Source organism: Eubalaena glacialis, chromosome 7 (genome assembly GCF_028564815.1).
Source record: "Eubalaena glacialis isolate mEubGla1 chromosome 7, mEubGla1.1.hap2.+ XY, whole genome shotgun sequence".
Lineage (NCBI taxonomy): Eukaryota > Metazoa > Chordata > Mammalia > Artiodactyla > Balaenidae > Eubalaena > Eubalaena glacialis.
Genome location: NC_083722.1, coordinates 69,398,879 through 69,500,904, shown reverse-complemented (window position 1 = coordinate 69,500,904; position 102,026 = coordinate 69,398,879). Strand labels below are relative to the sequence as shown.

Sequence of the window (102,026 nt, the reverse complement as noted above, 5' to 3'; positions counted from 1 at the left end):
CGGGACCAAAAGAGATCCAGAGTGTCTCCACCAGAATGAGAGGATCATAGAATGTCAGCGCCAGAGAGAACCAAGAGCTCATCTAATCAGTTTCCTTGTTTCACAGATGAGGAAACAGAGGCCCAGAGAGGGGAAGGTACTTGCCTAAGGTCACACAGCAGGCCGGTTCCAGGGCAGGAACAGATCCCCCACACCCATGACTCCCACACTGGCCCTGCTCTTTTCATTCTCATCTGATGTGGGCCTGGTTCCTCTGCTCCAACTATATCTTATAATTTACTTGGTTCTACTAACCATAAAATTACCATGTACTTCATCAGAAAATGTGTGGTAGATTTAGAAGCCCTAGGGAAACATACGTACACACGCATACATATGTGCACACACTCTCAGACACCGAGGTAACCCCTGTCAGCATTGGGAAGCCTGTTCTCCCTGGAAACGGGTAAAAAGCCCAGCCCAGAGCTCTGGTGCCCCGCCAGTGGGCAGCTTCACACGTCCTCCTCCCTCTAATGATAAGCGTGGACCACAGCATCCAGCCCTCACCATCGAGCTCAGCATGGGAATGGGTGGCCACCAGATGCAGTGTCGGGGGAGAAGATCCAGAGACCCCTCCCTCAGCAGCATTAAAACTACAGTGCTTGACTGAGATCTTGTCCATGAGCCATTAGGAAAGTGGGGAGCGCTTTCATGCATTTCTTTGAGACCCGGCAGCTGTGCACCCTGCCCTGGGCAGGGACATAGTCAGCACTGACTTCTCCAGTGAGCTGTTCTGACCCAAGGAGGAAGGCTGAGGCCATGACAGACGGTGAGAGCAGGGAGAATAGCACCAGCACTAACAGTGATCCAGCTGACACTGCTTATTACATGCCAAGAGGCTTACATGGTTATTGCACTTAATTCCCAGAACGAAATGAGGACAAAGGTGGTGGAGCTGCGAGTGAGAAGGGAGCTGCCGAGTGACATCTGGGGGGCTGGGATGGCCAGGAGGACCAAGAGTGGCTCCCGGGTTCCTCTGATGAAATGTTCTAAGCAAGTTCTGGGTCGTCGCCTGAACTCACCCCCAAAACCCTTCAGCCATCACCTGGGAGCCTCCCTGTTTGGGAAAAGCAAGTGTGTGTATGTGTCCTTCTGGCCACGGCTAAACAACCAGGGTGGAGAGAGAGCACGGGAAGGAAGCTGGTCCTGGCCCCCAAACCATGCTCTCCCTCCTTCCCGTACCTGGGGAGCTCTTCCTGACCTGGCTGGTGCCGGGACAGCCCCAACCAGGCATTGGAGGAGAATGAGGCAGCTCTTGGAAAAGAGGGAAGGAAAGGTTCCCTTATGCAGGTATTTCTCTGGGGAGCAGTGCTGGGGTGGGCACAGATGGGCCTCAGACAGTCAGACATCAGAGGCGGCGCTGCCCTCACTGCCTTGCCAGGGAGTGACCCACTTACTTGGGTAAGTGTCAGTTTGCTGTAATTATTCATGTGACTCCCCCTTCTTCCTGTTCCTCTAGGCCCAGCACCATGGGGGCTACTGCATTTCTCCACGACCAACCTTCTGGGCAGCAGCAGGGGGGCCTGGCAGGTGGACCCTCAGCCAGAGAGATGCAGAGGAGGGCTGCGTGGGGCCAGGACCCACAGGCAGACTCATCAGAAGGAGGACGGACACTGACTATCCCCGGGTGATGGGCAGCACACCCAATCTCTCACCTACAAGCCTCCTTGAGCTCTCACAGCAGCCCTGAGTCATTAGTGGTTTTATCTTTCTCATAATGCCAAGGAAACTGACTTAGGGACAAACTTTTCTAAGACAAAATGGAAAGGCCAGGCAAGACACTGAGGTGACCAGTTTCTTAAAGACCTCTGCACTGTCCAGGGCACTAGAGAAACCCATTCAGAACTCACCTTTCAGAGTCCCTAGGGACCCTGGGAAATGGACACTCAGGAGAATGTCCATCCAGAGGCTTGTGGGGCTGGGTCCCAGGATGCAGAGCTGTTTCTTTGGCAGCATCCAAATGATTTCCTAACAATCAAAGACAGGCAACAAGAGTCAAGGAATGAAGAGTAAAGGAATGAGATTGGGGATTCCTTGGGGGAACCGGACTACTCTTTTGACATCTTTGTATCCCCATCCAAACCCTTCAAAATCTAACAGTATACATCAATATATATTTAATACATAGTAATGTTAATACTAATTGAGCCATATCTCACTTAAGGATCATAATTGCCTCATGAAATAGGTATGGTCATTATTGTCTTCATTTTTAAAATGATTAAAGCTCAGAGAGACTGAGGACTGGGTCCAAGGTCACCCCGCTACTATTGGGTAGCATGGATGTGAGACCACTGCAGCTGCCATTGTTTGCCATGTTTCTGGCCCAGAGAGAGCAGCAGAGTCCTTGCAATGAGGATGGCACAGGGCTGGAAGCAGACTGCACTCACAGACCCAGCGGTACCCTCTCTGGTTCAAATTTATCTATTTCTGGTCATTTTAAATTCAATTTAAATTCTATTATTTCATTCTGGGAATGGAATACATAGGAAATGTTGTGTCACCCTTCAAAGTTGATGACAGAACCATTGTATCAGTTAGAAATGCCCCACAATCACTTGAAACAGAGACTCACTAAAGATTGGCTTAAAGAATCTGCATCTCTTTTTCTCTAACGTAATGTGATGTGCAGAAGTAGGTGGTTCAGAGCTAGTGCAGCAGAGCCATGATCCCCTCAGGTCTCACACTCTTTCTATCTTTCTCCTCTGCCATCCTGAGGATGTGGCTTCTATTCTTTAGTTTGCCTCGTGGTCACAATATGCCTATTGAAGCCCCACCATCACATCTGTATTCCAGGCAGGTAGGAGGAGGAGGTGGTAAAGGATAAAAAGGCATATATCAACTGATTTAGCCCCCTCTTTTAAGGAGCTTATCTAGAAGCCTCATTCAGCAATGTCCCTATAACTCATTGGTCAGAACTTAGAGCAAGTCTACGCCTAGGTTCAAGGTAGAATTAAAACTGTATTTTTTAAGGTAGGCACTTTGACACCTCTAATAAAATCAGATTTCTTTTACTAACGAAAGAGGAGAGTGGATATTGGGTAAGCCCCTCACCACCTCTGCCACAACTTTACTTTGCCTTGGCTACTTCAGTCCCAGTAGTTAAGGATAGCCCTGGGGCACACTTTCACAGAGACTAAGCTGTAAGTGGCTTGACCATCAGAAACCTGAGGTGAGCCTGGCCCTGCTCTTAAATTCTTTCCGGCAGCAGCCTCAATAGCACAGCCAGTCTCTGGGCTGGCCTCAGGTAGGAAAGCACCTATATTGGGGGAGAATAAATACCTTTGGCTTGACCATGTCCCATAGCTGCTGTGAGCCTCAGAGGAGCTAATGCATGTAATAGCACCTCATAAACTATGATGTCCATGGCCTCACCACTAAGAACCAGCAGTACTGGCATACCTGGGAGCTTGCTAGAAATGAAAATTCTCAGTCCCCCTGCAGCCCTACTGAATCTGTATTTTAACCAGGCTGCAGGTGATTCAGGTGCATTAAGGTTTCAGAAGCACTTCCCTCTAGAGCCGTGGGACTGAATCACAAGGGAGGCCAGGTGACAGGAGACAGGTGTGCTCACCTAAGACCCTTCCTCCAGCCTGATGAAGTATCTCGGGAAAGTCACTCTCCCTCTCTGGCCTCGGTCTTCCCAACCGTTTAGAGGAAGGGTTTGCACCAGACCCTTGCTCCACAAAGTATGGTCTTGATCAACAGCATCAGCATCACCCTGGAAGAAATGCAGAAGCTCAGCAGTCTCCCCAAACCCAGAGTGACTGAAAAGAGTCTGCATTTTGGCAACCTCCCCAGGTGATGCATCTGTACGCTAAAGTTTGAGAAACCCTGCACTTGATGCTCTGTGTGCTCTGAAATGAGAAATCAAAGTCATTTAGGCAACTGGTCCCAGGTTCCCAGTCTGTGATGTGGATGATGGGAGACCACTGATTCCTGGAGTTTCTTGGGTTGGGCTGAGTGGAGATAAACTCCCTTTGAAAGCTCAGTGACTGGCAGAGCACAGGGTGGTGAGCCACGCGGCTGGTACTGTGGGTGCCTGGGCTAGGTCTGGAGCCGGGATCAGACTTGGGGCTTCCTCATCAGGCACTTCTCCTCTGGAGCTGGATGGGTACCTGGAGCCAGAAGCGCAGCAGCAGGCAGCGCTCCGGTGATGGCTCTGGACCACACCTCCCTCCTGCCCTTCTCCCTCTCCAGGGCAGAGGTGGGCACACCTGAGATGCACAGCTGAACAGCGAGTGCACCACGGAGTCAATGCTGCCGGCTTTCAGCAGGAGAAGGCGGCGGAGCCTACCTCAACAGTCTTCTTGCCCCTGAGCACTTTGCTATTTAAAAGAATCCTTTAAGACTGTTTGATGTTTTGGACTAAATAAAGCTGTGCTCCCACTCCGACTGAGCTTATAATGGAGTCTAATTTTATAAAGAAGCCAATTAATGGCTTTGTATATATAAAAGAAAGTATCCCTGCTTCTTTTCTTGACCAAAAGGCCCCAGAAGTTAGTCCTGTAAAAATGTCAAATCTTGCTTTAAAGAATGGCAGGACTTCTCCGAGGAGAATAACAGGAAATGACTCACAGAGGGCGCCCCGAGGCTGCTCAGCTGTACAGAGGTGGGGGGGGGGGCCCACCCCCGCGCAGTAATATGAGTCTGCCGGCTGACTGCGGGGAGGAAAGTGCCCCGCCCATGGAGGGGGCGCTGTCTTCACTCGGCTGGAGCTCTCTGGGGGGCCCAAGGATGCTGGCATGCTGGCTTGCAGAGACAGACATCGCGGTGAGGCTGAGTCCAACGCTGTCAGGATTTAGCGCCTTGAAGAAAATTCACCTAGAAATAATGCTAAATTAACCACACAAAATTGCCAGTCCAGGGACTCTTACCTGTACTGGACTCTCTGGCTCTCATCTTGATCCCATTTGATGAGCCGGTGGAGACCGGGAAGATATCTTCCTGGTTTCTTGTGGACTAACTCAGACCTGAATTTTCTATTCTGCCACTGAGCTCCCTATCTGTCTGCCTTTCACTTCCTTTCTCTCCCTTCCCGCCCGCTACCCTCCTCCGCTCCCCTGGCCCTATTCCTTCCTCAATCCATAGGCTTGCCCTGTCCAAGGCCCTCACTAAGGACAGCAGCTCTGCCCCAGAAGCCCCGATCTGATGAATGGGTCAGAAGGTATTCATATGGAGCACATCAGTACAGCCACAGCAGCCAAGTCCTGGAACAAATAAAAGTCCCATGTTATTTTTTTGTTCTTGGGGAGAAAACCCATCAGATATTGAATATTTTCCATGCCAGTTGTGGAGTAGCTGCTGCCTTGAGCCCTTGTACTAGTCAGAAAGCAGAATCCACCTCAGGTGGTTCAGGAAACACGAATGAAAGACTATTTACAGACGTGTGGATGCAGTTGCTTTAGTTACCCATTGCTGTGTCACAAATTACCCCAACATTTTGCAACTTAATATACATTTGTGATTTCACATAGTTTCTCGAGGATGAGAATCTGGGAGCGCCTTAGCTGGGTGCTTCTGACTCTCATGAGGTTGTCACCAAGCTGTTCATAGGGACCACAGTCACCTCAAGACTTGGCTGGGGCTGCAGGGTCCACTTCAGAGCCCATTCAGGGGATTTTTGGCATTTCCACTCCTGACCATTCCCCTACAGGCCTCCAATCTTGATGTGTCCTCCTGTTCTTGCTCTTCTCACCCAGAGATGAGGGGCTGCAAGGGTGAGCAAGTTGAGCACACCCTCTCACCTTCCTTTTTGTTAGTGTCAAAGTGAGGCCCAGAGAGGGCATGGGCGTTGCTCAAGGTCACACAGCAAGTTGGTGGCAAAGCAGAGCTCAGGCCCCCGCTGCCCTGTGAGGAAGGGCAGGGAAGTTTTCTCAGCATCTCATCAAGGGAGCAGGAAAGCAGCTACAGGCCCCAGTGGCTCTGAGAAAAGAGCCACTGAGCTGTGGGGCTCAGCAGAGTGTTCTTAAGTGTAATTGACTTTAGGCATTAAACTTTTACCAGAATGAGTTCACAAGGTCTGTAGGGAGAAGGAAAGTGCCTGGCATTTCCTGCCTCTTGGGGCAGCGTCTGGGGTGCAGAAAAGCCCATCTTCCAGGCTGCAGGATGGAGCCCTCCCCGGGGAGGCAGAAGAAGGGTGAGGCCCTGGGAGAGACTGAAGGTCAGGATACTGAGTGTTCAGTGGCCACCTGGTTCTCACTAATTCTGGGGGGTGGGGAACGGGGGCTAAGACCACCCACTCAAAGGCGTGACGGCCCTCGAGCAGTCACGCCTATGCAATGAGTGACTACTGCAGGGGTGGGGAGAAGGGACAGAGGACTCAGTCCCTGCTCATAGGGAGCACCCCCCAACCCCTGGCCATGTCCACTCATCTTTTTGTCCTTAAACCTGCCCTACTATCAATCATGGACCTGGTATAAATCACAACCAATCTCTGGGCATCAGTTTTCTTATCTGTATAATGAGGAGCTATACAAGATGATGTCTTGAAATGTTTTGAGCTTTGTCTTTCCCTAATGAAGGAGTTATCCCAATTCTTATCCCAAGGTTTCTTTCCAAATATTGAGGTAGCCACTCTACACATCCAGGTAACCAAAGGTATCACCTTTGTTTGATGTGTCTCCCCAGCAGCCTCTCCCTTCAGATTTAGTGCTAAAATAAGAGCTCCAGAGGCATACTGAGACTTCCATTTAGATTCAAAAAACTCAAGGGCTTTTTTTTTAAACAGGCTTATTGAAGTATAATTGACATACCACAAACTGCAAATATTTGAAGAGTACAATTTGATAAATTTTGGCATATATATATATATATATATATATATATATATATATTTGGCCGTACCACATGGCATGCAGGATCTTACTTCCCCAACCAGGGATCGAACCCGTGCCCCCTGCATTGGAAGCGTGGAGCCTTAACCACTGGACCACCAGGGAAGTCCCTAGACATATATTATTCACTTGTAAAACTTAATGGTTTTACAAGTGAAAACCACCACGATCAAGATATTAAACAAATCCACCATCCCCCAAAGTTTCTTCATGCCCCTTTATCTTCCCTTTTTACCAACCCTTCCCCTATCCCCAGGTTACCATTGATTTACTTTCTGTCACTATAGTTTAGTTTACATTTTCTTCTTTCAAAAGGAAAAGGCAACCTACAGAATGGAAGAAAATATTTGCAAAGCATGTATCAGATAAGGTGATAATATCCAAAATATGTAAAGAATTCATACAACTTAATAGCAAAAACACAAACAACCCAATTAAAAAATGGACAAAGGACCTGAGTAGACAGTTTTCCAAAGAAGACATATGTATGACCAACAGGTACCTGAAAAGGTACTCAACATCACTAATCATCAGGGGAATGCAAATCAAAACCAAAATGAGATATCATCTCACACCTATTTGAATGACTATTGTAAAAAAGACAAGACATAACAAGTGTTGCTGAGGGTATGGAGCAAAGAGAACCCTTGTACACTGTTGGTGGGAAGGTAAAATGGTACAGCTAATATGGAAAACTATATGGAGGTTCCTCAAAAAATTCAAAACAGACAACCAGGTGATCCAGCAAACCCTCTACTGAATATATATCCAAAGGAAATGAAATCACAATCTCGAGATGTCTTCACTCCAGTGTTCACTGCAGCATTATTCACAATTGCCAAAGCAAGGAAACAACCTAAATGTCCATAAATGGATGAATAAAGAAAATGTCCTGTATATATGTACAATGGAATATCATTTAGCCATGAAAAAGAAGGAAATCCTGCCATTTGCAATAACATGAATGAACTTGGAGGACATTATGCTAAGTGAAATAAGCCAGACACAGAAAGATAAATGCTGCATGATCTCACTTATATGTGGAATCTAAAAAAGTCAAACTCATAGAACCAGAGAGTATAACAGTGGTTACCAGGAGCTGGGGGTAGGCGGTGGGGAGGGAAAATTAGGGAAATGTTTGTCAAGGGGTACAACCTTTCAGTTATAAGATGAATAAGTTCTGTGGAGTCTAACACACACTAGAGTGACTGTAGTTAATGATATTGTATTGCATACTAGAAATTTGCTAAGAGAGTAGATCTTAAGTTTTCTCAGTACACCAAAAGGAAAAAAAGGGTAACTATGTGAGGTGATCGATGTGAGAATTAACTTGACCGTGGGAAACATTTCACAGTGTATATGTATTTCAAACCATCATGCTGTACACCTTAAATATATACAATTTTCATTTGTCAATTACACCTCAATAAAGCTGGGAAAAAAAAAAAAACGAGTATAAGCCATCATTGTGTTTTGGGTCCAAAAGTGATATTAAAATATAGAAAGAGCTTAGAGTATGAGATGGAGGTAAGGGGACTTGAAGCTGTAATGGCACAGAGGATACAATGCTTTTAGTTAGACTGTATGCTCGTTCAGGGTGGCTTGGGTTGGGGGACTGATGCAGATTAAGGAAAACTAAATCAGCACCCTCACCGTCACCTCTTGATACCACCACTGTCTGACTAGCACACTTGAAGTCTACGTTAATAGAGATATATTGTCCAAAGGGAGGGGATAGTCCCTCTCTTGCCCCCTGGGTGCCAGGTGATAGAGGAGATAGATTAACCAGAGTTTGCCTAGAGAAGGAGGGAGAAAATGATAAAAGGATTGAAACTACATCAAAGTATTAGAGAACAGAGTACATAGACAGAATTGAGGCTGTTAAATTTAGAGAGGAAGCATAGCACCTCCCACGTAGAGGATGTTTCCACAATGTAAGAACTTTGAAGACATGCACTGTCTCCAGAGGAGAAGAAATGGATGGTAAAAGATCCGTGGACATAACCAGAAAAACTCTGTACCCTCCCTTCAACTTCAATCACACCATTTCTGTGTGGTACAGTGGTGATATAGCTTAAGCACTGGAGCCAGACTGCTTGGGTTTGAATCCTGTCAGGGCCACTTATTGGTTACGTAGCCTTGAACAAGCTTCTTATTTACTCTACATGCCTCAGTTTTCTCATCAGAATAATGAAGATTAAAAATAGTTTATCCCTACTAGAGCTGTTGTGAAGATTAAACAAGGTAATACTAGAAAGTGGCTACTAAGTCCAGAATAAGTGCTCAATAAATGTTTTTTTATTGCACTTGTCTTCTCACCGCCTCTTTGATGACTCCTGGGCAGTGAGGGACAGGATTGCCCACTGAATGACCCTGGAGGTTCCATCTGGGTTGTCAGGCAGCAACCATCTGGGACCAGTGGCTCCCTCTCCTTGAGCAGGAGGAGCTGTACAGGATTGCAGCCTCTCTAAGGGCACTGGGCACTAGTAGCTGACATTCCAAGAGAGCTCTCCTGAACAGCTGGCTCCTGAGTCTGGATTATTTATAAGGCAAGCTCTCATGCTTGCTCCATGACAGGGTAGGGATCCCTTCCTGGAACACCACCACGCTGTGCCCTGGCTTCTTGAATGCTTCTTGGTGGAAGGGATGAAAAGGTGGGATCACGTATCTCATCTTGTTGGCTATGACTTTCTTGTGAAGCCTGCTCTGTGCCCACGATGTGTGTCGTGGTGTTACCTTCACCTGCCTCCCCACACCCTTCTCTGAACCGTCTCACTCCTCACCTTTATTCTCTGAGAGCATGGCCCCCAGGGCGAGTCCTCTGGTATGCTCACCCCTCCACGATTTAGTCTGCTCCCGGGGTTTCAAATGTCACCCTTGTGCTGAGGACTCTTGTCCAGGCCATGTTCTCAAGTTCCAGGCCTGGCTGAACATTGTCACTTGGACCTGGCATCTTAAACCTTCAAAATGTTCAAAACTGAACTGATTTTTAGATTTTCTTCTTCCTTCATGAAAACAAACAAAAATAAATGAAAAAAACCTTATCCCTCCTAGGCTCATTAATTTGGTAACTTGTGCTGCCATTTATCTTGTCACCCTGGCCCAAAATCTTAAGGTTCCTCCCTAGACACCTCCCCCATGGACAGGCATTAGGCACAGGCATCCGAGTCACACCGCATTGCCCCCTGCCTTCGTCCTCACTCGGTGCCTCTACCACACCAGGATCGGCATTCTGATCTCTTTCTCCTCCATTCAACCTGAATACTCTGTCCAGTTAATTTCCTCCCCTGCTCAAACACCGTCAATGCCTCCTTATTACCTAAATATGTTAGAATCCTTCGCTCTGGCATCCGAGGCTCTCCACAGAACTGTCCATTTCTAGATTCAGTTGCTGCTGCTCTACTGTCTACACTCTGAGCCCAGTCAATTGAGGAGCTCGTGCTTCCTTCCACTTTTTACACTCCTTACACTCCACGGTGCTGCCTATACTGTCTCCTCCCCTTCAAACACCCTCCCGAACCACCTCCACCCGTCACAATCCCACACATTACCCAGCTCATCTCAGATGCCCCCCTCTCTCTTGTGAAGCCTTCCTGTGAGCCTGTCTCCACTCACACTTTGAGAGCAGAGCTGTGTCCTGGTTCGTGCACTTGTTATTTTGCATTGTATTATCATCACACAAACACCTGTCTAATTCTCCTCCCAATTAGCATATATACTCTTGAGGTCAAGAGCCATTGGTTAGAAGCAGTTTGCACAAGGTGGTATTGCATTGGCCCTCCGGAACTTGTCTATTGACTGAAATGAGCAGGGGTTGATTTGCCTGGAGAAAAGAAGGCTCAGAAGACAGGGGACTGGCTTCATGTGCCTGTAGGGCTGTCTACCGTGGACATTCAGCACGGCCCCAGGAGGACAGAGCTCAGACCAACATCTCTGCCTCTTGGGGGTATCCTGGCTCCTTGCACAGTGAGAGCTATCTCTGGGGAGTGTGAGCTCTCTAGCACCCATCCAAGGTAATTCAACACTTCCTTGCTTTGGCTCTCTTCTCCCCCTTTAGCCCTCTGGCTCTTTTGAGCTCTAGGCTCATACAGAGAGATGCTGTGCAGCTTTCAGAAAAGAACATGTTGGGCATTTGCTGCCATCTAGTGAAGGAAGCATGGCTCAGCCTCTTGCAGAAGCCAGAGGGAGGGATCCTGTGCTCTCCCCAGGAGCTGGCTCCAGGAATCCAGCACTGGTGAAAGGATTCACCATGTGGGGGTGGACAGGTGTGTGTGAGAAGGGCAGAAGCTATTGCACAGATTATATTCAAGCCCGTAAACTGTAATCTGGAATAGACAAGACCATGTCCTTCCAGATTCTCCCTTACCTCCAGCCAGGGGATATCCCTAGTGGAATCAGGGCCAGCCATCTTTTCCAGAAAACTTGGTAGGGATCCGTAAAACACCCAGAGTTCATAATCAGAGGCATCTTTTAGGGAAGACACAGGTAATCCCCAGGGCCTCAAGCAGTACTGGCCATGGCTTTAGAACTGGTGATTTCCACAAGGCTCCTGCAGCCCTATATGGGAGCCCTGTGGCCCTGTCTCAGAAGTGCCCTTGTTCTGGCCACTCCCCTGTCTCAGCATGGCACAGAGGCTCAGGCTCCACCTGCTGAGTGACAGCACACTCACCGGGCTATTGTGAGGTACGGATGAGATTATGCGTGGCAAACACTTAGCCAGTGCCTGACACACAGCAAATGCTAAGTAAAAATTAGATATTGATAATAATTAGATAACGATATTACTACTTTTTGCCAATGCTCCAGAGCACAAGGCTGCCTACAAAACTCAGGCCCTGGACACGAATACATTGAGTCATGGTTAGATCTTGTGCACATTGTAAATAAGCACCCCCTCTGTGCACCACAGCATCTGGCATTGGCCTTACCTCCACTGGACAGTGAGGGGCAGAGCAGAGGCTCAGGCCTCAGACTCCAGGCTGCTGACAGACACATCAGCTCCTCCAGTCTGTCTGAGATACAGGATTCCAGTACTATTTCTGCAGGGTTCTCCTCCAAGCCTAGATTATCACAGTGTAGTTCTTTGCCCCCAGTCCAGCTAACGTCTTGTTTGGCCTCTGGGCATCTCCAGTTTTTAGGAAGGTCCTGGGCTACTCCTGGGGCCAGGCCCTTCTGATCGACCTGGTTGTTCTCTGGGCTGTGTTTGATGCAGACATTCAGCCAGAACTAAATGTAGGGCTCATCAAATGCCTGAGGTCACCGGCTAACCAGTATGTCTTATGGCTCCCCCGCCCTGGGGTCCAGGTGTTGTTAAGGGGTTGCTCTCTCCATCCAAGTTGCGCATTGCAGATATTTTAACCAGAGGCAAGTGAGACTGTCTTACTGGTTCCAGCCAGTGGTGTGCTGAGCCAGCTCCAGGCAGCTCACGAGAACTGATTTTGGACGTCTCTTCCCAACTCTACGTTCAGAAACATGTTGGTAGCTTGAAATCAATCATGATGGGAGTATTCACCACAGAAATCAGTAAATGCTACAAATCATGGCTTTTTTTTCCTGAAGAGCAATTGTTATACACTTATCAGCATACCACTGGCTCCGGCTTTTAATTCCAAGCAAAGTACCACATTTAAACCACTACTCACACAACCACCAAACAAGAGGATTTTTAGTGTACTGTCTGAATGAAATGCAAACTGAAAGTCTCATTTATTTATTTTTTCCCCGAAAATATATAACAGAGATTGCAGCTGGTGAAAGATACGGTGGTAACTGACAAGTCATGATCATGCTTTTAGGTTTGAAATAAACCCCAAAAGTTTAATGCTGGTTAAAAACAAATCTGCAATAAGTGTTTATTGGCAGGTTTTGAATTTTCACTTAGCATGCAGAAGAGTTATGTATGATAAGCCATATATTTTATTGGGGAAAACATCAAACAAAGGTATTGGATACTGTACTTAAGAACATTTGGAAAAACACAATTTAAAATTTTAATGTTTTCTGTTTCTTATTCTTTTCTTTTGATATAATTTGAACTGTGCTTCAATCCTCACATTAGTGTCCCCTACAGCAGCGGTCCCCAACCTTTCTGGCACCAGGGACCAATTTTGCGGAAGACAGTTTTTCCACAGACTGGCTTGCAGAGGGGTGGTTCGGGCGGAACGCGAGTGACGTGGAGCGGCAGATGAAATCTTGCTGGCTCGCCCTCCGCTCACCTCCTGCTATGCGGCCCAGTTTCTGACAGGCCACGGACGGGTAGCGCGGTCCACAGCCCAGGGGTTGGGGACCCCTGCTCTACAGCCCATTCTAGTGTCTTTTTCTTTGTTAAAACAGTACCGGTGGTTATAGTTGGGCAGCCTTATCTTATATCTCTATAAGAACCATTTGAAGTGAACTCAGAAACACCATTTCTTTTAGCCAGAAAAAGAAAAATGGAATGGCTAGTTCAGTGAGTCCACTGCTTGTTCGCACACTGAGCTGTGGACCCCTTGGAGCTCAGAGGCTGGAGGCAAGGCTCTGAGGCTGTGAGGTAGGGGTGGAGGTGAGGGGCTCAGTCATAGTGGACCTTGCCCTCGGCCACCCCAGAGCTGGACAAGTCTCCATTGCAGAGTGTCTGGAGGGGTGAATGAGGCCTGTCTTCCAAGGTACACTTGGTCTTCATCATGTACTTTCTAAAGGCCTTTTGAATAACAGCAGCACATCTTTCCTCTTCCTTCCTCTTGGTGGTGGTGACTATGGGTTCATATAACTTCTTGAAAGGGTTGGCTTCCATGAACTTCTCTTCCATCACTGCTTTCATGCTATCCAGGCCACTGGACTCACCAAGTACCCTAGCGGTGAAAGCGAACAGAATATCCAGGCAATGAAGGCGATCTCCGCTCACCATGGGCAAGTCCATGACTAAAAATTGGTATTTATTTGGCTTTGCCACACGCAGAGGCTCAGGCAGGGCATCGGCAAAGTCAGAAAGAGCAGAATATCTGATAAACTGTGTTGCTTCTGGGTCAAACTTTTCCCAGACTTCATAGAATATTTCAAAGTCGTCTTCACTCAAAGGGTCCTCACTTTCTTCAGTGGCTATATTGAAGTTTTCTAAAATCACAGCAATATACATGTTGACCACGATGAGAAAGGAGATGATGATATAACTGACGAAGTAGGTTATGGCTATGGCAGAGAGGTGACAGTTCTCTAACTTGGGGTTACATGAGTCTTTTGATTGCAACATGGGGCTGAGGAGGGCATCCCAGCCTGCTGACGTGGTTATCTGGAACAGGCAGAGCATGCTGCCTTTGAAAGTTTTGAAGTTGAATATGTCATCAATTCCAGACTCTTCCTTCACTTTGCAAAAACAGTTCATACCAAAAATGGCATAAATAAACATAACCAGAAAGAGTAGAAGACCAATATTGAATAGAGAGGGAAGAGACATCATCAGCGCGAAAAGGAGAGTTCTGATTCCTCGTGCTGCCCGAACAAGTCTCAGGATTCGGCCAATCCGAGCCAGGCGGACAATTCTGAAGAGTGTTGGAGGGAAAGGAATGTGTGCCTGGGTTTTCAAGGCAGAAACCATTGTACCTTAAGAGAAGGAGAAGGGTCAATCAATTTCCAGCAGGCAGAGTGACATAGCCTCTCTCTCCTGCCTTGAATCTGAGTGGGACCACCTTTTTATCATTACTTCTTAATTTATGTACAAAATTAAGATTTTTTTACCTATATCAGGGAAAATATATATCTGTGCCTTAAGCTGGAGAATAATTTCCAAGGTTCGTACAGTTTTAGATGGGACTTTAGATGGGATAGGACATCTAAAATACTGAAGACCCCCAAGGAAAAGAAATAAAATGCTGTTTATGACAGGTTATTTTGTTAGTTATCGTATGAACTTGAAGTACATTATCTATGTTGGGCATTTAAAGTTATTCATGGGGTAACAAATATAAGTTTTCCATATTTATTGTATATATAGAATGGAAAACAAACTACGGATGGAGTTATTTAGATTAGCATGCAAGGAGAAATTTCTGCTACTGAAGGTCAGCTTGAGCCTAAGCTATCAGTGGAAGTTGTACGACCCCAGCCCCCAAAACTTCTTAAACAAACAGGTTCTTATTATAGAGGAATTTGAACACAGCCTGCTACAGGCGAGGACAGGGCTAGAGAAAGAGGGTGGTGTTGGGATGTTCATTTTTGGGCTAAAGCTGCCATGGATCTTTCATCTTTGTCAGTATGCTCATTCCAAGTTCTTCTGGAAGATCTAATTCAAAAAGCTGAAGGGACTAAATTGGAGACAGTTTCTCTGATGTTGTAGATACACCAGAAATGGCATCTCAAGCAAAGGTTTCTGCAGACTGCTAAATATTTGGCCTAAAGTGTCGCCCTGTTTTCTCATTGCCTGCTCTGTAATCAAGTGATACAAGAATTTAAAACAACTCACATTTTGGCCCAAATATTATAGAATGGCTGGAACATGCTTGCCTTGTATAGACATGGCCTTGTTCTTGCTCTGGGGATCCTCTAAGGTCATTAGGGGTGATGGGTGGCCAACACTACCTGCCATCACCTAATGACTAAAGAGAACTAGTTGGTGATATACTTCACTGACTGCCTAATTGTATCAAGGAAGTTTAATTCATATGCTAATTAGGCAGGCAACTCTGGTGAGATGTGGAACTGACTACAAACCAATTCAGCAGCAACTGGAGGAGGTCCCTCCTTTAAGGCCCACCTCGTCTGTGAATATTTCTTTGAGTAATCAAGCCCACAGTAATCTGTCTTTTCTCTGAGCTCAGTTCTTTTGTGTACCATGTGATTTGGGGTTCAATCAATTACTCTTTTTCTGATCCCTTAAGGTGGTAGGTCTTAATACCTCAATTGGATTGTAAACCCCATAGAGAGAATCACTTTGACTCACACTCATTTTGTATTTCTCTAAAAGCTCAGGAGAGAGCGTGAGAAAATGTAGAGGCTAAGGATTGGATGGCAGATCAACTGGCAAAAGCACAGAAAATGCTGCCCACATTGGTGAGTAGGACTTGGCTCAATGTGTGGATCTTCTCATCCATTGGAACAAGTTGCTATACACTGCTATGCAGTGTAGCTGCAATCGCTTAGCAGTTGTTCATAGGACAGAAGTCAGAGATATTTCCATGAACTCTACAGTGCCTGGCACTGCCTGGAAGAAGGTCAGTAAAGAGTGAAGTGAATGAGCTGCTCTCTGCATATTGGAGGAAGAGTGCTCACAGGGCTGCCCCAGACTCATCCTATCATCATTTTCTAACTTTACTGCTGCTGTCGATTTCACCAGGAAATGACTAATAATGCTTGGAATTGACTAATAATGATTAACAGTCTATGTAACCGTAACCATGTGGAAAGATCTATTACTAAACCTTATCTACATGAACTTTATGGCTTAGAAACCAGAACAGACTATGAACTGTACCATTCATTTTCTTGGTCTCTGAAACATCTGCATTGCTGCTGTGGTGATAGGAACCAAAATATTTTGATCCAGCATATCTGTTTAATGCATCCTTTCTGAGATAGCACAAAAACTTCCACTTGTGAAATCAGTTTTCATTGTCTTCATTGCTCTTTGAACTATGAGAAGAGCCCCTGGGCAGTTTTACACAATCATAAAAAGTCAAATTATCAGTTTAGTTAAAAGCAGACTTCAAAAACCCAGAGTAAAATCTTATAGCTTAGTCATGAAGAATTTAATTTCAAAGTTGATGTATGTGTGTGTGTGTGTGTGTGTGTGTGTGTGTGTGTGTATGTTTTATAAAAAGGTATATGGCAATAACCCTCTTTTTTCCCTATTCTTCTTCCATAAATCTTATAGTTAATTTCTGCCTGCGGTTAAGAAAAATATGCTGATTACAGAGTGAGGCTGGTTGGTGAATGGGATCCGAGCAGTTGAGACAAGTGTAGTTCCCACTGTGGTTTAAGTTAACATGAGATACAGAATAAAGATAAAGCGTTACTTATCCTTATGACACACTCTTGCAAGCCCCATCTAGGCTGGGCCATGGAGGCCCTGTATAAGGAGGAGGTAAGGGAAGGCCTGGCAATGTCACGGGGGCACAGTAATTGTGATCTGACATCAACATGGATTTTGAACTAGGGAAAAACATGGAAACTAAATGCCAAATCCTTAAAACAAGAAATGCTCTTTAGTTGCACAAGAAAGGTAGAACTTTGACTCAACTCCCTGGATAAAGCAGGTAGCCCCACAAAAACTTTTAAGTCATCTTAATTTTGTCTATCTCCGTTGAATAAATTATCCACATAATTATTTAACTCTATTTCAATTGTGTAGATAGTCAAGGGAATGGAAATTACTCTGTATCTCCTAGCAACTCCCCAAAGAGAATGGCATTAGTTCATCTGTCTATTTTTTCAGAAATCACATTAAGCTTAATTTTCTGCTTTGTGGATACTCTGGACATAATTCCAAATTCTTCCAAACTTATAAGATTATAAGTTTACTTCTGGCTCTTAGATTAAAGTCCCTCTGGCGGCCAATTTTACTTACTAACAATAGAAATGACCAGGATCACACAATCAAATAAATTCCAGCCACTGATGAAGTAGTATTGCCTCAAAGCAAAGATTTTGATGAGACACTCAATTGTAAAGACGACCACAAAGGCCAGGTTGAGACGCTCAAGGAAGAGTTCCATGGCTTTGGACTGGCCATATGATTCAGCCATCATGCTAACCATGTTGAGGAAAATGAGGATGATGATGATGATGTCAAAGACCTGGTGTGTAACTAGGTCAAAAACAAGACCCTGGCATTTGTTCTGAGGAAAAAAAAAAAAAAAAAAGGAATCATAGATCATTTTGAGTTGTAGGAATGAAATCATATACATTAAAAGGCACATACAGCAGCATTTGTCCTCTCTTACAATTAAAGCAGTTTCTTGGAAAATGCACAGACCTTTTTTAAAGGGCAAGAAATTCTTCTATAGATATTTTTTCATTTAATTTCATTAAATTTAATTAGATAACTGATTTTAAGTTGTAGGCTTATAGCTTTAATTCCATTTTGAAACCAAATAAGTAAATTAATTAAATTTTTAGTAACAACATAACTTTGATGTGGTGGATGATTTGTTTTTGCTGAAATAAAATAGCTCATGTTGGATTTAATCATTTAAAAAATGAAGTTCGGTCTCTATATTTCACCTGCTTCTGTATTTTGACTTCAATAATACTAATGCAGAGAATACTTGCTCACATAATTATGTTGGACAAAAGAGAGTTAACATCTCCAAGGCTCCATTTGTCAGTTCAGAATAATCAGACCTTATACTTAACCAAAACTCTGTATTCAAGCAATTCTTGAATGCCAATTTTCTAATTCTTGTTCACTTAAAGATAAGGCTAGATAAATGGGATTCTGATCCAATGATTACTAAAAATGGAAACAGAAAAACTGATTATTTCACATTATTACTGATGGTGAACTTGCATATTGGTTTGTGCATGGATGGCCTGCTCCAAAGTAAGAATGTGCTGATTGCTCTGGTACAGGTTCGAACTCAAGTTTGCACGTCTAATCTACCATGTGCAGTGAAATGACTCAATTATTCCACTATTTTCTTTAATTTAACATCTATAATGCACCACTTTGTTCTTTACTTAAGTGGAAACTGTTCTTAAACACAAACTCAGACACTGATATTGTATGGCATACTTGGCTATACACTGGTTGTTTTACATTATATGTATATATTAGATTATTTCATATTACATATCATCTAATCAAAGTATACATATAGTATTCTATTTGGAAACCTCATAGACCCCCTAAGAATTCATCTTTATAACCCCAGGCATCTGTTAAGGTAATCCAGGCAAGAGATGATGTTGGTCTGTGGTGGTAACAGTGGAGAAAGACATGAGCATTTAGGTTTAAGAACTAATATGGAAGTAGAAGTAGCAGGAGTCAGAGAATGTTTGAATGGAGTAGGTTATGGGAAAGTTAAGGCTGAGGCTATAATTTCTGCTTGGTGGAGCATTCAATCAACCAGAGAACAGCAGATGAGGAGTTCTGGGGGGAGACGATGAATGTGTCCTGAGCACATGGAGTTTGAGGTGCCAGTGGGGCATCCAAGGGACATGGGCAGGTAGAGGTATGGGTCTGGAGCTCAGGCAGAGAGCTGGAATGCAGATGTGGAGTACAACAGCACCAGTACTGATACGAACTAAAACCAAGAGAATGAATGATATCACTCAGGGAGAGCAAGGGCAATGAGAAGAAAGAGGGTCGGGACAGCAGTGGTAGGATACTACCCGTAAGTTGGTGTCTTTCAAACTTTGCTCCACGAGCCTTAAAGCTTTTATCAAGGAGTCTGGAGAAGAAACTTGAAAGTCAAGTGCATTTCCTATGTGAGAACGCATCCGGGAAGTCAGAAAGGACCTGGAGAAAAGATACTTTTAAGGGTGCTCTCCAGGGAAGCAGAACGAGGGCTGAGAATAAATGTAAGGAATGGTAAGCATTGGCCTTACAGTTCAACTCTAATATTTAGAAAATGGAGATTAAAAGTATAAGCTACCAAACGTGTTAGATATTCAAAACACATTCTATGTCATTTTAAGATGTACAGGGACTCCTATACCTCAGGATAATTTTTAACCCCAGTAATGAAGCTACCTCGTGGGGGTGCCTCAGGTAGAATCAGAAACGATTCCAGATTTCTTGCTCTTACTGCTAGAAAGAATATCCATCACTTCTCAGGTTAAAACAGCTGTATTTTCCCCTCTATGCAATTGCTATTCCTTTGCTCCAAAGGCCAAAAGATAATATGTAGACTTTAGAGATTAAAAAACAAATCTGTGGGGCTTCCCTGGTGGCGCAGTGGTTGAGAATCCACCTGCCAATGCAGGAGACACGGGTTCGAGCCCTGGTCCGGGAAGATCCCACATGCCGCGGAACAACTAAGCCCGTGTGCCACAACTACTGAGCCTGCGCTCTAGAGCCCGCGAGCCACAACTACTGAAGCCCGCGTGCCACAACTACTGCAGCCTGCGCGCCTAGAGCCCGTGCTCCACAACAAGAGAAGCCACCGCAATGAGAAGCCTGCACACTACAACGAAGAGTAGCCCCTGCTCGTCGCAACCAGAGAAAAGCCCGCGTGCAGCAACGAGGACCCGAAAGCAGCCAAAAATAAATAAATAAATAAATAAATAAATAAATAAATAAAATTAAAAAAAAAAATCTGTGGGGAGGTAAAGTTGTGAGTTAAGGGCTAACAGCTGATTTGAAGTCTTAGCTCAAACTCAGGGACACCAGGGGATATGCTTTTGGGTTCATCTCATGCAAAACTGCTCTCTGGAATACAGAGGTTAAGATAAATGTTCGGCATTAACTGGTGAGTTGTACTTGGTTGTCGGAATCACTCACTGTGAAATCTTGATTGGTGAGCCATGCAGGAAGGGCTTTGGGATAGCACCTACTCCCCGATGAGCCATGCAACAAACAAGTTATAAAAGATAGTTAAGGAATGGAGGTGGCAGCTTCCCTTTGTTAAAGCAGTCCGTGCCCACTTCAAGCTCATCTCTTGCATCCTAGCATGTCCAGTGCAGTGGAGAGGCTTAGAAGCTGCATCCATGCCACTGCAACTTCTGTTCGGCTGTGTGCTGCACTGCTGGCTTCATATCCTTCATGAAATAAACTGGTAAATATGTGTCTCATGAGTCTTTTAGTTAATTCCAAATCTGGGACCAACTGGTACTGAGTCAGTTGTTGCATAGCGTGCACATGTAAATAACAACTGTCTGTCTTTTTTGTTGGCTCAAGTTCAAATAAGAACTTCAAAGTGAAATTAGTACTAGAAAGTGAGTTTGGTACTTAAAAGCTAGATCTGACTTAGGTAAAATGAAGTTCCACATACTGTCATCAGATGATAATTTCCCAAATATATTGATAATTTTATCATTAACCCTTTTGTAAAAATTCTTCATTGTATAAATTCTAAATACTTGGCCCTGACATTTGTAGACATTTTTAGTGCAACACAAATGTTTAATCCTAGTGGGATGGATTTTGTATGTGCCCGAAAACATGTTCCTTTATTCAACAAATAATTACTGAGAACACACTTTACTCTGTTCTGATTGCTGGGAATAGCAGGAAATTAAACATACCTTTGATAATTTGTGGTCTCATGTTTGAATGAAAATCTCCAAATCCTCTACATGTATCAGATATCAAGCCCCTCTTCCATACTGCTTTCCCAGACTTTTCGGCCCCACTGATCCTCCCTGTCTTGAAAGCCTTCAAACTCACTTGTCAGAGCTACCAACTGTGCCTGTTGTATTACTTTAAAAGCTAATGCTCTCAAATTCCAGCTCCTCAATTAGACTGTAAGCACAGAGCAGTCCTGTTAGCATCTCGTAAGGCAGGATTCAGCAAAATACGGCCCACAGGCCAAATATGGCCCATCACTTGTTTTAGTGTAGCCTGTGAGCTCAGAATAGGTTTTACTCAGGATGACTTTGGGGATAAAAACGCAAAAGAATAAAATTTTGACACACGAAAATTATATGAAATTCAAATGTTGGTGTTTATAAATCAAGTTAGACTGGAACACAGCCAAGCACATTTGTTCTATATTGCCGATGGCTGCTTTTGTGCTACAACATCAAAGCTGAGTAGTACCAGCAGAGACCACATGGCCTGCAAAGCTTAAAATATTTACTGTCTGACCTTTTACAGAAAAAGCGTGCAAGCTCCTGATATAGAAAGTTTATCATAAATACTTGTGAAGTGGAAGTGAGTATGCATGACCTCAACTTCACACCAGAAAAAGTTGGTAAAAGATATTATAAATACATTTTCAATTGGCCAAGAGTAAATTAAAACTAACTGCTAAATTCACATCATTGCAATGAGTATATACTAAGCAGCTATTGTGTGCTCACTAAAAGGTAAATTAAAGTTGTTGCCCAAGCCCTTACTATTGAATTTGAATGTCTAATCTTCCAAAGGACTTGAGCCATACATCAGTGTACCTGGGTTCATACTGACTTCTTAGGTAAAGTCTATAAACGTAAAAATTAAAGGAGAATGGCACTGCAGATATCTGAGTTCCTCATAACCACTTAATGCATCTATGTGTTTAGAATCAATCAAGTGCTCTCACCAGAGGCCTTGGGATGGGCCTTTGAGGTTTTTTGGATCCTAATTTTTTCATTGCATTATAGTATTTCTTCTGTTCTTCTGTCAGAAAGATGTCTTGGCCACCTAAGTATATGGAGAAGATGAGAGCTGATTATCATTAATGGATTTTTGGAAACAAGTTCTGAATTTTCAGAAATAGTTTTAAAGTTATATTACATTTCTATCAACAATTCCTAAAATTCCAATGGGAAGCAGAAAGAGACTCTGCGGGAGGGCTGAAAGGAAATAGGGTTTAAATTAAGGAAGAAGGGAAAAATGTTACTTTTATCAGTTACATTTCTCTTTTTATAATATAAACAAAGATTACAAATTCTTTGCAAACATCCACAGAATCTTTACAAAAACTGAATATATTTCAAGTTGTGTAAATCAAACCACAATGAAACAAAAATAGAAATTAGTAACAAAAATTTAAACAAAAAATCCTACAAAGTGACAATTAAAATTCTCCTAAATATGTGAATGCATATATCACTACTAATAAAATTTCAAAAAAATCTGTCCAGAGCCATTCTCAGAAAAAAAAAAAAAAACTAGAGAGCTTTAAATGTTTTTACTACTGAGGAAGAAAGAATAGAAAAATGAAGTAGGATTTTCATTTCTGGAAATTGGAGTTTGGGGAGTGGTAAAACATCTAGAAATGTGGGATAAAATGGAACAGAATTCCTTTAAAAGACATAGCTGACATAAAAAGAAACAAAATTCAGTTATCTGTAGTGAGGTGGATGGACCTAGAGTCTGTCATACAGAGTGAAGTAAGTCAGAAAGAGAAAAACAAATATTGTATGCTAACACATACATATATGGAATCTAAAAAAAAAAAAAAAAACCGGTTCTGAAGAACCGAGGGGCAGGACAGGAATAAAGACACAGACAAAGAGAATGGACTTGAGGACACGGGGAGGGGGAAGGGTAAGCTGGGACGAAGTGAGAGAGTGGCATTGACAAATATACACTACCAAATGTAAAATAGATAGCTAGTGGGAAGCAGCCGCATAGCACTGGGAGATCAGCTCGGCACTTTGTGACCACCTAGAGGGGTGGGATAGGGAGGGTGCGAGGGAGACGCAAGAGGGAGGGGATATGGGTATAGATGTATATGTACAGCTGATTCACTTTGTTATACAGCAGAAACTAACACAAAATGTAAAGCAATTATACTCCAATAAAGATGTTAAAAAAAAAAAGACATAGCTGAACTTGCACAAAAGTAAGGAACATCTCTATCATCTGAAAATCAAGAGAGATCAAAAAGAAAGAGTAGTAAATTAGTCCTGAAGCCATGGCTGGCCTAACGGCATTTGCTAATCTCTGTAAAAACAAGAATCTTGGGATTTAATAACTACAAGGGGGTCATGGGGAGAAGGCAGTGGGGTTAAGCCAAGGACCCTGTGTGAATCTGGAACTCTCCAAGTGCTGCCATTAAAGGGTGAAGAAGAAAACCAAACCTGTCTGTTGGCAATGGAAGACAACCAGAACACTGTCTCAGTCTGTACTATGGGTAAAAACCCAGTCTTCCCTGATAATTTGTGAATCCAAGCCTGCCTTGATGAGGGTGTGGGGTTTGAATTTACACCACCAGTATGGACCAAAAATATACAGCCCTAGGACAGTCTTTTCAACAAATGGTGCTAGGAAAACTGGATATCAACATGCAAAAGAATGAAGCTGAATCAGTGCCTAACATCATATAAAAAAATTAACTCAAAATGGATCAAAGACATAAATGTAAGATCTAGAACAATAAAACTCTCAGAAGAAAACATAGAACAAAAGCTTCACAACACTGGATTTGGCAGTGATCTCTTGGATATGACACAAAAGGCAAAAGGAAAAATAGACAAATTGGACTTAATAACTAAAAAATTTTGTGCATCCAAGACACTATCAATGAAGTAAAAAGGCAACCCACACAATGGGGAAAATATTTGCAAATCATTTATCTGATAAGAAATTAATATCCAGAATATATAGAGGACACCGAAAATGTAACAACAGAAGGACAAACAACCTGATTCAAAAACAAGTAAAGGGCTTGAACAGACATTTCTTTAAAGAAGATATATGAATGGCCAATAAGCACATGAAAAAAATGTTCAGTGTCACTAATTATTAGGGAAACACAAATCAAAACCAAAATGAGATACCACCTCACATCCATTAGAATGGCTACTATCGAAAAAACAGAAACAAGTACTGGTGAGGATGTAGAGAAATTAGAGCCTTTGTATACTGTACATATTACCATATGATCCAGCAATTCCACTTCTAGGTATAGACCTAAAAGAATCAAAAGCAGGGTCTCAAAGAGATATTTGCACACCTATGTTCATAAGAGCTTTATTCACAATAGCTAAAATGTGGAAGCAACCCAATTGTCCATCAACAGATGGATGAAAGAGCAAAACATGGTATATACATAGCCTTAAATAGGAAGGAAATTCTGCAATATGCTACAACATGCATGAACCTTAAGGACATTATGCTTAATGAAGTAAGCCAGTCACAAAAAGACAAACACTATACGATTCCACTTACATGAGATAGAGAATAGTCAAAATCACGGAGACAGAAAGTAGAATGGTAGCCACCAGGGGCTGGGGGCGAGCATGGGGAGTTATTGTTTAATGCATGTAGAGTTTCAGTTTTACAAGATGAAGAGTTACAGAGATGGATGGTGATGATGATTGCACAACATTATGAATGTAATTAATACCACTGAATGTACACTAAAAATGGATAAGATGATAAATTTTATGTTATGAGTGTTTTGCACAGTAAAAAAAAAAAAAAATTGAAAAAAAGAAACAGCCCTAGAAGTTAACCAGGTTTTTTCAGGATGACTGGCAGACACAAGTGTCTTCAATAATCTTATGCATCATGATAATATTAATACTATTATTATGAGACTGTCCTATGTGTGTGTTGTGAAATAAATAAAATGAGTAGTTATGGAAATTTTTAAGGTATCATATTTTGTACCCATGAGAACCAGTTTTCTCAGTGTGGAAAAGAGGAGATATAGATGTACTGGTTAAGTGAAAACCTTGTAGTCCTGAATTTGAATGATGAGTATTCATACTTCCACATATATATTTCCTTGTAGTCCTAAATTTGAAGTAGCTCTGTCCACTGAAAAAGTCTCAAAATAATCACAATAAGCATTCCAGACTGTCTTGGAACACCACCTCCCAGCACTCCTTAGAGAAATGGCTGATTCCAGATCTGGGCCAGGAAGGGTACAAACAAGGCCTAGAACATATTGTCATTCCAGAGAGCAAGGAACTCATCCAATGGGAGGACCTTATTTGAATCTTAATTTGAAAAGAAACAAACTTTAATATCAATCAGTCAATCAATGAAAGAATGGATACATATTTTAAGAAAATAAAAGACTGGAGGAAATTTGAACACTGACTGGGTTTTTGACGAGTTTAAAGAACTCATATTAAACTTTTTAGATTTGATAATGGAATTGTAGTTATGTTTAAAAAGAGATATGTTCTGAAATATCGGTGAATGAAATAATATGATATCTGTGATTTGCCCCATAAAAAATCCGGTGGAAGGATTGGGTAAGGGCATAGATGGCATAAGGATGTTCTTACATCAATAAATGTTGTGCCGGGTGATGGATATTTTAGGTTCACTCTACTATACTCTTGTGCATGTTTGAAATTTTCTGTAATAAAAAGTAAAACAAAACAACAAAAATGCTTTGGACTGATCAAAACAGTGATTTCAAATGTAAGCTTAAATCTAAAATCACAAGGCCTGACATTCAAATTGTAGGTATTGATTGCAATCAAGCTGCATATTACAGAGGTGACACCACATAGTACACTCCTGAATAACAGCAGCCATATAGTTGCCTGGGACTGTGAATGATTCTCCCAGCAGACACTAAGAAAGCTCAACAGTATCAGGATACATTTTGGATGAATTAAAAAAGTTCAACAGAAAAATAAAAGAGAGCCACAAAACAATTAGGAAAACCAAAGGTGAATATTTAGTTACCTCATTTTAGGATTGAGAAATGCCTTCAGTATATAAATGCAAGAAAAGAAGCCAAAAAGGACAAGATTGAGAGTTTGACTTCATAAATATGCTAAATGTCTACAAGTTAAAACTGTCATTACAAAAATGTAAGAAGCAAGTCACAAATTGGAGTTACTATATAAAAACATAAGAAAAAGATGATAATGTCAATTTTAAGAAGAGACAAAGACAGTAAACAGATAACTCAAGGAAGAAATACTTACGGCCATCAACCTGTGAAAAAGTGTATAACTTCATAAATGGTCAAATGAATGAATGTAAAACTATGAGATAACACTTTTACCCATCGCGCTGGAAAAGATAATTAAAAATTACAAAAGTCAGAATGATTAGAACAGAGTAAACAGGCATCTTCATATCTTGCAAAAGGATGGGACCCAGCACAGCATTTCTGAAAGGTAATTTGACAATATATCTTTAATGCCTTAAATTCTAGGAACTTATCCTGAGGAAATAATCAGAGATACAAAGAGAGAATTTTAAGAATGTTCATGATTATTTTAGAGGAGCAAGAAATTTGGAAATGACCCCTAAATGTCCTTAAAAGGGGGAGTGGGGGGAATGATTAGAACAAATTATGATCTATCCATAATATGGGATGAAATTCAGCCCTGAAAATTCTTATAACAAAGATGATCTCATGACATGAACTCATAACTAATGGAGAGGATAGTTAAAAATATTATGCAATCTCAACGGTGTAAAAGAAATACTTATTTAGTTAAAAAGTAACAGGAAAAGATGGTACCAAAATGATGAGGCTTAATCTAAAATGGTTATTATTTGGCGGTCATCTTATGGGTGATTTAAATATTCTTTTTCTCTTCCTTTTTTTCCACATTTACTACAATGCTCCTATAGATTGTAGAATCAGAAAAATAAATATCTGTTGTTATAATGCATGGGGAAAAAAACTCCCTAAAAAAGTCTGCCTCTTCCCCAACCATCTTCTTTCCAAGCAAGTTCAGTAAATCTGCTGAGATTTGGGTGTTGAGAGGCAAGACACAAGTTTACTGAAAAAGGAGCGTTTACAGATTTTCCTGTACTTACAATGGTGTTACATCCTGATAAACCCATTGTAAGCTGAAAATATTGTAAGTTGAAATGCATTTAATACACTTAACCTACTGAACATCATAGCTTAGCCTTGCCTACCTTAAACATGTTCAGAACACTTACTTTAGCTTATAATTGGGCAAAATCATGTAACACAAACCTTATTTTATAATAAAGTGTTGAATACCTCATGTAATTTATTGAATACTGTACTGAAAGTGAAAAACAGAATGGTTGTATGGGTACAGAATGTTGTAAGTATATATTGATTGTTTACCCTCAATGAGTGCGTGGCTGACTGGGAGCTGTGGCTGCTGCTACCCAGTGTCACAAGAGAGTATTGTACTGCATATCTCTAGCCCAGGAAAAGATCACAATTCAAAATCTGAAGTAAAGTTTCTACTCAGTGCGTATCACTTTTGCATCATCATAAAGCTAAAGACGTGTAAATTGAACCATCCTAAGTCGGGAATCGTTTGTACTCTTTTTATCCTGGATAACAAGGTACGCTTGAAAGGTTACTAAAATATGACATAAATACTAATCCTGGTAATTATTTTTCTATTAGAGTTCAACAATGTCCTTTGTTTAAGAGGGTAGAGTGGAGAATAAAAACAATGATTTAATAAAAGCCAGCTTTTTGAGTTTTCAGCCATATCCTCAAGACTCTTCTCCAGGAGGCTCCCTCTTTGTTCTCATGAAGATGATAAAGGCTACTTTGCACAACAATTTAGAACAGATTTATGCTCCATTCAAGCTCTTTGGAGAAGAGAGGTAAAAATACCAAATCAGGACAACCCCCATACTTATCTTTTTCTGCTGTTGGTTGAAGTTGTCAATAATAACACCAATAAAGAGATTCAGAGTGAAGAATGAGCCAAAGATGATAAAAACTATGAAGTAAACATACATTAATGAGTTCTCCTCAAACCTTGGCTGTTGTCCTTCCTGTTAGGGATTTTTTAAATGAGAGAAGAAAACAATTACTGGAGAAAAACACGAGCCATCTTAACTGCCTGGTAGCAGCAGCATTAACCACTCAGCCTCCTCCAGTCAGCCGTGGCCCTGCAGGGAGCCCCTCTCTCCTCTTTCAGCTTCCCCCAGCGCAGCTTGAGTGGTACCATACAGTGGGGAGGGGGTGTGGTGGAGGATTAGGCTTTTTATTCTAAGCAATGGAGAATCATTGAAGGGTTGTGAGGGAGGAAAGTGGCATGATCATACGTGCCCTTTGAAAAGGTCTCTAGGATGTCCATATGGACACATAATTGGAGGGAGCCAGATTGGAGATATCCACCAGAGAAGGGACATGTTCACTTCAGGAGACTGACTACCAACCCTTGTTGAAAGGCTATATCCTTCAAACAGAGCTCACTACTGTATTTAGTCTGTGCTTGCATCCTGTCACTCTTGAATTCCTAGTGCCTGGCATAGCTTGTGACATGTAGGTTCTCCACACACATTGAATGAGTGGATGAATGATCAAGCTCTAGAATGGACAAGAATGGACTATAATCAAGCTCCCCTAGCTTAAGGCATGACCAAAAGCGTCCAAGATCTTCACATGGTCATTGGTTTTATTCATTTTGGGGATAGGTGGCAGGAGCATCTCTGTTTTCTTTCCCCTGATCACATTCAAAGATAGAGATGAATGTTGATAGCTCTGTTATGTGTTGAATGTACTCATGACACTTGCTTTTCAAAACCCACCATACAGACTAGTGTATTAGAGGTAAATATTTGAAACAATTATTTTTCTCTTTTGCCTTGAAGAGTACCTGACCTTAGTGCCAGTTGGCTGGAAGCATCTACTTGTTTGAATTAAGGATAGGCATTAGTCTAGAAACAATGTAATGGAAAGAAGAATTAATATTCAGTATCTGACATCGAAAACAAGATTATGCAGCAGGCTAATCATCTTGCAAAGGGAGGTTCAGACAGAAAGAGGAACAGAGAAAGGATCACCTCACTTGTACCCAGGGAATTGTCAGAAAGAGAAACAGAGAAAGAGAGAACATCAGAGCTGTGAGATGTGTGCCCTGATTTTCCCTTCTTTGGGTTTGGAGAGGGGGCTTGGGGCCCAGTAAATCGAGGGGAACATGGAGAGCAAAGAATGTGTGTTCTGGTTCAACTTTGGTATTTTTCAAAGAGAAAACTACAGCTGGGAAGGCCTGGGATACGTTGGGCAGGCAGGATGACTTAGGAGACTGGAGTAGCATAATTGGGCAGACAGCAGTCTCTTGAACCTTCTTTAGTTCTCGTGGCTTGGACGTGGGGTTGACAGCCATATGCCTGCCATTGTGGGCTTCATAGTAAGGGATGGGAGTAGACAGCTGAGCCAGGAGACCATATGAAGGACATGGCAGAGAGTCAGTGTTTGAGGCTAGGAGGAGTTGAAGGAGGAGAAAGGCCCATGGTTTCACCAGTTGCAGCTTCAATATTTGAGAACAGTAGGATGCTCTGTGACTACACAGACAAAGGCCATTATACTAGCACACACCAGTTAGGATAACCCAGGACCACATCAGGACAGGCACACCTCCACACACCTCCACCCACCCATCATTCACTCAAGGAACATATATAAGAAACATACTTCTTCTGTCATACATAAGATCTCCTCCTTATCCCCTAGCTCCACCTCAAGGCAGATGGATGTCTAAGGTAAACTGAGGTGAAGTTCATATATTCATACAGACAAAAAAATAAGCACATTAATATTTTTAAATATTTCCTTTGTTATAAACTGCCTCTACTACTACTATAACACTATTCATATCACCTCTACTGCTACTACCAGCTGTACTGAACATCTACTATGTGCCAGGCATCAACTCTGTATACTCTCAAACAATAACACATATGTGTGTGATGGTAGGAAAAAATAAACAATGCTGATTCCATTCTTGATTCAACCATCTGCTCTCGCTATGACTTTGGGCAACACTCTTCCTTTCTATTCCTCAATTTTCCCAACTGGGAAATAGAAATGGACTAGATTGCTGAGTACTCTTCTAACCTTGGGAATCCATGATCACTTTTTATTTAACTATAATTTGACAGTTGGCAATTACTAGAAATCCCCTTATTCTCTGGGGAACCTGGAGCCATTGGAGGGTCTCTTGCTCAGACCTAGTCCAATCTTAAGGTTCTCTCTCCCACAGTCAAGAGAAGGTACCCTTTGAAATTTGGCTTCTGCCTTTCCACTCACTTGAAGAAGAGGTGAGAGAGGAAAATCAAGGCATCCTGTGATTCTGTTGCTTCTGGCTCCACCTCCTACATGAGTGGTCAGTATGGAGAAAGAGGACTTGACTTTGTAGCATGCTAGGATGTAATACTCATAGGAGGATGAATAAGAATCCTTTTAATCCCTGTTTCATAGTGTTTGGCCTAATGAAAACAAGGCAAAGAATCCTGGCCACTGGAATTATGATGCAGGAAGTTCTGGGCTGTCCATGTAGTCATGATATTCCTGATTTGATCCTAGCACTCTAGAACATGGTAGAACACAAGCTCACCCCTCTGGAATCAACAGCTGCATACATAATATCCATCCAGCCCTTAAATGTTGCCTGCAATGAAAGCAGAGAAACATGAATGTAATTATAGACTTGCCATCAACAGACAAGTGCCATACAAAAGCCAGCAAGTCCAGTGGGCACATGTACATAAGACGATGTCCCACCCTTCCAGGACAGAATGTCCACATAAAAGAACAGCAGAAGGAAATTCAAGGATACATGTCTTGGATGTTTTTTTCTTCATTTTCACAAGACAAAAAGTTTAAAAACAAGAGAAAATTTCTGCTTAAAAATTGCTAAAGAAGCTATGAACCAATTGCTGCAAAGAGCCTGATTAAGGCTCTTTCCTGATTCCACATCTGTTTGCACTATCTGTCCAAAACCTTGCAACCACGATTCAACCTGGGACTGACTTCCCACAGGGAACTGTTACTAATGGAGTGGCTTAGCATCTGAGGCTCTACGTCTCTCTGGCTGGAGCTCAGGAGAGCAAGGCACCATTTAGGACAGACTGAGAGGTCCAGACCCTTATGGGACATCGCCTGGAGGTTGAGGCTCAGTAGAAAATAAGGTTGGAGATGCTCGGTGGGGAACAATTCCAGAGGGCATTAGCTCCCATGTGAGAAATTGGGATTTGATTCTCTTATCTCAATATAGTCACTGTATTTTTATTAGCTGAGAAATGGTTTATGATTATTTTAAGGTTTCTTTCCCCAGAGTGAAAAATAAACCCACAGTGCTTACCACTTGCAGCAGCGCGAGGTAAGCCATTCCCACATTGTCAAAGTTGACTTTCAGGGTGAACCAGGAGAAATTTCCACTTTCACATTGACTCCGGTTTGCAACAATGTTGTAATTTATAACTGAGTTTCCATCTGTTACATTAACACATCTTCCAAATTTTCCAGAAAACAAACTTACTCCCAGGATACAAAATATGAGCCAGAAAATGAGGCAGACAAGCAAAACATTCAGAATGGCAGGTATGGCACCTATGAGAGCATTAACTACCACCTTAAGGAAGCAAAACAGAAGAAAAATATAATAGACGTGTGAGACTCAACAAGCTCTTCATCTTCCCAGGATGGGTCTAATGTGTGGGGCTGGATTTCTTGGAGCTCCGTCTTTACATTCCAGCCCCGAACCCCCACCCCACGGCAAGCCCTGCTCTCAACTCCATACATAATGGGTCCTTTCTGTTGCCACAGGATCACTTGAGAAGTGTCCTCTGATGATGGTGTTACAGACTTATGGGACACCTACCCTAGGATTGAAGAGAAGCCAGAGCCCATCTCGGCTGTCACAGAAGCACTTTTAGGTGAAGACTATATCTTAGACTTTTCTCCATCTCTGAAATTCTAAGCAGTGGGCTGGATGGGAAGGAGTCCAGGAAAAGCTTGGCAATTTAAGGGAAGCCCAGCCCAAAAAGAGCAGTTGGCTTCTCTGCCTTTCCCTGCTAGCTGACTTTCCTCCCATCCATCTGAAGAACATACCTTCATTCCTTCAAACTGGGACAGCGCTCGCAGAGGCCTCAGCGCTCGCAGAATCCGGAAGGACTTCAAGACCTTTAAGTCGATGAGACTGGTCACAGAGACCTGGTGGGAAAAGAAGCCACAGGTAGTGCACCTGACTTGGTTCCCAGAGAACCCAGTGGGGATTAAGAGCTGTCTTTCTGAAAGGCAAACTCATTGTGCCCACAGTGGATTATCCAGACACAGAAACCAGCCAGACCCTGCTGGAAGGGGAGGGCAGGTGAGAGGCTATTTTCCTCCTTGCCTGGCAAAGCTACAGCCCATATGGGTGAGAACAATGCATTTACACGATTTGTTTGATGAAAGACAAAGAAAAGCTGAGACATTGTTGTGAATTAAAGGAAACCAAAGAGACATGACAATGATAAGTCATGTGAGATCCTGAGTTTGATCCTGGATTGCAGTGGGGGGAAAGGTGATGGTGTGTGGGTAGGGTGAATTAGCCATAAAGAACCTTGTGACAATTGAGAAAATTTGAAAATGGATGTGGGTTTTAGTATTGGATCATGTTAAATTCGTAACCTTGATAACTGTATTGTGACTGTGTGAGATAATATCCTTGTTCTTAGGAAATACACACTGAAATGTTGAGGGCTAATGGAGTGTGATGCCTGCAACTTAATCTCAAGCAGTTTAGGGGGAAAAAAATAGAAAAAATGATAAGGCAGATGGGCTGCAATGTTAATAATTGGTGAATCTGGGGGAAGAGTATAAGGGATTCTTTACACTACTTCTTGCAATTTTTCCATATGTTTGAAATGATATCAAAATCAAGTTATGAAGAAATAATTCTTTGTTTGTTAATATTTCCCTTCATTCAAATAGCTCCCTTTTGGAGAATTAAATTCAATTTTCTCTCCTAACATACTTCTTCCCAATGGGACAGGACTGAGGATTGGAAAACTCCGTAAATACACTAACTTAAAACTCAACAAACATGCTGAGCTTAAGTTGAAGGCCACTATTTGCAGATCTTCAGCCATTCTTATTGATTATGCAGACCCTTCAGAGGCTCAGCTTAGAAGGGGAGTGGCTCAGCATGACAGGAAGTGAATTATCCTGTCAATCTCATTATAAAAGTAAAATATTTGCAAATTGAGAGAAATTGAGTGAATATGACAGAATAACCAGATTTTAAAATTTGTAATCAACTTTAAAAAATCACCATCAATTCAAAATGTGTTTATTTATAATGGTTTTTTCAAGTAGGTTTTTTTGTTCTTTTGTTTGTGACAGCATTGCCTGTTGGGAGACCTATTTAATCAGCTCTTCCACAAATACACCTACTTTGTTTCTAGCCAGAGGGAAAAGGATGGCAAAGCTTAGCAGTTCTGGCTTTACTAAATGACTGTTACCATGGGTGGGGAAGATGTTCCTAGAGGGGCATTGTACACCCTTTCGCCTGGAACCTCACCCCCAGTCTCTGTTCCACCAATTGGGAGACATTGATGAGACACACAAACATAAAAACATCCACATTCTTTCCCACTCTATGGCATTCTTCCAGGGGGGAAGTCTTCACTAGTTTTATTTTATTTCTACCTAATTTGCATTTATCACTCCGCACTATGTTTTTGAGATTCCTATCATGTTGATATATATTCTCATGGTTTGCTCCTTTTAACTGTTATGAAATATTACAGCATATAAATATTCATATTTTATTAACTCATTCCCTCTTGGTGAATATCTAAATTATTTCCATTTCTTTGCTACTATGAACAATAGCAAACTGGACAGACATGTGCATTTTTCCTGGGTACATACACAAGAGTTTTCCTTAAATGTATAACTAGAAGTGGTATTTCTGGGTTTGTAAATTGGGCTCATTTGTAATTTTACTTAATAGTGCAAAACTTTCCACAAACTGACTGTACGATAGTTAGCAGTGACTAGAAATTCCATTTTCCTAAATCTTTCTCATATTAGATATTATCCAACTTAAAAACTTTTGTCTATCTGATGAGTAAAAAGAAGTGTCTCATTTTAATATGCACTTCTGTGCTAACTGGTGATATGACTAGTGTGTATTTCTTTATACATTTATTAGCAACTTGAGCTCCTTCTGTGAATTGCCTATTTTCATACTTCTCCCATTCTTACACTGGGTTGTCTTTTTCTTGTTGATCTGTAGGGAGTATTTACATACTGTAGACAATAACTATCTGTTATGTATATGGCAAATACTGTCTCCAGGGTCTAGCCTGTCTTTAACTATAATTACGGTATTGTTGAACAAAAAAAAAAAGAAAGTTTTATGTTTTGAAATAGTTAAACTTATGTCTATATGTATGTATGTATGTATTTGTGGTTGTGTTTGCATTTTCCTACTCCAAAATTATAAAGATCATTTTATATAATCTTGAGTAACAAACAACATAAAAGGATTATTCACATACACTCTCTCTCATTTAATCCTCACGACAATGCCCTGAATTAGGCAGTGTTGTACATCACTACCATGTTACAGATAAGGAAGCCTGAAGCTCAGAGGATCAGCAACTTGTTTCAGGTGGAATTGGGTCTGTATGATGCTAAGGCTGATAATAGTAATAGTGGACCATACTTATTGAGTGCTTTCTCTGGGATTTACAGAGATATATATTTACAGGATTATTTCTTTTCTTGTTCTACTCATTTTTGTTCCATTCATTTCATTGTCAACTTTATGTTTGTCTCATTAAATAAGTTTGTGAGCCTCCCCTCTTTTTCTGTTCTTTGTAACAATTTGAACAAGGTTGGGGTTAACTGCTCGCCTTAGTCAATTCAGGCTGCTATAATAGAATACCATACAATAGCCTGGATGTATAAACAACAGAAATTTCTCACAGTCTGGAGGCTGGGAAGTACAAGATTAAGATGCTGGCAGTCAGTGTCTGGTTGAGGGCCTATTTCCTGGTTCATAGACAGCCATCTTCTCCCTGTCTTCACATGGCAGAAGGAGTGAGAAAACCCTGTGGGGTCTCTTTTATAAGATCACTAATCCCATTCATGAGGGTTCAGGAATAAATGTCCTTATGTCCTAGTCACCTCCCAAACACCAAAACACTGGAGATCAGGTTTCAACATACAAATTTGGGGCAGGGGTGGGACACAAACATTCAGTCTATAGCCACTGCTCCTTGGAAGTTTGCTAAACTTGTTTTCAAAACCACCTGGGCCTAATATCCTTTTTGAAAGTGTGGTATTCAACTACTGTTTTGATATTTTAAATGGCTATTGTTAGATTTATGTTTTCAATTTTGTATCTGGTCAAATTTGGGCAATTTAGCATCTACACTCTCATTTTTATCCATATGAAAATTTATGTCAAAACTTCAAGCACTTTGCTTGAGGTTACACAGAAAGAGAGTAAACAAAGAAGATTTAGAATCAGTCTCCTAAGTTTAGGCCAGTAAACCACAGGTCCTAGATCAGAAATACCAATAATCTGTCCATTGTCTTATGCATTTTTCACTATAATCTAATAAGATAATGGGTGTACAGTGATTAGCACTCTGGAAACTGATAGGGAGCCACATGATGATCATGGGGTTGCTTGTGTTGGAGCTCCAATGGCACTGATGCTTTTCTGAAATTCCTGAACCACACGGCTTATTTGTGCCCACCAACAACATTATGGCTCTCCGGTGTGGTGTGCTGACCACACGGCTTATGCTATGTATTTGTCGTACCTACTTCCTTAAATAGCAGGGACAAAGTCTAACTAATTAGGTCATGGTACCAAGGATATAGATAGATGTTAAAATCTAGGGCTTTGGAGTGAGGCTTACTAGGTTTGAGTCTCACCTCCATCACTTCTAGCTGGGCAACCTTGAACATGTTTCTTAGCCTCTCTATGACTTAGTTTACTCCTTTGTATCTGGGAAAAATAACAATAACTACCACACGGAAAGGCTGCGATAACTAAAAGATAGAATGCATATGAGGTATATGGCAAAGTACTGCTTTCTCTGGTACAGAGAAAGCAGTCGAAAAATGTGATCTACTATTACTACTACTGGCCTTAGCATCATACAGACCAAGGTGTGAATTCCAATTTCACCTGAAACAAATTGCTAACCCTCTGAGCTTCAGGTTTCCTTGTCTGTAATATGGTAGGTGATATATAGGTCTGCTTAACTTGGAACACTGTTGTTCAGATTAAATGAAAAAATGTATGTGAATAATCCTCTGTGTTGCTTGACAATCAAGACGGAGACCAGTCTAATCTGCTCGCTGCTGACCTGCTTTGAGAAGTCTTGAAAAGAAATGAAAAGTTGGAAGGAGAAGTAAAAGTAGAGAATATGCAAAGTTATTCTAGATTTACGTCAGACATAAGCAGTGCTTATGGAGAGAAGTGAATGAGTACTATCATGGAAAGGGTTGAGGTGGTGAGCGTAAGAGATGCAGCATATGAGGAATGGGAATGAGGAAAGGCTGGACTGCTGATGGATGAATGTGAAGAAAAATATTTTGGAGAGGCACTCAGATAAGGCACACAGGAAAAGCAGCTCCCATGTGATCCCCTCCTCCACTCCTACCCACCCCGCCTCAACCCCCACCTGCATGAGACACAGAGATGGTAAACTTACAATCACAATGATGAAATCGAGCCAGCACCAGGCACTGGTGAAATACTTCCTAAATCCAAAGGCCACCCATTTCAGACCCATCTCCAAGATAAAAATGTATGTGAAAATACTGTCAGTACAATTAAGTATTGCTTGGATTTTGGGTTGTGTACCAAGGTAAATATCTTCAAATACCTGAAATGATAAAGCACATCCATAGGCCAAGTTGAACTCTCTGCTGACTGTACTTTTTATTTTTCTTCCTTATTTGAATAAACTAGTACCTCTCTTGGTGACAAGGTTTTGCTCAAAAGGTATTAAGGCTGAACTTTTCCAATAGAAACAATTCCTTGAGTAAGTAAAACCAGAAGAAGGAAAATCCTATTTCTAGATTTCTGTTGCCACTATAGTTCCCCAGGCTCTCATCACTGGCTCCTGGAATATTTACCAAAACAATCTTCACCACACTATTTCCTGGTCTTCCTAATCCTTTCAACTCTTGCCAACAATATCTTGCCAACTTTTCCAGAAACTCCCAGTGGCATACACCATCTCTCTCATCCCCCTAGTTACCTGGGTGGCTCTATTCAGTGGCTCTTTGTTGCTTATAACATCAAGTCCAAACACCTTAGCCCACACTCTGGATCCTGCCAACCCTGAGGCTCGTCATCTTCCACCACAAACAGCATTATCCGTTTACCCCAGTGTTCCCTACATATGTGATCATTTTGTATGTGAACCATGATTTGCAAAAGTTTGGGAAGCACTGGGCTAGAGCTCCCAATGTAAATTACTTTGAATATTAAACTTCATTAAGTGTGATTTATGAAAATTAGATATCCAAGCTCTTGGAGAGACCTTTTTCCATGACACATCCAAACATTTCCTTCACCTGAAGTATGTGTGCGTGTGACTCTTCAGGGTCTATATTGCTAGGGTATAAGCTGTCCTTTTGGTCTTTACAGTGTTACTGAGGATGAAAGAAAAGAGAGAAGAGGCACTAAACCTGCCAACTCATTTGGCAGGCAATGCCAAATGAAGGCAAGAAAGAAATCAGCCCTGCTGTCAGGGACTAAGGTAATCTCACAGTCCCACAACCCTAGGGAAAAAGAATAAAGAATAAAACAGTCTCATTTCCAACCCCCAAGTGGGCTTTTGACTGAAGAAGGCCCTTCATCTCCTCCTCTGCCCCACTGGCTCCTGGTCAGCCTTTAAGATCTCAGCTTAGCTTATATCTTCTATAGGAAACTGTCCTTCTTCCACAGGAATAGGTTAGGTGCCATCCTACATGGCTCTATGTCACCCACTGCTTCTCTGAGTGTATCACTATGGCCCTGGTCTATAATTGCCTGGACTCTATCTGTCTTCCCTACTAGCCTCCAAGCTCCTGAAGGTCAGGGATTGTCTGTTTGCCTCTTGAGGAGAGACAAATCTGAATGGTGTTGGAAGCTCATTTCCTCTCTCATTCTAGAAACTTAGCAACAAGCTGGCTCAGCAGGTCTGAGTTTGCCCAATGGAAGAGCAGGCTGATATCAGCAACTGAGCTTTGGAAGCTCCCATAATATAACTAGGCCATTTCCTAATCCAGGAAGCTCCCACTATTAAGTAGTTGCCCAAATCAGAGCTTCTCAAACTCTAATGAGCCCCAAATCACCTAGGTTCTGATTCAGCAGGTCTGGGGTGGGCCCAAGACTCTGCATTTTTAATAAGCTGCCAGGTGATATGAGGCTGCTGGTTCATATACTACATACGGTGGTGAGGGACTAGATGTTTCTTGTCTCCATTTCTCTATAAATATGTGTAGTGAAACAGGGCCTGGGTCCCTCTCCTGGAACCCTCTGCATTGTGTGCTCAGTATCACTCTGCCTAGCCTATGCTTGCCTCATCTGAAGGCAGATGAGAACTAGGAGGATTGTGTGCCCTCTGCTACTTTTCTAATTATAAGTTTTCTCACACGGTGCATGGGGTATGTGTCTGTGACCTTGTGACAACACCACTGCTTTGCTACTGACTAACACAGGGCATGGCAGACAACAATGACCATTTGTGGAATAAATGCAAGAACCCTACCTTTTGGAAGTGTAGACAGCTGGTGAGATGTAATCACCAGAAGATTACAGGGAACCCTACAGGGTGAGCGATAAAAATTAATCAAGGGAGTTCTCTGGGATGGTCTTAGGGAAATTTTCTTTTCTGTTTCAGGGATAATTTATATTACAGTAAGCAGGTAAATGGGGATGTCTGTTGATCACAGGCTCTGGTGTGCCCCCATGTGTGCTCTTCTCCTTTCACCTAGAGATTACACAGGTGTAAAGCACTAACCAGGAAGGCAGGGGTGTAGGAACAAGACATGTCCTTGTCCCTCCTAGCAACTTGTGAAATGTTCTGTGACTCTAAATCCATAAGGGATAGCTCAGTACTCCATTCACTTGACATGACAAATAATAAGAGAATTTAGTCTTATATTATGGCCATTTTAAGAGGAGACACAGAACATATTGGGAGGGAGAGAGAGAAACATGTAGGTGATAAGAGAGAACATACTGTTGCCCAAGGTGGGTATATACGTGCAGAGGAGGAAAGATGGACTACAAGGTGAGAAGAGAGAGCAGAAAGGAGTTTATGACTATATGGCTAGGGAGGCTGATGGATTCAGTTATTTCCAAACCTCACTGGAAATCACACCATACCTCAATTTAGAAGGATCTGTCATACACATAAAGTGGTATCTCTTTGTCTCTCCTCTCAAGGGATCATGAGTGGTGAAAAATACCAAGGCAACTTATATCCTAATATGGTCCCTGTTGACTTCTCCTCCTAATGTTTTACCTTTTAGAAAGCAGCACTATGGTCTTCAGGAAAAAAGAGAATAGGAGCATTGCCGTCTAGAGGAGGAAACGTGTAGGATACAGTGAAAATGTCTAGAAATCCTCCAGGAATGATGGACAGACTTGGAGTCAAGGGCAAGACTCCAATAGCCACTTTAAAGTGCCTATTTGGGGACTTCCCTGACGGTCCAGTGGTTAAGACTACACACTTCCATTGCAGGGGGCATGGGTTCAACCCCCGGTAGGGGAACTAAGTTCCTGCATGCTGTGTGGTGCAGCCAATATATAAAGAAAGAAAGAAAGAAAGAAAGAAAGAAAGAAAAGAAAAAGTGCCAATTTGGGTCATCCTTCCCACAGGTAAAGCATCTTTGGCTTGGGGATTTCCCGGTTGTAGCATTCCTCCAGAACTTGTTGTGCAAAACCCTGTCCCCTAAGGGGATACAACAGCAGAGATCCCACTTCTTCTTGGTCTCCCCACATTCACAACCCCGTGAGGGCCCAAGTCAGAATGAAGCCACCCAGCTGCCTTGATCCCCAATGTCCCCACAAGACCATGATAATTTACCAGTGCCCCACTGCTCAGCAGAATCACAAAGATAATAAAGCTCTCAAACCAGCTGTGTTTCACTATTTGGTAGCAGGTTTTCCGCAGGTTCCACCAAATGATCCAGGGGGACTTTCTCTTGTCCACAGTACAGCATGGAGAGCAGCAATCCAGGCCTGGAAGGAATTAGCATCACTATCATTAGTGTCTATAATACATGTGCATTAATAGCCCAACTCTTCACCCCTCCTTGTACACACCATGTGACTCTGCAAGTCCTCCAACTAAAGAGGTGGAGTCTTGTTCCAACCCCTTGAATCTGGGCTCAGCCATGTGACAACATTTGGCCAACAGAGCAGAACAGGAGTCATAATGTGCCAGTTCTGACTCAGTGAGAAATTCAACAAACATATAGAACTATAGGAAATATAAAAAAGAACCAATCAGAACTGAAGAATACAATAACTAAAATGAAAAATGCACTGGAGGGAATTAACAGATTAGAGGGTGCAGAAGGATGAAATCAGTGATCCGGAAGACAGGGTAGTGGAAATCACCCAATCAGAACAGCAAAAAGAAGAATTTTTTTAAATGTGAAGAGTTTAAGGGATCCCTGAGACAACATCAAGCATACTAACATTAGCATTATAGGGGCCTCAGAAGGAGAAAAGGGACAAAAGACTTATTTGATGAAATAATAGCTGAAAACTTCCCTAACCTGGGGAAGGAAACAGACATCCAAGTTTGGAGATTGGGAGCACAGAGATTCCCAAACAAGATGAACCCAAAGAGATCCATGCCAAGATACATTATAATTAAAATGTCAAAAATTAAAGATAAAGAGAGACTCCTGGGGCTTCCCTGGTGGCGCAGTGGTTGAGAATCTGCCTGCCAATGCAGGGGACACGGGTTGCAGCCCTGGTCTGGGAGGATCCCACATGCCGCGGAGCAACTGGGCCCGTGAGCCACAATTACTGAGCCTGCGCGTCTGGAGCCTGTGCTCCGCAACAAGAGAGGCCGCAATGATGAAAGGCCCGCGCACCGCGATGAAGAGTGGCCCCCACTTGCCGCAACTAGAGAAAGCCCTCGCACAGAAACGAAGACCCGACACAGCCATAAATAAATAAATAAATAAATAAATAAATAAAAATTGTATAACTTAAAAAAAAAAAACAGATTTATTTAAAAAAAAAAAAAAAAAAGAGAGAGACTCTTAAAAGCAGCAAGAGAAAAAGAACTAGCTTTATACAAGAGAACCTCCATAAGACTATCAGATGATTTTTCAGCAGAAACTTTACAGAGCAAAGGGACTGGCACAATATATTCAAATTTTTGACATTTTAATTATAATGTGTCTTGGTGTGGATTGTATTATTATTGTATTATTCAATTCTTTCCTACATTTTCTAAGTCTTCGTTGAAGTTCTTACTGGGATGAAGTTCATTTTCCTCCCTAGTTTGGTCAGAATTCTTATGATCATCTCTTTGAATTCTTTATCAGGTAAATTACTTACCTCTGTTTCTTTAGGGTTTTTCCTGGGGCTTTATTTTGTTCTTTCATTTGGAATACATTCCTCTATCTCCTCATTATGACTTTCAGTTTTTGTTTCTATGAACTAGGTGAAACAGCTACCTATCTTGGTCTCGAAGGAGTGGACTCGTGTGTGAGTATCCCCTGTGTAGATGGCTTGCACCTGGCAGCTTTAGCAGGGCAACTGGGGCTGGAGCTTGCCAGGGGCAATCTCTGGGGAGCACTCCTCCTAAGGCCACCCAGGCGGGGCAGCTGGGGGGCAGCTGGGGTTAGAGCGGGCTTGGGCTGGAGTCAGTCCCTGGGGAGTGCTGAGGCCAAGGCTGCCTTGGTGGGGTAGCTAGAGCTAGAGTGAGTGAGGGCTAGGGGGAGTTCTAGGGGTGACTCAAACAAAGGTGCTCTCTGGTGCCTCTGACCCCACAGAGGGCTCCAGTACTTCCCTGCTCATTTGGCAGAAGCTCTAGGGTTAGTACATGGATTTCCTTCCAGTATAGTCTAGATGCCCTTTAAACTGCTGTTTTCTTGCTGCGTCCCAAGGTGGGTGAGTCTGTGCTCTGGCCCCGCAGCAATATTCCTTCCTACTGTAGGTCACTAAGTTGGGGGTGGGATTCCCATGGATACCATGTATCCGTCTTTCCTACCTGTTTCTATGTGGTCTTTCTATGTGCAGTAGCTGTTCAATCAACCCTCAGGTCTTTTTCAGGAGGAACTGCTCTATAAGTAGGTGTAAAGTTGGTGTGTCCACGGAAGGAGGTGAGCTCAGGGTCTTCCTATGCCACCATCTTGGACCCCTGCTCCCAGAGAAAAATCTTGAGAGATGAGTTGAGGGCCTGGCAAGGGCTCTAGTCAACCCCAGACTTATGGTCAAGTTCTCTTGGTCTATGACCTCTAGTACATCCTGACAATTGATGTACTGGGAACTCTACCAAGTGGCAAAAATACTGGCCCAGTGGGCTTTCTGGGAAAGTTTTCTAGATTTTCTACCCTGGTAGTTGGGCTGTACAAGTTGACCCCACCTAAATCAAGAATTTCCTGAAATGGTCCCAAGAATCCAGGGAAGACTCTTCACTTTTGTCTCTAGTAGAAGTAGAAAGAAGGCATCTATCAAAACCATAGATCTTCAAAGAATAACAGAATCCCATCGAAATATTCCATGAACTGAATGTAGGAATACTGCCACTTACCTTTGGGCAAACATCTCTCTGGTTCCTTTTTGGGAACCATTTCAAGTACCCGCCTAAAGGGATCCTGTGGACCAGTGGTGCTACATTCTGAGAGCACACTCGTAGCATCAGACTTCTGTACATCAGAACAAAGGAAAGGGGGAATCACTTTCCAACACCCTCTGTCACCATGGTTAATACCTAATACCTTATTTTATGACTTTTTATGCATGAAACTAGCTAGGCAAAGGTATGAGGGGTGTCTAGAAAGTATACGTCTTGTTGTGTTCTTTCCTAAATGTTCTGACCAGCCCTGACTTCAGGAAAGAATTCTCTAACCGCTCTCCGTTGGCTGATGAAAGATAAGGCACATGAAGACACAGTACCTCAACCTTTTCCTCCCTCCAAATCTTACCTCTGATCTGCTGACTAACCCCAAATATGGAAGACAGGTGATGAGAAGGATGCTACTTTACTGAGACTGAAATTGTCAGCTACCTCAACTCCCAGAATAATAGGCCTAGAACAGTGGTTCTCGTCGATTTTACCCTCCAGGAGACATTTCGGCAATGTCATTGATTTTACCCTTTAGGAGACATTTTGGCAATGTCTAAAGACATTTTTTATTTTTACAATGGGGGGATGCTATGGGCATCTAGTGGGTAGAGGCCAGAGTACTGCTGAACACCCTACAATACACAGAATAATCCACATAACACAGAATTATTCTGTCCCAAATGTCATAGTGGAGAGGTTAAGAAACCCTGGCCTAGACATTTGCTTAAGATCTAATTCTGGCAGTTTGCTTTGTATTAATCTTGATATTTTTCCACAGTGGCTATCTTGGAGAAGGTGTATGGATGAGCCATGTTTCTTCTGGGAACACCCTGGGAAAATTACCTTTCGGGGATTCTGTATCGACAGATAAGGATCATCTTCAGAGAATATGTCCATTTCCACACTCTGAGCTCCTGGACTGGTGGGCTCCTTGGTCTTCTGATGGAGTTCACTGGCCTGACACTGAGAAACCCCAAGTAGAATTAATATTCCTCCTGGACATCTCACTTGAGATGAAACAAGTTTGAATTCTATTTGGTTTTCTGTTTGTCATGAAAATTATTACATTATTAATCTTTTCTGCTTTACTTTTGAAAACTGATCCTGGAAAAACTCAACATAAAATAATTCTGGAACACTACTATAGGAAACAGATAACAAAACTTACTCATAAGTAATATAATCAAAACAATATGGTTTGGATACAAAATTCACCAAATAATTAAGATGTGAAACTTACTGTAGCCTTTCAATTCAATGGCAAAATAATAAATTGTTTAATAAATGGTACTGGCATAATTAGTTATCCCTGAAAAAATATTACAATGTCAGAATATAGTAAAAATTAAAATCCATAATCATTTGATGTTCTGATGTAAAAATAGATGAATAAATATATTAGAAGAATAACTTGGAAAATAATTTTTTACTCTGTTGGGTACAGAGGGTTGGCTTAGCAAAACAGGTAACTGAAAGGCATAAAGAAAATATGAAAATATATCACAACATAAAAATAAAAAATAAATTTTGTCCTATGACCTGCAGCTAAATCCAAGAAGGATATGCAAAGTCACACCTTAAGTGAAGGTTTCATCCTAAAATCTATGTGAGGGTTCCTGTGAATCTGACACTGTAAGGTCATGATTTAAGAACACTTCTCCCCTTTGAACATATACACACAATAAACAGGTACACATTATCTATGGACCAGACACAGAACAAAAATATAAAGTAATAACAATTTAAAGCATGTAGCAGGTAATGGTGAATAAAAGTGCCCCGTGTGAGGAAGGAATCCACAGTTATGTCCAAAGCTTGAAACTGTGGGCTGGGTTGAAGTTCTTGCACTTAAGAGAGAAAGTCAAAAGAAGCTGTGGTTCTGTGACCACCTAGAGGAGTGGGATAGGGAGGGTGGGAGAGAGGGAGACGCAAGAGGGAAGAGATATGGGGATATATGTATATGTAGAGCTAATTCACTTTGTTATAAAGCAGAAACTAACACACCACTGTAAAGTAATTATACTCCAATAAAGATGTTAAAAATAAATAAATAAATAAATAAATAAAAGAAGCTGTGGCCAATGTTTGGGATTACAATTATACAAAGCTGCATACCTAGAGAGGAAGGAGGAAGCACAGCCTCAGAAACAAGACCTGGGCAAAGGGAGCCACTGGTTCAGTGACTGGACCTGCAAAATGCCTAGTATCACTATTAGACAAGAATCCCAAGTTGGCAATACAAGACTTAGTTCTGAAATGGATCCCCTAGGAGGGTCGATTAAAGATACCACAGAACTTAGACTGCAAAGAGAGGGACAGATCCTCCCACAAAGATGAGCTTTCAAATTCACACTCCAAAATGTATGAGGAGACAAACATAAAACCAGTAGCCCTCAAAAATTAGCTACAGGGAGGTGAATTTACTTGAGAAAAAAAATGAAATTAGTATAGTAATCTGAAAGCATCATTAAAATTAACAAGTTTAGAATTTAATTAAAAAAAGATATACAGAATTTCGCTTCCTGGATGGTAAAGTAAGAAGCTCTGCAGACATGCTCCACAGGAAAATTAACATAAGTGGTGGAAAATATTCATAAAAAATCATTTAAGTTTCTGGAAATTGTCCTAAGGGCATACAGCAAATGAAGAAATATTTACTAAAAAAATCTACACATTTCAGTAATAACAGCAGGAGTCTATGTAACTTGAGCCATGACCTGCTCTCTTCCTTCCCACCCCCAGCTCAGTTTGACAGAAGCTCCACTCTAGGCAGATGTGACCAAGAAGATGGGGCTCTCTTTACCCTCAGCTCCCAATCAAGAGATATGTATCTCACAAGAAGGTGCAGGTCACCAACTTTTCTCATCTCCTCCAACTCTGAGTTGAAGAGGCTAAATTTCTGGTGAATGTGGCCAAGACGTTGGATTTCCTTTTTCAATTCAGTTTCTACTCATAGGACAGAGACTCTATTCCAGGTTCAAAAGCTTGAGAATACTGAGGCCCTGATCATCCTTACTCCAGCTAGTTTGCAGGGCAGAGGTTCCATGCAGGAAGAGGGAGGCTGAGAGATGAGAGACTACTGCCTCTCCGAGTACTAGGGGTAGCAGCTATGGCTAAGTGATCCTTCCCAGGGTGGTAGGCAATTCATAAGAAACAAAATCTCTTTTTGTGCTATTCACTTCACCTTCCACACTCCCTTTCTCACCTTTCAGCCAATTCAAACTCTATACTTCTTCTTTTAGGGCTCAACCAAAGGCACTTGATTCCCCTGTTGCCACAGCCCACTCTGATCGCGCTCCCCTCTGAACTCCTCTGACACCTCCCACCTGTGCCACATGTGCAGGACCATGATTAGAACCAGCCCCGGATGTGCAGCCGCCACATTTTATACCCTTATCATCTCTGCATAGTGCTCAGAACAGGGCAGGCAACCAGTGCCCCATGGCAACTCTAGCTTTGTACAACCTCTAAGTTTATGTGTGAACCTTAATACCTGTTTTCCAGCCTCAGGTTGCGTGACAGGCTGTGCCTTATCTTCACCAGGGGATTCAGCATCATCTTCTTCCTCTGCTAGTGGGGCCAACCAAGTCCGATCATGCCCGACACTCAAGGTCTTTGGTGCGGTAGTCAGTACACCAAACTCCTCCCAGGTCTCTGGGCACTTTCTCATCTCTGTGACCAGGGGAATGACACCTTTGCTCTCTGCCTTAGGGCCTTCTGTCACCTCTTTTTGCTTTGGTAAATGTTGTCTCCTGCACCACTTGGTACAAAAATGCTCAAGAGTATATATCACAAAACAAAAAGCCCGGCAGAACCGGTCCAGGGCTAACTGGACTTTGGTTTTCCTGACTTCTCCTTCCAAGTGTCCATCTCTCTCCTCATTGCTGAAGGAATTGAGCAGCAAGGCAATAAAGAGGTTGAGTACCTGGGAAGGGGCAATGGGAGGGGGGACATAAGGAGAATGAAAAATTTAGCAAAGGAAAGAATACAGTAGGTTTCCACAACAACTTTTCCCCAAGACCCAAAACAAAATCAAATGAGAGTTCTATGTCCTTCTGCCTCCCAAGAAAGTTCATCTATAAAATAAATAAAAGGAGAGAAGATTGAGGAAGTAATAGGGACATCAAGATAAGACCAAAGAAAAACTGAAGTTAAAGGGTGCAGACAGCCATATCCAGTCTGTCTGTGTGTAAGCAGCACGTATTGTAGACCCTGGCCAGTGTAAGGCTGAATGGTGAAACCATGTGGCAAAATCAAAAGTGGATATTCCTTGGGGATCAGCCAGAATCATGAGGTTGGACTTTTTCTGGAATTACCCACAGGGATATGGGTCTGATGTCTAAGACTGCTGTGCTATGAGGTCCTCTCCTGTCTGCACAATTTGAGAGATGGTATACTTGTGCAGGCTTTTTTTAATCTCTTTTGTTGTGGCTCTCGCCAGCTCAAACATATACAGCTCTCTGGGAGAAGTGTCTTGTGGGTGTTAATGGGTCTAGTCACTCTTCCTCAGCTTCACCAGGAGAATTCCCAAGTCTGGATCTTTGCTCAAGCTCTCCTCTATTTGCTAAGTCCTCTTTGCCTCTTAAGTGCCCTTCTCAAGTACTGTGTCTCCCACAAAGCCTTTCTTAGTGCTCCCTTCCCACTCCCTTGGGTGATACCCTGCCCTTCTGATCTTTCGTATGTCTTACTGTCTATCAACATCACTTATTAGGTATTTAGGATAGTTAATTTTATTTCTATGTGGATTGTTAATTATATTTGCATGATAGCCCCAACTCAATTCTGAAGATCTTATGCTCAGGTATCGCTGTCTGTCTCCTGTCTCTTCATACCCTCACTGGTGTACACCTAATTAGCCTCTCCATAAACAGCCATGTTTCCAGCTGCAAGTAACAGACTCAGGGCAGCTTACACAATAAGAAAATGTCACATGACAAGATATTTGAAACGTTTTAAACAGGGGACCAATTATGACCCGACAATAGGTTTGTTCTACCTTCCCTCTATCTTCCTCAGTGCTTACTTTGTCTTAGTTTAGTTCTTCTCATGGTTGCATAATGTTTGCAGTTCTACCAAGAGTCACGGTCATAAAAGGTCCAGAGGAAGTAAAAAGACCACTTTTTTTCCTCATCCCTCCTTCCTCCCCTCCTCCTTCTCCTCTCCCCTCCTCCTTCTCTCCCCCTTCCTCCTCCTCCTCCTCTTCCTTCTCCTCCTTCTTCTTCTTTTAAACAACAAGAAACCTTCCTCAGTGGACATCTCTTTACATCTATTGAACAAATTAAGTCAAAAACCCCTACCTCGGCCAATCAATGGCGATTTGAATAACCACCTGGAGTAGGATAGACATTGGGACATCTTTATGAGCACTACGTGACAAGGTTTTCTTTCATGCTTACCGTACTGTCTTCAAACAAAATTCAAATGCAGATTTTAAAATATTATATAACATTACATTTATAATACTATACTTAGAGTAACAATTTTCACTAGTGAAGTGTTACAAAAGAAGCCAATGCATTTGTTTAGTCCATGTATTTAATACAATGACAACAACAACAAAACTAAGACACTCACCACGAGTTTTCCTATCACCATGATCAACAGAAACACAGTAATGCACAGTGCTTGGTTAGCTTCTTGCATACATTCCCACATGTTTTCGATCCATTCCCCACAGAGGATGCGGAATACCACCAGAAAGGAGTGGTAGAAATCCCCCATGTGCCAGCGTCGTAAACATGAGACTGCAGGATCATGGGACTTTGAATTACTCTTTATGCAATTGAATTTAGAGCCAAAAAGCTGCATGCCAACTACTGAGAAAATAAAGACCACAATGGCCAAGACCACAGTCAGGTTTCCAAGGGCTCCAACGGAATGGCCAATTATCTTAAGCAGTGTGTTTAAAGTTGGCCAGGATTTGGCTAACTTGAAGACCCTCAGCTGTAAAAACAGACAATAAACAAAAATGGAAGAAAAGCCAGTTAAGAACAAATTCCATCTGCTCAGCTATAATTTAAATGACATGTTCCCAAACCACAGCATTTATAACTTTCAAAAATCTTTTCAAAGCCAGATCCATCCTAAACATGGTCACCAACTCCATGTCCCAATCTAATATTCACCTGTATCTACATTTTGTTTTAAAAATGGAATATTTTGGTCTAATATTTTAAATGATAAAGACTTTGGGATCATGATGGTGGAATTGAGCATACATGTTTATTAAATATAATGAATGTATTGGAACCCTATATAATATACCAAGGGTCAAAAACTCTGGCCCCAGGGCCCATCCATCCCATTGCCTGCTTTTATATGGCCTGAGAGGTAAGAATGTTTTTTACATCTTTAAATGGTTGGAAATAATTTTTTAAAATATTTCGTTACACATGAAAATTGCATGAAGTTCAAATTTCCATGTCCATAAATACAGTTTTATTGGAACACAGCCACGCACACGCGTTCTCTACTGTCTACAGCTACTTTTGTGCTACGATAGCAAAAGCTGAGTGGTTTCGACAGAGACCATATGGCCTGTAAGGCTGAAAATATTTACCATCTGGCCTTTTACAGATAAAGTTTGCTAACTCCTGTATTATATATTTGAGGTCACAAGTTTGAATCTAAACTTCATAACGATGACAAGAGTAACATGATGTTTTGTACCTAGGAGAGAAAAGGCAATCAGCCAGTCAAGACACACCACTCTCTTTTTCCACGAGAAATTTTCTCCATGGAAACTTACAGACCTTATAGGAGACAATAACCTTAGAAAAAACACAGCAACTAGTTTCATAGATTATTTCTTATATTAACTTTCAATGTAAACCAGTGGTTTCACTCCAAAGTACAATCCTGTTAAGTATCAACTATTTGGGGGGTGGGGAGATACTGCAGGTCAGTAAGACTTATATCACAAGAGAAGGACCACCACTGTCTACTTAGAGGGGAGCTGAGGGCATCTCAGGGAGAAACTGTGGTTCTGTTCTTATCCACAGGCAATGCCACAGAGCTCCTTGCCTCATAGCATGGCTGTAATAAGCCTAAACAATAGTAAAGCAAATGTAATTTTGCTCACCCAAGCACCAATAAAACTTTAGGGAGCAGCCTAACAACGTCTGACTTTAAGCAGTGTGATTTTCTAACATATGCCAAGTATAAAATGTATGCTTAAGTAACTGAATCAAATGTCTTATTCTACAGGCTTAGAAATCCTATCCATGCCAAAAAAAAAAGTAAATCTCTGAAAGGGGACAAGAGGTCACCTTTTGTGGTTTCCCTATTTCCCTCCCACATGTGATTTCTCTGTGATTTCTGTCCATACCTCTTGTGGGGTCTGTCACACTCCACTTTGCCTCATGGTCATTTCTGGGCCTGTCTTGTATCTTCCCTAGACTGCAAACTCCTTGAAGGCAGTGCTTTCCTCACCTTTGAGCCTTCCCTCATGTACATATCAGGTGCTCGGCAAAGGTTGCCAGGATGCCTCCAATGGTTCGTGGATGGAGGGCAAAGACTACAGAAAAGGAATGTGGTACTGGCAGCAATGAGGAGGGACCCTGTGAGATAACACCTGCAGGCAGCACCCGACCCCCGTCCTGGGCTCTGTAGTCTACACCCCCTTGGTGAGCCCAGCTGTGAAGATGCCTGGCTCAGAGCTCTGTGGGGGAAGAGATCATTGGAGGGGTTGTACACGAAGCAAGGAGCAGAGTCCTGATACCAGAAGACACAATTTTGCATCTGGTTGCCTGAAGGATCATCTTGTGGAGAGAGAGGGAGGAAAGTAGGGGTTCACCTGAGAGAAGACCCCTTGGGACTCACAAAGGTATTAAAGACCTGGGTGGGAGGGGGAGTGCAGTTTTGGTTCTCAGGTTAAGGTAAGATGGTAAAGTTTAATCCAAACTAGCTACTGAACTCACTCAAGACTCTTCAATCCTGTCAGATAAGTTATTCAGTATGGGACTTCCCTGGTGGAGCAGTGGATAAGACTCCACGCTCCCAATGCAGGGGGCCCAGGTTCAATCCCTGGTCAAGGAACTAGATCCCACATACATGCCGCAACTAAGAGTTCACATGCCACAACTAAGGAGCCCGCCTGCTGCAACTAAGGAGCCTGCCTGCCACAACTAAGACCTGGTGCAACCAAATAAATAAATAGCGAGCTGGTTAAATTGGATTATCATCCTGACAGCCTCTTAAAAAAAAAAAGAAGGAAAGAAAGTGCCTTACCACTCTTAAGGAACGAAGTGACATACAACTTTGTTTTCCTGGACACATACTATTTATTATCACCTCTGCAAAGCTCAGAAGAGCAACAATGCTGTCAAAAATGTTCCAGCCTCGACGAAAGTAGTGGTAGGGATCCAGCGCAATGATTTTTAGGCACATTTCAGCCATGAAAATGCCAGTGAAAACCTACAGCGAGACAAAGAAAAATGAGAAAAGGAAGCTACCTCTTCTTGGAGATACACTTTTAAGAATGGTCCAAGGGAATTACAGAGGTTACAAAGAAATAAAATGTATTGTCATGCTTGATACAATATGCCCTGCAATCCACAAAAAAGAAACGTTTACCACTGTAGTATGAACCTCACTCTACCTTTGCCCCTCTCTCTGCCCTCTTCCACGGCCTCCACTCCAGTGTCACCAAGCTAAGAGACATCAGGATGGAGAATAAATATTATTTTCCATTCTGTTAAAAATTAAAGCAAAGTTGGCTTCTTGGTAGATGGCAGAGTAACAGGAAGTGTCAAGCAATTCCTCCTTTGAATTCTCTTTAAGATACTAATAACTCCGAAGTGGGGGGAGTACACAACAGCTCTGAAAACTAAAGATAAATATCGTTCATAAACCAGAATGCAGGAGGAGTTCACCTAACCATTCAATCTCAACACCTTGATCAGAAAAAGAAAATAAAATTAAATTAAAAGGGCCCAGAGCAGAGAACTGAAAAACACTGCCAGGCACAGAAAAATGTCTTTGAGCAACCTGATGTAGAGGATAAACCCTAGATTGGTTATGGTTGAAAGGAAGATTAGCGAGTCAGAATATAATCCTAAAGACTCACTAGAATGCAGGGCGCATCATTCCAGAACAAAATATCAAAGAATTAAAAGGAGGGGCAAGAGCTTAAAAAGCACTAAACTATGTCTTTTCCAAGGGAAAAATAATTCTCTGTCTTTAACAATTAGATAAATACAGGCTTAAGAAATTTGCAAAATGTAGCATAGTAGCCAAATTCAAAACTAAATCTATCTTCTATTCTTTGCAGAAGATAAAGCAAAGCATTCCTTCATAGCCAATAGCACTTTCTCTATCACACACATATACACATTAAATAGAAATGAGAAAAACAATAGTATGAAAATAATACAGTAATATGAAAAGGGTTAAAGTCTTTTAAAATGTCCACTTTAGCAGGGGTCCCCAACCTCCGGGCCGCAGACCAGTACCGGTCTGTGGCCTGTTAGGAACCAGGCAGGAGGGGAGCGGCAGGCGAGCCAGCGAAGCTTCATCTGCCGCTCCCCATCGCTCGCACTACCACCTCAACCATCTCCCCCCTCCACAGTCCGTAGAAAAACTGTCTTCCACGAAACCGGTCCCTGGTGCCAAAAAGGTTGGGGACCGTTGTGTTATAAGACTCTCCTCTTTAGTTCTGGAAACAACAAAAACAACCCCTAAATGATCAAATTTCCTTATTAAAAAGTAACAGGTGATCTATTTTTAAAAATAAGTCATTGACTTACTATTTGTAAAATACATCCCTAAAATAAAATGACACGAGTTAAAATAAAAGGATAGGCATAAATAAACACAGAATAGGCAAATAAAAAGAAATCAAGGGTGGCAAAGAAAAATCAAAGCTTATACCTATCTTTTCCCTTTAAACATTGCTGCCTATCCCTGCCCAGTGCCATAACCAGCGCCTAAAAGCAGGCAGTGTTGCGCGTTCCAGTTAATTGTGCTGATCTCCATCCCCTTTTGACCCACTCTTCCTCCTCCTGTCTCCTTCAGGTTTTAGGTGTCTGAATCCAACAGCATCCCTAGATGCTTTGAGACCATTGGTTTTTCAATCCAATTCAATTGCTATTTATGACTTCTTGGGAGCTCAATGTACTCCCTTGATTCAAGCAATTCTGAAGCCTAGAGAGTCCATTTCTAAGTCTAGTCCACAGAACTCCACAGGCCGGCTTAATCCTGGTCCACCCATCAGACGGGAGAGGTCTGAATGTGTTCTTTCAAGCTCAGGGCTCCAAGGTCTCCCTGCACCACCATCATGGGGTCACAAGAGATGAGGTGGCTGCCCCTTTTTTTGCATGTCTAGGGAATGGGGCACATGGAATAGATGCACAGGCTACATAACCAGCTCTGCATGTTTCCCTTCAATTTTCAGGACCCAGGGTCCAGCTGCTGCCTGTGTTCTCAGACACCAGCAATGTCCCTCTGCTCCTTCTGCCTCTGGGAGAGAGTGAAGAAGAATGTCACTTAATTTGCCAGCTTCCAACTGTAAAATGCAACTTCACCTCAGCACCCTGGATGCCTGGTCAGTGGCAAATGTGAGAGGTGGGCTTTGGCTATTTCCCACAGTTGGACCAGCAGATGAAGTGATGGACAGACCACCTTTGCAGTTGGGAAGCCCTGTCCAGGGGGATGACTCTGGGTTCTTTGAGTATTCTCTGGAATTTATCCAATAACTCCATCTACCAGGAGATGCTGAAAGATGGGTCCTGCTAACTCTGTGAAGGTAGGGACTGTGGCCCTGAGGGCACAGCATTCTGCCTCCAAGTGAAACTAAACCATCAGGCCATTCTGGGACACCTCAACAGGAGAGAGCTAAACACCCTGGCCTGGAGCCCAGAAGATGCCAGCCTGTTAGAAGGTATTGTGTGTGTTAGCTTTATTGTGCAACATGGAATCTAATCTGACCTATGCACACCCACAGGGCACTTCTTCCCAAAGGCAGTATGGGAAAAGGAACTTAAATGCAGACTGTCTGTAAGGAGATCCACCCTGCTCTTATACTGCAGTTCCCTGCTCTTCCTGCACATGGGATGTGGAACCAAGGGTGACAGGCACCTGTCTACAGTTCTACATCATCCTAAACCTGATGCATGGAAGCAGCTCTGTGGACCAACTCCTGATTCAATACGTACTGTGGGTTCTTGTCAAAGTAAAAAAAAAAGGAAAATTTAAAAATACCTACGTACATACATACCGCCTGGAAATACTCTGCAATGCTAAAAATGATCATCTTTGCTAGTAAGACCATAGGAAATGAGTTTCTTCTTTGTATTTCCCTTCTTTGTATTTTTACTTATTTTTAAAATTAAAAAAACATGCATTGCTTTTTAAATTAGAAAAATAACATAAAACTGTAAGAAGAAAAGGCTAGACATTCTGGTAAGATTTTTAGCTAATTAACTCATTAGCAAATTAGGGTAGAACATTCACTAGGTACTTACTTATTATTTCTGATATTTGGGAAACTAATTTTCCCTTGGGCCTTCTGCAGGAGCTATGAATTAAAGTGAACAGTTCTTGAAAAATCTGCTCCCCTATCTTAATGTTCCCAATTTAACTGAGAATAGCTTCATCCAATAACAAACACACTGAAGCAGGCTCAAGTCTGGAACCCCACGCCCACCCCACCCCACGAGCCTCTCACACCTACTCCTGGGAAAGAACCTCCTACAGCTTCCAGGCTCTGACTCACCTTTCCAGGGAAAATAACACTTAGTAACGGCAGTCACACTGTTTTGTGACAAATGATGTCGTCAATATCACTGGGGACCATGGTACTCATTACCATGGGTCTCTGGATATGGTTAATGTTTTCTTGATTATCCAAAATAGTTGACCTTTTAAGATGTCTACTTGCTTCTGTCTTACCACTGAATGACTCTTTAGTCATCCATTAGATGACTAAAGAAACACCTCAACGTACTAGAGGGCGAACAGGGGCCCATGGAAAAATTACTGAAATGAGTAAAAATAAAATCCTAACGGTCATCTTTTCCCTCTTACTCCACCTAAGAGGACCAAAGACCTATGTTAGGTTAGGCCACTCACAAATGTTTAGACTTTGAAAGAGTTATAATTCAAAGTTTGAAATATGTTTTATATTTTAAAAAGCCTAGAGTTACCAAATTCCCTGTGTACAACATATTCTCAAAACTCTGGTCCATTTTGTAATGCTCCATGGCCAAGAAGAGAGTGTTGATTATGATGCAGATGGTGATGGCCAGCTCAGTAAAGGGGTCAGTCATCATGGTTCTCAGGGCCTTCTTAATGCACAGCCACCGGGGGCTACAGTCCCACACGAGGTATTTGGATGCCAGGTTTTCCCCACATGGGAGGCAAGGTTCCTGTGATTTTTCTTGTTCTGGAGAAGGAGAATTGAAAGAGCACTTGAGGAGTTAGGTCTGAGCCAGTCTGGCTGTTCTTTGCCTGTGTGCATTCTTTCCTCCCTCTTCCCTAGCATCTCCTGTGCTACAACATGATCAGTCAAGAAGGGTACTGACGCATAGCTAGGAAGGTTTCCCACACTCAACTTCCATGTGATATAGTCAAGTACTTCAAGTCTTTATGCTTACATTGAGCATCTGGGAGCAGGGCTGCACTGTGAGAGATACAGATGGGGAAGTCAACACTGACTGGCTATGAACCCATGAGAGAGACAGACACAAGCCCAAGTTATGTTCGCTCAAGGAAGACCATGGTGACGGCTGTACCAGAGCACAGGAAGCTACCAGGGCTCAGGGGAAGGGGAAATATTCAGGCAGGGGCATCTATAAGCACTGAAACAAAAGGCATGCTATCATTTGGTTGAATTCAGGCCAGAAAGCAGCTGCACCCTGATTTCCACACAATTTCAAGGCCTCATGAGATGATGCAATAGGCTAAGAACCCATTTAATCCCATTCTTGCTGGGACTTGAGTCCTGCCCTTGAACACGAACCCCTCAGTTTGGTCCCTGTTGCCTCCTGTTAATCAGGTCCATCAGATGGTTCCAGCCTGCATACGCAAGTCTTCTTCTATTATTCATGCCAGATTCCTATTCTAACTTCAATGACAACTGTAACCTCCTGGAAACTTCTATGTCTTCTCTTCTTTGGCTGGCTATCATTGTCACTGAAACTTCCTGTGACTGCCTGGCCTGAACGAGAAGTCCTGTTGATGCACTTGGTCCCACCACTACCCAAGTGGCAGCTCAGGGTGGGCCCACAAGGAAGGCCTGTTTCTTCCAAGCCATTTTGCTCACATGCTCCAAAGAAGCATGGGGAGTCACTCTGCAGGAAGTACAGTGGGTTGCAGAGGGCTTCTGGGGGGCTAGAGAGAGGGAGAAGGGAAGGACATCCTTGAAGTTAGGCTCCCCCTTGGTCTTGGAACAGAACTTACCGTGCATGGTGATGGTAAGGATGCTCACAGCGCTCAGTGCTCTCTGCCTTTGGAAGGGGTCTCCGTGCTCATCACAGTGGTCCACTGACAGATTCTGGGACAGTCGTTTGGTTTGTTCAAGTAGGTGTGGCTGTAAGAGAAGGCATGGTGGACCATCTAAGGGAAGGGGCGACCTCTCCTCAAAACCTGACAAACTTTGTTTCAATGCTACAGGCAGCAAAGATGCTCAACTCACTTCAACTTCATGGCATGCCAAAGGTGCAGTTTTAATTCACATTTAATAGATAAGAGAAATATGGTTTGAACATTCATATTTCTTACGTATGCCCATTTCTAGAGTCTAGAGTCGTACCTACAGAAACATTTCTTTCTCCGTGTTTTATTCATTGTCAACAAAGAGCAAAAAATATTTTACAAAAACTAATGCACAATGGTTCAGGGTATGAAAGCAGTAAAAAGTGCGATTTAGAAACAATGTTTGCGAGGGGCAGAAGTGGTGTATAAATTTAGAAAGGTGGATTGAGGCCACATAGTGAAGTGCCTTGAGTGGCTGCCTAAATAGATTTTGAAATAGTCAGTAACTAAAAAGAACAGTCAAAATAAATATCACAAAATCCATATACTAAACTTCAAGCACTCAGGCTATGTCTAAGAGCTTACTGATTCTCACCTTATCTACAACTCTAAAGTTTCTAGAGATTAAAGGACATAAACCTTCAGCTATCCAGAAAACTCAGGTATCCGTAATTACTTATTCCCCCAAAGTTCTGACCAACCATGGCCCCAGAGGGAACTATCCTTTTCTGAAAAGCTATTCTAAAGGGAGCCTGTAGTCTTTCTATAGCTATTTCCTATTCTAGTTAAAGGGAAAAGACACTTTATGTTAAGTGTCTGGGTCTTTGTCTATTGCTTTGTGAAATGAGGAAAAACTTGCAAAATATTAAAAAATATATGCAGTCTCTTGAATATGCTGTGATCTGACAGCAAAGAAGCCTCTAAATCATGAGATCTTGCCCTGTCACTCCATCAGAGAACTGCTCAGAGCAGTGGGTGAGGTCCGTGCATCTACTTCTACAAAGGCCCTTGAACTCCCTTTCCCCACCCCAGGCTCAGGCACACACACCCACCTCCTGCCTGCTTCATCCTCCCCCTACCTCAGTAAAGAGGCTCTAGCTATTATTCCCTGGCCTGTATCACCAACATCTTCCTCTCTTCTGACTTCTCTTCTCCAGAATTAAAACATGTTCAAACATCCCCCACCTTAAATGATAAGAATAAGCTTTCTTTTTCTACAGTACATCCTCTCATAGCTTCTTTTCTGCATATCCTACTGCCTACTCAGTAGCCTGACTGGAATGCCCCATAGGCACCTCAAAATTGGCACATGCAAAACTTGCTATCTTCCTCGCCCCCAGAACATGCTCTTTGCCCATCTCAGTAGATTACCCACCAACAAGTCTGCTACCCAAGCCATAAACCCCACCCTCTACATCTAGTCAATTGCCAAATCTTTTCCTCTGCAGATCACTGTAACCTGTTCATCTCTCTTCATCCTCACTGCCCTAACCATAGTTTAAGCCATTGTCACCTCTTACTTGGATCACTGCAACAACTTCTTAATTGGCTGCCTCCAGTCTCGCACTCCTCCAGTCCCCTCTCTTCAATGCATCCAGGATTTCCACAATGTAAATCTAGTCATATCACTCTTCTGCTTAAAACCTTTCCATACTGCTTACCACTTGCTCTCAGTGTAAAGAACGAACTCCTTAGCTTGGCTTCAAGGCCCTTTTATGATGGTCCATATCTTACCACTAGAGCCTCTTGCCACCCCCCCCCAACCTCATCTCACACACACATACGCGCGCACCCACACACACTTGCACATTTTCTACTGGGTCATATTCTGCTCTCCTTTGCTTCCAGGCCTATGAGTGTGCTGTCCTCTCTATGTGTAGTGCTTCATTCTTCCTTTTACCCGGTTAATTCATCCTTTCAGCTTACACACTGCTTCCTCTGGGAACTTTTCTGATCCACTGCTCTTTTCCCAGCCCCCACCAAGTCTGGGGTTGGTTGTCTGAAGCAGACGCTATTGTTGGCCCCATCCATACGTCCTCAGGCTTCCTTTGGCAACCCAAACACTTTTGCCCTAACACATAGCAAGTCAGAAATACAGAAAAATTATTGTTTCCTGACCCCAGAAGTCTTGAACCAATGATGGACCAAAGCTGGTGTATAAATACTCTAGTGCCCTCACTCCAGGAAGATTAAACTGGCTTAATAATGCACATTAATTGGCCACCTTCTCTTCCATGTGTCACTTCTCCCCTCCCCTCTTAGTGCTTCCTAAGATCACTTCCCAAACAATCTACTTGCACTCTTAACGTCTCAGGGTTGGCCTTGCAGGGAACAAACATTGCCCCTAAGACGATGCTCCTGCTCTGCTCTCCCTCAGTGATCATCATGTCGGTCATCACACTGAACAGTAACTGCCTCCTTGTCAGTGTGCCTTCATCATTACTTGCCTGTGTTATATATCCCATGTATCCCCAGTGCCTACCCCAGTGCCAAATAAACACTGTCAACATTTTAAATAGACATCAGTAAATAAATGGATAATTGAATAGACACATGGATGCAGGGAAGTATGTGCAAATGGATGAATGGATAAATGATTGAGTGAATGAATGAGTCCTTTCAATTAGATTGACAACTTGACCTGTCCCCCTGAACAGTGCTAAAGTATCATCAATCCCTTGGCCAAAACTTGCCTTTTTTGAAGAATCTTCATCAGAATCTAATCCTGGAACCTGGTCTTTCCCAGACTTTCTCAAAAAGAAGGACTTTCTTTTCTTATTACCAAATAGCTTTCTCTTCTTCAGGGAAAAAGATGATGCTTCAAGGGAATTAAGTGAGCTTCTGTCAATACCCATGGCAACCAGAGCCTTAGAAAGTGAAAAAAAGCAATTAATGAACAGATCACACTCCCCACAGAACACTGTAAATGACTTCGACCTCAGTAAGCATTCTCTCCTTTCTTCTGGTAGCACTGAACCATTTTGATTGCTCATTGCCCAACTGTAATATGCTAGCTTTGTCATTGTTTATGTGGGATGCTAGCTTTGTCATTGTTTATGTGGGGAACATGTCCTGTTTGTCCACGAGACTGCAGCCCTCGAAGGCAGGGTTGACTCTTAGACATCTCTGTGTAACTAACCCTTAGCACAGTGCCCTGTATGTGCTAAGCATTCAGTAAATGTTTGCGCTTAACGTTGCAGATATCAAGCACTTAAGATGGGCTTCCTCCTGATAAATCTCTGTGGAGGATGAGAAAAAGCATAAAACATGGCCCTGCTCTGAAATCTTAGAATCGAATCTTAGAATCTTAGAGCTGAAAAAATGTAAAGATGCCAGGGAAACAATAAGAATGGTCTGTAAATATAACAAGAATTATAAGAAAGGATCATGACTGTCATCTCTGCAGCCACCATGATTGATTTCCCAGACTCTCGCAAGCAAAGTCCCTGGACACGAACATCTCCAGCTTCCCACAGGAAAGCCTGGAGCAGAGCCTTAATTTACATATACACACATTTTATCCTCTAGACAGCAATTTGGGATCTATCTTTGAAGGTTCAGGTTTCAGAAGGTCAAAGATCATCAAAACCAAGGGTTCCCTTCCTCAAGAGCCCTGCGCCTGGACATCTTAGTGGGAGACTGTAGCAGAGCCAGCTGCAAGGGGCTTAAAAATTCTCAGAAAAGCACCAGTTGGGAAAGCACTGAGACTAGGCCTTATACAGAAACCTTGAGTGTCAGACCCCACAGCCTCTGGGGTCCTCCCAAGCAGACCCCACTGTCTGACACCATGTGCCCCTACCTCCTTCTCCTCCTTTAACAGCTGCTGGGCTTCCTGGAACATCTTCTCCTTGGCTTCTGTCTCAGCAGCTACATTCTTGTTCTGTTCCTCATAAGCCATGGTGACAACAGCCAGGGTTAAGTTAATCAAGTAGAAAGAGCCCAGGAAGATGACCACCACAAAGAAGAAGACTGAGTAGAGCCCTGAGGTGCGCAAAGTCTGCAAGGGACACAGCACATGCTGGCGACTGAATCCTTCCTCCGCAGAGGGGTGACTTGACCTCGAGTGGAGATTACACAGTAGCAATTGGTCTTTCCCCAGCTCTGGTTGGCTCAGCTACCTGCAGCATCATCTACTGCCTCCCCCATCACCTAGAGCTCCTGATGCCCTATCTCTCAGCAAGGAAATGCCATCTGTACATTCACACAGAAGTCATAGTGACTTTACTGTGATTTCTCAAGGGTATTTGCATTTTTTAAATTAAAAAGGCAAGAGAGAGAGCAATGCTGCATGAAAGCTGAAGCACTAGTGGTGGAACTTCAGTCAGTGGGGAATCTGGAGAGGGGTGATATTTCTAGGAAGAGGAGTTTTTTGTACTCTTCTTCCAAATATCACATTTATAGTCTCTTTTTTTTTGATGTTTCTAGTGGAATTTCTAAAACACAATTTAACAGTACAACTGTTTAGGATAAGAAATAGATGACAAAGGTGAAGGATAGATGGTAGGTTATAAATAAATGATGAAGAGATAGATAAGTGATGGAAAGGGAGAGAGGAGGCAGGGAGGCAGAGGGGCAGGGAAGAGAGGGGGAGAGAGAGAGAGAGAGAGAGAGGGAAATAGAGAGAGAGAATGAATAAATAGATAACCTGTTGATAAAGCTTCTCCCAGGAATCTTGGGTCATAAGCCGGAACACGGCAAGAAAAGACCAGCCAAAGTTGTCAAAATTCGTGTAATTATAGTCAGGATTTTTATTGGTATGTTTGCATTCAAATTGTTCAGAACAAGCCCTAGATATTGGAAACAAAGGAACAGAGAAAGAATTACATACCCTGCAGCCCACCTCCCCTCGACACCCTGCCCAGGGCACTGATTCTTCCAAGAACCGTGGGCTCACACTCAAAAGTCCTAGGTGAAGAGAATATTTATAGAGTTGACCATCCTTCATCTTCCAAGCCTCCCAGTCTATATCTAAACATGGGCACTCATAGACTCTCTTCAAATGGATTGATTAGGAAGTTCATATCGGCAGTTTTTCATTGAAAAATTAAGTGCAGTGACATAGTGAACACTTTAGAGCAAAAAAAGGACATACAATGAATATGATGTCTCCCTCTCTCCCCACTCAGTCCCACTTCCTAGAGGCGCTGTTAAAGTTACTTTAGTAAATTTTCAGAAGTCCTCTATGAATATAAAAGCACATATGTATCAATATACATTTTCTATAATATATGAATGGGAGCATTCTTTGAACACTCTCTTGCACTTTGCTTTTTTCATGGAATGGTATTGATTGGAGGTCTTTTCCACCAGCATACAAGGAAATATCTCATTTCTTTTCATGTCCTACAGTTCTGGGATTTATATAAGTGCTAAATATTTAGCTAATGCTAAATATTTAGATATCAATTGTTATCAGTCCTCTATTCTTACAAACATCTGGGTTTTACTTTAAAAACAGTAGATATCTTGCATATAGGTCTTTGTCCACATCACCAAAAACACATCATTGAGTGCATCTATCGAATATACTATGAGTATGTACTTTCTTAATTTGTAATAAATATAGTATTTTTATCAAAGTAACACATGCATGTGGTTTAAAAAAAGTCACATGGCACCAAAAGGCTTGTAATGAAAACCATTCCATCATTCTTCATCTGTCATTTATACACCCCCAATTCAACAACTTTTAGCTCTTTTAGGTCCATATCTCTAAATATAGTGCTTTTACTGGGAGGAGATCAAGGTGGCGGAGTAGGAGGATGCTGCGCTCACCTCCCCCAATGACTACATCAAAAATACATCTACATGGGACTTCCCTGGTGGCGCAGTGGTTAAGAATCCGCCTGCCAATGCAGGGGACACGGGTTCGAACCCTGGTCCAGGAAGATCACACATGCCGTGGAGCAACTAAGCCCATGTGCCACAACTACTGAGTCTGCACTCTAGAGCCTGTGAGCCACCACTACTGAGCCTGAGTGCCACAACTACTGAAGCCCGCACGCCTAGAGCCCATGCTCCACAACAAGAGAAGCCACCGAAATGAGAAGCCCATGCACCACAACAAAGAGTAGCTCCCGCTCGCCACAACTAGAGAAAGCCTGCGCACAGCAACGAAGACCCAATGCAGCCAGAAATAAATAAATAAATAAATAAATTTATATTAAAAAAAATACATCTACATGTGGAGCAATTCTCCGTGAAAACAAACTGGACACTGGCAGTAAACTGGACACAAGACTGTAAAGAAAGATCCACACAGAGTCAGGCAGGAAGGGAGGAGAAGCAATCAGGTTGGGACTCCCTAGTCAGGGGCACAGAAGAGAGGGATATCATGGGCTCGGAGATCCTCCCTGGGGAGTGAGGGGTTCGAATCACATATTGGGCACCCCAGCCCTGGGGTCCAACACCAGGAAGACAAGTTCCCTTAGCTGGTTTGAAAACCAGTGGGACTTACAGGAGGGCTGTAACAAACTGAGACTCTGCTCATGAAGAACATATGCCCACGCTTGCTTAATCTCAGGAATAAGGTGGATGCCCGCTCTCACCACTTCTATTTAACATAACATTGGAAGTCCTAGCCACAGCAATCAGCCAAGAAAAAAAAACCAAAAGGCATCCAAATTGGAAGGGAAGAAGTAAAACTATCACTATTTGCAAATGACATGATACTATAGATAGAAAACTAAAGTCTCCATCAAAAAAACTATTTGAGCTAATAAATGCATTCAGTAAAATTTCAGGATACAAGATTAATATTCAGAAATCTGTTGCTTTTTATATACTAATAATAAACTATCAGAAAGAGAAAGCAAGAAAACAATCCCATTTAAAATAACATTAAAAAGAATAAGATACCTAGGAATAAACTTAACCAAGGAGGTAAAAGACCTATACTCTGAAAACTATAAAACACTGATGAAGGAAACTGAAAATGATATAAAGAAATGGAAAGATATACCGTGTTCATGGATTGGAAGAATTAATGTTGTTAAAATGTCCATCCTACCGCAAAGCAATCTGCAGATTTAATGCAATCCCTATCAAAATAACCATGACATTTTTCATAGAACTAGAACAAATAATCCTAAAATTTATATGGAACCACAAAAGACCCTGAAGAGCAAAAGCAATCTTGAGAAAAAAGAACAAAGCTGGGAATATCATGTTCCCTGACTTCAGACTACACTACAAAGCTACAGTAACCAAAACAGCATGGTATTGGCACAAAAATAGACACAGATCAATGGAATAGAATACAGAGACCAGAAATAAACTTGCGTACTTATGGTCAATTAATCTACAATAAAGGAGGCAAGAATATACAATGGGAAAAGAACAGTCTCTTCAATAAATGTGGTGGGAAAACTGGACAGCTACATGGAAAAGAATGAAATTAAAACATTTCCTCAAACCATATACAAAAATAAACTCAAAACAGATTAAAGACCTAAATGTAAGACTGGAAACCATAAAACTCCTAGAAGAAAACATAGGCAGAACACTCTTTGACATAAATCATAGCGATATTTTTTTGATCTTTCTTCTAAGGCACAGGAAGCAAAAGCAAAAATAAACAAATGGACTTAATTAATCTTAAAAAGTTTTGCACAGCAAAGGAAATCACTGACAAAATGAAAAGACAACCTACTAGATGAGTGAAAATATTTGCAAATGATATGACCGATAAGGGGTTAATATCCAAAATATATAAACTGCTCACACAACTCTATCAAAAAAACAAACAACCTGATTAAAAAATGGCAGAAGACCTGAATAGACATTTTTCAAAGAAGACATACAGATGGCTAACAGGCACATGGAAAGATGCAGAACATTGCTAACTGTTAGAGAAATGCAAATCAAAACCACAATGAGATACTACCTCAAACCTGTCAGAATGGCTACGATCAAAAAGTCTACAAATATCAAACGTTGGCAGGAATGTGGAGAAAAAGGAAGACTTGTACACTGTTGGTGGGAATGTAAATTAGTGCAGCCACTGTGGGAAACAATATGGGGTTCCTCAAAAAATTAAAAATAGAATTACCATATGATCCAGCAATTCCACTGCTGGGTATATAGCTGAAGAAAATGAAAACACTAATTCAAAAAGATACATGCACCCTAATGTTCATAGGAGCATTATTTACAATAGCCAAGATATGGATGCAACCTAAGTGTCCACCAACAGATGAATGGATAAAAAAGATGTGGTATAAAAAAGAATGAAATAATGTCATTTGCAGCAACATGGATGGACCTAGAGATTATCATACTAAGTGAAATAAGTCAGACAGAGAAAGACAAATATCGTATGACATCATTTATGTGGAATCTAAAAAAATGATACAAATGAACTTATTTACAAAACAGAAACAGACTCACAGACTTAGAAAACAAACTTATGGCTACCAAAAGGGAAAAGGTGGGGGGGAGGGATAAGTTAGGAGGTTGGGATTAACATATACACACTACCGTACATAAAATAGATATTCAACAAGGACCTACTGTAGAGCACAGGGAACTATACTCAATACTCTTTAATAACCTATATGGGAAAAGAATCTGAAAAAGATTAGATGTATGAATATGTATAACTAAATCATTTTGCTTTACACCTGAAACTAACACAACATTGTGAATCAACTATACTCCTATATAAAAAATTAAAAAGATGTGGTGTATATGCATACAATGGAATATTACTCAGCCATAAAAAAGAATGAAATTTTGCCATTTGCAACAATGTGGATGGACCTGGAGGGTGTTACACTTAGCGAAATAAGTCAAACAGAGAAAGGCGTATACTGAATGTTATCACTTATGCATGGAATCTAAAAAATGAAACGAATGAATATAACCAAACAGAAACAGAATTAAATATATAGAGAATAAACTAGTGGTTTCCAGTAGGGAAGGGGGGATGGGAAAAATAGAGGTAGGGGATTAAGAGATACAAACTACTATGTATAAAATAAATAGGCTACAAGGATATATTACACAGCACAGGAATATAGCCAATATTTTACAGTAACTTTAAATAGAGTACAATTTATGAAAATATTGAATCACCATATTGTACACCTGAAACTAATATATTAAAATTCAACTATACTATAATTTTTTTAAATGCTTACACTGATATTTGATTTACCAGTTTTAGTCTTTGTTGACTAGCTTTCTGCTGTGGTAGATAAGGCTTTTCCAACATCCCACCCCACTTCACCACTACTTATATCACTCTTCGTGGAAAATATCATGGCCTGTGTCATTGGGTCTCCTGGGTCAGATACATTTTTTCTTGGCTCTTTTGTGTTGCTCTTTCTAAGTTTTACTCCCTCATTTTTCTGGACCAAACCTCAAGTAGCTTTTTAGGAAGACTGGGTGATCTTTGCACATATGGATATATCTTTACTCTGCCTTCACAGTGGAGTTACAGTTTGACCAGAAATAGAATTTGGGGTTGAAAATAGTTTTTCTTCAGAAACATAAAATCACTGCTCAGCTATTATCCCTATGTTGTTGTTGAGGATTCTGATACTGTTCCTTTGTGGGTAACCTTTTTCTCTTTGGTTTTCAGATCTTTTTCCCCAAAGGTTCTGAAATGCCATGATAATGCATCTGACATGGTCCTTTTTCATTCATTGTGTTGGCTACTTTATGGGCCACTGAGGGATTTGCATCTTTAATCCCAGGGAAATTCTCTGTATTATCTTTGCTAATTTCCTCCCTTTTGCTTTTTCTGTGCTCTATTTCTGGAATTCCTACTTAGTCAAAAGCTGAAACTTCTGGATTGATATTTATTCTCATATTTTCTGTCTCTTTTGTTGCTTTATCTTTTAATTCTATATTGATTTTTTCTATTCTCCCCTTTGCACTTCTCACCACTATCCTACATGTGCATTTGCACACACATATACATGCCAACACCCCTCTTCAATCCACAAGTCTTGTTCTTTCTGTCTCCTAAATGTCTTTGGGATTCATCCATCCATTTCTCTTCATCTCCACTGAACAGCTTCGTGACTCTCATCTGTATTAACACAGCCTCCTAAGTGGCTGCCTCATCTACTCTATCCACCCATTCTCCATGTAGCAGACATAAGTGAGTTTTAAAAGTATCTAATCTGATCAGGTCTTGTTTCCTTTGTGATTGAGGTCAAAATCCTCAGCAGTGATGGGCTACCAGGTCCTGCATGGTTGGCTCCTGTCTCCTGCCCCTCTGCCTAACAAGCTGCTGGGCTTCTTACTATCCCCGCATGTCCTCATGTCCTGAGGCTTTCATCCTTGCTATTTGTACCGTCAGGAATCGTTTGCTCTATCTCCTCATCCACCAGAACTTCCCACTCATGCTTCAGATCCATGTTGTAGTCACCACTCAGTCAGTTCTCAGAAGAGGCAGTGAGTAAAGGCTGAAAAGCAGGCCTGGGCCCTGAACAGAGGCCTGTCTGGCAAGGTGGCCTCAGATCTGCCATCTCCTTGGAAACTACCACGTTATGATCAGTGTCGAAGGTCATGTACTAGGAGTTCGCTTACTGTAAAACTCCTGAGCTTTGAGACTATACCTAGACTGAGAGAGTTGTGACTGGCACACAGTTGGAAACCAAGGCTTCTGCATCTGTATGTTTAGATGGCCCACCCCACCTTGGATTTTGCTTATAGTAACCATACCTGCCCTGCATGGATGATGGATCAAAGAAGCACTGTTGTGACAGCTGTTGGGCTCCTCATTGAATGAAAACACTGTGGGTGCAGTATGTCCTGCCGAGGATCATTCTAGAGAGCTCAATAAACCTTGTGTTAAAACCTAATAAGTCTGTGAGTTTGACCTAATCAGAACCTGTGACCACCACGAGAAGACTTCCTTAATTTTACAGGCAGGGTTACATCTCTGTTATCTCTCTCAGTATCTACAGGTCTCTCTTATAACATTCATCACACTTTCAAGAATTTACTGTACATCTCTCTTGCCTGAAAGATGTCAATTTCAAGAGGGCAGCACTCCTTTGTTTGTACTTGGATTCCTAGGGCCTAACACAGAGCTTGGCACACTGTTGGCCCTTGATACCTATTTGTTATTGAGAGATGAATGTAGTCTATTTCATCAAAGTGCCTAGCATATTATCTTAATTTGAAATACACTCAATAAACCTTCACTGAATGAATCTCTCACCACAGAGAGTACTAATATCCTGGAAGAAGGAACAGTATCCCCAAAGGGTCAGAGGGCTACTAGCTGTTGAAGTGAATGTGTATGAACACACATACAACAGTGTGTGCAACTAGAGGCAGTGGGGGTCACAGATCAACAAACAGAAGACGTGTGCTGAGATGTCTTCCATCAGGGCCATGTCATTGAACAGGAAATAGGTCTAGATGGGGCTTTCAGTCACAACATCCTTTCTTACCTTTGATAGTCTTGAATATCCGCTCCACAATGTCAAAATATCCCTATGTTTTCAGTAGGTTTCTCATCAGATACAAATTCAATATAATTTGGGAGACAGAACTGCTCTAAACACTTGGAAATAATTTTTAATTTAGTAATGCACATCTAAACTTGCTTAGAGGGACTTCCCTGGTGGCGCAGTGGATAAGACTCTGCGCTCCCAGTGCAGGGGTCTCGGGTTCATTCTCTGGTCGGGGAACCAGATCCCACATGCATGACGCAACTAAGATTTCGCATGCCACAACTAAGGAGCCCATGTGCTGCAACTAACGAGCTGGAGAGCCGCAACTAAGGATCCCGCCTGCTGCAACTAAGACCCAGCACAACCAAATAAATAAATAAATAAATATTTTTAAAAACCAAAATAAAATAAAATAAACTTGCTTAGACACATGAAATAGTAGTGTTTGAGAACTACCACCACTGCTTCTACAAGTCATTAGATAAAGACTGTCTGCCACATCACTTCAAAAAGATAGAATGAAGAGTATAAACATCTTACCCGCTCTCCATCCATGTGCCACATATTCTGAATTCAGTGGAATCTTTCTTTTCAAAGCAATAGTCTGAGAAGGAAATAATTATAAATTCAGGTTTGAAAAAACAACATTGAAAGGAAAAAGAATAGCAAATATGCCAGATTATGCTTGAAACAGATGGTTCAGAATCCTCCAAAATGATCAAAGTGATCAAAGTGATCTCGATGAAATGATCCAGAGAGGAACTAGAGCCTAAGCCCTCAGGAAGATGCAAGAGAAAAAGAGGGAAAAGGAGAAGGAAGGAGAAATAAGAGGAGGAAGCAGTAACACCACCACCACTTTGCCTCTCAGTACATAGAACTGAACCAGAGACCACCCCTAGGAGAAGCTGGACACAGGGTCAGCCCATGAGAAGCTCATAAACCAAGACAGTCATGGAGAAAGTGTGGCCACATAAAATTCAGGACACATGAAATTGATATAGGGTTGACCTCAGAGTGGAGAGGGTGTAACATAAAAGGAGCAATATTATTGAAGAAAATACTTGGGTGGGGGGAGGCATTGTGGGAAGTTGCTGGTCTCCTTTGGCCAAAGCCAGGCACTCTGAAGACTTCTGCAAAACGTGACAAGGAAGTGGGCAGAGATGGAAGATGACACCACTCCTATAGATGTGGCTTCAGGATTTTCCTTCTTCATGGAAACCCAAAGAATGAGGCAATTCTCTAAGAAATGCATCTGCCCACTTGAGAACCCTAGAGGGACAAGTCATCCCTTGATCCTAAGACACTCTGTAATGCAGATCAGTAGACAGTATGAGTGGGGATAAATAAAAGTTAACCATGCACAAACCAAGGAGTGAAAGGTGGGGTGTTTACCTTTATAGTCAGAGTCACAGTCTTTCCTCACACATTTCTGGTTCAGATTTCCCATGAAGAGTTGCTGACCTACCAGGGCGAAGATGCTGAGGCAAAAGAGAGTCAGGATCATCACATCGACAAGCCTCTTCACAGAGCGCAGCAAGGCCCCAACAATGACCTTCAGACCTGAGGAAGAGGACAGATGTGGGGAGAAGCCCCCCACTCACACACACACACCAGACACAGGCAAGGAACAGAGAGGGAGCAACAAGGCCTCGAAAGTTGTCTGATTGCAGGCTGGTATCAGAAACTGGCCTGACCTAGGATTCTGAGGCCATAACTCTGTGCCTTAGAAGCTATGGGTCATCAGAGTGGTCCACTGGTCTAGGACTCGGCCTCTTTATCCTGCTCTACAGATGCCACAGGGTTGCTCTGAAGGGCAAGTGAGAAGACTTTGAGCAGAAACATGCCACAGAGACACAAGACATAACTTGATGACAGTTGTGCAGGCACCTCCACGGCTGGGGGTCACAGGCAGCATTAAGGCCAAAGTGAGGCCTCCTGAGAGAAGGAGCAGAGCTGTATTTAACATTTGGTAGCTACTACTTACTATAAGGTACACGAGGTGCTATGAGATATAGCTAAATTGGGGGGTCAGGGAGCTGGAAGAAGGAGCTTTGTCTGGACCCAAATAATAAGGATGTCTTAGGAAAAGAAACTCAGATTACTACTTATAATAAGGGTTTTTAAAAATTCATTCAAGAAATATATTTACCAAGCACCTACTATGTCCATGGTACACTGTCAGGCTGCCAAAGTTACAAAATAAAAAGGACATAGTCTTGTAGTCTGTCGGCAAATGTTTAAAATCAGCTCTTTGCGGGGAGGGGAGGAGACAGAGAAAGTCTTCATTTGCAGCATTTACAGATGTCCTTGTTTGCTGAATTCTGGAGTGTAGATCCCTCTTCTCCCTCCATACACCCCTCTCCCACAGCTGCTTTCAAGCTACCAACATGACGTTCCTGGATGCAGAGTTGGAAAAAGATGTGCACAGTCTGCTGGGGAGTCGGAACAAGTCAGTCCCAGCACAACACTGAGTCACAGGCTCTGCTCTCAACACAGCTGGAGAGATAAACCAGCAGATGGCATCTGTAATGTGTGGGATGACACTAAGTGACAAAGTTTCAGTTGATCAGCATAAACCATGAATGGTAGACTTGAGAACACAAAGCAGCATCTGACGGGAGGCCAAGCCCACAGCAGATGACCTTCCACCAAGGGTGATGCCACATGAGGAGGAGACTTCAGGCCAAGCTGGGACATCCGCTGGATTCACCGGTGCACTCATGTTCATGCCAAGATCACGCTTCCCCTGCATGGTCGGGGCCACCAAACACGAAAATACTCTAACCTCATCTATGCCTGATTTTTCATCTGTAACAAGAGGCTCGAGTCTTCTCCAAAGCAAGATGATTTGGATGAAAGACAGCTGTGATTCCTGAATTATTTTTACATAGTCCCATAAAAGATTGTATCTCATACTCTTCCTTCCAAAAAGCATCCAGGGATCTCATGCGTTTCATGAGTCAAAATGGAGAGTATGTTCACCTGCTTAGAGACGAGGAAGGGAACATGAAAGCTGCTAAGTGTCTCCCTGAATGTATATTTTACCCACGCGAAATACGAGGGACTCAGCTCAGGCAGAAAGCCCCCAAATCCACCTGGGCAACGAAGGTCCACCTTGCAAAAGAGGAAGAGAAAGAGTGACATGTTCTACATAAAGTGTCCTCTGACTGCCAGTTGCTTTATCACTATGCAGTTGTTCTTCTGGAGTTTCCAAAAATAACCCACTGCCTCTGTATGAAAAAGATCCAACTTGCCTGGAGTTTTGATAGAAGAGACTAGAAGAAGGGAAGAAGAAGGGGGGAAGGAAGGAGTCCAGAGGGAGAATATTTTTTAATAAAGTTTTTTTTGTAAAGGAAAGAGAGGAAAGGGGAAGGAGAAGAGAAGACTGTGCCATAATAACCTCATTTTTGATAAACTGGAATTCATATTTACAACCCTGTCCTTGGCTTCATCCTGATCCACAGAGCTCCTTCCTTGACTGGCTTCCAAGAGACCACTTTTGCTCTCTTTCCTCCTTTACTGGTGGCTCTTGCTCATCTCCTATGCTGGTTTCTCCTCTCTCCCCTCCCCTTTAAGGTCTCAGTGCCTGGGACTCAGTCCTTTGTCCTCTTCTACTTTCCATCTATGCTCATTTTCTTGGTAATCTCATCAGATTCCATGGCTCTAAATAACATCTATAGGCTCATAATCTCCAAAATGATATCTGCAGCCCTGGAACTCCAGCCTCATATATCTAATTGCCTACTTGGTACTTTGATTTGGATGTCTCACAGCCATCTCAAACAGAACACATGCAAAGCTGATTCCTAATCTGACCCCCAAGGCCTGCTTCTCTCACAGCCTTCCTTTTCTCATTCAGTGATGATTCCATCTTTCCAGTCACTCAGACAAAAAACCTTGACTCATCCTTTACTCTTCTTTTGCTCATATCATGTATACAATCAACCTGTCAGGAAGTCCTCTTGTTTCCACCTTCAAATTTATACAGAATCTGACCACCATTCACCAACTCCTCTTCCACCGCCTGATCTGAGAGCACCACCACCTCTTGCTTGGATTATGGCAGTGGCCCCCTGTGTCAGTTTGGGCCCTCTGAGAAGCAGACACTTTGAGACCGGATTGCAAGAGATTTCTTGGGGAAATGCTTGTGAGGAGTAATCTGGAGGGAGGGAGTGGAGGGACAGAGAGAGGCTCAGACTGTGGCACAGGGCTGACACCTGGGAAAGGAGAGCAGGAAGGAAGCAGGATAGACAGGAAGTGCCTCAGACTGCAGTGCTGCTGTGAGACAGTCTCACCCTGGTTGCTGAGGAGCCCCTGAGCCAAAGTCCCCCATAGAGGAGTCCCAAACCCTTCAGGGGTGGGCCTGCACTAGCGGCCCCCACATGCAGGGAAAGCGTGATCTTGGCATGAACATGAATGCAGTGGTGAATCCAGAGAGGGGGCAGCTGGGACCATTAGTCAACTGCACTCCCTGCAGCAGGAGATCTGAGCAGCACATTTCCATGGTGACCAACATGCCTCCTATCTGGTCTTCCTGCTTCTACCTTTGCTCCCGCACATTCTGTTCCTCACACAACAGCCAGAGTAATCCTTTTAAAGCCTGGGTCAGGTCATGACTCCTCTGCTCAAAGCCCCTGCATGGCTCCCATTTCTCTCAGAGCAAAGCCCAAGTCTTCCCGGTACTTAGGTGCCTACCCTTCACCTCTGTGGTCCCTCCTCCACCACCTGGCCCCTCATTCTGTCTGCTCCAGCCCCACCCACATCTTTTATAGTCTTCGGTCTGTGGACTGGCTGCTTCCTATGCTCAGAATACTCTTTCCCATATATCTGCTTGTGAAACTCCCTCACCACCTTCAAATCTGCTCACATCTCACCTTCTCAATGACACCTATCCTGACCACCCCACTAAAAATTGCAACCTGCTTCCCTGAACCCCCGTGACTTCCAAGAGCCACCACATCGCCTACTTTTCCATTTTATTTTTCCATGGCATATGTCACTTTCCAGCACACTATATAGTTTACTTATTTATTATAGTTATTGCTTAAGTCTGTCTCCCAACCCCCCACCTAGAATGTAAACTCCATGAGGGCAGGGACCTTTGTCTGTTTGCTCATTGATACATCCCAAGCAGCTAGCACAGTGGATATTAGGTGCTCAATACATATTTGTTGAATGATCAAATAAATGAATAAAGCAGAGTTTGTTAGTTTGTGGTTTACATGACATATTGAGAAATTTTAACTATTCTCTTCTGCTAAGAGCCAGTGTTGAAAGTTAGAGTGACTTACCTGAAATTACTGAAATTGCTTTCAAAGCTCTGAACACTCGGAAGGTACGCAGGGATGACAGACTGATGCTGCTGCCCTTGATATATGGTGAATATGATACAAACCTACAAGACAAAGCACAAGGAAAGTCCAGGCTTGTTCAGGCATGCGTCTGCCCTGCACATCTCCACAAAGGTCACAAGTAAGCACAGACTGAGGTGTGTGTCCACCAGAATGAAATCTGCAACCTCCCCTTCCAATCCCACCTTCATGTCAGGACCTGGCAATACCACTGTCTATTGCTATGGACCCTGTGGACCACAGATTGCACAGGAGGCTGCTCTCAGCTAATCTTTACACTTGGACATAGATGAGGATTCCTTGAAATAGTCACTGCAGTTGTGGCTACATCCATGGATAACAGAAATCAACTTAAACATTTATTGACTTGCTACCAAGTTCCAGGCCCCAGTACACTTCCCTAAGGTCTCACCATGTGGCCAAGCCCAGAAGGAACCTAGGCGGTCTGGTTCCAGAGCCCACATACTACACCATCTCTCAATAACCAGGAGCACCTGACCATTTACCTTCAAATGTAAAACTCTGAAATTAATAGTAACTACCTCAAAGGGCTTTCGTGAATATTAAATAGAAAAATATATACAAAGTGCTTAAGACAATGGCTGGCACAAATTAAATAAGGTTGGGTTTATTATTATTGTGCTGGCAATAGGCCATTGCTCCTCTTGCTTTTTATTTTGCTGACTCATGAATTTGGAATCTCATCATTCGATGCCAAATTGATGTCCTCTCCTTTAGGAAGAACTTCAACTCTCACCTCATGCCATATACAATAACTAACTCAAACTTAATGGACCACAAACTTAATTAAACATAAAAGCCAAAACAATAACACTTCTAGGAGAAAACATGAGAGAAACTCTTTGTGACCTTTCAGTAGACAAAGATGTTCTAGACCCCTTTATTCCTCCTCCATGCTCTAACAGCTGGAATCATGCACAGCTCCTATGCTAGCACTCACTGTAGCAGGTTATAATGGTCATTAAATGCCTCACTTCCCCTCTGACCTGCGAGCTCCAACAGGGTGAGAACCATGCATGATATATATTTTTTCATTATCACAAGCCCTATATCTGGCACAGAGCCTGGCCCCATAACAGGTCAGTGTTTGGTGAATAAATGGCTGAAAAAGTAAGACCATGAGTGTTGGCCTAGAAATGGATTTGTGGGGAATTCCCTGGAGGTCCAATGGTTAGCACTTGGTGCTTTCATGGCCATGAGCCTGGGTTCAATCCCTGGTTGGGGAACTAAGATCCCACAAGCCTCGAGGTGCGGTCAGAAATGGATTTTTGTGTGTGAAGGCCTCTGGTCAGTTGGCTACATGGTGCAGTTCAGTGTCAACCAACACTGCACTCAGAGTTCTAGGCTTTACTTGGCTGCACTCAGCCAGTCATGTGGATCTACACAGGGCCCTGCTGGAAGCCAAGGGGCTTCTTTCCCACCCCTAGTCTCTTTGGTAAAAATCTTAACATTCTTACGCTGTTGCAATGACAATGGAGTCCAGCCAGTTCCACGGATCTCGAAGGAAAGAAAACTCATCCAGAATAAAACCTCTTGCCAATATTTTAACTAATGCTTCAAATATATAAATCCCAGTGAAGACATACCTACAAAGCAAATCATTCAGAACAAGAAGAAATATGATAAGCTATGTGAAAAACAGAGAGTCCATCTGTCTGATCTGACCTTCATGAGGTCTGATTCCATTTTAATGTGACATTTAACATTCTTGTCTCAGCAAATCAAAGTTCAGAAAGGTAAGGTCCTCAAGCAAGTTCTGGTATTTGGGATTTGTGAGAAAGAGGCCCATGGATAAAGTTGTAAAGCTGCTTTTAAACACCTAGCTTCACAGCCATATTCTTGAGAGAAGCTTCAGCCAACATGGACAGTCTTTTCAACAAATGGTGTTGGGAAAGCACAATATCCACATGCAAAAGAATGAAGCTGGACCCTTACCTTATACCATGTACAAAAATTAATTCAAAATGGATTAGAGCTAAATGTAAGACCTGAAACTAGGGACTTCCCTGGTGGTGCAGTGGTTAAGAATCAGCCTGCCAATGCAGGAGACACCAGTTCGAGCCCTGGTCCAGGAAGATCCCACGTGCCACAGAGCAACTAAGCCCATGCGCCACAACCAATGAACCTGCACTCTAGAGCCAGCGAGCCACAACTACTGACCCCACATGCCACAACTACTGAAGCCCACGTGCCTAGAGCCCCTGCTCAACAACAAGAGAAGCCACTGCAATGAGAGGCCGTGCATCGCAACGAAGAGTAACCCCCGTTTGCTGCAACTAGAGAAAGCCCGCGCGCAGCAACGAAGACCCAACGCTGCCATTAATTAATTAATTAATTAATTAATTAAAATGTTGTGAATATTAAAAAAAGACCTGAAACTATAAGACTCCTAGAAGAAAATATCTGCAAATCATATATCTGATGAGGTTAATATTTGGAATATATGAAGAACTCCTACAAACTCAACAATAAAAAATTAAATAATCCACTTAAAAATGGCCAAATGACTTGAATAGACATTTTTCCAAAGATTACATACAAATTGCCAACAAGCATATGAAAAGACATATGAAAAGATGTTCAATATCACTAATCATCAGAGAAATGCAAATCAAAACCACAATGAGCTATCACCTCGTACTCATTAGGCTGGCTACATTTTAAGAAAAGCAGAAAATAACAAGTGTTGGTGAGGATGTGGCAAGATTAAAACCCTTGTGCACTAGTGGTGGGATTGTAAAATGGTGCAACCACCATGGAAAAAAATATGGAGATTCTTCAAAAGATTAAAAATAGAATTACCATATGATCCAGCAATCCCACTTCTGGGTACATATACAAAAGAACTGAAAGCAGAGTCTTGAAGAGATATTTGCACAGCCATGTTCATAGCAGCACTATTCACAATAGCCAAGATGTAGAAGCAACCCAAATGTCCATTGACAGATGAATAGATTAATAAAATGTGGTATATACATGCAACGGAATATTATTGAGCCTAGGAAAGGAAAGAAATCCTGTCACATGTGACAACATGGATGAACCTTGAGGTCATATACTAAGGGAAATAAACTAGTTTAAAAAGACAAATATGGTATGATTCCACTTACAGGAAGCACCTAGAGTAATCAAATACACAGAGACATAAAGTATAATGGTGGTTTCCAGGGGACTGGAGGGGAGGGCAGAATGGGGAGTTATTGTTTAATGAGCACAGAGTTTCAGTTTTGCAAGATTAAAAGAGTTGTGGAGATGGAGAGTGGTAATGGTTGCACATCTGTGCGAATGTACTTAATACCACTGATCTGTACACCTAAAAGTGATTAAGATGGCAAATGTGATGTAATGTGTATTTTATCACAATTTTTTAAAAAACTATTTCCATTTTATTCCTTTAGTCCTTCATCATGTTCTGTCTTCTAATTTATTTCCCTTCTTCCCCTTCCTCCTCCTCCAAAAGACAATACTCTAGCTCTCTTGTTATAATCCCAATAAAAATATGCTTGGTTGGCGCGCGCGCACACACGCACGCACGCACACACACACACGCTGGTCCCACATCTGGGACAGAAACAATCATTTCGAACAATCTGCTGGTTCAGAGTAAAAGAAGTGGACCTTTTCTGGTAGAATGTCCAACCATTGTTAGCCCTCAAAGCTAAAGAACTAAGGTCTTGGGAACTCGAAGAATCCCAAAGCAGCTAAGTCCAAGAGCAGAAACGGTCATGAGGCTGCCTTGGGCAAGAGCTACTTCTGCTTCAGCTTTTTTCTAAACTGCTCACCTTCTAGGTGACAAATAAACACAGAAGATTAATTAATGTCTGCCCTGAAATGCCATCTTTTAAACTCAGGTATAATTTATAAAATTATAGGTATTTTGAAAAAAGGCTGTAATTACAGATGTGTGGGATTCTGCAAGTCTTCATCTAGATCTCAAGCAAATGAGACAGCCACCTCTGACTGTTATTTCTGCCTAGCCATTTAGCCTTCCACCTCCCACCCTGCCATTCTCTCTTTTCCAGCAGAAGCCTGCCAGTGGTGGGACATGTGGACCAAAATGACATCTGCTGTGGAGTACAGCCATGCCCACCAGCTGGAAGCAGGGCTTGAGATCTCCATGATAGGGAGACCTCAACCCACCACGCAAATCAGGCCCTCTGGGGTGTGTCACTATCAGTTCAACCATAGTTAGGGTGTCCAGTCAGGGCCATGGTTGTCTAGCTAGTAAGTCCATTTCTAAGACTCTATTCTAAGAAAATAATGATTTTTTAAAGTAGCTTTATACCAAAAGATGCTTGTTGCAATGCTATTTATAGTAGTAAAATAGTTAATAGTAGTTAAGTAAATTATGGTATAGTCACCTGATGAAATATTGTATAGGCATCAAAATGGGCTCCTATTAAGCCTACATAAGGACAAAGAAGACCACTTAAAACTAGACATAAAATTTGTATGTGTGCTGTTTATTACAAATGTAAGTTTAAAAGACCTTTAAAGACAATTGTAAGTGTACATATGCAAAAATGAAACTGACTCTGCCAGCATTTGTGCTGGGGATCTGGGATTATGGGTGATTTTTTCTTCTCTCCATAGCTAAAATCTGAGGTAATCATAATTCTTTTAGGTTTATTTGCTTAAAAAAACAGGACAAATGCGTGCAGGACAAACACTTACTCAGCACTCTCAGTATCTATGTTAATGCTGTCCTTCCCACGAGTCATGGCCATGAACACGCAGTTGATGATGACGGTGCAGATGATGAACATGCTGAACAACGTGACCAGGGCCGTTAAGGCAGCTACACTGCAGGATGGCATGTGTCATTAGTTATTGTAGTTGAGGCTGCAGGGGTCCCTGCAGGGCCCCTTTTCTGCAGGAGCATCTGTCCTCTAACTGTGAGCGTTGGCTGAGAACAACCCACAGCTGTCCCCTCCCTTGAAGAACTGTCCTCAGCCTGAATGGCAGCCTCCTCACCCTGGAGGGCTACACTCCCTTTCCACATGTCTGACCTACAGAATTACAAAAACCCGGCCTCTGGCTTTCAGGCGGGGCAGCTCCGCGATAGATTCATGCTCTGGAGATCCCCGTGGCTCCGGCTGATGCCTGATGTGGGCTCAGCTGAGACCCTGTCCTTGCTTGGCTCCTCCTTTTGCTCCATGCTGTTTCCCTTTTTCCTTTTCCAGAGAGCACTCCCCCACTAAAGCACTTAAATAAGAATCCCATCTCAGGCTCTGCTTCTAGGGAACCCAACTTAATAGATATTCCTTCCCGTTTTCCTGAGTACTTCCGTCTACCAACCCACGTCTTTTTCACACACCCCCTTCCCTCCATCTAAAACTGCCTGGTGTCTCCTCACCCCCTGAAAATCTGGACTTTTAACACTAGAAAGTGTTTCTAAAAAAGCTTTAAACACTGTAGTTCTAGCACAACTCACTTATCAGCTAAACACAGTGTACAGGTTGCCAGTTTACCCTTTATTTGGGTCTCAACTTAGATGTTCCTTTCTTCAGGAGACCATTCTTGATGCCGCCAAAGCACAACAGAGCCTCTCCACACTCCCATTTCCAGACTGCCCATCTCACTAAGAAATTTCCTGCCTTTTGACCTGTCTCCTGTGAGGCCACAGGATCCCAGACAGGTGCCAGTCCCAGCACAGCCCTGCCATACAGCAGGGCCACTCACCCAGTATTTGTTAAAAGAATGAGCTATTTCCACTCGACAAACACGTGATCCCCTAGGGCTTGTGCACACTTCACATGATCTGGACTTGGTAAAAGAAGCAACAAAAGGATATGAATGGACTGAAATTCTAATGGCTAAACTTCTGATTGAATTGAAAGGCCCAAAAATGAACAAGGCACGTTTGGCACTGAAGCGGTAGATTGTTCTCTTTTTGTTCAACACCATAAATGTCTGCAAAAAAAACAAACACAACAGGAATTACAGGCAGTGACCAAACAATATTTATCATGAGTTCATTCAGAGAAAATTCGGTGGAACCACAGGTTGAGGCATGGCTTGTCTTATTATGGTGACTGTAGCTTCTGATTGGAGACCTGTCTTCTGAAGCCAGAGGTACTTTCTGACCAGCCTACACTGTCACTCTGGAAGCCAAGAGATCTCCCTATGTGGCTTGGGTCTCACTCAGAGTCCCAAGACTCTGATCTATTGAAAGTCAGCCCTCACTCCCAAAATAACTGTTGAGCTGTGGACTGTTCACCCAGTGAAATACTCTGGAAGCCCCAGAAATGAAGTGCATGGGCCCTGCAAATAAAGAAAAAAGGGGTGAAGAGTAATAACTGGGTCAAACAAAACCCTCTGTATTGTACTCCATGGTATATATTTATGGAGACAAGAACTAGAAGAGAACTTGAAGAGACAGAAATAGAATTGAACATTCACACTCGGCAGATTATTTTAAATTATTTTGATTACTAATGAAAACTTTGTTGGCACAACATTGTAAATCCACTATACTTCAATAAAAGATAAAATTAAATTAAAAAAAAACTTTGTAATGAATCTTAGAATAGTCAGGTACCTAGAGAGTTTATATTGTTATGCCTGAGCTGTCCTACATGAAATAGTCTGCCACTCACTTCTAACCTTGAGGATTTTCAATAAAAAATCATCACGGTTCCCAGACTTGCTCTCCCATTCCCCCCCACTCCCTGGACATAGGCAAATCTGCCTGAGGTTCTTGACTGGCAGGGGAGGCCCTACAGAAGGCAATGGAAATGTGTGTGGGTGTTTTTGGTTATCTGTCACAATCACTGGAGGCTCTACTGGCCTGTAGTGGGTACGTCCTGGGATGCCAAATCCAGGACAGACACACCAAATGATGCACTGTTCAGTTGGGCCTCACTGAAAAACACCAAACCTGCACCCGTTTCCTCCTTGCATGTCTTCCTGGGCTCTGGGCCTGAAGCTGCACCTGGACAACAACCAATGACTCACAGGCTTCTAACATCAACCCTCAGACCTCCCCCTTTCCATTTAACTGTCATCTGGCTGTCCCTTTATGTGTCCTGAAGGCTCTTATAAAAGCCTTCATAGAACTAGGGTCATTCCTGTCTCCTGTGTCATTGCTCCTTTCAGATTTGCAGAAAAGTACTACTTGACATGTAATCCAGCATATTCTCAAACAGGAAAGACAGGTCTTGTCACCCAGGCCCAGAAACAGTGGGGTAGCTGCCGCCTTGGTTGAGATACCAGAACTTCAGCCACTGCCAAACATCAACTTCCTTCACTGAGTTGCTGGAACTTACTTGTCTGCTGGCCATCTGGCTGCAGGGAAAATGTGGACTAGGATATTTTCTGTTTCCTCCATAACAAAACGAAATGGGCCACAGGGTTCTTTAAAAGCTATGAGCCCAGGGGTCTAAGACTCACTTTGGGGATTCTGTGCCCTTTCTTTGGACAGAAAGACGATTTTAGGGCAGAGAGCAAACCTCTTCCTAAGGTGGGTCACCCAGATTAATAGGTGGCATGATATGGCTCTACTTCTATGCCCTCTGATTTTTTTTTTTGAATTTTATTTAATTTATTATTTTATATAGCAGGTTCTTATTAGTTATCCATTTTATGCCCTTTGATTTTGATATTTTATTAATGCCTCCTCTGACTGCTTTAAATATTTCAACTAATGGTGTATTTAACTACACTCGCCAGGGTTTTAATGATTTAAACCTGTCTGCTTGCTGACACATCTCCACCCTTTTCCCTGTAGCTCTTCAAAAATGGAAGCTTTGAAAGAGAGGAAGTGACCTGCAACTACAGAAAGAGCCCTTGGGTTTGAGGCCCAGCTCCACCACTAACTGGCTGTTTGACCTGGTGTAAGCCACTTCCCCATCAAGGTTTTGTCTCCGTATCTGTACGGTGAAGTGCTAATGACACCACACATAGCTCACATGACTGCTGAGAGCACTAATGTGTTAGGTCATGGGTGTGCAGAGCTCTGAACAAGTATCATGTCTCTTGATTTAAAGGGAGGACCCAGGCTGAGAAGAGATGGTCCTAGAACATCCACCCCAGCTGGATCAGAGCCTGTCCTCCCAGGACTGTCCGCAAAACACCAAGCTGCTGCCTACCTCCTGGATCTCCTACCCAGCCTAGAGGCAGAAGGAGGCCTTCAGGAGTTATCTCACCTCCAACTACTCTGCCTCCAAGAAGCCCCTGGAATTCTGGGGCATTAGGAGAAGGAGAAATATTGGAGTGTTTTTGCTCCTTCATCTCTTTTCCCCTTTTTTGTCCTTCCCACTCATACCCAGCTTTCTTCCATCACACAGTCCCCATTCGGCCTGGTAACCCCAAGTCTGTCCAATTCAAGGACATAAAAACCAGGCAATCTTTCTTTGGAGAGGTCAGTTTCTCATGGGTGCCAGAAAAGGATGCTCTCAGCATCCCATATTTTCCAGGACTTTCCCCAAACTCCCCAGCCTCCTTCCTCCCTGTCTTCAGTCTGGCAAAGTGGGTTTTCCATTCTCTGCTGGATCACACAGTGAGATGATGATGACCAGGTCTTCTGAGTCTTTCCTGAAAGGGGATGGTCTATAGAGGACTTTCCTCACTGCCCCAGGCTTTCAAACAGCCATCGGAAGAGCCTGAGCTCACGTTTCCTCATCCAGAAACCCCTTTGAGGAACTTTTACTAGAATTTCCCTACATCTAGGTAGATAAAACAGCAAGCCTATCACATATTGGCATGGAGTTTACATGTAATCTGCATGTGCCTACTTGATTACAATATTCTTAAACTTCATTTATTGAGCTCCTCTTATGTGCCAAGTGTTTGACCTTCATAAATCTCATTTAATAGCCTAAAAAGCCTATTGCCTAAGAGTTTTTCAAGGTAAACTCTAGTTGCTGAAACGGACATTCATGGACAGTGATATTAATTCTTCATATCAGTATAATGCCTTACAGTTTATAATGTTTTACAGTTTATAAAGGCTCCATAGCATGCCTATGTTGTAATGTAGGGAGGGCAGGCATTATTCCCATTTTACTGATTAGAAAAGTGAGAATTAGTGAAGTGATTTACCCAACTTACCAAAGTTATAAATCCAATTACTTGAAATGGCCTACACCCAACTTTCTGACTGCTAGTCCAGTCCTCTTTCCTGACACCATTTTATGTTTTCTCTGCTCTCTTTTTACCCTTCTGCTGCTCCTCGTCCTCATTCATCTTCTTTTCCAAGACATGCATTATTACAGAAAGAAAATTAGTAATGAAAGCCATTCTCAGGACTGTGAAAGCAATGACAGAGGGTGACAGCAAAGGAGAAGTGGGGTCTGGCCTCTTTATACCCCAAGATCAATATTTGGAGATCCATGCAATGCCAATTACACCTGGTGGTTAGAACATGGTTAGAACACCCCAGCCTCCCCACAGAGGGTACCTTATGATTTCTGTAGAATGGGTCCAAGTCTTCCAGGGGTTTCCCTATCAGCTCATGGGGAATGTCACCATAGAGCATGGGCAACTTTCTGGACACCTTTAGGTCAAGCTGAGGTCGAGGCTGGGGTTCTGCTGCTGTCTGGTCTTTGGACTTTTTTTTCTCCTTTTGGATGGCGATCCGCTTCTTGATTGCAGCCAAAGAGTCAGGAGTGAAGGGGCGGAAATTCCTTGCATCTGGGAAGATCACCGGGTAGCACCTGTCATCCATCTTCACCCTCGGGGCAGAGACAAGCAGCAGATCCTCAGAGAGCTCTGGGAGGTAGAAAATTACACTGTCTGCCCTGAGATTCCACTCTCCAAGGACCATATCATGGGGTCTACAAGAGTTGAGACTGAGGTGGGGGGGTTTGGGAACTCATTAGCTGTGAAGAAGGTCAGAAGAGGTGACCACCATTGTGGATATAAAAAGAATTTTGGGCATAGGCGAGACCAAAGCAGGTCATCATTCCTGGAGGACCTGGAAATAGGTGGGAAGCTGAGTTCAAGATCAATGAGCAGAAGAAGCTCAGTCTCTAAAAATGAGACCCAAGCATCAAGGAAGACAGTAAGACTGAACCAGCTGAACTACTGAAATGGGACCTGCAGATGGTAGACAAGTGGCCACAGTGTGAGCAGGAGAGGAAGGAATAGGGAATCAAGTGGGCCATAGTTGGGGGTTGTAAAATCAAAACTATGAGTGCATGAGTCTTTCTTCACCTTTGGTTGGCAAAGTTCTTGAAATGTGGTGGGATGGAAACAAAAGAGCCATAAACACAGGCATGAACATTTACACTAACATCTATGATCCTTTGCCAGCTCCCTAACTTCTGAGACCCAGACCTGGCAGAAGTGAGACCCCAGGAAAGCAAAAAGGATTTGCCAAAGCTAATAGGTCACTCTATCATGGGATAATAGCTCTCCCAGCCCCTATCCCTGACAGCCCTTTCTACAAGGACTTTCTCTACAGCCTCAGGCTTAAAACTAGACTCTGAGAAAAAGCACTAGTGGTTAAGTTGAATGCATTTATTTCCCATGCCAGGCATCTTCTTCCTTTCTAATTTACTGAATGCCAATCTAGGATTGACTCCCACACCACTCCAAGGAATTACAATGGGGAACTCAACATAGGACTGGTTTATTCATTCAACAACCATGTGCTCAGAGCCTGTTCCGGGCACAGTGCTAGGCACTAATGGTGAAAAAACCTCAGTCTCTCCTCCAGGCCCTACAGTTACACTGCCTGTTGTAGTGGAGAAGACAGACAAAAGACATGAAATTACAGTAGAGTAAGACAAATGCTACTATAGGAAAGAAATAGAGGGTGCTATGTCTGTTCATAGGATAAGCATCTAAGCAGTTTTGCAGAATCAGGGATGGCTTACCGAAGCTTTAATGTCTCAGCTGAGACCTGAAGGAGATGTAAGTCTCAGAGAAGAAAAAAAGGGACATTAGAGTGTTGCAGGGGGAGGAAAGAGCATGTACGAGGACACTTGGTTGAAAAAGAACATGGTGTCCATCAACAGGTTTTGTTTGCCCAGAATGGAGATTGTGTGGAGTGGAATGGTCAGTCAGCACTGGAGAGCATGTGGGGGCCTGTAATCCTTAGTAAAGATCATGGACTTCACCCTGAGGGTAGCGGAGTGTTACTAAAGGGTGGGTTATTACTATTATTATTATTTCAGAGGAGTAACACTATCATTTTTTTAATATCCCTCTTACTGGTGAGAATGGATAGGCTTGGGATAGGGGAATGAAGGAGTTGGGAAGGCCAGAATAGGAGAAATGAGCTTGGAAACTGTTGCAACAGGTCATAACCACTGAGGATGACCTAATGGAGTGGATGGATTTGAGAGTCATTTAAAAAATAGCCTTGACAAGTGATTCATGGGAAGAGAGGGATTTAAGGGCAAGGAAGGAGTCAAGGCTCCTGGCTTCGGCAAGTGAGTCAACAGTGCCACTCGCTCAGATAGAGATCACTAGGGAAGGAGAAAGCTTTGGGGGAATAGATTCAGATTAAAACACATGGAGTTGAAGCCACTGATGGGACCTGCAAGTGGAGAGAACCGGGAAGCACTTGAATACAGAGAAATCACAGCTTACACGTGTTAGCCTCTGAAAAAAAGCACATAAGAAAAAAACAAAAACAAAAAACATAGTCAAAACTTCCTTTGCAAATTCCTTAGGGAGGTACCATATTGAAGAGGCATCCCAACTCACTGGTCAACAAATTCAATAGAACCTCTTTCTTCAGTGAAGAAAGTAGTTGGATTCTGTTTAAAGGCCATGATAAGGGCAACATATGTGTCTTTAAACACACTAAGGGTAATGCAGTACTCACAAAGTGTGAGCCATATGTCAACAGAAACCAAATATGGGACCGTAGATTCAGTGCATTCTGTCCTGCATTCATTCAGGGTCAAGCTCTTTATGGACGCTCCTGGATAATGGAATTGGCCGTACTATTTAAATTACTCTCTCTCCTCTCCTCTCCCCTCCGTTCCTCTTCCCTTCTATTTCTTCCCTCACCTCTCTCTCGTAAACATATGTAACTGAATTTGTATAAATGAAGTGAGCATATAATGAGATTCTACTGAATTTGGCTCTAGAGCTCATAAAAGACATTTAAGACAAGCATGAAGTCTTTTGCAGTAAATAGCATATGAATGCTAGTTGATCCTACAAAATGGATGAGCCAGGAAAGACCCTGGATGGCAAAAACTGGACCTTATGCTAAGTTGCAGCAAGAAATCCAGCAGAGGGCTGCTGCCGTAATAATGAGACTATTAAAGAAGAAACTGGACATTCTGGCCCTGCTGTTCTGACCCTGGGTTATTTTGACTGGGTCCTTGAGGAAAAGAGACTTAATAAAAATAAATAACACAAAATAAAACTGACAACCCCTGAAACTGCACATGTCAAAATTTGTTATAGATGGGGACTTCCCTGGTGGTCCAGTGGTTAAGCATCTGCCTTCCAATGCAGGGGACACGGGTTTGATCCCTGGTCGGGGAACTAAGCCGCGGGGCACCTAAGCCTGCGCACTGCAACTACTGAGCCCGTGAGCTCTGGAGCCCGAGTGCCACAACTAGAGAGAAGCCCATGTGGCCGCAACGAAGAGCCCGCATGCTGCAAAGAAAGATCCCGCATGCTACAACTAAGACCCAACACAGCCAAAAAAATTAAAATTAAAAAAAAAACTGGTTTATTAATAGGTAAAAAAGAAAGGTAATTAGAAATTCCATGGAAACAAAATGTTCTTCAGAAAGTCACATTTTACATATGAAGCCAACTAAATGATCTGAGCAGCCGACAGAATATAAGAACAGGAAAAAAAGAGACTCCACTTGACCTTGACACTTAGAACGTTCTCCTTCATGCAGCAGAAGGTCAGTGACATCAGAGTCCATCCCCTTCTTTATGGGTCCAAATATAGTACTTGGTTTTAGAGACTAGTAGCTACAAAATCTTTATATCATAAAGGTTATATATTAGTTTTTGATTTTTAACAATCTGATACATAAAGCAAAATTAATTATAATTACAGAAAAGACTTCAAATGTTATCAATGTTATAAAATTTTGTTGCAAGCTGGAGTTGGAGAGAAAAGGTGAGGGGAAGCTCAGAGGCACCAATTTCCTCATCCTAAACACATGGAGAATTAAGACGTTCTATGGAAGGTCAACGGATCAAGCAATACAAGTATAAATATATCCCTTAAAATTACACAGGTAATCAAGTGCAAAACCAAATTAGAAATATAAGGAACAAAAACTGGAAGAAATCATGAGAAAGGCAGAAGGATTACTGTCAATAAGCTAAATCCCTCATCGCACATAGGGGCAATTCAATAATTTTTACTTAAACTTGATAAATCAAGAAATAGAAGAATAAGAGAATTATTTAGAGTTAAGTGAGACAATGACCAGAAGACTGAAAAACTGAAATGGTTAACAGTGTGATTGGATATATAGGTGAAGGTGGAGACATTTTATTTTTCATGTTATATCCTTCCCAACATGTTTTCTTCCTGAGATATTTGAATTATATGCATGTATGTTACTCCCATAGGATTGTGAAAGGATTGTAAAAATCCTTCAAGGGCTCAAAACATCCTCTAATTCAAAACAGAGAGTCAAAACAGAGAATCAAAATAGAGTCAATATCAGGTATGAAGACAGGCTCTAAATCTCCTCGAGTCAGAAAGGAAGCAAGCTTAATCTCAATTTGCAGTCCTAAACCAGGAGGCCAGCAACATGTGAATTATGACTTGACACAGGGCAATCATGAGAGACAGGGAGGCCTGTGAGGAGGCTCTGCCAGACCTCCATCAGGTGATGGGCTAGACTGGCAAGGGAGGTGGGAAGCCATCTGTCAGGGCCTCTGAGGACCAGCCTGTGTTCAGCCGGCTCACGGGCCCACTCCCACTAAATAGAAAGTAAACAAACTCTCATCTAGGAAAGAGAGCCAAAACCTCACTTCCTTAAGCAGAGGCCCTAAATTCTTTGGGAATTCACTCTCTGTTAAGATTAGATAGCTCTGGACCTTAATTCAAATCTATAGCTTTATAGAGGTATTTAGATCTGAACTCCAATCATTCATTCACTCATGTGCTGGGTGCTAGAAATGCAAAGTGATATAAAACACCATCCCAGCCTCAAGGGTCTTACAAATGGTGTGGGGAATCAGGTAAGTTAAGGACAAAGGATGAAACCACACACTGAGTGCGGCTACACTAGGGGAAGCACCGGGTGCTGTGGGAGCCCAGAGGAGGGCATGGTTACAAAGACTGGAAGTCATGGAGCTGAAAGGAAAGAGGGAAGAGTATGCACATGTGAAAGCACTGAGGGTGGCAAAGGGCTTTTGTTTCTTATTTATGACTTTACCTATAATTACAAAAGCTACATAACCTTACTGTGCTGGCCATCTTCAGTTTGCCCTACAGGTCTCTCCCCATCCTTCCCCACCCTGCTCAGTGCCCATGAAGCTGATCCACATGGACCCCTCACTGGGGTCCCTTGAACTCTGGCTTCTGGTTGAGTTTGGCCAATGGGAGGCACCAGCAAGAGACCCAGAAAATAGGGGAGAATGAGGTTGGAGACTTCTTTCCCAACTCTCTCCCTGATGGCAGCATGCACCACAGCTCCTATCAGATGGCCCATCCACACAGCTTCTCCTCCAGTTCTACAGCACCTCCCCCTGCCCCTTCAGATGCAGGGTGTAATGGCTCCCCACTCTCAGCACACCTGAGAACGGCACTGTCACTTGTTTCTGTTACTGTTACTCTGCCTGAACTTTTGTAAAATGTCCCTTCAATAAAACATCCTCAAAATGCCCAGTTTGAATGTGCCATCTGTTTCCTGCCAGGGCTTGGGCTGATAGAATCATCCATTAAATAAAATTTAGAAAACAAGACAAGGAAATGATCACTCACCAAAGCCACCTAACATATGCAAATTTTAACATTTTGGTGTATTTCTTTTCCACAGTCTTTCTGTGAATATATTTACATAGCTGTCATTATGATGGGTATGCAATTTTACCCTATGAACTTTTCAATTAACATGATATCACAAACATTTTCACAATGATAGATGTCATTTAAGGATGTCTACCTTGTTCCAGGCAAAATTATTATCTCATTTTATCCTCAGAGCAACCTCATGAGATAAATATTATCCTTGGGGGATTTCTAAAAGGAAATATTCATCTGCAATTAAGGTGAATTCTTCTCCTAAGAGGCAGAGATTTTAACCTTACATCTTCCTTTGACTAGTGTTTCTCTCTAATTTTCTCTCCAAGTAAGGAGTCAAACTGGACAACCTGACCCTCACACTTTACCCTAACCAGTAAGGGGAAGTCACAAAAGGATTGCAGCTGCACAACCAGAACCTTTTGGCGTGGATCTGGTCCACACAACCTAAAATGCCAAAGGTCCACACTGAGGTTAATAAGAGTTCTGAGCCATAGGCTAAGCACTGTCAAACACTTTAAATGGATTATCTCTCATAATTTCCCAAGAGAGCTACAGGGCAGATATTATTATATCGTCCACATTTTACAGAAGAAAACATTAGGGCTTAGAGAAATGGAGACACTTGCCTATGATCCCGTAAGTGCTGGAAAATCTCAGTCCCAAACAGTCACCACCATGCAATTCCACCTACGTGCCTAGTTCTTCATACTCAAACTAAGACACCCCTTCCTGAGAGAAGGGAGTCAGGAGGAGAAAGCCACACAGCTTCCAGCTGGGCTGCACTGGGTCGACAGCACCCTCACTGTGTGTGACATTCTTCCCTGGACATCAGCCTCACCACCACCGCCCCATTCACTTCACTCCCACAGGCATTCCACTGGCCCCACCATGACACCCTCCCACTTATACAAGCCAGACAACCCAATGGTGGATATATCCTACAGGATGCCCCTTCATCCATTTTGGGTGGTGGTCTGCATAACAAGTTCCTAACTTTGGTGATTCATAAGCTATGTACGTTAATGTGGATTACAAGAATATATATATATACTCTTCCTCCTTCATAGATCCCATAAGAAAATCAGAAAGAAAGCGAACTTGAACAGACTTTAACACAATTTGATCTCAGTCCAAAGCCAATCCCAAGATTAAGTTGCTAGCTCTTCAGCAAAAAACAAAAACAAAACAAAAAAACAAACAAACAAAACCCCTCATGTACATCAATTTCTGATTAAGTTAATTGGCCACAGGGAATTCAGAAAATATTTGGAGGATTTGCACCATAGCCTCAGATGGAGACAAGACTTGAGCACATCATTTCTAGAAAAGTCCAATTCCTGACACAAAGTCCAGGGTTGCAAGCACCTACCAGGCCAGCCAGCCAGCCATCTCCTGTCCCCATGACCTCATGCCCTCTCAGAGCATTTGAAAGGAGGAGAACCACCTGATGGACCCCATCACCTGAGCCATGTATCCTATACCTGGTCTCTGCCTCTGATTTGAGCAGGAAAAGGTTACAAAAGGTCTGTACTCTGTCCTAATGAAAAAAACAGAGCAAGTTCCATAGTGGCAGATCCAGCCCTGAAAGGACAGAAGAACAGGGCTGCCCCCAGCCCAGAGGACTTACCTGCCTCCTGGTAAGGTGGCTCCAGGCAGCAGCCCCTGTGGTACCTCTTGAAGCTTTCCGCAGAGCAAGTCTCTCGCAGAGTCCGAGCTTCTGCTCCTGGCAATTGAAGCCCTTCTGGGAGGGGCAGCTCCAAAGCTGGGTGGAGAGCATAGAGGAAGGGAAATGGGAAGAGAGCCAAAGTGATTTTAAAGAATCGTGTAGGAAACCCTGTAACCGGAGAGTGACTGAAATGGTACTTACATTTATACTTTGGAAGCATCTGCCTTTAATCAGTGCTTAATCTAACTCTGAAGAAAGCATCATTAATAAAGAAACAGGTTGTTTTTTTCTTTGGCCTCATCCAAGTGGGTGAGAAAATACAGAAAAGTCTATCTGAAAAGCCATGCTGCTTCTGCATTCAGCTTAGCCTGCAGGCCAACTAACTTGGGGGCTCTAAGGTCTCGTCCCCCAGGACCTACTAAGGTCCACAACGTGAAACTGTTCACAAGACACCCATTCAGCTCCTCCTTCTTTCTCTTCTCTTGTGCCATCAACACTGGGGTTCAGACCTATGAAAATACATGCTTGCTTATATGTTTGTCATAAGGGACACCAAGAAGACCCCTTGGCCACCAAAGCAACCCCACAATGGACCTGTCACCAAACCCAAACTCTCCCATGTAGGCTTCTGTTTTGTTAATTCTTGGGGAAAAATGAAATCTTGCTGGGCAGTGTCATACCATAAGCTATTTTCAGCCATTGTCACCTTACAGAGGCCGGCTGACAGCCAACTGAGGTAAAGGATACAAGATGTGTATTTATAAGGAAGCATGAAGTAGGAAGTAGGTGTTGAAAGGAGTGCTGGATTGGAATCACAGGCAGATTTGGGTCCTGCCAGAAGGGGCATTGAATACTGGTCAAAAGAACTGGGCTCTACCACTCTAAGCTGTGTGATATTGGATGGATCACTCCATTTCTCTGAGCCCTAATTTTCTCCCTATAAAATGGGATAATCTTCCAAATCTCCTTAGTCTTAGGAAGCAAATATGATAATAGCTGTGAAAACACTTTGCAAACACTAGATTAAGTATCTTAATTTAAGAGAGAAAAGGCCTGGTTGCTTTTCTACCTCTACTGACTCAACACCTAAGACCCCATGGAGAGGATGAAATCACAGACATGGGATGGGATTAGTACCAGGCCTGGCACAGTGTATATGACCAACTTTTTAAGGCAGTGATCAGAAATTCTAAACCCTTGTCTGATTTTAGGGTGACTCTCAGAATAAGAGAAGATCAAAGAATAAGAGAAGTGCTTAGAGTTAATTAGCATTTTTTACGTGGATAAAAACGTGTGCATTTGAAGAGGTAAAGGAGGCCTCTAAATCCATTATCTTAAGGGGCCCTGGCCTTTTTTAATATAAACTCTTTGCATATATTATTTTCCTAAGCTATTAAGTCAGATTCAGACTTCCCACTCTGAAGTTTCAAAGAATCTTTCTAGCTCCATCTTCAAGGAAGTAAAAATGATTCCAAATGTAAAGACTTAAGTGACTAAGAGTAACACAAACACAGGCCGCCTGAGCACTATGGGGCTTGCATTCAGGACTTCCCCCAGATTCACATCTCCTGTGGAGAACTTAGGGAAGGCAAACATGTGTTTGAAAAATGGAGCAGAGCACCTGTGCTGGGACTTCATAATATAAGATGCCAATGCCAGAGCACCCACATTTGCACCCCTCGAGCCATATAGCATCATCACCTCCCTCAAGTGCTAGCAGGCAGCAAGAACTTGCCAGTCTCAGTCCCACCATCTGATAAGCTGATCAGTTTCAGCATCAGTGGTCAAGGTGGTGCAGCAGCCATGCCTTCCATCTGTTGATTTAGCAAAGATGACACTGAATCTCCACTATTGCAGAGCACCTGGAAATACTAAAATAAGACCTGGGCCCTTGAGCAGCCTACAGTTTCTTATGAGAAAGAAACCTGTCCAAAGAACTATAAAACAAGAAAGGGAGCATGAAGGGGCTGCAAGCAAGATGCAAACAGAGGCCTTCACAGCATAGAGCAGAGAGCAACTCATTCCAGGAAGGCTTCCAAGAAGAGATGGGATTTGAGCTGAGGCTCAGAAAATGAGTAAGAACTCAATATGTGAGAAAGCAGGGATGGGCTTTCCAGGAAAAGCATGAGCCAGGACACACAGGCCTGGAAGGATAGGACGTGTAGAGAATCTCAAGTGATTCCATGGGGATAGAAGAGGAGGAGGCTAAGATGAAGGGATGTTTTGCATGGCCTTGCATACCACTTGGATACTGCTGAGTTTGAACTTGAACTTGTATTGAGTCACAGGCATGGCACTGGCACTGTCTTAGGCTTCTGATTATTTTATGAATAACCACCAAGTCCTGTTTCCCTAATATGCACCACTGCTGTAATCACACTGACAATAAGACATCCATGCAAATGAACAGATGTTAATGAATGATGCTGAGGGTGTGATGTACACCACAGCAGAAGGTGAGAGCAGCCAAAGGGAACAGGACATTTTGTGGGGAACCTTGGAATGAGCAAACCAAGGAGAACTAGCTGTGACTGATTCTGAGGACACAGCTCTGAGGAAGTCCAGAATCCATTTCCTAGCATGCACTTGCCTTTAGGATCCTAAGGGAGGTTCCTAGATAGTTCCTTACAGAAAACATGCTTGTTGAGGACACAGTTTCATGATCTTGTTCACTGCTATGGCCCTATGCTTATAAGAGTACATATTTAATAAGTGTTTAATAATTATTTATGAATGAATAAAAGAACTGCTAACCTCACAGTCCTTTCTGAAACCCAATGCAGGCTCCTCAATCCTATCTGTCTGGTTCTGGGAAGGAAGCCCTGGTGTGTCCTGCTCTGTAAGATCTTGCTCTTCACTTCCATCCTTCATTTCCAGACGTACAAGCCCTTCTAACCTCTAACTGGACTGTCACAATGGCCTTCCCAACGGACAGTCTACCCCAGCCCCTTCCTGGTAGACTGTCCCACGCACTGACCACTCCCCCCCCCCAGCCACATCCCTCTTCTCTGTTCCCTGTCTCGCTCAGGGTATTGCTAAAGCTGCCTTCCTCTTGCCTTTCTTCTTGCTCCTTCCCCCAATCCCTCCATCTCTCAATTCCTGCTGCTTCCACGAAGCTTTCAAGACCACGCTATCCCTCTGTGAGTTTCCTCTACATGGTTAACCATCAATATTCCAACAGCGCAGTACATCACATACCTTCGTGATCAGCTCCACACCATTTCAAAACTATTTTAATCTATACTCGTACTTCTCTTCATAATCGAATGAATCTTTTGCCTTTTACTAAAGATTCATGTGGAGAGGGACAAGCATGACTGTTGCTTCCATTTTTTGAGGGCTTGTGGGAATAAGCAAGCCTGATATTCCTGTGTATAAAAATAGACCTAGCGAGGGACTTTCCTGCTGGCCCAGTTTGTAAGGCTCGGTGCTCCCAATGCAGGAGGCCGGGGTTCAATCCCTGGTCAGGCAACTAGATCCCACGTGCATGCCGCAACTTGGAGTTCACATGCCACAACCAAGGAGCCCTCCTGCCGCAACTAAGGAGCCCGCGTGCCACAACTAAGACCCAGTGCAACCAAATAAATAAATATTAAAACAAATGAACAAATGAAATTATTTTACATACTACCTTTGTGTTTTGGTTTAGGTTCCTCCAAAAGCATTAGACAAGTACTTCAGTGAAAGAGTTTGTTTGGGAGGTGAATCACAGGAAACAGGAGTGAGGGAGAGAAGAATGGAAGGCTAAGAAGGAGGAAAAGCCAACAAAGGGTGTGCACTTCAGATGATTACAGATATGGCAGACTGGGGCTCAGCCTCTCTGGGGAGCTTCTGAGGAGCTATGCAGAATTTATTTGAGAATTAGGAGGCTGGGCATTTGTCCTCTGGCTTACATCCCCTATTGGCTGAGGGTTGTCCACAGGGGCATTATGGTAATCAGCCTCTAAAATAGCCCCAGTGACCCTTACCTCTGATAAACAGTATTCATGTTCTTGTGTGGTCCTATCCCAAATTGAACAGGTATAACCAACATGATATTGCAAAGTGACAGTGTGTAATTTCTGAGGCTTGGTCACAAAAGGCAACGTGGCTTCTCCCTGCTCTCTTGGATTGCCCCTCTGGAGGGAGCTAGCCACCATGCTGTGAGGACACTCAATCAGCCCTGTGGAGATTCCACGTGGGGAGGAACGGAGGCCTCTTGCCAAGAGCTGGCACCAACTTATCAGCCATGAGACTAAGCCATCTTGGAAGCAGATCCTCCAATCTCAGTTGGGGTTAACTTCTCTCCAACCTCCAAATCTCTGGGCTATGCTTGCTCATGGGCTGAGAGAGCTCCCATGACTTTGGAGAAAGCACTGAGACAGAAAAGCCAAGAGAAGCAAGACAGACCCTTGAGACGGGATGCTGTTAGTACACAAGAGCCGTCCACCACAGCTTTAGCTGAAATCAGAGGTAGTCTGACGGAATGTGGCAGGAGTACCGAAAGCACCTGCTACGCTCGGAAATTTCCTAAAAGATGGTTCCTGTGTATTTTTCTTTCCCCTCCACAGGGTTTGCCAAATGGTTACATACATGTAGGTTGTGAGCAAGGCTTCAAAGCCCAGCTCATGAGATCTCTTGTAACACAACAGCAAAAACTGCTCCATCCTCTAACTCCTGTCGTTCACTTCTTGTACCTATATTTAGCGCTTAGTTCACTGCTTCCATTTTCTGATATGTATTTTTCAGGATTCTTTTGGTTGCAAGTAAGAAAATCCTAACCCTAGTATACAGTATAAGCAAAAAAGATTTTATTGGCAGGGAACAGGAATCTCATACAGAATCCAAGGGAAGAGAAGCTGCTGACTCTCATGGAACAGAACCAAAGATTGAAGACCTGCAGGACATTCAGGAAGTTCTGCCTCTCCTCATCTCTTGGTTCTGTTGCTGTTCCCCAGCCTCTTTGCTCTCCTGTCTTACTGTACACTGGCTTTCTCTGGTCCTAGCTGACCTGACAGAAAATGGCCACTCTCAACCACTGCGTTTACATGCTGACCTTTTTCATTCTCAAAATTCCCGGGGAAGGGGCTGAGTGACCTCACCTGGCTCGGGGGCCGACTCTAAACCAATAAACAGAGGGTCAGGAAGCTAGAGGTCAGGTAGCTCCCAATGCCAACCTGGGGGTGGATCTGGGAGGAGAACTCCTAAAGAACCCCCAAATGGGGACAGCACCAACATCATAATGTTTTAATGATTAAATAAGGCAATATGAATGAACTTCCTTTTGTACTCTTAAATGTTATACAAAGGTACAACTCTATTGTTATCTGAGAACCAGTGTAGTATAGAGAGGAAACACATACACACACACACACACAACTTTGAATGGAACACCTGGTCTTGAATCCCATCTTGTTCTGCCACCTAATAGCTGTGCGATCAATCTCTTTGTAAAATTTCTCTGAGCCTCAGTTTCTTCATCCATAAACACCTGGATGTACAGTGATAACACCTACTTGTACAAAGGATTCATGAGATTTAAATGACCAGGGGGTAACACTTTGTAAGGTACAAGCTAAAATAAATGTTTGTGGCTGAGGTAAGAGAAAGCATTTATATACGTGATCTTCCACTATCTACCATGTCCCTGCCCCTCACAGGGATACAAATACACACACACTTCAAATTCTTTATACCCACTACAGCCCTGACCACATTTAAGCTCCAGGAGGTAGTAGCTATAGAGGATTGCTGACTTAATTGTGCAGGAGGGAGGGGGGAAGAGGTGGTGGGAAGGAGGGAGGGAAGGAACAAGGCAGACAGATAGGCATGCCGCCAGCCTGAGGCTGGGATAGGTGGCCAAGTCTATATGGAAGCCCAGTGAGGGACTGGCTGGAAGTCAAAAAGGATATAATTAACTTAAGAATTGCAATAAACTTGTAGCCACACTTAATAGGTTTCAAATATTTTCTCAATTTACCCTGGCTTCGTTCTTCTCGGTTTGGTCTTGGGCTTCTTAGGGAGGAAGGGAAGAGGTAAAGCCAAGGAAAGTCTTAAAGGGGCAGCACCACCAAGCTTGTAAAAGGGAAGAACGGGTCTAGGCTTTCAGCAAAAACTCAGTGGCCTGTGTGACATCAGATATCTGCACAGTCAGTCCTTGGGGAATACAGAGGAAGGGAGTTGAGCTGCAGCAACAGGAAGAAACACATCTGACCTGACTGTGAAGCTGCCTTCCTGACCACCCCCACTTCCTATCCTTCCTTCCCGCCCCCCGCCCCCCACCCCCTTCCCACCATCCCTAGGAGGCTGAAGGTGGTCCAGGGGCTGCAGTCAGTGTTCGAGATGACATTTCAGCTTTCTTTTTCTGCTCTTTCCTAACTAGGCAGAAAGAGGATGTTGGTATTTCTAGAGCAAATTTAAAGGCATCTGGAAATGAATGTACATAGAAGAGAGACAATATCTGCTAACTGAGGTTTAAGTTCAGAAATAGAATGACTGAGTGTCACAGGAGAAATCGGAAGACCTTCCTCCTCAGTTCACCACGTGGCCTCGGGTTAATTGTTTCATGTCAAAACCTAAACTGGATGAGACTCGGTTCTCTCTCTAAAATCCTGAGCACAGAACCTCCCCGGCTACTTCTGTATAAGGTGGCCCAACCAAAACCCCCAGGCATGCTTGACCCTGTGGCCATCTGTTGCCATTAAAAGAATGTGTCCTTTTATTGTCACACAGATGTTAGCTGCCTGTCCCTCTGCTGTCACCTGTATCCAATCCTGCTGCCCCTCACTTCTGGCCCTGGAGGATCTCTCTTGGCTTTCCCCAACCCCACTGGACCCTCAGTTCTTTCTATTCACCTAAATTTCCTACCAACTTTCCTCTCAGGAATGAGGCAAATTTCTTTTGATGCCTTGAGCATAACAGTTTCAAAGATGCCCCCTCTATTTTTTTACATGCATGCCCCTGGGGTCTTACCCCCCATCTCAAGCAATTTCTCTGAGTATTTCTTTCAAATAAATAATATGCTCTTCCCAAAAGACATCTGAGTAAAGAAGTAGGTCTCCACATCATTGGATTGCCATAATTTGGAATTAAAGGTAATGTTGTCTTATTTTGCTTGCTCTCAACTTATATTTAATTTCAGAAATTAAAATGAAATCTTAGTTAATGGTTTTTTTTTCCCCTGAGGCCTCATTTTTAAGACATTTTAGCCAAGAGACACCCTGAAGTGAGCACATGAATACAGGCTCCTAGATGCCTGGAGAGTCAGACCATGGGGTCCCTGCACATTGTCTCCCTCCTCAGCTCACTCTCCGGGATGATCTGTGCCCTGGGCAGTCCAGTCTGTTAGCACCTTGGCTCCTTGGAAGGCCAGTGAGACCCCCTCCCCCAGCATGGTGTTTCCTTCTGAGAAGGGAACAGTGCACTGGGCTGTGGGCACACCCTGACTATGGGCCCCTCAATGTGCCCCCAGAGCCCCGGGACCTTGCTCGAAAGGACGGACCTGTGTGGGCGCTCCTTCAGTTCCTCCGAAGGTCCAGGCTTCCCTGTCTCCCCATGCTTAGGCCCATCCTCCACCATCAGGGAGCCCAACAGGCCTGAGGTAGGGACAGATCTGCTATCAGGGCCTCTTCAGGGGCCCAGGGTCTCATAGCCTCAGTGACTCAAAGCTATGGCCCCTGCTGCCCCAGTTCAGTTATTACCACCCCAGCACCAAATCCAGAAACATAACTGTCTGATGAGAGTCCCTGAGAGCCAAGGTGTGCATTCACACATACCTGATCACACACACACACACATACACACATACACACACACAGAGCCCACTAGAGTACAGCTGTGAAAGTAAATAAACTAAGAAAACCTAAAACTGCACTGGGGCCACTGCCTGACTTCCTCTGTAAGGTCGGGCTCTCCACTCCCCAGAAATCATGGGGTTAAGAAAAGGAGGCTCATAGGCCAGCTGATCCCATAGATGAGACAAACTAGCAAGCAGGCAGACAAAAGGCTCCCTTAATCAGCAATAGCCTGGTTAAGGTTCACTTCCCTGACTTTACCTCACCTGCCCTCATGCCAGATTTGCCCAAATCCACACTTGTGCTCCCACTAGGCCCCTGCGTGGGCTGCCCTCTCCTCTACTTCCTCCCCAAATCCACACCAACATTCAGAACTGGTTTCAGTCCTTTCCTTCAGGGAGCTTTCCTCACAGCAAGGCCGAACTTTTCTGACACTGACAAATACTGTCCCCTCCTTCCTCCTCTGACCGCTTCATGTTGGATGAGCCTCATCCCCCCAGTTAGGTTGAAAGCTGGTCCAGAGCAAAGACTGTATCCTTTTCCCTTGCATTTCTCAGCACGCAGCCGGGAGTTCATGCTCATAAACTAACACTCAAGTTCCCTATTAAATGGGACAAGGATGCTAGATGAGAGGTGGCTCAGCTGCTTCTAGAAAGACACTAGTGCTTCAAAGCTCAAGGAAGGCAGGAGGAGGGAGGGAGGGAGGGAGGGAAGGCATGCATTAAAAGCTTATGGAATACACAAAAGAGCTGAGCATCAGAACAAAGACTCATTTAAAAGGGCAAAGGAAACACTAGATGGCTGTTAATGGTGAACTGAATATGATAAATTATTACTTAAATCACTTGGTTTCACTCCTTGTTGTTATGCACAGTTAATTGGAGGGAACAAAATGCTGGGCCTCCCTGAATGGGGAGGGGAGGTGGGAGCAGTCTCAGGCTTGTAGCTTCCCCAGGACCACAGAGCCATCATGCAGAGATGACAAGTACTGGGCCAACCTCCCTCCCCAGCCTCCCGTGGTGGCTGGGTCCCATTACCCACGCTCTGGTGCTCCTTTAGCTGGAGCTGTTGGCAGCCAGGTAGCCTAAGAGAGACAGAATCAGAAGGCTGGGCTGAATGGTAGGTTCTGAACACCAACCCTGCCCCTGCTGGGCCCCACTCAGACGTCTCGCACCCTGAATAAAGCCAGGTGGCCTCAATAGCAGATTAACTGCTATTTAAAAACTTGGATTTTGACGCTTTTTTTTCTTCTTATGTTTCTATTCTATTCATTATATTCCTGAGTTCCTACTAAATTATAAACCACTTAGACACAGAAATGAGTAAGACACAGCTTCTACCTTCACTCAGTTGGGAGTGCAGATACAAGCATATTGAACTCATTGTGGGCTGCATAGAAAAAAAATCTTTCTAACACTTAAGACAAAGAATGTGTTAGAGTCTGGGAATAAATTAATAATTCCATGGTGAAAGGGAGAAGAGGCAGGCAAAGTGAGCCTGATAACACCATCATCAAAAAGAGAAATTTAGAAACATATAGATCTGTTATAGACCAGGATTTCACAAGTAATGCTTGTATGACAATTATTAGCAAGGCCTAGAGAGTTATAGTTACAGGATAATGGCAGACAACATTCAAATGTGGAAATCCACATGTCTACAGGACAATTTAACAAATGTTAGCAAAAGATATTCTTATGATACAGACATAGAAAAACAGAGTTATAAGATATAGCACAATAAGTTTGAAGACCATGTTCCTTTTCCTAATTTAAATTTATATTTAATTTTATTTTTAAACACTATTCTCAACCTTCAGTTTTATCACAAGAAAAAATTAATTGCTATACTCCTCTCCATGAAAGTTTTGTATAAATAAATGTAATCTCAAGAGAAAAAAATGTTTTCACAAGCCTGTTAATTAGAGGCTCACAGGTTCTACTTGAAGTCAGGAGTCAGAACTGAAGCCATATATATATATATATATATATATATATATATATTTATTTATTTATTTATTTATTTATTTATTTATACACACACACACACACACATATATACACATATCGCAAAATCAAAACAGTAACAAAGAAAGGAATATAGATAATGGTTTTTATATAAAGAAAATGTGAAGCTTAAAGAGGACCCTGGACTGACATGGAGAGCTAAATACCCTAAATAATTTTACAATTGAAACAATTAAAATACTGGATAAAATATTAAAAGATGAAAAATTAAAATATTTAAAAAGCTCTGAGGACTCTAGAGATAAAGAGAAAACAGAAACCCTTGGATGAAAGAGAGTATTGGAACTATCTTTTACCTAAAGGACCTCTGCCATGCCCTCAAGACCTTATGCTGCTGTTTAGATGGCTACACAGAGTATGGACCAGGAGAGAAAGTCTGGGGGCCCCTAAAGTGGAATATGTAAGAGGAGTCCACTGTGTAAAACTGGAGCATCTAAGGGCTACACCCACAAAGTAAGGTGAACAAGAAATAGCACTGCCTCTAGAAGGAGGATAGCAGAAACAAATACAAATCTTTCTGGAGAAATTCCACTCTGATTCAGGCTTCAAGCAATTCCCACAAGTAAGGTTTTAACAAAAATTAGCAGTTCACAATCAAAATCACAAAACATAGAAAGAAATAAGTCACCGTCAGTGACAGCCAGTCAAAGCAATGGAAAACACAAAGATTTTAGGTACTAGAATTATCAGACAGAAAATTTAAGAACTAACAGAAAAAATGTGAGGAAAAAAGAAACTATAAAGAATGATCTTGGCAAATTTTAAAATGAAACAAATAGAATGTCCACAAATTAAAATATTTAGCAACTGCAAGTAGAAATGCAGTATGCAAGTTATACAGCAGAGTAGACACACAGGCAGAGAAAATTTTAAAACTGGAAGATAAATCTAAAGAAATTAAACCAAAGTGTAGCAAAAGAACACAAAATGAGGCAAAACAAGTATGCGGGGTTAAGAGACATGGAGGATAGATTAAGAAAGCCTATTGTAAGTCCAATTAAATGGGCATTTAGGTTATTTCCATATCTTGGTTATTGTAAATAAAAATGTACCATCTTTTAAGCATACAGTTCAATACTGTTAAGTGTTCACATTGTTGTGAGACCAATCTCCAGAACTCTTTTCATCGTGCAAAACTGAAATTCTGCACCCATTAACTCGCTATTCTACCCTTCCCCCAGCCCCTGGCAACCACCATTCCACTTTCTCTCTCTGAATTCACTACTCATAGGTATCTCATATAAATGGAATCATAAAGTATTTGTCTTTTTGTGACTGGCTTATTTCACTTTGCATAGTGTCCAACAATCTCCATTCTTTACTTCTTTTCTTTTATATATATATATATATATATATATATATATACACACACACACACACACACACACACAATGGAATATTTCTCAGCCATAAAAAAAGAATGAGATCCTGCCATTTGCGACAACATGAATGGACCTTGAAGGTATGATGCTAAGTGAAATAAGTCAGATGGAGAAAGACAAATACCATATGATTTCATTCACATGTGGAATCTAAAAAAAAAACCCTAAAAAACAAAAACAAAACAAAACAAACAAACAAACAAAATAAAACAAAACCAAACTCATAGATATGGAGAACAGATTAGTGGTTACCTGAGAGGAAGGGGTATAATAAGTGAAAGGGGTCAATTGTATGGTGATGGATGGTAACTAGACTTGTGATCAGCACCCACACTCCTTCCATGAGAGTTGACTCCACATCATGTTTGCAATTCTTGACAGTTCTGCTTACCACCTGTAAGACTATTACTATTTTTATTTAAATCAAGTCAATTTTTAATCTTAAATATATTTTTATAAAAAATCTATAAGTCACTATGACACACTAAAAATTAATAATACTTGCTGTAAATAGAAAGTAATCCTAAAAAAGCAATATAGCGAAGACAACATGATGTGATTAGACTTTAAACATGATACGCAATGATAAAGACAAGCCCCTTACCATGGCTCACAGACCCGTCATGGTCTGGCCTTGCCCCCTCCAGCCTCCTGTCCCTTCTTTCTTCCCCTGGCCACAACAGCTTTCTTTCCTGTCCTTAGTGCTCTCCATGCCTCCTGAAGCCACAGGGTATTTGCACATGCTGTCCCCCCCGCACCCCAGAACCCTCTTCCCCACCACCCTCTTAGCGCACTTAAACTCCTTCCAGCCTTTCAAATATCAGTGTAAGATATTTCCTTGGGAATACTTCACAGACGTCCCTGATTGTGCCAAATCCTCCCACTCTCAGGCCTCAGAGCACCGCAAGTCTCTCCTTAGCGCTTATCCCAGGGGCAGTTTTCCATTTGTTTATGAGATCGATTAACATCTGTCTTTTCCTCTGGATTCTGTAAATTCCACGAGGGCTATGACCACTCCTGGTTTTGCTCACCATTAAATTTCCAGTATGGTGCCTGATACATTATAGGCACTCAATGGTATCTGCTGAGTGAATGAGTGGATG

General features: G+C 42.6%; 1 protein-coding gene and 1 non-coding gene across 2 annotated transcripts; one reads left to right on the top strand and one right to left on the bottom strand.

Annotated features, from left to right (window-relative positions):
• Positions 1-12,766: 12,766 nt before the first annotated feature.
• On the bottom strand, positions 12,767-89,806 carry SCN11A (sodium voltage-gated channel alpha subunit 11). Its single transcript, XM_061196616.1, has 27 exons — positions 89,704-89,806; positions 82,566-82,876; positions 78,960-79,078; positions 77,840-77,941; positions 74,623-74,751; positions 73,085-73,188; positions 69,186-69,353; positions 68,334-68,397; positions 61,025-61,166; positions 60,179-60,376; positions 59,073-59,246; positions 56,305-56,434; positions 55,050-55,288; positions 51,136-51,321; positions 48,481-48,849; positions 46,400-46,831; positions 43,750-43,869; positions 42,871-42,985; positions 40,180-40,334; positions 36,808-36,981; positions 32,195-32,296; positions 31,446-31,715; positions 30,699-30,752; positions 27,990-28,131; positions 22,031-22,131; positions 17,413-17,683; positions 12,767-14,453 (listed from the first exon to the last, which is right to left on the bottom strand). The coding sequence occupies exons 2-27, from the start codon at positions 82,830-82,832 to the stop codon at positions 13,426-13,428; spliced, it is 5,355 nt and encodes a 1,784-aa protein (XP_061052599.1). The 5' UTR covers positions 82,833-82,876; positions 89,704-89,806; the 3' UTR covers positions 12,767-13,425.
• A 3,176-nt stretch (positions 89,807-92,982) lies between these two features.
• On the top strand, positions 92,983-93,102 carry LOC133095839 (U5 spliceosomal RNA). Its single transcript, XR_009701696.1, has one exon. It is a non-coding gene; the product is annotated as a U5 spliceosomal RNA (small nuclear RNA).
• Positions 93,103-102,026: the final 8,924 nt, after the last annotated feature.

What these genes read in the sequence shown, in the direction of transcription:
- SCN11A (XM_061196616.1), bottom strand. Translation starts at nt 82,832, where the DNA reads ATGGATGACAGGTGCTACCCGGTGATCTTCCCAGATGCAAGGAATTTC. An exon ending in CATTCTACAGAAATCATAAG is followed by an intron (nt 79,079 to 82,565) that starts GTACCCTCTGTG and finishes TTTTTTTTGCAG; the next exon opens with ACATTTATGGTGTTGAACAA. An exon ending in GGGAGAAGCTTTATCAACAG is followed by an intron (nt 60,377 to 61,024) that starts GTTATCTATTTA and finishes TGTCCCTTGCAG; the next exon opens with ACTTTGCGCACCTCAGGGCT.